General features: G+C 43.3%; 3 protein-coding genes across 6 annotated transcripts; 2 read left to right on the top strand and 1 right to left on the bottom strand.

Moving 5' to 3' along the window:
• The first annotated feature begins 2,074 nt into the window (after window positions 1–2,074).
• Window positions 2,075–61,944, top strand: EP300 (EP300 lysine acetyltransferase). The gene is made up of 31 exons (XM_084206498.1): window positions 2,075–2,174; window positions 16,025–16,680; window positions 25,341–25,517; window positions 27,670–27,931; window positions 28,694–28,807; window positions 29,707–29,943; window positions 32,418–32,511; window positions 32,844–32,978; window positions 33,381–33,498; window positions 33,991–34,165; window positions 34,561–34,638; window positions 35,488–35,597; window positions 36,118–36,273; window positions 37,332–37,775; window positions 38,268–38,456; window positions 39,351–39,507; window positions 40,055–40,173; window positions 41,378–41,617; window positions 42,164–42,252; window positions 44,714–44,794; window positions 46,899–46,955; window positions 48,363–48,440; window positions 49,483–49,550; window positions 50,201–50,351; window positions 50,910–51,056; window positions 51,487–51,600; window positions 53,214–53,379; window positions 54,022–54,186; window positions 56,235–56,396; window positions 56,855–57,136; window positions 58,535–61,944. Exons 1-31 carry the CDS (start codon window positions 2,081–2,083, stop codon window positions 60,755–60,757), a joined length of 7,338 nt encoding a protein of 2,445 aa, XP_084062624.1. The 5' UTR covers window positions 2,075–2,080; the 3' UTR covers window positions 60,758–61,944.
• A 5,442-nt stretch (window positions 61,945–67,386) lies between these two features.
• L3MBTL2 (L3MBTL histone methyl-lysine binding protein 2) lies at window positions 67,387–85,961 on the top strand. 4 transcript variants are annotated; one of them, XM_084205852.1, is made up of 17 exons: window positions 67,387–67,428; window positions 68,856–69,123; window positions 69,332–69,465; window positions 70,177–70,300; window positions 71,250–71,329; window positions 72,615–72,732; window positions 73,058–73,192; window positions 73,865–73,953; window positions 76,118–76,349; window positions 77,049–77,128; window positions 77,701–77,805; window positions 79,593–79,740; window positions 80,570–80,652; window positions 82,295–82,529; window positions 83,224–83,289; window positions 84,219–84,341; window positions 85,149–85,961. In XM_084205852.1, exons 1-17 carry the CDS (start codon window positions 67,408–67,410, stop codon window positions 85,256–85,258), a joined length of 2,151 nt encoding a protein of 716 aa, XP_084061978.1. In that variant the 5' UTR covers window positions 67,387–67,407; the 3' UTR covers window positions 85,259–85,961. The 4 variants fall into 4 exon arrangements, with proteins under 4 accessions (XP_084061978.1, XP_084061975.1, XP_084061976.1 ...); XM_084205849.1 differs by having other exon boundaries at window positions 67,388–67,428; window positions 70,177–70,291; XM_084205851.1 differs by lacking the exon at window positions 67,387–67,428 and adding an exon at window positions 68,428–68,564.
• Window positions 85,962–88,997: 3,036 nt separating this feature from the next.
• On the bottom strand, window positions 88,998–92,311 carry CHADL (chondroadherin like; the record flags this gene model as incomplete). The annotated part of the gene is made up of 4 exons (XM_084206336.1): window positions 88,998–89,223; window positions 89,552–89,718; window positions 90,405–92,066; window positions 92,159–92,311. 4 exons carry the CDS (start codon window positions 92,309–92,311, stop codon window positions 88,998–89,000), a joined length of 2,208 nt encoding a protein of 735 aa, XP_084062462.1.
• Between the last annotated feature and the right edge of the window lie 24,030 nt (window positions 92,312–116,341).

Genomic DNA, 116,341 nt, shown 5'->3' with positions numbered 1-116,341 from the left:
TTTTTTTTTCTTTTTTTTTTTTTTTAAGGGAAAAACCCTTCGCCTTTAAGGGCAGGGCCATTGGAGTTTGCGGAAGAGGCCGGAGAGATACGAGCGCTGATTGGATTAACGCGGTCTCGTGACGGTGGCTGGGGCGGTGCCGCTCCCCCCACCCCGCCGGCGCCCCGCGTTCCATTGTGTGCGCTAGCGCCGCCGGGCCCCGCCCCGCCGTGTCCCCGCCCGCAGGACTGACCACGCCCCCGGTGGCGGCCCCGCCCCCCGTGTTCTCTTGGCTCATTTCCGGCCGCCGCCGCCACCGCCGCTTCCCTCCGAGGGCTCGGGAGAGCGAAGGAACAACAGCCGCCATTTTGTTTGTGTGTGAGCGACGGAGGGAGGAGAAGGGAGCGAGAGGCCGAGCCGGACGGGGCGAGCCAGGGGGAGGGCAGCGCACAGAGACCCAGGGGCTCGGACAGGGGACGGGGAGAGAAGCGAGGAGCCCAGACGCCCCCCCCCCCCCCCAACCCCAGCCTGCCCGTCCCCTCGCTATTCCCTCTCTTTCTGTTTCCTTTTCTCTCTTCTCCTTTTCCCGGAATTTTCTCTCCCCGCACTGCCCTCCGCCCCCGCTTTGCCCGCTCCGCACACACGCCCCCGGAGCGCCAGGCAGGGGCAGTAGGGAGCCTGCGCTCGGCCCCCGCGCTGCCGCCGTCCCGCCCCGGCCCCCCCCCCCTCCCCCCCCCGCCGAGTAGCGCCGGGGACCCCCTCCCCCGCTCGGCCATTCCGGGGCGAATCCCCCGGCCTTCCCCGCCGTGATTTTTCTCCTGTTTTATTATTTTAATTTTACCTCTCGATTCTCTTCTCGGAGGGGTCGCTGCGCGGCCTCCCCTCCCACCCCGACTTTCAACCTCTTCGCTCCCTTCCCCACCCTCGCAGAGGCGAAGGGGGAGTCCCCCGCGCCCGAACAGCGGCCGAGGGTCTCCTCCCTCGCTCATCCCGCCCCGCATCGCCCGTGGGTCCGGGGGAGCTGAGACAGGCAGCCCCCTCCCTGCCACCATCCTCGGCCGCCCGGGAAGGGGGAAGGTAGGCAGAGAGGGCGGGAGGGGCCGGCTTCTTCCTCCTCCTCCTCCTGCCGCTGCTGTGGGATCGGCCCCTCTGCCTGCGCCGGAGCGGGGGGGGTAGCCTGCTACTGCGAACGAGAGAAAGAGGAAGGGGAAAGAAGAGAAAAAGGGGGGGCAGAAAGGGTGTTGAAACCCGCCCCCCACCTTCCCATTCCGCGATCGGTGCTGCCTCCATCAGGACAACAACCCCTCCTCCTTCCCTGCACAACAAGATGTGAAGCGGAGACTCCTGGGACTTATCCTCACCCTCCTCATCCTTACAGCTCCCCTTTCTGCAGCCATTAGCGACGGGCGAGGAAGAAGCGAGTGGAGCTGGGGACCCCGTGCACGCCGTGCCACTCCCCCCGCCGCCTCCCCCCCAGCCCTGTCGCTGGCGGTGGGTATTTTTTCGCAGGGTGGTGTTGGAGGGGGAAGGAGCCGCTGCTAGAGGACGGTGATCTTTTTTCTTTTTTCCTCCTCCTCTCCCCTCCTTCGCCCGCCTCCTTGTGGCGATGAGGAGGAGGAGGACGGCGCCGAGGAGGAAGAGGCTGATGGCGGCGGTGAGGAGGCAGCAGGAGGAGGAGACCCCCCGAAGGATGAAGATGATTATGGTGGCGGCGGCGAGGAAGCACCAGCGCAACAGCCGGGATTAATTTTACTAAAAAAAATTTAAATATTCACCAGCCTCCATTTTTTTTTTAATTTTTTTTTTTTTTTGGCGGGGGCTTTACCTGCTCTTCCCATCTTCGTTTAGCCCTTTCGCCTGGGGGAAGAGGCCTCACCCCCGCCCGCCCCAGCTCCCACCTCTCCCAGCTTCTCCGCTGCCGCCCTCCCAGAGCCCGAGGAGCAGAAAAAGGGGAACTTGGCCCCCCTTCACCAGATCTTCCTCCTTGCTTTCGGCCTTATTGTTGTTCTTCACCTGACTCGGGGCCCCAGAAGAACGTGAAGGTTTTGGGGTTCACCCCCCACCTTCTCTCTGCTCTGAGTGATTGTCTAAAAAATTAAAAATGGCCGAGAATGTGGTGGAGCCGGGCCCGCCTTCAGCCAAGCGGCCTAAACTCTCCTCACCGGCGCTCTCCGTGTCCGCCAGCGACGGCACAGGTCAGTCTCCGGGCCCCAGACCCTCCCCGCTTCTCAGTGCCGCAATTACTGCCCTTTTCTCCCCTCTTTTGCCTAAATCTCCTCCTCCCTTTTGCTGCTGTTAGCTCGAGCCTGCTCTTCTCCTTCCCGTCTGTTTCGCCTGTTCTCGCTTCGTTTGAAGCTATTTGCGTTAATGGCTTAGGGAGGGTTGTTCTGATGTTTTTGCCCTTCTGGTTTTTTGGAAGTGATTGAAAGCAAAGCTGTTCAGTTTATTGTGCTTTTGATCAGCTGCAGATAGGACTTAACAGTTCGTCATTTTCGTATCTTTCACAATAGTAGCGATTACGAGCTCCTTTCTAAGCATAATGCCAGTTGCAGAAATACGAAGTAGTGCTGAAGACGATGCTTTTGTACACTTTATTGTTGCATTACGTGTACAAGTTTCTTGGTTTTGTATTTTATTTTGCATATACGGGGTTCTTTTACAGCTTGTTTAGAAACGAGAGATCTATTTCTCTGCTATTTTTCTTTTTTCCTTCTTATGTGCAGTCTCCTTATGCGATTTACTTTTTACAATTCTCCGTTCTTCTTCCTGCAGAAGTGTATCAAAATACTGCTTTTCTGATTCAAATAGAACCATGGGCTCTAGGAAAAACAGCTAAAACCAAAATCCAGATGCTACGCTTGTGGCATAAGGTTTATTGAGACTCTTATATTCTTAGAGATTGAATTTTATTTCACCTTATTTGCATTAAGAATCAATATGGAGTGTAGTTTATCATGCATCTCCTGTTTCTTTGCTGCAAGACCAAAATGTCTGAAATTCCCCTGTAGACTTAAGAGCTGTGAAGAGAAAAGGGGCTTCTCTGCAGTCCTGCAAAGGTCTTTGGTGATGCTGGGAAGGCAAGCTAGAGCATGGAAATTTTAGGTGTCCCAATCCCTAGCAAATATGAACTGGTTGTACTGGGAGGGGGGAGGAAGTAACAAAGGGCTGTTCAGCCTTTTAATGCTTCTTGCGAAGCAAGTGAGTATTTGGTGTCATTTTGCTATGAGAATACTCTGTTATCTGTCCCAGAGTAGTTTCTTTGAACTCACATTAGATCCTATTAATCTATGGGCTATGGAGGAGGCCTCCTCCTGCCAGTCTGGTGAGTGGTGGCATTTCTAAAGGCACCAGTGCTCTTGTTCAATGCAGCTAACAACTGGCAAGAAAAGGGAAGAGTTGTTTTCTTCTTGTTGGTTTTTGGGGTCTTTGTTTTGTTTTGGTTATTTTTTTCTGAAAAGCTCTTTGGCAATTAACACCAGATTTTAATAACAGGTCTTTGAGCAGTGGATGTGATTCTACTTGGGATCATCTCCAAAATTTTGATTTTGCCTTTTCTATTCTCGGTGAATGACGTATTAGTTTTGAAAAGTGTGTGTGTGACTTTTAGTGCATATTAAATACAGCCAATATTGTGTTGTAAGTGGAGGACATGACTCTTCCTAATATCAACAGGTCTCTAGTAAGAGAGTAGAAGAGGGTTGGAGAAGCTACTCTTTGGCTAGAACGAGTTGTTGCCTGTTTTTTGTGCTAGATTTGGAAAACAGTGGTTAATTCAATAGTAACCGTTTTAAATTTGCCTTGATAGTGGTTATTTTGCTCTGTTTAGGTGAAATAAAAATATTTTGTGAGAAAAGTTCTGATACTTTAAAAATATGAAAGTTGAAGGCACGTTTTGATTCAAATGAACAAACATCTAAGTTCAGACATTTGTGATCAAATAAAGGTTGGCTAATTTGTGGATGTATTTCAGTTTAACAGGTGCAGACTCTCACAGAATACTTAGTCTTTAGTTGTTAACTTACTGGGCAGCTTTTTATAGTTAATAAATGGACTTTTTACAGTTTTGGTGAAACACTAGGGACTGGACAGTTTCAGTACTTTTCAGACAGTTTCAGTTTTTTCCAAAGTGATTGGGGCTGTCATCAACTGATAGCTATCCTGAAGTTTATAGTGGTGCAAGCACTTCATATGTGCTACATAAGACCTATCAAAGAGTTCTTAATCTTGTGACTTTTTTTTGAATTGCCAAGTAATTATGGGATAGTTTTCCTTTCTGTGTTTTTTAACATGACATATAATATCTATTTCTGTGAATAAAATCCAACCTATGAACCAACGAATGTATTTTGAGGGTTATAGTTTTTCATTTGCTGCTTGAGACTGCAGTTTTTGTCATACTTCTCTTGTGAGAAACTGCTTTGAAATTTACAAATTTTTAACCTATCTGCTGGTTAAATTTGCTTTGAAATAGTGCAAGCAGCTGTCATGAAGTAAATTCCGCTTATAGAATCTTGTATTGTCCCCACTCCTCGGTTAATTATAGGAAATAAGTAACATGGTACTTATGTACTTACTCAGGCACTCTTTTTAAAACTGTTAGATTCTCAGCACTATCAGAGAGAAGGAGAAAGGCAAGACACATGCACTGTTCATGAAACTTTTTGCAGCAGCTGTGCATAGTGCTGTTTTTGCTGTTAACTTTTTGATTAGTTTTTTAATCTGAAATATTTTAGTTTGTTAGATATGTAAAAATTATGACTAACTCATGTTACATTATTCCCAAACTTGCAGATGTTAAGTATATTTATATTGAAGACCAAGAGGAGTCTCTAACTCATGTTTTCACTGTAGACCTGGATGATACTCATATTCTGGGCCTGGAATGTACTAAACTCTAATGTTGGTGGCTTTCTTCTAAAAAGAAGTAAGCAGAGATTGTCCTAATATGCTTGATTTATTTGCAGCAGCCAAATATAGCTGCATTTCCCACTTTTGTTGCAGTGCTGCATCTTCTTCGGTCTTAAAAGTTATAGATGGTTCATGTGTTCCCTGCTCAGAATTTGCTTTACCATGGAACATACTGCATTAGTGTCCTTTTAAGTTGCTTTATTAATGCCAGTTCAACCTTAAGGGTGCAAACTGAAATGTTTGTAGCACATCATGTAATAGTAGTTTAGAAAGTCTTGGTTCTTGCAGCATCCTCTAATATGTTGAATTTTTGGATGGTCTCACAGAGACAGAACTGTGTGGGATTCCCTTGAACTACACAGGTTTTTCTACAATTTTTTCCCCCCTTTCTCTAGTCAAGTGTTAAATTTGTTGCAAAGAAGAATGGTAATGGTCTATGTATCTTGTGCGGGCCTTAAGTTTTCTGAAGGCCATTACAACTCTACAGTGGGGTCATCTTTTGGTGACAACAGTGACTTTGTTACACTTCAGTACCAGCAGGGTTACATTGACAGAAGATGACACTGACTACATCGCCAATGTAGCACCTTTGCTCATCTTTCTTAACTGGTAGCAACATTTTTGATATGTTGCACCTACTCTAGCAAGACTTTCTTTAACATTACCTTAGCAAACTGCTGCATATGAGTCCCCCCACTGTAACAGAATAACTGGAGTGCATCCTGTGGAATTCCCTCTTGGAGTAAAATGAGTGAAAGGTGTTCATAAAGATAGATTTTTAATTGGATGCTTTAAACCACTTGTTTTGGTATTTGGCGTTGGGGGGGTGGGGAATTGAGAGTGTCTTTTTATTTGTGGATCCCTCAACTTTACCTGCAGCAATGCAGGTGTGCTGAAATTGCTATGTACAGATTTCTGTGGTATATTCAGGGCAGGAGAGTTTTATTGTATTTTACGCGCCCCCCCCCCCCCCGGCTTAGAAACAAGCTGTTTTCTGTGAACTGGGAAAGCATTTTGGGCTCTGGGTTCAGAACTGCTGTGTTTCTTCATGGAATAAAAATGGAGTACACCCCAAGCTGCAATGTGTTTGTCTAGTATCACGTTTTTAGGCTGCTTGATCTGAAAAGAAGATTTTAAGTGCTTAGTGTTTCAGGCTTGCTGGAACACTGGAAGTCAGTTTTTTACAATTAGTCGGCATGTGTGTTATATCAAAGAACAGGGAGTATTTTGTGGTGTGTGCCTTAACATCCTTCAGTTTCCTATATCCAAAAGTCATCTTTTTCTGTGCAATAGCACATCTTCCATCTCCCTTCAAGTATCCATCTTTTGTAAAGTCTGGATGTTCCTTTTTTTCAAGAACTGTTTCTCACCTCTTAAATTTTGCTCTCAATCACATCAAAGGTCTAAGACCTGTAATGAAACTTCTCTTCTGGACTACTGCAGTTTTGACTGATACTCGTCCTTCATTCATTCCGAGTGGACCAGGATGTATCTTTTCTCAAAATGAGTTGTATTAATCTTACCCCACTGCTCTTTTCAGTTCTATTTTCTGAGAGCTGTGTGGTTTTTGCTAGTGTTTGTACATACTACATTTAAAATTAACAATTTCTCATCAATCTGTTTTCTAGCTAACACTAAAGATCAAATTATTAGCTACATTTTACCTTACAGCCATCAGTTAAATGTTTTCATTCCTCCTTGTTAAAAGCCATATTTCTTGCAGGTTTTGCCTTAAAATGTCATTTGATAGATGGATTATACTGTAAGTCAAGTATTGTAGTGGTAGATGCTTGTGTGGCAAAAATGAGTGTCTTTGCCGTGTACCTAAACAGGCTCTCAAAGTAACTGTATTAGGAATAAATATAATTTAAGAAAATTTAAGTCCTTGAGACTTCTTTAAAAAGTAAACCAATCATTGGTATAGTGCTTAGTGATTTTTTTTAAAGAAAAGCCTGTGTACTTTTGAACCTTGTAGGTTTCCAAACTGCTGTATCTATTCTTTGTGTCTTTCACCATGTAGACTCTGTCTTGGAGATGAGGTAGCTTTCTAACATGGCTCAGAAAAAGTACCCATTTTTAAAAAAAGAAATACTCACTCCAACACAAGGACCATACATACAATGGTGTAAAACTGTGTTGAGCACTTACAGATAAAAAGCCTTTGAGACTGGAAAACCAGTTTATAACTGCAATTTAAAACTAGATTCACAATATTGCAGGGAACAACCTTTGTTTGGGAAAAGACTTAGGAATTTAAATCCTACATTAAAAAAAATACTAAATTTTCCATCTTGTTCCTCACAGTCCTAGAGCAGGGCTTGTCTTGGTCACTTGTGCATTTGTAGAAAACCAGATTTTATCTGTGAAAGGTCTATAAGACTCTAGGTTTTAGTGTATGTATTTGGGGAGTGTGGGTCTAATGAGATACTGGGGCTAAATACTGAACTTCTGCTGTAGGAGTTCTGGTTTTTTGTATCTTTATAACTTGGAGCAATCCACTTTATTATTAACTTTCAATTTTGTGTGATTTAGTGTATATTTCCTGCATCTTCTCTGTAGGCTATTTGATCATCTCCAGTGTGTCACCTCAGTGTCTTGCTTAGCAGGAGCAGCCTTTCAGTGCTTTTTCCAGCTGTGTGAAGATACTACTTCACCCTTTCTCATCACTTGATTTTGTGCTCCTTCTGAGAGGGTTTGCCCAAAAATCACTTAGATTTATTATTTGACAAATGGAGTCATTTTGCTGTGTAGATTTCACTGACAACTAAACAATGCACACCTGTCTCCAAGGATTTTGTTTTTCTGTCTTTACTTAAACTGTAGCAGCAGGCTGAAGTAAAATACATCTGTCTGTGCATATGGTGGTGTGCCTGATAAAAAACTTCTGAGGCTGCCTTGAATTTGTAGAACTTTGGGTAGAGCTTCAGCTAGGGCAGAGATCCTCCCCCTGAACAGGATCTGACAACCTATCATTCTCTTCCTAAATTGCAACAAGTTTTCTTTAAATGGACTGGCATATGAATGTATTTAAAGTTCTCTTAAAAACTTGATGTGCAATATTCTCCTTTAAGCTCTTATTTCTTCCAAATCTTTTTGAAGAAAAGTAGCAGAAGGAGTGTTGAATTCTGATGGACTCAAACCACAGTAACTTGTTGCTCGCTTGATGCTGTTCTTGTAAACACACCTGACATCAAGCATGTCAAATTGGAGACCAGTCTAAGATTTTTTATTAAAAAGTGCAAGTTAGGTACAGAACCTTGAAAAACCGGTTATTTTCTATTAGTGATCATTATGAGATAGGGCAGATAAAGATTTAGCTCTTTCCCATTTGATGGTGTGAAACACCTCTGTACTGCATCTTTAGTTGTATTCCCTTAAGAGATCTAGGGATAGGAGTTTTGAATGGTCTCTGCTTGCAGAATCAGGATTTGCTATTTCCTTTTTTGTAGGACCTCCAAATACCACTGAATAGACAATTTCTCTTGTTTTAAGAGAGATTGTAACATATTCCTACTGTTTTAATGGGTGAAAAAACACAGATTTTCAGTTTTTTTTCCTTTTTGGAATCCTAATAAAAAGTAAAAGTCCAGCAAAATGCTGATATATGGCTTTCTCAGTACAAATTTTGCTGAAGCTAAACTGCCTTTTATATGTTACTGAGTGTAATTCCAGGAAATCTGGGGTATTACTGGTTTAAGATAATGAAGTCTGATCTGCTGACTTATGTTATTTTGTTTACTCGTTTTTTGGTTTTTTTTTTTTTTGTACATAAATTCAGCATTGCTTTTTGCCTTTACTTTGGAGTAATGTTGAATGAACTCAGAAAAGTGACTTGACTTTTTGGTAATTGTATATGCAGATTGCATCATTTCAAAGTCGTTGTTAACTTGACAATGAAATGAACTTTACTCTTTTCTTGAAACTGATTTGTAATTGCTTCTAAAATGAATCAGTGTGTTCTGTGCACATAAGGGTGTTCCCATCCTATCTCCATGTACCCAGTTTTTGTCCACCAGCTTCTCTAACTTTCTAGACCTGTGTCTCCAACTTTCTAGACCTGTGTGCATGCACAGAGAATAGTAATACTAATTTAGAGACTTTTGACTCAAGTTAAAGGTAATCCAATGAAATTTATGCAGATAGCAACATGTTCACAAGGAAATTATTAATGGTGTGACTTCAGCATTTTGGAATTAAAATGTCAAACCTTCATCTTACATGGTTTATCAGTGATGGCAACACTAGTGCCTTTGTATAACAGCATCAATAAACAGGTACATAAATAAAAATGTCTCTGAAATTCCTCCTTAAGTAATATTAAATCTTTAAAATACCCTGTTCCTGAATTTTGACCCCAGCCTTTTCCATATGATTACACCACTTCTGTTTCCCTAGAACAGTTACAATTCTATATTTCAGACTCATAACCATTGCATTTTCATTATGGTTTTCTGTGGTTAATTCCTACTATCATCTGTATCTCTAAATACTGTTTTTTTGAAGAACTTTGAATATGAAACAGAAAAGTTTGTTAGAAATACAATTTTCTTCTGAAGCTACAAAAACCATGCATCAATGAGGGTCTACTAAAATAGGCATTTCAGTTGATATTAGTTTGGGAAAAGTATGACTTAAACTTGCAGGTTACTGAGACTTCCCAAAACTGAGACTATTTTCCTTAAGCAAAAGTTGATGTTTGACATCATTGTTTGAATAGGGATTGGGATAGCTTAAAAAATGGAGAGAGTGAGGTCCTAATTTTCTGGACTTCAGTAGGTGTTGAATGATATGCTGTTGGTGCTTTAAAATGATTTTTTTGTTGTTGTTCACACTTGTAAAATACTTACACTTACGCCTGGTTGTTACAACAAATACTGGAATCATGTACATTCTGCATGGTGAATTGGACTTTTATCAATAAATGTTTGATTGTTTTTAAAAATATTTGTGCCAGAAATTGTGTGCTACCATAGTGTGCTAACATGTTTTGAACCTTCATGTTTGTTGTCTTCCAGTTGTTTTAAATAAGGTTTTTTAATATGCTTTCTGTTTGTATCGTTTACAGTCTTATCTCAAATGACGATGTTTCTTGATGTAGTGAAGAAATTCAGGTCTTTTCTGGATTGGCAGGGAAGGAAGGTGGCAGTGCTTTCCCAGTTTCTTACAGGCAACAGAATTAATATTGAAGTCTGATGCTTAAGGCTGTTACTCAAATAGCAAAATACAGAGCACAAATTCTCAGTTGCCGCTGAGCAAGCGATCACCCTCCATTAGGGTTATACAGGGAGGGCTGTCTGAGGATTTTGGAAGCAGTAGCTGCAATGATGACTCTAGACCTTGGTATCTTAGGCTGATGTGGATGTTTTGCCCCTTCATTTTAAATGCATTTAGTAGATGAATTTAAAATTAATTCTGCGTTTTAAGTTAGGTCATTTTGGCAGAGCTCGTCTACGAAGCAGTTGTGGCTTTGTAGAGTATCTACAAGAAAAGCCCTATCTTTTCATGGATTTGATGCTCTGATCTCCAAAGTGTGGTATAGCTAAGTTCCTACCAGGTTGGTGTGTGGCTTTTCCTTAGGCATGTGGGTTTTTGACTGGGTTTTTTTGTTGGGTTTTTTTCTTCTTCCCGGATAAAACTGCCTGGACTTGTCTAGCTTAATTTTCTGTCACTGTAGAGGCCTTGGAATTGATGACTTTATTAGCACTTTGTTTCAAGTCTGTTCTTCACCTTTGCTTCTGCATTTTCATAGATATTTGAGGATATCCTATGAGATTGTGTCTCCTTTTCTTGTCCTGCCTTTTTTGTCTTTATGTTTTGAGTTCTGGCTTTTTTTTCTTTTTTTTTCTTTTTTTTTCTTTTTTTGAGGGCATTTCAGACAGTGTGTTTTAGGGCCTGTAATGCTGGCGCTTGACCACAAGCCCGAATGGCTGATTTCTCTGGAGTACTGGTGGGATCTTCTGGGCACTTTCTCTGTTACATGTAGGCCCTGTTCAATTATGGGTAGCTTTTATATCCCCATGGAGGGAAGATAGTGACCTCAGCCCCTTATTGTTATTCTTTGTCTGAAAGCATGGCAAAAGTTTTGTGTTTTCCACGTGGTCCAACATCATCTGAGGTTCCTGTCATCCCTGTCCCATACATGCTTTGTATTCAGTGTCCTATATTAAGCCTTGTCTGCTTTCCTATATTAAGCCTTTTCTGCTTGTCTCGTTTTGAAACCAATGACTGTGATATCAGTTGATACACTAAGAGGTTGCTGGGCTTCAGAAAGATTTGTGTAAAAAGGTGACTGTTCAGCAGGTTTCAAAGATGGCGTGTCTCTGGAATATGATATAGGGGAAACAGGGACAGGAACTGTTGAGTTTCTTACCTCTTTGCTGGTCTGACAGGTAGGTTCAGGAGTCAGTAGCTGTCTGACCTATTTGCCATGCAGGGTTCTTGAGGCATTGCTGATCACACATGATGCTTTTCCTTCAGCTTGTACCAATTCTTCTCAAGACTGAATGCTCAAATGTCTTGAATCTGAGGGTTCATTCCTGTGAGAATAAAGTATTGCCATTTTGTAGCACATGGAGATGTTTCTAGAAAACCAGTATCCTTCACGGCAGCCTATTTGCTAGGACCAGATAGTTTCCATATAGACAGAAATTCCTGCTTCATTCTGAAAGGTGGGTAAAGGTGTGTTGTCTTAATCCAGAAATGAGAAAATAATGGGATCCTGAATGTAGGCTAGAAAGCATGTAAAAGAAACTTGTATGTCCCACCTGAACACATGCTGATTTCCTTGCTAACTAGTTAGTATTGATATATTTTCACTGCTTTATAAACACTGTCATAAATTGCTACCTTGCCTCCTTTGAGAGCTGTTGCATCACTGGTGCTACCAGGTGCTCTTGCAGTAAAACTAACTTGAAATAAATATTTTGTAGCTAATTTGAAAATTGATCACTTGATAAGACATTGGAGTCTTATTGACTTAAGGATTTTGATTGCACACTCTGCATATGTATTGGTTTAAAGTCCATTTTGGTGCCAGGTGGCTTTTCGACCCAGGCTGGCAGTTTCCTTGCCTGTTGCAGATTAGACATTGTCAAAGGCAGACTTTTAGAAGTAGAATCCAAAATCAAGAATTCAGTCCGTAGTATGCAGTGCAGGTTAGTACACTGATTTTTGAAGTTGCCTTCTCACAGTTTAGGGCACAGTTCATATGACTTAATCCAGTTTAACTGAACTGCCACTGGTAGAGATGGACCTACTGTCTTTTCTGATTTTCTCACTACAGATCTAATGTAGCCAGGGTAAGTTGTTGGGATATTTTGTTTTCTTTCTAAAGACTTACGAAGTGTTCAGTAGTGGTGCAGTTCTTAAAAGAAAATTGTCATATGCTTTTGCATGTTGAGATGATCACAGATTAAGACTTTCAGATCTACTAGTTAGATGTTGTTTTGAGGTTTTCTTTTCTTTGCCTCTTGGGTGGCAGCAGCAATCTATTCTAGATGTTCTTGTTACCTGTAGAAAGAAATACACCATAAACAGCATAATGGGGAATCACTCTGTGCTGCTCTACTGAGATCAGGATTCAGGTCCACCACTGCCACTACCTGCCAGTGTATTACTGGATGGTTTTGGGCTTTAGGCCAGATACTGTCAGTTCTGTTACATCCCAATTTTTCTGTGTTAGGATCTCTAGAGATGATGAATGAGGTGGACAAACCTTTGCAGGACCAGTCTTCCTCCTCTGCCTTCCCACAAGCTTGATTTTGTTAGTGAGAAATCTTTGTGCATATCCTTAATGAAGCAGATTGCGAGAGTAGCAGTGAGCTCAGTGTACTGGAAAGTCAATCAGCTCTCTGGATACTTCTCACTGTTGTCTTAAGCTGTAGCTTTGTCTCTTATGTGAGTTTATATGATCTTGTTTCACATGGTTTGTGAGCTGCCTGGCCCAGCCTTGACAGTTTTTGCCTTGTTCACAGGTAGAAGTCTCTACAGTGGCCTTTAGGGCACCAGTTCTATGTAGAAGACTGAAATGGATTGGAACTGTTATATATACTCAAGGTTCTGTTCATCTTTATGGTTATTTGAAGTTTTGTTTCAGTCCTGTATCTGAAGATTTCTGCCTCCCAGCAGTTGACTAAAAATGTAATTTTCATAGCTGACCAGACAATTGCAAGTTTTTTTTTCCTATATCTACTGACTAAAGAAGACTTTGAAGGTTTATTTTTGGAAGAGACTTCTAAAAAGAGCAAACTCATACCAGAATATTGCATTCTTGGTAGTTTCTACTTACAATTCTGGTAAATAGTTGACAGTATTCTTTTACAATGAATTGTCTCTAGTATGTACTCTAGGATTAAAAATCCTAGCAAGCTAGTTTTATGTAAAAGTTTTATATTGAATGTCTCAGATCTTTTGATGTAAAGAACAAATACAATTAGGATTATTTCGCAACCATTCGGGTTGGGGGTGAGTTTTGTTAATGTAGCTGGTGCTGTGATGTGTTTTAAGGTATTAATAAAAAGAGTCAATGTCATAGTTTTTATGACATGTTTCTTCCTGTTCATTGATGTCACAGAATGACCAGGCCAAGGAGCTCAGATGGCTTGTACCTGGATGCTCCAGTTAGTAATGGGTAGTAAACTTTAAAGCTGGAGTTATCTCCTCATTTATGGGGAGGAGAATTTAAGGAAGTGAGGTCTTCAGAGACGCAGATTAATATTTTCTTATGAATCAAGATGACCAAGTCTTTGTCTCTCAAAACAAGAATTGCCCTGCCCCTTTGTGATGTTACATCTGAAATCATCTATATGGGTCTTCCTGTGAAAATACTATGTGGTAGTTTGAAAAACAAATTAGTTTTTCATATTCAAACATTAACCAGTCACCATTTGGTTTTGTGAAGGGCTTTATATGCAATTTGTCTGAACACAAGAAAGGTGAAGCAAGGATTTTTGGTGTGGGACTTGCCCTGTACTGGGAGTTGTGCTTATTCAAGAGCAGAAATTCTTTGCCCAACTAGAAACAGTCAAAACCATGGTCTTTGGACTGTGTGGCTGCTGGTGGGAGATGTCTGGTGGCTGCCATGATGGTTATGTTGTAGGTACAGGCTTTGTGCTGGGTCATGTTTTTCCAGTCACTTAATTTTGTTTTCAGTTTTGTTTGTTCATCACTGAGGACAACAGACGAACTTGTGAGTTCCTGATTGTATCTCTTACTCCTTCCTCACTCATGGGCTCTTTATCAGGGTATTAGCATTCAGGATGTAATGTTTCAACAGTTGCCTGTTGTCCTAACAGGCTTCTTAAGGTGCCAGTGGAAGCTGATTTAAGCTGTCATCAATTTTTTTATTGCCTTTTCCATTTCCTTGATCTCTGATTTTAGGGTCTCTTCCACTAATTCTTCCCATGTTCATTGAAATGTAATTCTTAAACTAAAAACTGAACATTGTAAGTTGGTTTTGGTTTCAGTTTTTTGTTTCGGGTTTTTTGTGGGGGTAGGGGAGTATGTTGTATGTTTATAGATCAATCTAAACATTAGATTGATCTAAAAGCACACAACCTTAAGTTCATAATTTTAGACAATAGGGAACTTGGACAAAGATTTATTCTTCTGATTGTTCCTTCACTTCAGAATCCTCAGAAATACCAGTCATGCAAATAAATGATCAGTCCTTAGTGTGTCTTGCAAGGTGTAACTTCTAGCACAAGATATATGATAATGAAGAATGGGCTATTTCATTGTAATAGTTTAAAAGCTCTTTAATGGAAATTTTCTGTCTCTGGTGGTTTGTAGTAATGTAGAGTGTGTAAAAGAAGTGTTAAAATCCCTGTTGTGGTGTACCTGCATTCTTGCCAATCTCACACCATATTTTCAGAATTCTGAAGTTATAATCTTATCTGTGACAACACTTGTGAAGCTGTAGAAACTCTGTTAGTCCAGGTGTTTGGCAACTTGGCTATAGTATCATGTGGAACATTTTAAACAGATCCATAATGCTGACGGATATTTCTTGACTTACATGCTGTTCAGCTGTAGTCTTTTCCCACTAATATTTGGACTATTTGCATCTTGAGCTCCATCTTTTTTGGTCACTGCAGCCAAGGCTGCATTTGAGCTTTGCATTCCTCACCTGACACTCCTTGTTGGTGAGAACAACACACCAGTTCCTCTATCACTCGGAGAGGGACGTTGTCATTAATGCATGTCAGAAACCATAAGCTTTCCAAGTTATTTTTAGTTTAACTACCATGGATTAAATAGACCAAGGTACATATACTACTGCAGACATAAGAACTTGTTCTCTTGAGCAGATCGGTGTTGGGTACTATGTAATGTTCTTGTATCTATATATTCTAAGTAGCAATCATTTGCCACTTAGTTACCTTGGGGATTGCATGGGCTCTTGAGGTGGGAATTTGTTTTTTCTTCCTAGTGTTTTTCACAGCTTTGTGGCAAGGACCCTCCAGGGTTACTTTGTTTTCTGACAGTATTTGTTGTGGGAAGATACTGGCTGTTCAGTGATGTTCAATGAAATTTGGCAATTCAGTGCTGGTAATGACTGCATGTGAAAGAGTATAAAAACCAACAGCTACCCAAAAAAGAAACCAAAACAACCAACCAAATCAAATGCCAGAAAACCCAATTCAACATAAAACCTTATAGCCAAACCTCTATTTATTATTTAATAAGAAGTAAACATTTTTAAAGTTATATTGCTGTATTAATTATTGCTGTTCCAAAAGTGAAAAGTTTAGAGAAAAATTTAAAGACAGTGTTTTCCCATCAACCTGCTAATTCTTTTTTATAATTGCTCTTGAATTCCATTGGCTACCTGGGAGATCTCAGTATGTATTTTCTCCTCTCCTGTCAAAATTCTCAAGTTGAGCAATCATAGGCTGAGACATCCGGTGATCTTTCAACACAAAATGTAGAAAGCTGAAGTAGAATGATTTTCTCTAGTTTAGACCCCGCAAAATTTAGAATTGCTTTTATCCTGACAAATTAGATAGCTTTCAGTAACAACCGATAAGGGAATTTTGCTCAAATACAAAAAGTCAAGTTTTGCTGGAAATTAAAAAGTAGAAACTTCAAGATGCTATTAATTGCTCTGACCTCATACACAGTCTGTTTTGTTTTTCAGATTTTGGATCACTCTTTGATCTGGAACATGACTTGCCAGATGAACTGATCAGCTCCACAGAACTTGGACTCACCAATGGTGGTGACATTAATCAGCTGCAGACCAGCCTTGGCCTGGCACAAGATGCTGCCTCTAAACACAAGCAGCTGTCTGAACTTCTACGGGCTGGTAGCTCCCCAAATCTCAATATGGGGGTTGGTGGCCCTGGCCAAGGCATGGCCGGTCAAACCCAACAAAACAGTCCTGGAATGGGAATGTTAAATAGCATGGTGAAAAGCCCCATGGCACAGGCTGGGTTGACTTCTCCCAATATGGCGATGGGTGCAAGTGGGCCAAACCAGGGTCCTTCTGCTCAATCCACAGCAGCAATGATGCCAACAGTGAACAGCCCAGTTAACCAGCCTGGCATGGGAATGAACACAGGGATGAATGCTGGCATGAATCCTGGGATGTTGGCAGCAGGCAACGGACAGGGGATGATGCAGGGGCAAGTCATGAACGGTTCCATTGGAGCAGGCAGAGGGCGACCCAATATGCCCTACCCAAACCCAGGAATGGGCACTGGGAACTTGTTGGCTGAGACACTGCAACAAGGCACTCCACAGATGGGAGGGCAGGCTGGACTAAGAGGGCCACAGCCTGGAGCCATGAACAAGGTAGGGCTAAACTTCACTACTTCTCCTCATTGTTGACTTTATTTTGTAAAATTAATCCTCTGCACTGTGGATTCTATGGATTTTTTCTTTAAGAATCCTGTGTGATGGATTAAATAGTTTATATGCTGCTAAAGTGGAATTTGTGATGGTCATAGGAAGCAAAAATTGAATCTTGAACAACAAGCAAGACTATGACTAGATTAAAAAGCCTATTTTGGAAATCTTGTGACAGTACAGATTATCCATTACATTGAAAAGTAACTTGATTGTATTTTATTCTATTTTATACTTTCTCTGCAACTGTATTTTTCCTTCTAATGTGATGCTGGTATTGTGAGTGTGATGGGAATCCATCAGGACCTTTTAGGTGCTTTTTTCTGTATGACAGTTAATGCAAATATTTGTTGTCTGAGATCAGGTGAGTGTTTGTGCTGTAGCAGATGCTGAGAGCTGCTCTACTCACTGTGTGTGCTGGGTATTCGAGTTAATGGTGGAGAATGAATGCTTGTGTAGATGTCTGAAGTCAGTGTTGGGTTCTTAAGACTGTTAATCTGACTCTGTTCCAGTTTTAGAATTTGCAGTGTCTTTGTCTATTGGAGAGTAAACCAGAAAGCTTAAAAACCCATATTTTTAATACTGAGTGGGAAATAAATGTGCTTTTGTAATCCAGGAGGTTGGAAGAAAGTTGTCATAAGTCACTGAAAAGATGAGAGATGACCTACTGGTTTAACTGAGGATAAGAGGACGTCTTTAATTTAATTTTTGTCATGCACACTTAGCCAGCTTAGAGTAGGAGCCACTTGAGTATTATCCTTTTTTTTATTGTTTTGATCAAAAGCCTAGAAAATACTTCAGTGTTTTAGTTCATTTTAAGTGAGTATTTTGTGTTTCTTGGCTGCTGCTGAGGGGAGAGTTTTTTTTAAGGTCCTTTGCAATACCTAAATCGATCTCTGAATGGCTAAAGTCAGTCCACTTGGAGGACTTTGAATGATAAGTAACAGTCTATAAATGTCATTGTACCATAGTTAAAAATTATGCTGTGTATTAATGGTTTTGTCATGCTTTAATATATGAAGTGAAATTACTTTTGTGTCTTGTGAACATTAATTATGAAATTTTTGGTCTTTGTTGTTTGCTTAAGCTCAGTGGGCTAACTTTTGGGGGTATGGGTGTGTGTATATATATATATATATATACACATTTGTTAAGTAATGAGTTGAATCTCTCGTCTGGTCATTTCAGATATTTTTTCCTGATAGGAAAATTGATGCAAAGCTTGATTACAGTAGAAAATTTATATGCAGCTTACAGTGGTAAGAAATATGTAGCTGCTTGAAGTATTCTTGCATTGGAGTTATATAACACCTCATTAATTATTCCTTGGCTGTAAAAAAAAAAAAAAAAATCCTCAGAAAGCTGTCTTCAGAGGTCAAAAATTGATGTATTGAGTGTTTGGATGGAATGCAACTTCACCCTTACTTATCAGAGCTAAAGTAGAGTTATGCACTATAATAAACTCATTTATCTGAAAGTAAAGAAAGGAACATAAAATCAAGCTTTTGACAGATTTAGTCTAAAATTAAATTGTCTCGTTTCCTTACTTAAATTCCAAAAGTTCTGTATGTGTAAATTAAGAACACTTTATGCTTTTGAGAATATTCCGACCAAATACACAATAACTTCTGGTTTTTAGTTCATAGTCCCAGACTGGTTAAAAATACTTAGGGTTCTATAACTGCTGATAAAACAGTCTTGAGGCTTTTTGTGTTAAGTATAATGGGTATAGTCCTCATAAAGGCGTTGAAACTGTCAAATGAGAGAGAACAGTCTGAAATGGAGGCTGAAATTCCGGAATGTCTTCAATTGGTTTGGTTGTTGGCAGGGAGCCTGTGTTTCACTTCGTACTGTAGAGTTAGCTAAGCCTGACAACAGTAATGTCTGACCATTTTATCTCCCCACCCATCTGCTTTTGGGTTATCCCACCTACAAATCTTCAAAAAGTAGATGAAAACAGAGGACCTTAAGCAGTTGTTTTTAAAAGCCAGTTTATCTAATTGGTAAATTTAGTAGCGTGTTGCTGTTAAAGTGGGAGTTGGTGTAATAACTTCTGTAGGTTTCCTTCATTGCTACAAAAAATGTGTGTTATCCAGAAGCTCTCCTTCAGTAGGAAGAAAAAAAAAATCAGATGAGATGCTTTGGTTATGGTTGTTCAACTTCATCATGGTAGCTTGCCAAAGGCAGCCCCTTTAGGTGATGGGAGGGTTGCTTTAGGGAGTTCTCTCTCAGTGAAATGGACGTGTTTCATGCAATGGTTTATATGGAATAGCTTAGGTTTCCTGTGATGTTGAGTAACTAGAAGGGAGGATGTTATGCTCTTCTAACAGCAAAGATGAACTCCAAGAGGCTAGTCAATTTGTAAAGTGAAATTGGTTATGTTTCTGCTTTGTTTTATTATCCTGTGGAGTTACTGAAGTTTTCTTCGTCTCTTCCCAAAACATTGTCTAGCAATAGAGTGGAACACTTGCTTTGCTCATTATCTATGTACTTCCGACCTTCTCTAGTTGGGCATGTTACTTTCAGGACCTGAAAACCCAAATGTCTCTGTAAATTATTTCTGTTCATAAACTTGTTCTGTCACAATCTGATGCTTCCATCCTGTAGTTTTCTGTCCTGATGTTAGCAGTCACCGACTTAGGAAGAAGCAGTTCTGTCTGGATGCTGTCTGTGTGCCAGTTGCATGACAGGCTTTGTGGAGAAACTAAACCTGACTGAAATTGAAACTCAGGTGGTTATTAAAAAAAGAATTAATTTGAATTGTTTTTCAGGTCCAGTTTATATTCATAATTTGGAAAGCTAGTATCCCTATATTAGCGAGGGGATTTTTTTAAAGGAGTTGATCTTGCCTGTCAGAGGAGGGTGTGAGTCCTACTTTGGTGACAGTACAGACATAAAAACACCTGTGAAAGTCTGCCCTGAAAGGAAGTGTTAGAAGTTTGGAGGGAAAGGAATTGTAAGAAGTTTTGTATTCTTGAATAGTTTTTTGTTTTCTATGTGCTTGGTTTTGTGCAAGTTAAGAGGATAACAGACATGCCTTTTACTCTTAAAATAGTGTTTTGGAAATTGTTTGTAATGCTTGGGTTCTGTCATCATTGAAGTATTTTTCATGTGTTTTATTTCACTGGATAGTGTTACAGCTTTGATTTAAATGTAAACAGGTAACTTATTACAAAGCTTGAATTGCTAAAAGCTGATTCATGTTTCTGGTTTTGAAACATTCTTCATTTGGAATTTTATCTAGTTAAAACCTTTGCTTTGTTCTTCCACTGACTTCTGTTGAGAGTGCCCCGTCAGGGTCTTACCTGTCCAGCCTCGTATGAGAGAAAGAGGGTATTTTGTGAGTAAGTTACTCTAGGCATTTCTGTCACAGCAGTGCTCTATCACAGAGTGATAGATCTGACCTTCAGGTCACTTACATTTCCTGTCTGATTCAAGAAATGTTGCCTTATTCCACTAATGAAGTGGATGTGTAGGCAGTTCAGATTAGTAAGGGCATTACTACTACCTCTGCTATGTGAGCATTTCACTTGAAACATTTAGTTCCAGTAGTAATTCTTTGTGACTTGGTTTACTCTTTCAGTAAGTGCAAAGCTCTCTGCTGTTATTGGCTTTATCAGTTTAACTTCTGTGAAGAAGATTCAATGGCAATATTTTACAAAGACAAACATAATTTGTCAGAATCCCCTTAACTTCCTCTAAGTAGAACAATAAGAAATTTCATACCAATAAATTTCTGTTCAAAGTTGAAGAGATTGAAGATGTCACCCTCAAATGGTGAAATTAGATTTAAAAAAATAAAAGCATCATATATTTCTTAGTGTTAGCACATTCAGTCTCTAATTTTAGATAGGTGGTCAGTGTTCTTGGTTGCCTTTCTGTTTTTCAGTAGCTATTTGATTCACCAGGTAATTGTATCTATACGGTTCAGTCTCTGACTAAGCATACCATATGATCAAGTACATTAATCCATTCAAAGGGTAGTGGGAGTTCCAGTCCTTGCCTTTCTCTTCTTTGGTAAACTAAGGTGAAAGAAAAAGAATAATTGCTCTCTTTATACCAGACAAGGAGAAGAAAGTTTATGAGGGAAAAATGAAGCAGTGAGTCTAAGTTTCTGGAGTGGCATGGGGAGTTTCTTGCAGAAATAGCAGCAACATAATGCTGGCATCTTGAAATAGGCATCTTAAAATACTATGCAGTTAAGTGCAAAGAAAAATAATCAATAGCAGTCCTTGGAAAGAATGCAGCAGACACCATTGGCAAAATGTAGTTTGCTTGAGTTCAGTAATGCTCTACCAGTCAGTAGAATGGCACTAGGAAGTGTTGTACAGTAAATTCTTGTTTTTTAAAGACCTAGCTGGAATTCACTTAAACTAAATTTCCTGTTTGGGGACAGTTAATTAACTTTCACTTGTGAACTTGTGGGTATGGAAAGATACTAGATATCATCAGTATAGCCTTAGACTAGACCATGCACTGCAGTTTCCCTGGTAGAGATATACATAGTTGATACGGTGAACTCTGCATTCTTTGAAAGATTGTTATTAAAAGTTAATTCTGTTTGTTTACTTCTCCATGCTTATAGTTATCTTTGCAAATCTAAAAGCGGGTCACAGTTCAATACTAATGCCGATATCTAGCTGTCTTTCAAATGTTGGAATGTCAGTGATGCAGTTGTTTTTACAGAGAAACAGTAGAATATTTGCAATGTCCGTGTCCATACTTATATGGCTATTTCTATAGCAGGTATTTAATTTTCAATTTGTGTTCTATGCTATTAACAGTAAAACTAGAAGCAGAGTTAGTCACTTGACCTTCTTCTGAACTGAAGATGCATGTGTTTCATGGCATTAGAATAAAACCTTGGAGAATTTCCTCTGCTTTTGTAGTTACTCCTCTTAGATGGGGGGAGTACTTGAACAGCGCTGTCTGATGCTACTTGTAAACTAGAATGTTTCCTGAAGTCGTGTCATCCATGGTGAGAGATAGACACCTTTCACCATTCTGGCATTGACAGCCCCTGCTTCCCCTGGATGCAGAAAAGTCAAGTTGTTTTCTGTTGTGTATGTAAAAGGTAGAATTATTTGAGATTACCTTTGCTTTCTGTTGTTATGTTATGATCTTCTTGTTTTCTTCTTCTTTACTGTGAATTGGACTTCTGTCTGTTCTTCCTTGTGTGCAAGTTCTTGCATATGTGATGAAATTCAGTGGAAGCTGTCAGGTGAGGAGAGGAAGAAAAACTTTGGATGAATATGAAGAGAAGTAGGAAAGGCAGTGAAAGAAAGTGATGGCCAAGAAGAGTAAGTAGAGGTTGTACTTGCTGACTTGTAGCTATGACTAAGCCACGTATGTTTTTGCATTGTATTGCAGAGAAGCCCTGTGCTTCTCTTATGCAGTGGTACCAGCACCACCTTTCTTCTTTTCTTTGGCTGGTTCTTCTGCACTTGTTTATCTATACCCCTCCCAAGGAACATTAATGTGCTGATGAACTGTGTGTCAGTCTTTCTGCTTGTTGCCTTATGATACAATTATACAGGATTTTGATCTTCATTCTGTAGTCATGAGGCCATACATTTCTTCCTGTTAAATGTTTTCTTCTATTCATGTTTCTCAACATGTCACTGCAGATAAGCTGAGCATGCTCCTTCTTCTTGTGCAGGATCACAAGGCCACCTTGTGCCAGGAGGAGAATCTCCCAAATTATGTTTCTCTTGACTTAGTCTAGGGGTTGCATGCAGGTGGTTGGTGTCAGGTTAGTCTGTGATAGCAGAACTGGGGGCTTTGCTGTGAGGTTCAGCTGAAGATCTGGCAGGTGTCAGTCTCACCTGGATCAAGTAATGGCTGCTGATTTGTTCAGGGAGACCTTGAAGAATTTGTTTTAGTGTCTTAGGTGTCACTTGAGTGTCTGGCTTTGAGTCAGATTGGTGTGCTTGCCTGTCAACCTGGCCTGGGTTCTCAGGTCTTTGCCTCTCCTGTAACCTGAAATGGGAAAGTATTACCCCTGTAAGGAGCAGCTAGGCTGAGTTGGGCATGTGGTGTTCAGCTGCCAGGTCCCTTGGCAGAGTGGGGTGGAGGGGGAGGGGAGCCCTGTGTTTCTGCCATGGAGAGAGCTTTGTTGGAGGGGGCTGGTCTTGCACCCCAAACAGTGCCAGTGGCTGATGCTTGAGAAAGCATCGGGGATCCTTGTGCTGAGCCAACTTGATGAGTAATTTTAAAAAGTCAGAAGCTTCACATAAAGTTTGTGTTCAGCTTTGTTGCAAATATAAATGTTGACTGGTTTGGTGAAACCTCATTTATGAGTTTCATTAGAAAGTTGTTTTGAGTGACATAGCAAAAGTGTCCTTTTTAAGTCTAGGTTTGAGTATCTTACCCTGTAGTCAGGACAGAGCTGGCTCACAAGTCCACAGTTATTCTGAACCCTTTGATATAAGTGTGTGAAGTCTCCAATTGTTTGAGTTGAGTGTCTTGATTTCTCCCTGTGGCACCAGGTTGTCAAAATGTGCCTTCAGCCTTTAATTCTGAATGTTTGGTTTGTTTTCTGTTTTTTAAGACTGATAGCACCATAAGTTACAGAAGGCAAATGGGGCTGGTGATAGTAATAGCCAGCTTGTCTATGCTTTGGTGTACTCTCAGATGTCAACTAACTTTGGGAGCTGTGATAGTTAATGAACTTGAAAGCTTTGCTCAGAAATGTATGGTTTTGGGGGTGTCCTTGCTTTCAAAAGTCTCTGGAGTTTTGAGATTCCCTCAGAGGGATAAGGCTATCTTATAGGAAAACATAGCTTGTTTTCTTAAGGGACTAATTCTCACTGTCAGGCCTTCACTAAGCCTTGAAAAACCTGCTCGTCAATTTGAGGCAGCAGTGATGATGGGGAATATTTCTGAAAGTGCGTTTGCAGACTTCTTATGCTTCTCCCTTTGCCTTCAGCTTAACTTGCACATAAGATTTTACTAGTCTGAAGGAGGGGAAGGAAGGCTTTGGGTCTTAACTGTTCTGTTTTTGGCAGCAACTTCTTCATTGGTCACCATAGGTGTATTCATTGTGGTTGAGACATGGCAGTGGGAAGGAAGGCTTTTAGTTCTGCTTGATCATGACACAGTTTGTTTTTCTGCCATGTGTAGAGATTATTTTCATTGCTCTCTAATGAATTACTGCTGTGTGATTATGGTTATTGCTTATGTGTGGAGGAGGGGGGCTGTCCTCAAGTGAATTCACTTGTGCATATCGGATGTCTGAAGTGGCAGGTTCTTTAGAGAATTTTGTATTCCTTTCCCTCTAGCTTGAGTTTGATCCTGCCTTATTTTGTAAATGCAAACTGAAGGTTATTATAATGGATTGAAGGTTGTTATAGCCTGAAAAAGAGAAGTGTGACTAATTGCAGGTAATCTCAGAGCATGTTGGTTACCTCTAGTGCGGGTTGAAGAAGCTTGGTGAGCAGAAACAAGGTGTTCCTGCTAGGGGGAGGATGCTTTGAGAATAAATGTAGAAGTTATTAGAACAGGCCTACCATGGAGTTATGTTCTTCTTTAAATGCAGGAAAATGCTTTGAATCAATGAGCATCAAGGAGACTGGACATTAGTCAAATGCTACTGTGACTTGAAGCAACAGCTCTTCAAAGTATTTTTGTGCCATTGTTTTTGAGTTATGGCTCCTTGAAGATCCTGCCTGAGTAATAGTGAGAACTTGGTAATCCTAAGAAAAATCTCCAGTTTTTCTGGTCCTCTATGTCTAATTCTTCTGGTCCTAGAAGGCCAAATTTCCCATGGAAAATAAACGGGAATACAAGGAATGGAAAAAAATGTCAGAGGACAAACAACTTTATTGGCAAGATTGCTTCTTGTTCTTTAGGTTCTGGGTGTTCCAAGACAGCAAATGATATATTCTGGTATGCTAGAACTGTTGAATATGCATATGGCTTGTATGAAACATGAATGTATTTCCCCTGTGGATGAATGGTTCAGTAGATTTGTTTTGTTTGCAGAATTGCTACCTGTCCTCTCTTTTGACCTCTAGTACTGCAAATGAATTGGTGTGACTGTGAGGTGTTACCAATGATTGTGGTGTATTCTTAAATTGAAAATGTTTGTGTACTGATAATGCAGACGTGCATTGTTATGCCTGTCTGGAGACAAGCAGTGGGAGTGCTAGCAGTTGGATAGGGTGATTTTGGGATAAATCATGCTGATATGAATGAAGATGGAATTTGTCTCCATTTGGAGTCTGCACAAGTGCAGGGAGGAGAACTCAAGTCTGGAAGAATTATGTAGTCCATGGTACAAATTTGTGAAATTTGTAGAATTCACAAAGGTGAAATGAGAAATCTTTTGAAATTGAAATTGAAAATATTTTGTAAAGAAATAATTAGGGCACTTCCATCCAGTCAGATCTCAAAGGTTGTGAAGTTGGCTTTGTTGTGTTTACAGGAACTGTCTAGTTGAAAAGGTAATGTTGCGTGATGGGTATATCTGTGAACATGAAGGAGCAGGGTTGCATTGCAGCCAGCTCATGGCTGTGATCGCTCTTGCTTCTCTGAAGTATAAATTTGCCTTATACATTGAGAACTTCAACTATCTTACTTGAGCACCTTACCATTTTAATTCCTAGATGGGAATGATAAGCAATCCCAGCCCTTATGGTCAGCCCTATAGTCAAAATACTGGGCAGCAGATTGGAGCCAGTGGACTTGGCCCTCAGATGCAGAATAAAGCTGGACTGCAGAATAGCTTACCACAGTTTCCAATGGACAAGAAGCCAGTTCCTGGGGCAGGAATGCCTAACATGGTAAGTAAAATGAAATGTGTAGTCATAAAATGTTGTGGTAGAGAGGAGCAATACGCTCTTTTCTTGCCACATTGTAAGATTTTGCAGCTGTATTACCCAGGGTGAATATGTGCTTGGAATCCATGCAGAACACACTTGTTTCAACCCCTAGGAGTGATATGAGGGAGAGGGCTGAGTTATGCTTTCTATGTTGATAAACTGTATCTCCACTCTTTAGCCTTCAAGCCCAGTTAACAGGGAAAATGTAATGGAGCTCCTTAATTGAAGAGCTTTGAAACCTGTTTGGACATCTCTGCTCTCCTGTCCCATCCTTTCTTTTGCTGTTGCTGTGTTGGGCCCCTTCTCCTCGGAGTATGTCTGGAGAGTTTTCCTGCTTGTACTCATTGTGCTCCTGCTTTTGGTAAAGAGAGGTGTCCCTTTTCAAACAGGTGTTACCTGTGATAGGGCTTAGAAACCCCAGCTGTGAGTTTGTTCTCGTGAATTACAGGAACACGCACTACAGTCCTGGTGCTGGAGATGTTTCCCTGGCAACTGTAATAGCCTTGGTACCTTTTTCTTTTGCCTCCACTCTTATTGCAGTAGGATTTCAGGAAAGGGGAAGTAAGAATGGTGGGAAAAGTGGATGACCCAAGCTTGTAAAGCCAGTGCCTCACCGCGTGCCTTGATGTTAGATTCCCTGGCTTGAGCTTAAAGCTGATGCCTCATTTTCAAAGTTTAAATTAGTTAGGGGTATGACATGCAACATGCCTTACCAGAGGTTTTTTTTCCATATATTTTTTTTTTCCTTTTTTTTAAATTTAGGAAACAAATTAATTTTTCTGAATATAGCTTGTGTTTCTCCCTGCTTCAAATTTCACTCCCACACGCCCCCTGGGAGGGTCCATCTATTGATCTTACTAACTGTTGCTGAAAAACCATTTCCAGTTAACTTTGGTACCTTTAAATTAAGAAGAGCTCCATCCTGTGAGTTTTATTTAATGGTTTTTTAAGTTGAGCATGAAACATTGGAAGACAAGCAAACCAGTTGGTTGTATGAATCAATAAAAAAGCAGCCAAAACTTATGCAGAACCCCAGCTGTCAAGTTTGTTTTCAGTGCAGAGCACACAACTTTTGAAGCTGGTACCCAGCTGAACGTAGGAACTTAAAGTTGTTGCTGTCTCAGCTGTTGTTTAGAATGCCAGGCTGCAGACAAGGCAGTTAGGGTGATCCTGGAACATGCACAGACCCTGAGAGCCTGACTAATTGGTGAAGTTACCTTGTCAGATGAAAGGTTAATACTAGTAGTCAAGAGCTATAGAGGAACTGGAGTTTAGAAATACAGGTAGCAGGGGTCTAAAGATCTGGAGATCTCCAGAAACATCCTGTAGAACCTAAGGAGTCAATTAGAAACTAAAGTCTGTAAAACTGTAGTGATACAAGCAACACAGAGTACCTGAGCCTCTCTTATTTGAGTATTCCTCAAATGTCACCTGAAAGGAATACAAAGAGTTCTGAACAAATAAACAGAAGCAGAGAAGACAAACTAGGTGTTGCCATACCTGACATTAGTTCTGTAGTGTTTATTATCCTGAAGCTGTGCTTCATCTCTCGCAGAGACTTGGAGATGCTTGTTTTGAATGCTTATGTGCAAGTTTGCTGATGGAAAAAGGTTAAAAGCTTCCCAGAACTTGCCTTTCATTCTCCTTTTCTACGAGCAGTCAACTTGAGATACCTTCTACTGTGAGGGAGAGCCCTATTCATTCTAAAATGTGCTTGCTTCCATTAATGCAAGAATTGTGGATGCAACTTTTAGCATCCAAAATGAGATTTGAGATCTAAATGCTATTAATATTTTCTGGTTGGTCTAGCGCTGCAAATTAACCTGTGAGCATGTGCAAAGGTCTGCTGGCTATTGATAAGCCAAGAGCTAGGACTAATAGAGTGATATGAGGAGGAAATTGTGGCTGGCAAGAGAATTGCTAGGACTGTTGCTAAGGGGCATTTTCAATGAGTCCTCCAGAACTACACATAGGTGGGCTGTTTCCTTAATCAGAGAATGTAGTTGTAGTTGTTTCTCTTATTGGGCTTTCTCTTATATTGTTGTTTACTTGCTAAACGAATTATTTTGAAAAATAGATTTATTTCCAAGGTTTTCTTTTTCACCTTCTTCAGGGCCAGCAGCAGGCTCCCCAGGTGCAGCAAGCTGGGATGGGGCCAGCAGCTTCTCAAGGAATGGGGTCTGGAGCACCAACAGCAGATCCAGAAAAGCGCAAACTCATTCAGCAGCAACTCGTTCTCCTCTTGCATGCTCACAAGTGTCAGCGCCGAGAGCAGGCCAACGGGGAGGTGCGGCAGTGCAACCTCCCACACTGCCGAACCATGAAGAATGTCTTGAACCACATGACACACTGTCAGGCTGGCAAATCTTGCCAGGGTAAGTGGGGGAGTGGTTATGTAAATGTGGTCGACCTTTTAGGGAGGAGAAGGGCTCCTAGAAAGAGGCGGGCTAGTGGGTGACTTGGGAAATAAGTTAAAGAAATTCTGTCTTATTTGCTTAAGACAGGAAAATGTAAGCAACTTCTAAGCCTCTAAAGTTTAGGTGAGTTAGAGGGGATACAGCAAAGAGATGAGTAAAAATCTTCTGCCTAACTTTGTGACTTATGGTAAAATCTTTTGGATTCTGCCTTTTTTTAAAGGTAGACATAAACCAGGAATCTGCAAATAGGGGTTTACCTGTCTTCCTTAAACTAAAGAGATGAATCTTGAGCAATACCAAGCCATGGATTTGACTGCCACTGACACTTGCAACCTCTCTCTGTCCTACTAAAATGTAATCTCCCTTTTCGATAGCCTTGGCTCATCTGGATTGTGCCAGTTGTTGACATCTCAGTTGCTTGGCGCAGTCTGCCTGATACCTGAGCTAGATGGAGTTATCCTTCAAGCCACAGAGACATAGGCTTGGGTGTATCACATGGGGTTTTCAAGTAGGCTTTGGTTGAGCCAATAGTACTAGAAGAAATCTGGCTACATTTTCAGGGCTAGTTAGTGCTGAACTATTTCAAATAATACTTTATTGACTTCTGGTGATATAGGTGTGTGCCCTGAGAGAAAATGCTGCTCTCTATCCAGTTTGTGATGACCATGTAGAGATACTGGGAGCAGTTTGTAAATGCTTTTCTTTTCTTCTCTTTGTCAGTGGCACATTGTGCATCTTCCCGACAAATCATCTCACACTGGAAGAATTGTACAAGACATGATTGTCCTGTATGTTTGCCTCTCAAAAATGCTGGGGACAAAAGAAATCAGCAATGTAAGTCTACTGGGGAATTCTGTGTGTTGAATAAGCCATAAAATGCATGTTGGGAGTTAAACTTTCTTGCACCCAGATGGTAGTGGTGATGCTCTCAAACCTGGGAACATGTTAATGGGATTTTTCTCTTGGTTTAATCTCAGTATTTTTCTGTCCCTGATTGCTAGTGTTTATGAAAGCTTTCTAACTTTATTGTATTTTCTATCAAGAAGAAAGGTAAGGGTAAGGATGAACAAATCATAGCTCTCTCAACCAAATGGTTGGCTTTTCATTGCTGCTTCTTCCAGCTGGACGGTTTCTGGAGGCAGATGTGCGCATGCACGTTGTGTCGTTTTAGCCCTGATACTTGGTTCTGTCTTCATTCTTTGTTTGCATCAGATGTCACTTCCCCTTTCTTTTGTGTCCCCTTAGTCTCCCTGACAAAATGTTTGGCAAGATTTTTGTCATTGTGTTATCGGTATGGGGTTTTTTTTCCTCCCTACTTTAATGTTACTGTAGCCTCTTCTCATGACTAATGTGAGCTAGTTCTTGGTTTAAGAAAACTAAAAACCAAAAAGGGCAGAAAAGGTGTTGCAATAGCTGGTGGAAAACTGTATGTATAGTTCTGCCTTTAACCTCTGTGACATGCTGTGCCTCTGTTTTCACTTTGAAGCAAGCAGATGTGTCCTAAATACTTAGGAGCGGGATTTCCTCTGAGCGGCCCAAAGGGAAAACAGCATGTTGGATTGGCTGGTTGGGTCAGAACTTGTCTCTCTGTTTCGTGACTGGTTTTTCAGATCTATTCCCTGCATGCTTCCAGAAGGAGATGTTTTAGTTGTGAGCAGCCAGTGCACTCTGTCCCTGTATTGGTGGGCCTCTCTGGCTGCCTTCTTCTCTCTAACTCGGTGTGTCTCTCGCAGCGCTGCTGGGCGGAGCTGCAGTGGGACTTGCCAATACCGGCTCTGTGGGCGTGGGGCAGCAGACAACGCCCAGCATTAACACTACCAGTCAGATAGACCCCAGCTCCATCGAGAGAGCCTACGCAGCCCTCGGACTGACCTATCAAGGGAACCAGATGCAGACACAGCCCCAGGCTCAAGTGAAGAATCAGCAACAGGGACAGTCACCCCAGAGCCTGCGCCCTATGAATCCTATGAGTAAGTTTATCTGTGAGTGTTAAAATGCAAACTACAGGCAACTTCCCCATGCTACATCTAATGCAAATTTTCTCAACCTACTAGCTTAATACTGCTAGTTAATTTGCAAAAGGTAGGGCTTTGCGATATTTTAGACTTGAAATAGCAACTTACTCAGTGGAACAGGAACATTAGAGGGCCCAGGTGTCCTTCTCCTGGAAAACAAGTTCTCTGGAAAAACTAGTTTCTTTGTAAAAATGATAATTTTTCAAGGCTGCCTTTTTTTTTTTTTTTTTTTTTTTTTTTTTTTTTTTTTTTTTTGCTTTATAATTGTACTGTAATGCAAGTTTCAAACTGTGGGGGAGTTTTTAATTGGATATGCAGGCACTGGAATGCCAGCATTCAGGGGTACTTCCCTGTCTCTGAGTGCAGCATTTTTCATTTCTATCTCAGATATGTAAAGTTTGTTTAAAAAAATGAAAAATAGTAAATAGTTGACATCTTCCCTGAGTCCTGTCATGTGATCTCACTTAGCTCTAAATTGTCTAAGTGGCTTGTAGCAACATTGTAGGACTAGGTAACAATTTGAATTCAAAGTGCAGTTAATCAGAACCCGGCTATCAATGGTGTCAACTGATGTCATCTTTAACCACCAAATCTAAATTTGATAGTTTGAGATTACATCACAAGAGTTTTTCTCGCTCTTAGCTGTTTGCTTGAGTTGCATAAGTAGATGTGGCTTTTTTAGCGGAAAAGAGGAAAGAAGAGCTGGTAGTGATTTATCACAAGCTTGAATGGGATTGTAGTGATCGTGCCTGTGTGGCCCATGAGAAGCTTGTGTGCAGAATGAGAGACTGGTGCACAAACACACAAACTGCAGCATACAACCAACTGCTACTCTGCTCTGCAAAGGGAATGCTGCTCCTGAGTTACTCAGGAAAAGGCTGCTGGGTAGAGTAGACTTGTTAATGAGATGACTGGCCCTCACAGATTGCTTGTGACTTGCTAAAACTTTACCTTCTAGTGTGTGAAAACAGAGGAAAGGGCAAGGGTCCTGAGAGCTTAGTCTTAAAACAATTAGGCACAACAGAAAATCATATTATTTTAATCTCACAGTCTTTTCTGAAGCAAAATTATTCTTGTTTTTTAATGTATGTAATTACGTACAGACAGTCTTTCGCCTATGCATTCCTTGCAGAGCAGTGGGCATTCTTTGTGCAATTGCTAAGAAAATCCAATGAAATGGTATTGAAAAAGCACTTGGAGTGTGAAGAACTGCAACTTAATGTAGAAAGGACAAGGATGGAGAGTGTAGATGTTTGACTGTTACTTCCTTATTAGGAGTGGGCAGCTAAGGAGGGAATTACAACAGGTGAGATAGGAATTAGCGGGTCATGGCCTACAGGACAACAGGGCTAGTTTAGGAGAAAAAGCAGGATTTGATGAGGACTGGTATGTGAAAAGATGCAGTCCTAAGTAGCACAAACAAATGGTGAATTTTGACAGTTGAAAAAGGGAGAGTTAAGGTAAAGGTTGACTGTTGTCTTGCACACCAGTGTGCTTTCAGATGGCAAAGTGGATTTGGGAAGAAGAAAAGGACTAAAGGAAAGGAGATTTGAAGCAGATTTTTGAAAAATCGGTTAAGTACTTGGTTGTGATATTAGGGGTATGTATTAGGCTCGATATACTTAATTTCAGTGGGCTTCTCTTGTATGCAGTGTGTAATTTTGCTTAAAATACAGATTCTGTAGGATTCAAATGTCCTAAATACACATGAAGCTTGGTAATGGTTTTCATGCTACTTGAAGTTTCACAAAATGATCTGTTTGGAAGCTCCAGACAGAAATATACTGCATTTTTCTTTACTAATTTAGAGGTAACTGTAGTGTGTAAAGAAAACAGGCAATTTTTATGGTGATTAAGATATGATTCAGAAAACCAGATTTTGTTACGCAACAAATTAGAGGTGTTTCCTGCAAAGGATTGTCAGATTTTCCTTCTTACAAGCATTTGAGTTAGTTGTAGGATCATTAAGTTATGGAGTGGGTGAGAAAGGACCTTGTCTGATGTAGGTGGTAGCTGATGTTTTAAGTTTTTGAAGCCTTTGTGAATATCCTAGGATTCTGAATGAAAAAATACCTGACTGCTTCTAAACAAAAAAGCAGAAGTGGTTGGACTCTTTCATTAGAGAGTCGCAGGAAAGGAGTCTAAATCATAATATTTGCGGCCAATTGAAATCACTTGTTTGTTGCCAAGTTCAGGAAAATGTGCAGAGGAGTAATGGGGTTGAGGCTTCACTTGGAGGTCACTAGTGTTGTGCCTTTGGCTTTTTCTAAGTTCATAAAAGAAAGAGGGGTGAAGAGAGCAATGGGTAATTAAATTCCCTTCACAAAGTCCAAGTACTTGAAAGTCTAAACCCTTGTTATTGCTGAACAGTTACTGATTTTGTGTGGAAAATGGGCTCTTCATTTTTTCTGTATTCTTCTGTTTTCTAGGTGCAAATCCAATGGGAGTGAATGGAGGAGTAGGGGTTCAACCTCCTAATCTGCTGCCTGACTCAATGTTACATTCAACCATGAATTCTCAAAAGTAAGTTTGAATCCTTTGTACCCCAGTGATTTTGTTTTGATCTCGTGGCATTTCTTGCATAAACAGCGGAGTAAATGCCGTTGATGGCTATCTCTTCCTTTTGGATTTCGTAGCTTTTGTTGCAGTTTTCCAAATCCTTGGGTAGAACAGCGTGTACTCTTTCACTGCGATGTTTGATGTGTGTGTGTGCAACTATTTCTGCAGTTTGTCCATTGATTAGGGAATGGCTGAACTAGCACTTTGTCCTAACATTATTCTAAAAGATGCTATGACTGTAACATGATTAAGCTGGGGTTAGACTTTTGCACTCAATTCTTGCTCTGTTTTTGAAGCCCCATGATGAGTGAAAGCGCCAATGTTGCCAGTTTGGGAGCCATGCCAACAGCTCAACCATCCAATACCGGAATTCGAAAGCAGTGGCATGAGGACATTACTCAGGATCTCCGAAACCACCTTGTTCATAAATTGTGAGTAGCTAATATCAAAACAATCTGCTGTTAGGTGAGCTGCTGCCCCAGAGGTGTATTGGAGGCAGAGGGGTTGCAGAAGGAAGCCTGACTTGCAGAACTTAGAGGGCCCAGGAGTGAGTTTTGTCAGGATGCATGGAGAAGGGAAAGCAGAAGCCAAAAGATGGAGCTGCATCTGCTGGTTTGCTGCTGTTGTCTTGGAAGTTTCCCACTCCATGCTCAAGCCATCTACAAACATCTACTGCCCCTGGAAGAAGTAGCAGTAGCTGCAGTCTGTCAGCGGATTTGCTTGCTGCTTTGTGTTCAAGCCACTGGGGTTAATGCTGGTCTGGGAACAGATAATATTTATATTGTTTGTCTCCTTAATATTTTTTTCTTTAATATTTTTTTCTTCCCACTCAGAGTCCAAGCCATATTTCCTACTCCTGACCCTGCAGCACTGAAGGATCGACGTATGGAGAATCTGGTGGCATATGCTCGGAAAGTGGAAGGGGATATGTATGAATCAGCTAACAGCAGGGTGAGATGCCGTCCCCTGTTGTTCTGTGTATTTCTACCTTGATCCTGTGCTGACTGGGGAGGGAGAGGAATGAAAGCACAGATGGGACTTCCAAGCTGAGGAAACAAGTGTTTAGGGGCTGCTGAATGGGGTCTAGGAACCAACCAGTTGAAGGCTGATGCCTGGGTGTGCCAGGAGTTGAGATGTGCCGTGCCTGAGGCTTGTCACAGTCCTCTAAAGGCTGTGTTGAAGCTCTTCACTGTGATTGTCCCAGAGAAGTGTTGGACACAAGATAAATATCTGGTGTTGGTCTAATCATTGAGAGCAGTGCCCTTAGCACTGCTCCTTTTCCTCCTCCTATCTGACAGTCCCTGCAAAGGAGAAGACCTCCTCGCACCCCAAACCAAAATGTGTGTCTGTAAGGCTGCTTTGCAAGTTTGAATCACTGACACCAGTTGCCTTTTCTTAATGTGTGTCTCATCTCCTTTCCTGTGTTTTATTCTTCCCCAACAGGCAGAGTACTATCACTTGCTAGCAGAGAAGATCTACAAGATTCAGAAGGAGTTGGAGGAGAAACGAAGAACCAGGCTGCAGAAGCAAAATATGATCCCAAATGCTCCGGGCATGCCACAAGCTCCTATGAATCAAGGGCCCAATATGGGACAGCCACAGCCAGGAATGTCTGCAAGTAAGAACCTTTGGGTTACTGATCACCTGGTGCAGGAAATCCTGTACTGTCATTCCAGTAGTCTGGTGACCATTTAGCTGTTCATGGGTATCTGACTTGTTTGCGAGCTACTGTTCATTGTTGTACCCTGATAACAAGCTTCAAAATTGTCCCCAGTTTCTGAAAGCTGGCTCTAAGTCAGAGGATATTTCTGTCACTGGAATGTATTTCTGTTTTCAAGGAAGTTCTTGAGTTTGCCTCACACTTTGAGGACTCTTTAATAATGTTTAGTTACTGTATACACTTACTTTCTTTATACATGGGTTTTAATGCGTAATTCTCACTAAAATGTTTGGTGAATAAATTCTGGTGGTCTTCTGAATAGCACTGTCTTATTTCAATGTCTTTTTTTGCAGATGGTCCTCTTCCTGACCCAACCCTGATACGTGCCAATGTGCCAAACCAGATGATGAATCGCATGCAGGCACAGCCAGGTAAATATTTGAAGAAAATTTGCTACATTTAAAAGTTTTTAAATGAATTTTAAAAGATTTTTAAAGGAATCTTGGATTTGGACAGCTCTTACTGAAGCATAGGAGACCTTGTATCATGTGCAGTTTTTACATTTGGTTAAGAAAATAGCTATCTATATTGCATAATTCTTAAGTAACTATATAATAAATATAAAACACTATCTCTAGTAGCATTTTTTCATGTGATTTTGAGCTGCACGTTGGCTGCCTGCTTTGTTAAATAAAGAGCTTGATGCTTTTGGAATTTTTAATTGTGTGTGCATAGGATGGTGGGATCAGACAAACATGTTGGGCCCAGCCAGCTCAGGTGAGGTCATGTTGGTGGCAGAGGGAATGTGGTGAAAATTATTGCTCAGAAAAAAAGGGCAGCAGCTTTGTTACAAATTCAAGATGTGTTATAGCCAACATGCAAAGTACTTGAAGTTAAGATACAGTTTGAGATTCAATAATGAATTTCTAATATGTAATTAAATAATGCAACTTTCTGTGGAAAGTTGATCTTCAGCATCAAGTGTGACAATCAGTATTTGTTGTGTTACGGTAGTTCTCAAACTTAATGAGTTTTAATAACAGTGGAAACAGATGTCTTGAGGGGGGAAAAGCTGGTCTGTATTCTGAAAGAGTAGGTAGCTCAATCACTATATTTAAAATTATTCCACATAACTAGTTAATAGAAGGCAATATTGGATTGAAAGCCGGTTGCTAGAAAGCAGAATTAAAGAAACAGCGTTTTTTCTCCAAATGTTGAATGGTGCCCAAAGAAGATTTCAGGTCTTTGTTTACATGTGTTTTTTTGACACAAATTCACAGGAATGAATCAGTTTGGGCAGATGAACATGCAGCTGTCACCGATGGGACCCCGACAAACCCCTCCTCTTCAGCACCCTGGACAGCTAAATCAGGCTGGGGCCATGAACCAGGTCAGTGCGCCTTCCCTCCAGGGTTGAGTTCACAGGTTTGCTTCTCTTGTCTGTTGTTTCCATAAAATCATAAATAAAAGAAATTTGAAAATAAATCAAGCATCACTTCTTCATTCTCTTGGCCCTTTGGCTTCTGTCTTTTTGCTTCTCCTCTAAGATCTGCCTGGTATATAGTAAATCTTCAGATATTTGTGGTAAGAATTGCCTAAAAATTTAATTGAAGTGGCTTTTTGTTGCGTTCTTAAAACAAGGAGCCGAAATAAATCTTAAGTCACAGTCCCAATCTGAAATCAATATCCTTTTACTTAGCTTTTAAGAGAAATCATCATAAATTCTGTCTTTTGAGAGGAGCTATAAGCAGGCTTTTCACGTTGTATCCTACGGATAAGTGGCAAGCATCAACTTCTGCAACAAGAGAAATGGTTTTTTTCTGTTTTGTTTTGTTGTTTTCTTTTTTTTTGGAAAATGTTATGAAGGTGTATGCACATTGTGTGAAATGAGTTGCTTTCTTTTCCACCAGATGGGATTTCCTTCACGTATGCAGCAGCCAGGAGTTGGCCAGCCTTCTGGTCAGAATCAATTTCTACAACAGACTCAGTTCCCTGCTTCTTCCCCGGGAATGAACACAGCGAGCATGCCTATGACTCAGCCTGGCAATCAGACACCAGTATCTCAAGTAAGTTTCTGATTTCTTGATGTGGTGTCAGTGACCTTTGTCATAAACTGGTTACGATTGTTCAGTTTGTAGTAATGGAGAACAACTTGTTTCCTTGAGAGACGTTTGGAATTAGAATCAACCAAATTCATTTATCGAGACTTTTCATTTTCCTGGTGTAGCATTGGGAATGGCAAGGGTGAAATATTGTTGACTTGTTCTCAGGCTGAAGTTTAGGTGTTAGAGAAGAATTGTTTTAGGTTTGTTTTTATGGAGCAAAGAAGAAATTGTGAGTCAGCATGCAGTAGTTAAGATTCTCTTGCTGAACAGCGAAACAGCAGAGCCTGAGAAATTAAGAGGTGTCAGAATAAGTCATAAAAAGGCATGTCTATCCAGGCCTGTGTATTGCTGGCTTTGGGGGATTAAGAGGGTTATCACTACTGAAGATCTGAACTTACAGTCTAGCAGTTTCCTTTCTGTCCTCTCCCTCTCCCTTTTCAGCAAGAACCTTTCAGGCCAGGAAGAAGTAGGGAACGTCAGTTTGCTTCTCATTGATGCTTCTTCCTAGTTTGCAGGCAAGATTATTGTGGAGTTACAGTTTTTTATCTTGACCAATACAATTTTTTTTGTAATTTTATAATGGTAGAGTTACAGATGTACTTATTTGTGATGATAAATTCAGTTTTTAATCTTGGGGGTGGAGGCATGGGCACACTAAGTGTATTTGAATGCAGTTTTCCACTGTGATGCATTCTCCCATATTCAGGATGTACAAATCTGCAGTTTTAGAAATGTTTTGTGAACTGGTAGTGTAGGTGTGCCATTCTTTAAGTGTATCAAGTATAAGCTATTCTATTGAAACTTCTCTAAGAGAGATGAATAAATTATAAAACAGCCTTGTGTTTGTGTAGAACAAAATAAGTCAAGTAGACCATTTCTGCTTTTGAAAAAGTTTTTAAAAGCGAAGCAGATGGTTTGTCACAGTTTTAAAGTACGCTGTGGGAAAGCAGACATTTGACAGTAATTTCTCTTCTTTGTCTATTCTAAGTCACTGCAAATGTGTACCTGTTTTCCCACAGGCACAAATGACCAGCGCTTCCTGTCCTGTGAACTCTCCTGCAATGGCTCCAGGTTCTCAAGGGAGCCATATTCACTGCCCACCTCTTCCACAGCCTCCCATGCACCAAAATTCTCCTTCTCCGGTGCCCAGCCGAACCCCAACACCTCACCACACGCCCCCAGGCTTGGGATCACAGCAACAGCAGGCGGCAGCAGCTGCTGCCACCGCTGCCCCCACACCTGCTCCTCAGGCAATGCCGCCTGGACCGCAGTCCCAAACTATGCACCCCCCTCAAAGGCAGACTCCAACGCCTCCACAGGCACAGCTGCCTCCACAAGTGCAGCCTCCAGTTCCAGTTACCCCTTCTGCAGAGCAACAGCAGCAGCCCTTGTCACAGCAGAGCACGACCGCATCTGTTCCCACACCAACAGCACCGCTGCAACCTCAGCACCCCACAACACCTGTAAGGAAATACTTTAATTGTGCTTTCCCTGCAAATGTTTGTGTGTAAGGTCTCATTATCAGTTGTGTGCTCCTGGCATGTTTAATATTAAAATAGGGGGTTTTTTTGTATTTGGGAAGTAAACTTTTTCCATTGAGACAAGTCTGTAGGTCATCTGCTGTTTCCAGAGAGGAAGTATTTTACAGAATTCTTGTACAGGTTTTGAAGTTCACTTTGAAACGGGGTGAGGTTTTTGCTTACTTATACATATGCATAGTACTTACACAGTAGGGGAAACATGCCATTTTCTGTAGACAAGACCTTGTAGTGCATGCCTCTGATACATGTTTTCCAATAGCTGAGGTTGTGGGACCACTGTATTTTTCAGGGAAAACAGATAGAAGGACTAGAGTGCTTTAAAACTCAGTGGAAATGTAGCATAGGTAAAACATAGATTAGAAAAGGAAAATAGGTTCGTTAGAAGTTTGTTTGTAATGTGTTTTGTTTCCTCAGCTTTCACAGCCAGCTGTGAGCATTGATGGGCAGGTATCCAACCCCCCATCCACCAGCAGCACAGAGGTGAACTCTCAGCAGACTGTTCCAGAACAGCAGCAGCCCCCCTTGCAGGAAGTGAAAATGGAGATTAAAACAGATGAAGGGGAACCAGAACAAACAGAGATGCAAATGGAGGAGAAATCTGAGGTGAGATTGTTGACCAGATGTTGAGTAGAATACCTTAATCTAGCGCTGCTTTGTCATTCCTTTCAGAATTCAGTGAGAGCTGTAGGTGCTACCTGCTGCTGTTGCTGCTGTTTAGATTGTTGTCTTTTTTCTTACTCCTAAAGAAGGGTCTGTTTTCTGGTGAAATTTTGGTAGTAGAACTCAGTGGCCACAGAAAGGACTATTATAATGTGGTTGCTATGAAGCTTTGCTTTGGTAAATGCCAGTGTGAGAATGCACTCGGGCCAATCCACAGCTGTTAAAATAGATACTAGGATGAGGGGAAATGGCTTCAGGTCGTGCCAGGGGAGGTTTAGACTGGATATTAGGAAAAGTTGCTTCACTGAAAGGGTTATCAAGCATTGGAACAGGCTACCCTGGGAAGTGGTTGAGTCACCATTCATGGAGGTATTTAGATGATGTGTGTAGAGGAGGCACTTTAGGATGTGGCATAGCAGTGGACTGGGCACGGCCACATTAATATTGGACTTAATCTTCAAGGTCTTTTCCAACCTAAATGATTCTATATGTACATGATGGGCTGCTTTACTGGGCTTTGACAGCTTATCACTGAGGACAGCCAGGAGTGTGGCTGCCAGTCACATCATCCTGGCAGCTCTGCTGTATGAGAGGCTGTTAAAACTGCCTGAAGAGGTACCCGTGTGTCTACTTGCGGCTCAGAACTCGTTAGCAGCTCGTCAGTGCTGCTATGCGGTGTTTAAAGATGCATTCCAACACATTTGCTCAAGTTTTAGTCGAGTTTTGACTACAAAGGAGCTAGAAGAGTGGGTGGGCAGCTGACAGGTAGGTTTAAAGGACAGAAATGTGGATGGGTGGCCAGGAGATTTAAGTGACAGGCTCCAAACTGCTTTCCAGGCTAAAGTAGAACCAGTCGTGGAGGAATGTAAACCAGACCCAATGGAGCAAGAAGAGAAGAAACCTGAAATTAAGACTGAAGTACCAGAGGGGGAAGAAAGACCTACTACTCCAGCAACTCAGTCTTCTCCAGCAGCTGGGCAGTCTAAGAAAAAAAGTAAGCAGAAAGACTGTTTTTACTTAAATTCACTGCATCTCCCTAGAGAAATCTCTGCAGAGGAAAAAAACCTGGCCTTTCCTTTTTGGTACTTAGTGGATTATGTGGTACTTATATGGATTGTTCCTTGTGGCTTTTGGACAAAAATATCTAATAATACATGTGCTTATAATTGGCTTTGGGCAAGTTCTTTAAGCCTTTAGAATTAGACACTAAGCCGTAGTAAAATTGTCAATACAATGGAGATTTGAAATACTCAGTTACAGATTCTGTAGACAATTTTTTTTTTTCTCGGGGCCTCAAAGAGGGGATGTATCTGGAATGAGAACCATCTCTACTCATCAATGTCATCTTATGATCGCCTTTTCCTCAGGTGATCATCTTAATATCCTCCTCGGGACTCAGTGTTGCAGAGGATAAACAAACCATGCTTAAGTACCATAAACCCATTGTCTGTCTGTCTTTTTCCACAGACATCACATTTTTTAGCAGGTTTCTTCCTTCCAGCTGTTTCTGCTATCTTTCTAATGTTGATTGTTTTCCAAAGTTTTCAAGCCAGAAGAGTTGCGGCAGGCACTTATGCCAACACTGGAGGCACTTTACCGTCAGGATCCAGAGTCTCTTCCATTTCGACAGCCTGTGGATCCCCAGCTACTAGGAATTCCTGTGAGTGTCTTAGCAAGATCATTTCCTGATTTTAATCCAAAACTTCTGTGTTCTGACATACCTGTTTGAGAACAGCTTACATCTGTCTTCTTAACATCTTCACATTGAAGCGTTTGGGGAGGTTTAACTTAGGCAGTGGAATAGACAAGGTGTGACTTAGTGGAAGTTTGTTTGGTTCTGTGTTCCTTTTACTAAATAAGCAGATACAGCATGCACTGGAATGATTTACCAACAGAATCCCAGTGCTGTATTGCCTTTTTATGGTTGTTGCTACATGTTGTGATGCTCTTATTGCTGAATTTCATAGCTCTTTCTCATCGTGTATAAATCTTTTCTGAAGATGTGGGAAATTAGGCAGATAAAACCCACTTTAAAATGTCCATTAATGATTGTTATTTGTTATAGGAAAGAAAACAATTTAAAATAGAGGTTTGTTGACATTAAATTTTCTGCTTTAGAATTGTCTTGAGAAGACAACTATCATTCAAGGATATGTGTTTTTAAACTCTCTGAATTGACCACACAAGTTCACAAAATATAAACAAATACATAGATGTATAAGTCCTTTTTAGGTGCTTCAGGCAATATTTTTTGCCTGAAAGAGGTTTTATTTGCTATTGGTGTGGGGCTTTTTAAGGCAGATGCTGCAAAATTCAGGGCCGGCTGTATTACAAGCATTTATACACTTGCTAATATTTTTAACAAGCTTTCAATTGACTGTCATTCTGCAGACTTTTGTAGACATTGCACCGTAATCAATGGTGGATTGGAAAAGGGCATTCTTTAGAGGGCACAAGTTTTATCATAGAATAAAGTTATTTATTTTCTTTAGCTTTTCTGGGCTACTGAAAACAGTTGCTTTTAATGTTGTTGTGTAAGTCCTTGGATCACTATGGCTGCAAAAACATTGGCATTTTCTAGTATTTGTAATACTTGTTTTGCTGATTAAAATTAGAGTGACTTGATTTCATTAATTGTGAATGAGCAACAGCACCCGAGAAATAAAGGAATAATGAAAAGAAAGCACTGGGGAATTATATGGTATTACTTAGGGATTGCATTCTGTGTGTCACAAGCAGTTTGACAATCAAGTCAGGGAGGAACCTGTTTTTCTTGATGAGAATTTATATGTTGAGAATGCACATGCTGTCATGTTACAACATAGTTCTCTAGGAGGGTTTTGATGTGCTGTGTTTTCTTGCAGGATTATTTTGACATAGTGAAGAACCCCATGGATCTTTCTACTATCAAGAGGAAGCTGGACACAGGACAGTATCAGGAACCATGGCAGTATGTAGATGACATCTGGCTCATGTTCAATAATGCCTGGTTGTATAACCGCAAAACATCCCGGGTATACAAGTACTGTTCCAAACTGGCAGAGGTGTTTGAGCAAGAAATTGACCCCGTTATGCAGAGCCTTGGTTATTGCTGTGGAAGAAAGGTAAGAAAGTAAATATCTTCAGTCTGTTTCTTGCTTCCTTGAATTGAAGGGCTAAAATATAGCAGTTGCAGTTGTTATCAGTTATGGTGTGTCAAACATTTCTGAAGTTTACCAGGATTTAGCAATCCTGAATAATCTGAATTTGAGCATCTTGTGGTTCTTCTAATTCTATCTAGTCCTTAAATAATGTATTTGTATGTAAACCCTTGGGGGAAAAAAGTCAGCAACAGAAGGCTTATTTTGTTTAGGACAAACTTTTGCTATTGCAAATTAAACAGGTGTGGTTTTATTCCTTCAGAAGTTCTGTATTTCACTGTATTTTGAAATTGTTTCCCATGTTTTGATATGATTTCTGTCTTTGGAAAAGAGTTAACTTGAGAATAACAGCCCACTCAAGGTCGTTTGTGACTGGCACTTTGTACACTGCTGTACAGAGAGATCTGTGCACAGAGTAAGGTGGAAGTGTTCACTGTCTGGGTCACACTTGCTTCCCATGGAGAGCAAGTGAAAATGTGTGAGTACTAAGGTGACCCATTCCTCTTTCAGTTGGAGTTCTCGCCACAGACTTTGTGTTGCTATGGCAAACAGCTATGCACGATCCCTCGAGATGCCACTTACTACAGTTACCAGAACAGGTAAGGAAAACTCAGCTGGTGCAGTTTTGTGCATGCTGCAATCAATCTGTTATAGGCATGCATGTATTTACACAGACACCCTCTTTATATGTGTACACCTTTATGTTTTAAGATGAAATTTTTTGCTGGAAGTGCTTTTGAATAGTTTGCCTTGTGTGCTAATAATGATTTCTTTGAGCAAAAGTTCACTGCAGCCTTTGCTCTTCCCTCCTTTGTTTGCAGAAATGTGATGTCTTACTACATTTTGATCCTGCATTTAATTAAATCTTCTATTACCTACAAATCATATATACAAGTCTGTTGCTTTTACTTCCTATTGTGCAGCAGTATTTTTCATGCAGAACACTGAGTAGACTATGCAGAAAGTGTATTAATGCTCATAATACATATTATTTTTGGCAAGTCTTTGGTTTTTCTTGTGCTTTTAATGCAGAGCAGCAAACTTACTTCTGTATTGTACATCTCAACTGGAAGATCTGTGTATTCAGATCTTCAGCAAATTGATGCTTGCTTTTTTTCATAAAGTTTCTTAAAGGGAATTGTCTTGGCAGTAGCTATCAGTAGCTCTGTAAAATGCTGTCCCTTCTACAGCTCTTTTGAGTATCCTTTTTTACTTGGGGTTTATTAAAAGATTTAAGCTTACTTGACTTCTGAAACGAGGTTTCTTGCTGGTCATCTCTGAAGGTCATCTCTGGGGATGTGAGCCAGGAAGAAACAGGCAAACACATGCTTTAACATTCCCATAGTCCCTTGCCTGTCATCAGAATGAACCTATTAGAGCAGAGACTTGCTTAACTCCAAGATTCATCAATTTATTAATTCCTGCTCTCCATTCATTCCAAAACCTCAAACAAACAAACAAACAAAAAAACTAGCCCCAAAACAAACCAGAATTACAAGAAGATGAAGGATTTTACCTGAAAGCCAAAATTTTCCAATAATTGTAGTTTACTTAAGTACCTAGTCAGATGAAAGCAATCAAAGATTATACAAGTTGCATCTTAACCTTTTAAAACTTCATAAAGGTTTATAGCAGCAAATGGTGGTTTTTAAGCTTCTCCTACTTCTTCAGTCCTATAATACCCCACAGTAGCTATCGTAGTTTTAGACGTGCATGTAGTGTAGAGCTTGTCATGTCAAGTCAGTATCTTCTGCTTATGTTTGTCCGTAGGCAAGTACTAGAGGAACCAAAAGACTATTGCTCAGAAATCTGACATTTGACATGTTTGCAAATGTTAGAAGGGAATGTTTGCATTGTAACAGGTGCCGACATGTGACTTGTAGATTGCATCATATATACAGATGCATAAATCTGTAGATTGAAACGTATAGTTCCAGAAGTACTGTTCTCTGCATTATCTCAAATGAAAACTGGGAAAGGAGGTTGAGACTTGTCTTTTTAGCCTAATAGTTGCTAATAACATAGATTAGTGTGGCTTTATAATGAACTTGTTTGAATTCTTTTATTAATATTTTTAGCTATCTTGTGCACTCAATTAGCATGCCTTATAATGGAGAAGCCACAGCTTTAGAACATTTTTGAAGGCTAGGGTAGAATCTTGAATTAATCTCTATGTTATTGAAGTACAAATAAAATCTTTCTCTGTAATGCTTGCTGTAGTGATGGCTGGACTGTTCTATGTGCAGACTGGGCTATGGCAGAGTCATATCCATGTAGAGCGTTATGTGTCTAGTTCATGTTAGTTAACATGGAGTATGACAGTTCTATTAGTCTGTGAGAATTTTAAGGACAGATTTTATTGTTCCTAAAGTTTCTGGTATTTAGCTTTTCCTTTCAACTGGGAGAGAATTCTGTGACCTTTTAGCATTTATACATTTAAGATGGAAGACTACCTCTCTTCCATTGATCTCCTGCAGATCGTCCTCCCAACAGAACTGCTGTGCTGATGTACAAGTCAGAGTAGCAGTTCCTTCTTCCTTCTGCTCTTTCCCCTGTCTCATTTTAATTCTTTGCTGTACGTGGCATGGATTATTAAAATGAAGAGGGTATGGGTATGCTAAAATGGAATACTCTTGTTTAATTTGTTTTTATCGTTTGCTGCTTGTGAACCCATTTGAGAGATTTAATGCTAATCTGTGCTTTGCCTTGGCTTTCTGCTTTGTGTTGTCTTGTCTTGCTTCTATGTTTTTGTTTTTGTCCTGCAAACCCCCATTTCTTTGTTCGTGTGTGTGTTATTTTTTTAATTTCTCCTTCATGCTTGTCATTGTCTGCACTTGGCTTTGATTGCGCAAAAAAAAAATCCAAACCAAAAAACCAAACCAACCAAACACAATGTGGGGCCCATAAATCCGCATCATTGAATATCCTTGTCGCCGTTGATGACCTGCTCTCTGCTCCTGTCCCTTCCTTGGCCTGCTGTGATTGGTGGCTCCGTTGCTTGACTTGGGCTGTGTTGTGTGGACGGAGCAGTTCACCCAAATATGGCCTTCTTGCTGACAGGTATCATTTCTGTGAGAAGTGCTTCAATGAAATCCAAGGGGAGAGCGTTTCTCTGGGAGATGACCCATCACAACCTCAAACGTGAGTTCTTTGTGTTTGTTTGGGCTGTGCTTTTGTGAGCTCTGTCATGGCCTACAGTGCTTTCTGTAGGGAAGGGGGGTTCAGCTCTAGGTTTTTAGGCTAGTAGAAGGTGGATGATACATCCTTCATGTGCTTGTCTTTCAAACCTGGACTGACTAAACTAGTGAAAAAGAAGCACTTAATGCTTAAAATTGCAACTGTACCTATAGAAGGGAAAGAAGAAAATGGCTTTTTCCCTGAAAAAAAGTGCAGTATTCTACTGCAGAAAAATAACCATGCCTGCAGGCTAGTGTGTGACAGACATAGCTTGAAATATCAAATGTACCATTTTCTTTTTACCCTAGCTATGCCATTAAACTTGTATTCAACATCAGGTTTTTTTAATCCAAACCAGGAGCAGGCAACCTCCTTTTGCCGTACAAATATTTCACTACAGGACTGCCATCTGCCTATGAGGAAGGCTGTGCAGTAGTTGGGGACACAATAAAAGGCCATGCATGGATTTTACCATGTTGGTGGCAAACTGTTGTCGCAGTCTCTCATTTTGCTGTATCCTCCTCATACCTCAAAAAGATCTTGAAAGAGAATTTTTCGAGGCTAAGGAACTCCTTGAGGGACATATGAGTGCCACGCAGTTACTCTTTGAGCTATTCAAGAGATCCCTTTGGAGGAAGGCAGTACAACAACCTTTCAGGTAGAACAACATGAGGAATTCAGGAAAAGTCTGAAGCCAGAGGGAGAGTTTTTGAAGTTGGTAATTGGACAAACGGAGTTAACTTTCATTTGGAACCAGATCCTGGATGCACTAATGGATGCATGCAGAACAGTACTGGATGTATCTGTTTGGGCTTGGGATGATGTACTGAAGTGTACTGGCAGAGGGTAGGTTGAGCTTAGATACAAGGAAGAAGTTCTTCACTATGAGGGTGGTGAGGTACTGGAACAGATGGCACAAAGGAGTTCTGGATGCCCCATCACTGGAAGTGTTAAAGGACAGGTTGGATGGAACTCTGAGCTACTTGGTCTAGTGGAAGGTGTTCCTGACAATGGCAGGGGGTGATGATCTCTTAAGGTCCCTGCCAGCCCAAACTGTCCTAGGATTCTGTGACCTACCTTTCTGGAAGGAAAAAGGAAGAAATAATGTGTGCTGGTCAGTACAATGGGCCATTTCATGTCCCTGTGGGTAGATGGATTGCTATTCTAGTAGAAGCAAAGATCCAAAATTTATTCAATGTAGAGTCATAGAGTACATAATAGTTCTATACACGGTGGGTCCAGTTTAAGTTCCATGCACCATATTATAAGAATAATTTGAGGTAATTGAGATATTTAACTTCATTTATTTTATAAGGAGCTTCAAGTATTTATTCTGCAGGTGGCACAGTTCAGAATGAATACTGAAATAAGAGGAGATAGGAAGGTTAATTAATCTTATGCAAGTTGGAGTGAGTCTGTGTCATTGCTTCTCAGGGAGGGACATACTGATCTTCTCATGTTGTGCAGAACATTCTTTGGTGTAAATTCTGACAGATTTAAGTATTGTATATTCTGAACCAGGTCATTTAAAACTTCTGTCAAAAAGTTGAAATTTTAGGCCTTGAAACTGATGTAGAGAAGGTAGAAATAATGTATAGTAGTGGCTGGGCTGAGGTTGCAGGATTTGGAAGCTGAAATTTATCCTTTGAAGTTGATGTAGGAGGAGGGCTAGGGGAATCTGAAAAAAAGATAACCTACCTTTCTCAGGAATCGAAGGTAATTGGAATTCTGCCTACAGAGGCATATCAAGTAGTCTTTTCACCATTAAACACTGATCAGACCTTTCCAAAACTTGCCCGCCAGATTTAATATTTATCCTATAGTAAAACTGAATAAGGGAACAATGTTGCTCTCTACAAGAGAAAAGTAATGTTTTTCACAAACAAAGTGGAGTGGCATACACTTCAGTTGTCTGTCACTGTGTAAAATATAATTACTTTCCTTGTAGTGCCAGTGAGTATATAAAAACTCTGCTTGTAAGTTTTGTCTTGGTTTGTGGATAGGTGTGGGTATTGCATGAATGTTTGTCTTGTGTTAAAACTGAGTTTTATTGCCTGTTTCTCCATAGCACAATAAACAAAGAGCAGTTTTCAAAAAGGAAGAATGATACACTGGATCCTGAACTGTAAGTATTGCTGTTACTCTTTGAATGATCTTCATTTTATTATAAATACTTTGTAAGATACATGTTATTCATTCACCATCAGCTTTGTCTTTGAATGTTTTCAATTTCATGTTGCTCTGCTAGTTGGTAGGGGCTGCTCAGTAATCAGCAGATCCGGCATTCAGTGCTGAGAACACAAATCACTGTGGCTGTGCTTGAGAAACACTAACACTGGATGTATGGGCTGAAATGACTCCATTTTGTTGTCTTGCATGTAGATTCAACAGAAGGATGAATGCAGATAGCTCTGCTTTGAAACTTGGTTGTGGTGAATGGTCAAGTCTCAGAACTGATTTGAGTCATTTGGCAGTAGCTATTAGTGCTGTTGCTGCTGTTTCTAGTTGCTGCATTTTACAGTAGTAGAAGGAAAAGTCGCTATGTTTTGAATCAGCCAGTTATTCTGTACTGCTCTGAAAGCAGAACTGTAGTCATAACATTAGGTGATGGTGACTCAGCTTCTTTTTTGATATTCCTGAGCAGTTTTTCAAAGCTGCCTTACATGGTCCTGCATCATACATGTATGCTGCTATTTTGCAAACATCATCTCAGTTCTCAAATGAATGAGGAAAAAGGATATTTATTAGTCCCACACCATCTTTCTAAAGGAACAAGGGTCAGCCATTTCTTGTGTTTTACAAAGGAATAGTAGCTTGATTCATAACTTTTCTTTCCCTTTGTTAAAGCGAAGATAGAATATTAGCCTAAGTTACAGTGTGATACCACATGCTCTACAGAGATTACAACCATTCATTCAAAGTCTCAAACTTTTAGACAGGCATGTTCAAAAGGAGTCAAATTGTCCCAATACCTGAAGCAACCTTAGGTATTTTGGTTAATTATGTTGACCAACATCTGGGAACTAACTAAACCATGTGACATATCTCAGTTGTTCTTAAATCTCTGCTAATTTTCTGAAGGTGACTTCGGTATTTGCTTCTGGTTCTTCCTTCCCACCTTTCTGCAGTGTATTTGCAATATACCCCAGGGTTCAAGCATAGTGGGGCAACTAACAGCCAAGTATTTCACCTGGTTCTTCCTTTCTGACATGGGTGAATCCATTTTCCTCTACTCTCTAGAGCAAGAAGCAGTTTACAGGTCTTATCCTTAAAAGGGCTTCATTTGAAAAAAAGAGTGGATGGTGGTAAGACAAGCAAATGCTAATCAAGTGTCCCTGCATAGTCTGCCTGACTTGAGCTGGCAGGTTCTTAATTTGTTCTGAAGGCTGTTCTCAGCATAGATGTTCCCTCTGTGTTAAATAGACTCAAAAGCCTAAATGCTAGAAGTGCACTAATAAAGTACTACAAAATACACAAGCAAGCAATGATACTACTAACCTTTGCTTCCCTTTGCCTTTTTTGCCTTGTACAGATTTGTTGAATGTATAGAGTGTGGAAGAAAAATGCACCAGATCTGTGTTCTTCATAATGAGATAATCTGGCCTTCTGGGTGAGGAATTTCTCCTTATTAAGTACATAGCATATTTACTATTTGGGAGAGCTCATTTTTAAAATTCCTTATATTGGTTAAATTTAAAGGACTGTTTAATGGAAGAAATTACATTCCCTGAAAATTTTATACACTCTATAGGGTAATATCAAATTTAGGCAGTATATCTTACAGTGTTGTGTGTCAAGTTTTCTAATCTTTAATGTTTCCAATGCTTCTTTGTATGGAAAAGAGCATTTCAGCTTTTTATGTTTAGAGATGCTAGCCCTTCATGAAAAGATGGTTTTTAGTTCTGGTAACAGTTTCAGATTGATCTGTTTTCTTTACAAATCATACTGCTTCATCTTCAAAAAATTTTCTAACAAGGATTTAACAGGTGAATCAACTTTTTTGACCACAGTGATCTGATTAAATTTAAATTTAAAAAATATAGTTTTCTTTAGATGCTCCACAGTTCTTGATCAAAATATGTGTTCTTCTGATTGATTTAAAAATTTTTCAAATAATGATGAATTATATGTTGATTAAGTTTTATAACAGCTTAAATGTCCCCTTTCTTGTCCAAAGAGTGTCAGTTTAGCGTTCTGTTGTCCCATCCACATTGCTGCAGAAGAGGGTGGATGTCCTGTGAGTGAAGAAGAATCATAGAATCATTTCAGTCTACAGTGTATTTGGGCATTTAGAAAAAAAATCAGCCTTATGCTTGGTGTTGCAGTGTCTTATCATCAGAGACAGCAGTTCGAGCCCATTTGCACCAAGAATACTTTGAGCTGATATTGTCAGACCTGCCAGTGGAGACTTCCATGGGCTTTCCAGTGGAGATATGAAAAACTGATAGGGTGTGCAGCACCTGGAGCTTAGATCCTCCTCTGCAGCTCTGAAACAGTTGGGCTGTTCTTAATGCTTTTATTTCAAATTTCAGTTAAGGTATTTTCCAGATCAGATAAGATCGGGTGAAAGATTTTGCTTCTAATGGTAGGATGTTAGAGACCTTGGTGGTCTGACTTGGGGGGACTTCACTTTCTCTTTCTTTTTGCTTCAGCTTCGTCTGTGATGGCTGCCTAAAGAAAACAGGACGAACCAGGAAAGAGAACAAATTCTCTGCTAAAAGTAAGATTGTAACACTTGCACCAAAAATTTTAAATAACATGTTAAGAATGGGGAAGAGGTGGCTTTTATGCTTATGTTTTAAGTTTTAAGGGCTCAAGGAGGATACTTTTGGTCAGTTTTGGCCATCAGTTCTGTAGTGTTCAGAGTGTTTGCATTCACAGGTGGTAGTGTTAGTTAATATTCTGTTTTAGAGGGCTAACAAACTTTTTTAGAGCCCTCCATTATTGAAATATATTCTTTTGGTAAGTGGAGATACTAACTGGGCTAACATGGTTTTACAGGCAGAATAAACTTCCGAATGCAGTGTCTGCTTGTGAAGACGTGTCTCAAAGCAGTGTTTTGTAATCCAGTTTAAGTAATTAATAACATCTGTTCAGGAGAAACCTTAATTGTGATTGACTTTTAAGACAAGATAGAAATTGGGTTGAAATAATTAAAATTTCATTAAATAATGTATAAGCCATAAATGTGCCTGCAGGGGAAAAGCAGCTCACCCCATCTAGAAGTGGTAGGGCTTAAAGATAAGGCTTTAATTTATGTTAGCATACTGCTTATGTTAGAAGTCATTTTTCATCTAATATCTGAGTAGAGAAATCACATATGAACAGTTCAGTTTTGTATATGTTTAGAGCTGTATTTTCCTCCTGCAGGATTACCAGCTACAAGACTTGGTACCTTCCTGGAGAACAGAGTCAATGATTTCCTAAGACGACAGAATCATCCTGAGGCAGGAGAGGTCACAGTTAGGGTGGTACATGCATCTGACAAAACTGTCGAAGTAAAACCAGGAATGAAAGCAAGGTACGTTCGTTTCTAATTTTGCTTTCTTCTTGTGGGACTGGGAGCTGTTTGTACTTACATAATGCACTTGATTAAATAAAATAATTTAGGTTGGAAAATAGTTCTAAGCTTGAGTCCAACTGTTACCCTAGCACTGCCAAGGCCACTGCTAAACCATGTCTCCAAGTGCTACATCTACACATCTTCTAAAGATCTCCAGGGATGATGACTCGAACACTTCTCTGGGCAGCCTGTTTCAATACCTGACAGTCCTTTTCATGAAGAATTTTTTTCTAATATCCAGTCAAAAAAGACTTTTGTATTCAAAACCTCATCTCTAGCCAAGTAGTGACAAACAGGTGTTCCAGCAGCATAATAATTTTTTGTGATGCGTGTCTTTTTCACAGTAAAAAGTGGGTGCCTCATATTTGAGTAGTCTGTAAACATTTAACTTTCAAATGGCACTAAAATTACACTTAGAGTAGCCCTGATCTTTGTTGTTTGTTGCCTTCATCTAGTAACATGCAGTCTCTGATGTGTGAATATATTTGGTATTCCACTCTACCCTCTGGTCTGCAGGTTTGTAGACAGTGGAGAGATGGCAGAGTCTTTCCCGTACCGAACAAAAGCTCTTTTTGCCTTTGAGGAGATTGATGGTGTAGACTTGTGCTTCTTTGGGATGCACGTGCAGGAGTATGGCTCAGACTGCCCTCCACCCAATCAAAGGTGAGGAATCCCACAAAGGTCTGTTTTACCTTGGTGCTCTCTCCTTTGGATGAACCTCCTGTAGTTCTTTATGGAGCTTCTCCGTTGCTTATGTGAGACTCTTATGTGAGTGCTGTTAGGCTCTAGAAACAAAGTAGCTTCTGTGATGTTAAGAGTTATTTCTTACTGGGGATGATGGCTGGAGGACAGAGTTGCCTTAAGGATCATTGATCTGTGTTTTCAAAGGAAGGGGTTGAATAGTTTTAGGGAGATGAGGCCAGGATATCAAAAGAAGGCCAAGTTTCTGGAGGTGAATTAGGATCAGAGGCTTTGCAGATTGCTATTGTAATGGATGCTTCAGATGACTAAAATAGCATTAATAAACTTGTATAATTACTTCAAAATCTCTTCCCTTTCTCATGTCTTTTTTGTTGGGTTTTTTTTTTTTTAGGCGAGTGTATATATCATACCTTGACAGTGTTCATTTCTTCCGCCCTAAATGCTTGAGGACTGCTGTCTATCATGAAATACTGATTGGATATCTAGAATATGTTAAGAAACTAGGGTAAGTATCTTATAACATTTTCTTCTGTACAGCATGTGTGTACAAATGTTGCTGCAAATTAAATTACTGCATCCTATAGTAAAGAATATGGTGCCTAAGTATCAACCTGTGCAAGAGTAACTTCACAATAACTGTGTACAGTTGAAAAGGAGAAAAGAAGGGATTGCAGGCTTTTCAGGGGAGGCCTCTGCTTCAGCTATTTTGATGTTTCCAAATTTATGTAAAACTTCCCTAAGTCTAAGTAGAAACAGTAAGCCCCTTCTCCAGTCCATAAAATGTTGTTGTCACTGTGTAATGCCACGGCTTTAATTAGGTCATTCCTTTAGGGCTAGCATGTAAGTTCTTACCCTTGTTTATAAGGAGAAAGTTGTGGGTTTAGTCTGTACTGGTTAACACTGTAACAGTTGTAGACAGCCTAAGAAATCTTGAGTAGTTGAAAATGTGAGAAACTGAAGAGTTAGGAAAGAAAGAGGAAAATATACTTGGACTGCACAAAAGAACACAGAACAACTGCAGTAACAAGAAAGGTGGAAAGTAAATTACCATGATTACTGAAGTAGAAAGGCCAGTGAAGTAACTATCACTCTATTGTCAAGGTACCTAGTGTAGGTTGGTGAAGTTATTTGTGGAGAAATTGTTAGGGACTGTTTAAAGCAGTTGATGAGAAAAGTTAGGGGAGTTGAAGTGGCGGTAAGCAGTACTATCTTCAGTACCTCAGTGAGGTGGTGTGTTCTTTGTTACTTTAAAAGCATAATTAGGCTTCTTTCTGCTTTTTTTATTGTTTTATTTTTATTTTCTAATCTGTGAGTCTGTACATTTGCTGCATAGAGCTCAAGCCTCAGCTTTACTTAATGCTATTTCTGTGCTAATGGGTAACATCAGGTTCTCATTTTGGGAGAACAGTCTTGGTCTAGCATGATCATCTCTCCATTCTCAGGCAGAAGGAATGACAAATGGCTGCAGCACCCAGGGCTTGGGGAGGGTTCTGCAGAGCTGTTTCTCAATGGGGCAAGGATGGTTATTTTTCTCTAACTGTTTATTCCTCCTACTAGAGTTCTCTTCAAAAACTAATAGAGAAGAACTGAGGATAAAGAAGTGATCTGAGGTGTTATATTTGCTGCAGCTGCTACTAATTGGCTGTCATCTCTCTTAATAGTATTCTAGATTGTGCACCCAATACCACAGGTTGGCAGTGCCTGTTCATAATTCTAAAACTCTTTCAAACCGATTCTCAAAACCAAGAGGAATTGTAATAGAAAAGTGAATTCTTTCTCTAAGTAAATCTGTCTTTAAAATGTTGCTAGATAAAATACTGCTGCTCTGTCTCAAGATTTCACTACGGAAATACCTAGACTCAATCTTTCTCCCATTAGTTAATTGGGAGATAGTTGCAGATTTGTGTCAGGCTTTGTTTTTTGGGCTGTAAGATGTGCACCCTTTACATAGAAGTGCTCCATATATAGCACTGGATTTTAGGAAATTAGTGAAAAGATGGAAATGTTAGGTCCGGAACAGCTGCCAACCTCGAGGGTGGCGCCACCTGGTGTCGGAGAGGAGAGCGCGCGGGAGTCCATTGTCAGCGCCCACATGTCCCGGTTTTTGTGATACGCCAGGTATACTACTGGACACATCTGGGCGTGCCCGCCCAGTGAAGGAGATGACTACATCTTCCACTGCCATCCTCCTGACCAGAAGATACCCAAACCCAAGCGACTGCAAGAGTGGTACAAAAAGATGCTGGACAAGTCTGTGTCGGAGCGCATTGTCCACGATTACAAGGTGTGCTAAGTGTGTGCTTGGGGGAGATTGATCAGTCTTGTCTTCATTTCTTCCTTGCCTTATGCATTGTGTCTGATTCTTGGTGTTTACTGCATTAGATTTAAGTGAATTTGAGCACCAAAAGTTTGGAGTTAAAACATACTCTCTTCAAAACATGTAGCTTCTGAAATTGTTCTAGCAAAAGACTTGAAATGGTTCCTTAGAACAAGCTAAATTCTTGAGGAATACTGTAAAAGAGAAAAAAAACATATATGGAATCTTAAATCTTCTTGTGTTAGATCAAATTGCAGGGTTAGGATGCTGATGCAGTTAGAAGTATGTAAAATCTTTGGAATTATAAGGATTTAAATGAATGTTGAGATTATGGTGATAACATTGTCCCAGTTGGTAAGAATGTATATTGGAGTCTAGCACACAGTAATTTCTTCCTTCTGAGTGGGAATATTTGAAACGTATTTGACAAACTGTAACAGATACAGTGTTAAATTTGCACTTAGTATGTGTTCTAGTAAGATGAATTATAATATTAAGCTTTCATTTGTTTAGTCTGCTGATGCCTTTTCTTGTCACTCATTGAGAACGTTGCCTTTCCTTACATGACTTGTATTAGTGATAACCAAAAGTGGTCTTGCTCTCTTTCAGGATATATTTAAGCAGGCAACAGAAGACCGTCTAACCAGTGCAAAGGAGCTCCCTTACTTTGAAGGGGACTTCTGGCCTAATGTTCTGGAGGAGAGCATTAAGGAACTAGAGCAAGAGGAAGAAGAACGGAAGAGAGAAGAAAACACTAGTAATGAAAGCACAGATGTAAGGATGCTTCTGCTTTTCATGATCTAATGTAAAAGTTCTGATTAGATAAGGCTAATTATAAAAAAAAAAGAGGGGCACAAGGCACTTCGGTTAACTGAGTTTTCACTTCTCACTCTAAAATAAATTTCAATTTTACAGTTTCTAAACTAGAGCTGGTAAAATACCACTAAGGTACATCTGGATGAACAGTGGGTGTTCATAGGGCTATAAACTGTCTAATTACCAAAAGTAATTCTGTTGAAACAGCTGCTAGTTGAAAATTTTGTTGCTGAAATCTAGTTGTTATCAATGATCATGTTGCCACCTCAGCCTGATTTGGAAGTTTTTTCCTTAAGCATTAGCTTTTAAATAGTGGGTCACTCTTTTCTTTCTAACTTAGATACAAAGACCAGTCTTAGCAGAATGTTCTGAGAAAGTAATGGAATGCTATGAGTTGGTACTTGACTCTCAATAGGTTTGTTTAGTAGCTTTAAGGCATTGAGGATCTGAAGCACAAATTACTGCTGAACTGTTGTTGGGCTACTTTAAACTAGAGAAGTTTCTTGCTGGTGTCTTGTGCAATTTTTTTTGAGAACGTAAAACTGTGTTATCAAGTTCAACAAAAAACCCTTCAAAAATAAGAGATGCCTCTTAATTCAAGAAGAAGTTTGAAAGTGAACAGATGCAGAATTTATGCATCTGCCTATCCTTGGATGCTCTGAACTTTTATGGAAGAAGTGGTGAATCTAGGATAAGGGTAGTAGTTTTGCTCATGCAGTAGTAGTTGTTAGTTAACTCTTTAAACACTGCTGCTTCATCACCTTATCAGAGACTAGATTTTTGGGGGAAGATTAGAAATTTTTGCTGGAAGATCTTTGGATCAAAAAAAGTTAGGTTTAATGTTACAATTAAAAATTGTGATTCTGCTGTGCTGCTCCTTGCAATACCTTCTTTCAAGGACTTTGTTTAATTAAAGTGCAGGAAATTAGGCAACATGATATCAAATTTGCATTAAGTAACATCTTTCTTAGGAAGGTATTGTTTGCTTTCCACGAGGTGTAGCTTCAAGTGCTCATCTCTCTAATATACCCAGAAACCATCTTGAAGGATCATTTAGCTCTCTGTGCAAGGTTGGTCAATATTTAGCTGAGCCTTCACAGCAGTTTGGCCCCAAAATCCTGACATAGGGCCAACTTGCAGTACATTACTATTTAACTTTATTATTATAATTATTACAAATATTTGTAACTCTTTATTGATCCTGTGTTTCATACTTGAAGAAGGGGCAATAATAAACTGTACTGTCAAGAGATGTGATGGTCATCCATGTTCCCTGGGAATTTCCATTCTGACAGTTATTTTAAGCTTAGAGAAAGTGCTTGTTTGGGTAACAATTATTTTGATCCTCGATCATCTTATGCTGTGAGGTTTTAAGGGGCTCTCTAAGCATCCCAGGGAGCAAGACACTGTTCATTGCTAACAGACTATAGTTGAAATTAAGCTGACCTGTCTTGTTTGAGTGTTGCAGGGTATGACAGGTGCATGCTAGAAGCTGCACTACTGATGCATTTTGGACTCTGAACAACAGCTTCGTATCAAAATCAGTTTAATGCAGTCTTTTAAAAGTAAATCTGTCAGAGCTGTAGCAAACTAAATCTAAGTGGTTTAAGTCTTTCTTACCTTTGTTTAGTGCGATATCAATTGCACTTTGCAGTTATTTTTACTTTTGAATTGCATTGAGAATTCATCTGCTGAACCCCTTGGTGATTGTCCAAGACTGTGTAGCTGTAATGGACAAACAAGTTTCATTATATAATGTTTTGCTTGTACATCCTGAGTATCTATGCTTTTAGTATTTTTGGAGTATATATTGCTGATCTTGATATCTTTTGGAGTAATTCTAATGGAGTTTGATTTAATGTTTCTGGGGACACTAGTATGTGTCTTCAAAGTAAATGATTGCGAAGTGTGGTAGTCTGCAGTTACAGAATATATAAAGATAACAAAATTGTGATGTGGTGTTTCTTAGATATCTGACATATATATAATGTCTTTAAAACTGCTAGGTGAGCAAGGGAGACAGCAAAAATGCCAAAAAGAAGAACAATAAGAAGACAAGTAAAAACAAGAGCAGCTTGAGTCGTGGCAATAAGAAGAAGCCTGGCATGCCCAATGTGTCCAATGACCTCTCCCAAAAGCTGTATGCTACTATGGAGAAGCACAAGGAGGTAAGAGCTGATTGAATGAGAAATGTTTTTTATTTCAATAAAGAGGTGTACAAAGCTTTGATACTTCAAACAGAGTCATGCCCTGTAAATTATACAGGTTTGGCTGGAGAATTGAGTGGCTCACCCAGACAGACCAGTACCAGTAAGTCTGGGTGCTCTTTGCTGCAAGGGCAGTGGGAATAAATGCAGCTGTGCTCGTGCAGAAATTCCTAACAGTCTAGATTGCTACAGCAGTTCTACTGTTACTGTTCAGTTCAGTGCCTCTTTCCTGTTCCTTCACAGGAAGGTGAATCTGCAGGGCACCCAGAGGTCTGAGATTTCCCAGGCCTCACAAGCACCCCACCTTGCAGCTGGTCATTCAAATGTTAGCTGATCCTGGAACTGTACACTCTGTAATGAGGTTTGCTGACCAAAACATCTTGATAAGTGCTAGCATATTAAGCCTTTTTATTTTTCAGGTCTTCTTTGTCATCCGTCTCATTGCTGGCCCTGCAGCCAACTCCCTGCCCCCCATCATTGAGCCTGACCCGCTCATTCCATGTGACCTGATGGATGGGCGTGATGCTTTCCTGACCCTTGCTAGAGACAAGCACCTGGAGTTCTCCTCACTACGAAGGGCTCAGTGGTCAACCATGTGCATGCTGGTGGAACTGCATACCCAGAGCCAAGACCGCTTTGTTTACACCTGCAACGAGTGCAAGCATCATGTGGAGACCAGATGGCATTGCACTGTCTGTGAGGTATGTTTGGTGAAGTTTTCCCTGCTTCTGCTCCTGTATCTTTGTGCCCAGAGTGCTCTTTATCTGATTTCTCATTATTAACTGATGGAAAAAGATATGTGCAGCTCATCTGCTGGCAGTTCAGAAAGGAGGGGAAACATTTTCCTTAACAAGTGGTTCTGCTAATGTGCTGCTTGGTGTGACTTCTGCCTTGAAAGAGTTGTGTTTTCTGTAGTTTATTTAAGGTGCTGCTGCCTAAGGAATTGGGAACTGTAGCCATGGCTTGAGCTGGAATGGTAGGATCAGCTGATTTTTCTGAAGAGCAATGTGTACATTTTCCTTCCAGAGTCAGAAGTGTGGGGCGGCAGTATTTCTGTAGAGAGAGCTCTCTGTTGGTTTGCTGGCACAGAGGTTTTTCTCTGCTGCAAGTCAGATCCCAGTACCCCTGTGACTCCTTCACTACTCTGTTGTCTCTCTGTAGAATGCTGCAAACAGCATTTGTGTCTTCAGAAGTGTTTGCAAAACCAGTGTTTTTGAAGATCGAGTTGAGGGGTTTGGTTCAACGCCCACTGGAAGCTGGATTATCATTGTATCTGGCTTCTTACTTAGTTTTCTAGCCTGCTGGAAGTGAATGACTGACTCAGATTTGATCCTAATTACAATTTGATACTTCCATTTCCTCTGGTTACAAATATATATATGTGTGTGTATGTGTATGTACATGTATTTGTGTGTATGTGTATATATATGTATGTATATATGTATGTGTGTGTATATATATATGTTTGTATGTATGTATATGTATACATGCACACACAGGTGCTTTTACTTTTTTGTTACATACCAGAAAGTTAATTCTAAATTTCCTATGGTTTAGTCAATCCTAAGAACTTAGGTCTTTTTCTTAAAGATCAGTTATTGAACCCAAACTCATGTGCTGTTGTTCTCACAGAACGCATTCTGTTCTTTCAGCACTTTGTTGTTTAACTCACATCTGCAAACTGAAAATGCAGCTTTCATTCTTTTTTGAAAGCTGCTACCTCTTCTGCCACTCCTGCTCTCTTCTTTTGAAGTAGGAGCAGATGAGTCCCCTGCCTATTTCTTCTCCTTTCCTGTTGGGATTTTTCTGGCCCAGCTGAATAATGTGTGACTTACTAGCTCAGAGCCAACTTGTTTTTCAAGGTTTATATATTTGTGTAGCTTTCAGACACCCTTACACCCACACACTTTCCCTGGCTATAATTTGGGTTTATTCCTTCTCTAGTACCTCAACATGGCATAAAAGATTGAATTTTCCCTAGAGCAAAAATTTGCCTGGAACAGGCTGGGAGTAATTGTTGAGGTGGCAGGACATCATTTATTCCTTTATCGTATGGAGTTTCAGGAACACTGATAACTCGTCCTTTGTTGACTTTTCAGGATTATGACCTGTGCATCACCTGCTATAACACTAAAAACCATGACCACAAGATGGAAAAATTAGGCCTCGGTCTAGATGATGAGAGCAACAACCAGCAGACAGCCACGACGCAGAGCCCCGGCGACTCGCGCCGCCTGAGCATCCAGCGCTGTATCCAGTCTCTGGTCCACGCCTGCCAGTGTCGCAATGCCAACTGCTCGCTGCCGTCCTGTCAGAAGATGAAACGGGTTGTCCAACACACCAAAGGCTGCAAACGCAAGACCAACGGAGGGTGCCCCATCTGCAAGCAACTCATTGCTCTCTGCTGCTACCACGCAAAGCACTGCCAGGAGAACAAGTGCCCCGTGCCCTTCTGCCTCAACATCAAACACAAGCTCCGTCAGCAGCAGCTCCAGCACCGCCTGCAGCAGGCGCAGATGCTCCGAAGGAGGATGGCCAGCATGCAGCGCACGGGTGTGGCGGGCCAGCAGCAAGGATTGCCCTCGCCCACGCCGGCCACGCCGACAACTCCAACGGGCCAGCAGCCCCCGACACCGCAAACCCCGCAACCCCAGCCTCCGCCCCAGCCTGTGTCACAGCCTCAGCCCGCGCCTCCCAACAGCATGCCGCCCTACACCATGCCAAGAACTCAGCCCCCCAGCGCTGTGTCCCAGGGCAAGGCAGGTGGCCAGGTGACGCCTCCAACTCCGCCTCAGCCACCGCAGCCACCAGTTCAGGGTCCTCCTCCGGCAGCAGTGGAAATGGCCATGCAGATCCAGCGGGCAGCAGAGACCCAGCGCCAGATGGCGCAGGTTCAGATCTTCCAAAGGCCGATTCAGCACCAGATGCCCCAGATGCCACCGATGGGAATGAACCCTCCACAGATAGGCAGAGGTCCCGGTGGCCATATAGATCAAGGAATGGGGCCGGCAGGAATTCAGCAGCAGCCACCGTGGGTGCAGGGGGCCTTACCCCAAGCTCAGCTGCAGCCAGGAATGCAGAGGCCATCCATGATGTCAGTAGCTCAGCCAGGTCAGCCGATGAATATGGCCCCTCAGCCGGGGATGGGTCAGGTACCCGGCGCTGCTCAGCCCAAACAACCTCTGCCCCAGGCGGCCTTACAAAACCTACTGCGGACTCTCAGGTCTCCCAGCTCACCCATGCAGCAGCAGCAGGTGCTTAACATCCTTCACTCCAACCCTCAGCTGCTGGCCGCTTTCATCAAGCAGCGGGCGGCCAAGTACGCGGGGTCCCAGAACCCGCAGGGCATGGCGGGGCAGCCTGGCATCCCGCAGGGGCAGCCGGGGCTCCAGCCGCAGCAGGCCATGCAAGGGCAGCAAGGAGGGGTGCACCCCAACCCGGCCATGCAGAACATGAACCCCATGCAAGCAGGAGTGCAGAGACCCAGCATGCCCCAGCAGCAGCCGCAGCAGCAGCCGCAGCAGGCCATGGCTGGGATGAATCCTCAGGCACAGCAGATGAATATGAATCACTCGGGGATGGCTCCCCAGTTCCGAGATCTCCTGATGAGACGGCACCAGATGATGGAGCAGCAGCGCCACCAGCAGCAGCAGCAGCAGGGAGCGGGACCGGCGCTGGGGCCAGGGATGGCCAACCACAACCAGTTTCAGCAGCCCCAGGGTGTCGGGTATCCCCAGCAGCAGCAGCAGCGAATGCAGCATCACATGCAGCAGATGCAGCAAGGAAACATGGGACAAATAAGCCAGCTTCCACAGGCCATGAGTGCAGAGACAGGAGCCAGTTTGCAACAGGCTTTCCAGCAAAGGCTGCTTCAGCAGCAGATGGGATCCCCAGCTCAGCCCAATCCTATGAGCCCCCAACAGCACATGCTCCCCAATCAGGCCCAGTCCCCACACCTCCAGGGCCAGCAGCTCCCTTCATCGCTCACCAATCAAGTGCGTTCTCCACAGCCTGTACCCTCACCGCGGCCCCAGTCCCAGCCCCCTCATTCCAGCCCATCCCCTCGGATGCAGCCTCAGCCTTCTCCACACCACGTGTCCCCGCAGACCAGCTCCCCGCATCCAGGACTGGTAGCTGCCCAGGCTAACCCCATGGATCAAGGGCACTTTGCCAGCCCGGACCAGAGTGCAATGCTTTCCCAGCTTGCTAGCAATGCCGGCATGGCAGGCCTCCATGGTACAAGCGCCACGGAACTGGGGCTCAGCTCCGAGAACTCAGACTTGAATTCAAACCTTTCACAGAGTACACTAGACATACACTAGACACGTTGTAGCATTTTGGGAGCAAAAAAAAAAAAAATTAAAAAACAAAGAAAATTAAAAAAACTTATTTTCGCAAGACTTTTTGTACTGAAGACAAATTTTTTTGAATCTTTCTTAGCTAAAACGACATTTTTCCCTGGAACACATCTGAACTCTGCAGCAGTAGTTTGTGGTTTTAAAAACAAACCGACAACGAACCTGAGGGACAGTAGAGTACAAAGAATATATTTTTGTTATGGCTGGAATCATAACCAGTCCTTTTTCTTGGCTTTTTTTTTCCTCGTGTGCGTTGGGGAGGTTGGGGGAGCAAGGCGGTCTTTTGGTTGCTCACCAAAGGATGCCCTGCTCATGCCTCCAATAGGTTTTATTTTTTTTTTAAATTAATGAAAATATGTAATATTGATAGTTATTATTTACTGAGGCAGATGGTAAACATTTTCCCTATTCTGGTTTTTCTTCATGTCACTGCGAAAAAAAACACCACAAAAACAGAACAACAGAAAAACACAGGAGAACCTTTCCTGAAACCGGAGGACAAAAGGGGTTAATGTTGCTTTAAAACTACATTACATATATAAATATATATATATAAAAATAAATACCAATCTTTTCCTCTTTGGTTGGAAATATGTCAATTCTTTGAAAAATGTAAAAATATTAAATAACTCAGTCCCCTCCTGAAGTCTACTTTTGTCCTCCAAGAATTTTCTATACAAGAGTCTGAGCTTAAAAAAACTTCAAGTATTAAAGTAATTTGTACATGTAGAGAGAAGACAACATTTTTGGAAATACACAGGGGCAGCTGCCAAATGGATGTAGTATATATATTGTGGTTTCTGTTTTCTTGAAAGAATTTTTTTTGTTATTTTTACATCTAACAAAGGAAAAAAAACATAAAAAAGAGGGTAAGAAACAATTCCAACGGGATTATTTCAACCTGAGAAAAAGTCCCTGGGGTTTCTTCTTTATGCTTGCTTTCTCTCTCCCATGCCCCTTTCCCACCTTCTTCCATTTTCTGTAAAACTTGAAAATAGAAAGCAAAAAACCCTCAAATGTTGTATATCATGCAATTAAAGTTGGTTACTTATAAATAAGAACTTTCGATCACTGTATAGACTGTTAAAATTGATTTCTTATTACCTATTGTTAAATAAACTGTGTGAGACAGACAGCCTGTTTTTAATGTTTCCCTTCTCTCCCACATGTGTTGCTTGTTCTTAAAACGGTGGGGGTAGCGGAGTATGTGCTACTTCAAATGTTTGCTATCTAGACGTCGGAGAGCTATTTAATGTATATGACTGTTTTAAAATGCAAATCTCTAATAAGGGGTGTGGAGTAATAATTAGTCTTCTAAATGGACTCTTTTGGTACAACTCTACATTCGCGTTGTTCCCGGCATGTATCTTACCAAAGAAACGAGGTCTGACCTCAACAGTTGTGCCAGTCAGCTGTGCCCCGCCCTGCTCACACAGCCTGGGAGCAGCTGATCTTCAAAGGACCTATTTTGCATTTTGAAATGAGAACTATTTGTTTGGATATGTGATATTAAAAGATCCTATTTCACTTGGAGTATATTGTGCGCCTTTTGGCACTGAAGTGTGAGCATGAGGTAAGCTTGTGTGGATGTCCTGCAGGCAGGTGCTGCACCGGGAGGGTGCGTGGGTGCCCAGTCACCCTGTGTCACATCTGGTGACACCTGCCGGACGCAGAGGCATTCGGGAGCAGAGATGCTGTCACCATGGAGTGCACGGGCAGTGACCCCAGCTGTGTGCTGCCCGCAGCTGCGCTCACATGGAGTTCATCCAGTCCTGTTGCATGCTGTGCTCAAGCTGGTTCTGGTAGATGTGGCTGGTTCATTGAGGGCTTCCCAAAATCCAGCCTTATGGTGTGCATGTGCATACAGTGCTGGCTGCCTAGGGAATAACTCACCACCAGGGCATTATGCACCTGGAAGACCCAGATGGGACCGAGGAGCACGACTGTGCAATGCCAGCTGTGTTGGGAACATCAGTGTATCCGTAGATCCCAGACAGATAAAACAAGCGAGCTGACCTCAGGAAACTGCTGGTGGAAGATGATGGAAGGGGTAAGTGCCAAATAAAACTAATGGTGTATTACAATGTGAATGGGTGTTAGAGATCTTCAAAAGTGGGAGTAAAATGCTTGGGTTTTGGATATAAACACAAATAGGACAATGAATCTTGTATTTTAAAAGGGGCTGGTGGCAAGCTTTCAGCAAGATGGTAGAAAATTAGTGGCAGGCTTAAGGAAAGCAGCCCTGGGCTTTGGTATTTCAGCCTTGGCTAAACCTCATACTACTTGCCCTGGCACCGTGCAGACCAGCTCTGCACCAAGCCCACAATCACCCTGGTGCATTGGGAGGGACTGCTCCTGACCTAAAGGAGAGGAGAAAGCAAAAACCCCCATGTATTGAATGCCAGGACAGCCTGGAATTGTTTGGGTTTGTGCTCTGCACAGTAAGCTTTCCTCTTCCTTCCCTGCCACCAAGCAAAGCCTAATTTTGCTTTCAGCCTTGGTGGACTTCTCAGGATGGAGCAAATATAAAATTCTTTCTGACCACATACAGGCCAGTGAAGTGAAAAGTATGCCCAGCCTTCTGACTTAAAGGCTTTTAGTGCAAACAGCTTTCATTTGTGCCACTGAGTTAGCACACAAACCGTGGTTAGAATTTGTCCTGACCTGCATCAAAGCATCTGAAGTGGGGAAGTCCTGGGACCTTGCAGAGCACACTACAGATCTTCCAACTTCAAATGCCAACATAGAGACTTGCTTGAAAGATGCCATGATGCATTCTATGTGACGGCAGAGCTGCTCTGTCCCTCTTTGTAGGTGCTGACTCTGAGTCAAGTTCGGTTTTTGAGGTGATATGGATGATCAATAGTCTAAAATTACATCCCTCTACTTCTGCTTTCCCTGGTTCTACTGGAGGACCAGAAGCCACCACTAGGGACACTGCTATGGCTGTTTCAAGTAGCAGGAGGATTTCAGGGTGACAACAAAATTTGGGTGTCATCTGTATCTTTCTTGCCATTCAGTTCTGAGTTAGGTTGTTTCACTGCTGTTTATTAGACTCTTGGACCAGCAAAAAGAATTCACACTGGAAGTTCTAGCAATCCAGTCAGATATTGATTGTCCAGTTACAACAATGCTAATGGTTGTACTCAAATAATGTGTAGTTCACGGATGTAAACTTTCTAATGTCTGACCTTGCAATATCCCAGCTCCATCAGCCTCTCCCCAGCTGACAGAGGCTCTAGTCTTCTCATCACTGTGCTGCCCATTTGCTGGATTCACTATGCCGATGTCTCTCCTGTACTGGGTAGCCCAAACACCAGATAATTGCTCAAAACCCAAGACAATGTTGGTGCAGTCACCTGGTCATTAGACAGCTGTTGTAACAGCAAAATGAGCTACAGCAGCTCCTGGCAGGCTAAGACAAGCCCAGGCAAAGCCTGACAGAGCCTCACAGAAAGCAGAGCTTGTGGCCTCTTACTGGCAGTGGCAGCACTGAGGTAGATGATATGACAGTGACAGCCATTCCAGCTTTTGTTTCATTTTTCCAGTATACAATACACAATTTCTCTGCAAGAAACTCCACCTCCTGTTTCCAAGATGGTCTTTTTGCTGCTTCCAGTTTCAGCTAAACTCAAGGACTCCAGCCCATCTTCTCTGGGCACTCTGGAACAGATCCTGTAGTGAAAGACAGCAGCAGTCAGAAGAGTCTGCTCCATTAGTATTTGTATGTAGAGTTGTGTTGACATATATTGACAGATTTAATGTGGTAGTAAAATAGCAAGGAAGGACAGGCTAACTTAGTATTTGTGCCATTAACTGGATTGCCTGTTGGGTCTGGGGTTGGATTATTTGTTCACTATAGAAACTGTTCAATTACTGTGACAGTGACAAGTGGCTGTAAATGTGGAAGAACTTGAGTGTAGCATTAAGGATGATCTGACAAGGGTTTTCTGCAAGCTCCTCAGCCCACGAGAGAGATCTAGAAAACAGCAACTGCTCAAATCTCCCACCTGCAAGTAGGCTGTTGCCTCTTCTTACATAGTGCAGGATACTCTCTTCATTTCATGGTCACCTGGGTAAAATTATTCTGCCAAAGGTTAAGAAGAATATGTTTTATTATATTATTCCATCTGTTTTCTTGTTGGTTTTCCAAGCTTATCTACCCTATCTTCCCTTTTCAAAGACAGTAACATGAATGTACAGCCAAGGCTTACGTGTCTATAAATACTTTTTCTTCAAAATGGTTCCCTTCCCAGTGCTCATGACAAAAATTAAACCCTTCAAAGGCTTTTGGTTTTTCACAGTGTCAGTTAGGAGGAGCCTTAGGAAAGCCATGTGCCATTTCGCACTGCACACAAGAATTTGGAAGGCCTGTAACCAAATGGCTGCCACTTAGTGCTGGAAGTGAAAAAAGGCCCCTGGAGCATCAGCATTCTCATGAGCTCTTTGAAATAACAGAGTAGAAAACTGAAAAAGGAAGCTCTGGAGAAGCAGTAGATAATTTATGAAGCCTGGGGACCTGGAACATGAGCTCTGCATCCCAGAGCTCCTGGGTGAGAGGACAGTCCCAGTAAAAGCACAAAGAGCCAGTGAGACAAGGCTCCTCAGAGAAGGGGTGGTAATGAGGGACAGAGCAGATGCTGAAGCACAAGAGCTGCACACCTTGGAGCTGAGTGCCTGAGGAAGCAGCCTGGCCCTCTGTCCTGCAGCAATAATCCCTCCCACTGCACTGGGGCTCCTTCTGTCATTGCACCTGACAGCAGCCCTTTGATACTGATCTTTCTAAAATTTTTATTGCAGAGTATGTTAAAACACAGATCAAGCCCAGAACAGCAGCAGGGAAGGAGATGGGAAAAGTGAAGTCTAATCTAAGTGTTGGGTTTTGGTTACCTGAGATTGTCAGTGCTTTTCTCTCCATAAAGAAAGGAGTTGGCTTTACAGAACTATTATGATTATTGTTACATAACAGAGTTTTTATTATTGAAAAGAATATAAGTATGTCTCAATCAAGATGAACTTGATTCACATTAAAATTAATTTATTTAAATACCATTATTTATTGAAAAGGCTTATTTAGACCTGCAATGAAAAATGAACAGCTGTGGTGTGGGGACTGCCTTTTAAGCTTGTTTTGTGTCAACACAGGACTTGTTTCTACTGAAGCCTTCAAGAAGCCTTGAGCCAGCCTGTGTGTGACCTAAGGGAGCAGTGCTGCTTGTTCCACTCTGGGAAGGGAGCAGGGCACGCACACCAGTTATAGCTCACAATGTGTTCCATGAAAGATTACTGCAGTAGAAAGACTTAATGAGCCTTTAATTTTGGATTGTGTCTTTCCTGGAAACAGCTTTGCTGTCTGCCATGCTCTGCAATGTCTAGCCGTATTTACAAGGCAATAACAGTCATTATGATTTATTTCATTATTAACTATATTATTTTAAAGCTATTTTCTATTTTTAACATTGCTGGAGGACTGTTTGGAAAACCTGAATGTGGAGGATCCCTGCTGCTATGCAAATTTGCTGATCAAGCTGCAGACTGGCATTGCCAGCTCCCCAACACTGTCCCCCTGTAATTAGGCTGTGACCACTACCCTGGATTCTCAGCGTGTTTCATATGGATAGTGACACTCAAAGCTTTGTGTTTATATGAACAGGCTGTAGCCCCATGTTACAGGCTTTGGATTGTCTGGAAGAGCAATCCATGTATAAGGTGAGCCTTTGGAATGAACCTTTTTCATGCTGCTTTACTCCCACCTGCAGCTAAGACTGTGCAGTTGTGCTTCACACATTATTTGTTCAGCCACTCACTACAAAGTCCATACAGACTAGGAATGCTCAGTACAGCCCTTCTTTCTTTCTTTCTTTTTTTTTTTTCCCCTCCTACAATGTCAACACTGTGACAGTAACAACAAAATAAAAGGGTGGAAAATAGAACTGCCTCCGGGGGCTTACCTTTACATAAGCTTCTTGACAGGCTGATAGAGCTGGGCTTGTTCAGTCTGGAGAAGAGAAGGCTCTGGAGAGACCTCACTGCAGCCTTCCAGTACCCAGAGGGGGATTATAAAAAGGAGGAAAATGGACTTTTTATATGAGCAGGTAGTGACAGAACAAGGGGTAGTGGTTTTAAACTGAAGGAGGACAGATTGAGATTAGGTACACGAAGAAATTCTTTACTGTGAGGGTGGTGAGGCACTGGCACAGGCCGCATAGAGAAACTGTGGAAGTCCCATGCCAGGGAGTGATCAAGGCCAGGTTGGATGGGACTCTGGGTAACCTGCTCTACTGAAAAATGACCCTGCCCTCCAAAGGGGGTTCGAATTGGATGATCTTTAGGATACCGTCCAATCCAAACTATTCTGGGACCGAGGGGGCTAATCCCGAACCACAAACCAGCGAGACGGCAGCAAGGCCCAGCCTGTTCCTGGGCGGGACCGCCACGAGGCGCCCTGGCTGCGGGAAAAGAACTACAGCTCCCGTCGTGCCCCGCGGGCAGCGCGGCGGGAACAAACTCCCCGCTGATTTGCTATGCTTTCCGCTCCTCTCGCCAATCAGACGCACCGCTCACGGGGTACGCTCTCCACGCGCGTGAGGCGGGCTGGTGGCGTCCCGGTAGCGATGGAGCGGGACCGGACAGAGGTGAGCGGGACGGGACGGGACGGGACGGGGGCTCCTCTGGGGCCCGGGCTGGGGCGCTCCTGGGGGCGGCGGTGGGTCCGTCCAATCCCGGCGGGATGGGCTCCTGCGTCCCTCTCAGCTTCCCGAGGAGGCTCCGGGTGATGCTGCCCTTGCTTGGCAGCCCTGGGGATTTTAAGGCGTCCGCAAGTTTCACTCACCTGTTGTGGAAGGATAACGGTGCAATGGTGCTCACGTCCTGCGAGCTGCTGTAAAATGCACCCACACAGGGACTAGAAGGAGATGAAAGTCTTTATTTTTAGAGGAATTCGGGCCTTTCAGACGTGAGGAATGCTGTCTGAGGCCCTGGATCCGCAGGAGAGCAACTCTTTGTTCAGGGAGTAACCTGGGAACCTTGGGTCTGTTTTGTGTGAAAGCCAGGGAGGATGCGGGGAGAAAGCGGTGAGTGAAGTCTGATCTTCCTCTCCACGTGTCTGTAATGATAGCTAGGAGCCAGGAATCAGAGGGAATTTAGCACTGGAAGGTGATGGGCTTGCTGCTGATCTTTTGTTTTTGCCCACTTGGAGGAACAATGGTATCTTCCTGCCTCATGTAGCTGTTTGTATCTGCCTTTCTGTTCCATCACTTCCTGTGCTGATGCTGAGTGCTTACTGCTCCTTCATGAGTTGCTAACATATTTTCCCAGCTCCTTTTATGCTTATTTGGAGTCTGGTTCAAGAGTCTTCTAGTCTGAGACACACTGTTTTTCTGTGCTCTTTCTTCAGTCTCTGCCTTGCAGCTCTCCTGCTGTAACAGCAAGTACACAGAGCCAGTGAAGATGTTTAGCTGTGGAGGCATCTGGGTTTAGGCAAAAACCTATAGCAAACGTTCTGCCATCCTGCTGGTGTAGTTTCTGAACCGAGGTCAGCTGTGGACTGTGCAGTTTCCAGAGGACACAAGCTGTCTCCAGGACTGAGTTGGCCGTGCTGACTTCCAGGCTGTGCTGGTCTTGTGAGCTGTGGTGGCAGGAACGTGCAGCCTGTGCTTTGTTCTGGAAGTCTGTGCTGGCTTTGCTGTGACGGCGTCTGCGCTGTTGTGCTGTGCAACTCTGTTGGGAGGAACATTGCCTGGAAGGACACAGTCTCATCTGTCCTTCATCAGTAAGGCAGTGCTTTGCCCTGTATTTTTCTATGTTCCTCAAGCTGCTTTCTATCTTGCAACAGCCCTGTGGCACTTTCCTCTTGGGAAGCAGAATGCAGCATGTGGAATATCAGTAAAGGGACCTGTCTGGGGGAAGGCATTCAGAGTCCTGCCATTGTGGTTATGTGGACTCCTTGCCCACCCTGAGGCCACCCCCTGGCCCAAGAGGGCCACCCCCAGCAGAAAAGGCAGATTTACTGTCTAGTGGCATGTAAAATGTCGGTTTTAAAGCAAACTGGCTCTTTTTCTAGCTGGTGTCTGCCTTCTGCCACAAATCTTCGTCTTTGGAGCGGGTGGAGGAAGAAGGTGATGACGATGAGGAGGATGATGAATTGGACATCTTTGGGGGTTACGACAGCCTCACGTGCTACAACAGCAGCATGGGCAGTGACAGCAGCTCCTGTCTGGAGGAGTCCAGCGATGAGGAGGTGGCACAGAGGGAAGCTGGAGAGCTCTCGACCTCTCCGATGCACCAGCCATCCACAGGCCGGCTCACAGAAGACAGTGGCTCTGAGCCAGGTACTGCCTGTGCTGCCTTGTTCAGGGGCAGTGAAGGGTGTGTGGCTGCACCTTGGGGATGCTTTGGGAGCAGCTTTGGATTCACACTACATTTTCTGGGCTGTGTGGGGGATCTGCTCTGTATAAAGATGGTTAGCTGATCTCAGCTCTGTCATTGTAGTGAATTGACTCTGCTAAATCCTCATGTTTTTGGCCTTCCTTCTTGCAGCTGTGTGCGAAATGTGTGGGATTGTGGGCACCAGGGAGGCTTTCTTCTCCAAGACCAAACGTTTCTGCAGCGTCTCCTGCTCCAGAAGCTACTCCTCAAATTCCAAAAAGGCCAGCATCCTGGCCAGACTGCAGGTGCGTTAAAACCTTTCCAGCTGGCTCTCAGGCTCCATCGTGCTCGCAGGCTCTTGTCATGCTGGGGGACTTCAACCACCCCTGTACCTGCAAAAAGTAGCATGGCAAGCTGTTGGTAATCCAGGAGACTCCTGGAATGCATGGGGGGTAATTTCTTAAGCCAGGGAATAGACAGCTGTAGCAGAGGGAGCGCAGCAGTAGATTTTATGGTCATCAAGGTAAGTGAACTAATTGGGGTTGCCAAGACTGGAGGCAGTGGCTGCAGTTGCAGTGGTCATGCATTACTGGAATTTGCAATCTTGAGGAGTATAGGTCAGCTAGAGTAAAGTCATGCTCCTGAACTTTAGGAAGGCAGACTTCCAGCTCTTCAGAGAGAGTCTATAATTCTCTGAGATTTCCTGGGAATGAAGCAGGATTTGCCTGTATGTAGGGGTAGGTGGTTGCTCTCTAATTAAATATCAGACTGACTTTCCCAGTGGCTTGTTCTTCCTACCTGAAGTCCCCAGATAAAGCATGACAGCTTAAAGGTGATGCTCCCTAATAGCTGAGAAAGGTCACACTGCTATTTTACCTGTTGTTTCTTGTTCCTGTGAGTGTTAATAAATATTGTAGTAGCCTGGAAATTTTCCCAAGGAAAAGATGAATACCCAGTTGCAGGGGGTGGCTTAGTCTCCTGTGCCATTAATGTTTCTAATGTTCCTTCTTTTGTAGGGGAAACCACCAACAAAGAAAGCTAAAGTTCTGCACAAGGCATCCTGGTCAGCCAAGATCGGGGCCTTCCTCCATTCGCAGGGCACGGGACAGCTGGCAGATGGGACACTGACAGGTCAGGATGGTGAGTGTAGGTGAGGTGTGAGGAGGTGCAGCTGCGGGAGTCACAGAAATGGGGACACCTTGAGGGCTGTAACCTCTGCAGTCCTCCTCCTCCTCTCTGGTGCACTGCCTTGTGTGATGTGTGTGGATTGCTCTGACACAAGCTGGCAGAACACAGGGCACGTCCTTTTGACTCTTCCTGCCTATCCACTGTTGTAGCTTCATCCTCACTCCTTGTATTACTTGGCCTGGAGTGTAAGCTCTGTGGTCCCAGTCCCATGAGGTGCTGACTTCTGCTGGTAAAGGTGACTTAAAGGTGTCCTGCTTCCCCCAGCCATTTGCTGCCCCACTGCTCATGGGGAGTTATATTTGCCCTGAGTCACTCATTGATCACTTTGAGCAATAACCAGTCACTGCAGCTGAAGAAGCAGCAACTTACTGTGTTAGGGAAAAGGGGAGGGCTCGGGCGTGGCAGCAGCAGGGAGTGATCCCTGAACAGACTGCTGCTGGAACACAGCTGTAGCCTGCAACCAGGAGTGACTGTGGGATTAATCTCTCAAATTAGTATCTCTGATTTTCCCAGCACCTTCTGAGAAAGCAAGTACTGCTGATATGACCCTGCAGTGTTGCTGCTGAGAGGCAAAATGTGAAATGGTTTAACCCTGAAAGAATGCACTCCCTGGAGTGCTTTAGCCCTGGGCTGGACTTGACCCCTTTTATTGCCCTTTCTGTTCCCCCGAAAGCAAGTGACAGCAAATATTGATTAATAATATATTTTGCCTCTTGTCAGTGTTATTGACCATGCACTCACATAGGGTCTAGTTTCCCACCAGAGAAAATGCAGTGGAATGCATAATCCCTATGTGTTGTGTCCTAGTGCCTGGAGGCTGCAGGCTGTAGTCCAGAGGTAACTGATTTCTGTGCCTGTTCTGTGATCTCATCTGATTTCCTGCTCTCATGTCTGCTTGCAGCACTCGTCCTGGGCTTTGACTGGGGAAAGTACCTGCAGGAGCACGGCTACAAGGCAGCTCCTGTCAGTTGCTTCAAACACGTGAGTTCTACTTTGCTGTGCATGGCAGGGCACACAGGGCATTTCTTATGCATGGGCCCCCATGCTCCTGTGACCGGTGGTGAGCAGAGGCCCAGCGGGGGGTTATTGAGACCAGGTGATGCAAGGAAAGAAGCTGGGGTTTTTGGCAGCTGAGAATGGGAGTCTCACAAAGGTTCCAGGAGTTTTGGGGGAAGGAAGGTCTTGGTAGAAACACTACTGGTAGTGATGCCTATGATTTTTAGCTTTTTATGTTTTTCATATATTTGTAGCTTTGTAAATTGCAAAGCGTGGCTGTAGCTTCTAGTATTTTTCCTATTTTTCTTCCCTACATGTAGGAAAAATAAGCTAACCTTATAAACACATTCAGAAATATTGTAGTCTTATTCCAAGAACAGAACCAACTGCAAGGACATTCTGTTTTCCAACCAGAATCTGAACCAGACATAACAAAAGTGAGGCAAACAAAACCTCTGCACTGCTTCTAGTGGGTCAGAACCCCAGGAATTATTACCTAACTAACTGACATTTTACCTGGACAGTATATGATAAGTATACTGATCGACTAATCTTATGGAAATTGTAGAATTACTATACCACATGTGATTTTCGCCATATTGTGTACCTGAAAGCTTTCAAGTAAAGGTTTGCTTTTATATTGACTCTAACTTTGTTGGGAAGATCTCTTCTTCCAGGCATCAGTAGCAATGGCTTAGTGCTGACTGGGAACAGAATTAGTTCTGACTGGGAATGATAGTGGGAAGCTAATTTTGCAGTTTGTATGGCTGAGTACAGCCCAGGGTGATGTGCAGAGAGGAATTCAGTTTATGTGAGCCTGGCAGTAGCTGAACCTCCAACATGTCCAATTTTTATAAGACTTGTTATATTCCTTTTGAGCTGCTGTCTGATAGTACTGACAACATTTCCTTTTTCTTGAGGATAGGTTAGGCAGACATGTTAGGTATTCTCATTGTTAGGTATCTTTATGCCATAGAGGAATGGCAGCAGGTACTTTGGAATAATAGGGCATCTGGCAGTGAAACAGTAAAGTATTGCTATATCGTATTCTGCCTTTTGGGATCCTCAGTGAACATTCCAGTGAGATGTTTGGGACAGTTCAACTGTATTTCAAGATGTTGGCAAATCTAGGAGGGGCAAGGCATGCAAGCGTGTGTCTAAGGTGAAGGTGTAGCTGCCTAAGACATGTCTCTGAAAGCTAGAAGGGCCTAAGCCCTGCTCTGATTTCCACATCCCTGTCCCTGCCTCAATGGCTGCCTCAATCTTTCAGGTGCCGCTCTTCGATCAGTGGGATGATGTGGTGAAAGGTATGAAGGTGGAAGTGCTGAACAGTGATGCTGTGCTCCCCAGTCGTGTGTACTGGATTGCATCTGTCATCCAGATTGTAGGTAAGTCTCCAAAGTAATCTTCGACAGCTGGGCACAGCTAAGCTCTGAGGGAAGCTTTAGAGAGCTGAATGTACCTGGTCAAGCAAAACAGCAGCTCTTTGGAGCTCTACAACTGCTGAGAGATTTTGGAACAGGACGTACCATGGTGCGGGAGTGAGAGGAAACCAGCACGTGGTTCCTCTTCTGGTTGCTGGTGAATTTGCAGGAATAGTTGCTGGAGAAGCTCTGGTAACCTATGCAGAGTGCTGAAGGCCCTGCGGTGGGTACTAAGCCTGTGGTGCCGAACTCTTGGCCTCTAATGCCTTTGTCTGCTCTGTCCTGGCAGGATACAGGGCCCTTCTGCGATATGAGGGCTTTGAGAATGATGCTGGTCATGACTTCTGGTGCAATTTGGGCACAGTGGATATTCACCCCATTGGCTGGTGTGCCGTCAACAGCAAAATCCTTGTACCACCACAAAGTGAGTGTGCGGCAAGAGGGGTCACCATACACCTGGGCACGGAGAAGCTTTGGTTTATGCCTAACACAGAGAGAGAGATGTTCCCACTGCATGTAGGACTGCAGCTCCATTTGTGTTTTGAGTTACAAGCAGCAGTTTGAGTTTGGGAAGCTGGAGACTGCTTGGATTGCTCCCTCTTCATCTCCCTATTATTGACCTAGGGATGCTGCATGCAGAGCAGTAGCAGACCTGTGGGGGCTAATGCAGGTGGCTTTTCCTCCTTCTAATCCACATGGTGGCTGGACTTGAACTTTGGGGGAACTTTTTGGTCCTACATGCTGGGCAACATCTCTGGTAAGTGCAGTGACTCCAGTCCCTGCACAGCTAGCAGTTGAGAGAGGGATGCTAGTTTAGTGGAATTCTGGCAAGCTGAGATTTGCCTGGTATGGCTCATGTGTTTTGCTCTATTACCACTTCCTCATCTAGATCAGTGGAGTTGAGTGTCTGCTTGGCCCAGTTCATTCTGTAATGGTGATCCCTTCAGCCAGATGTGGGGGCAAGCTGGCAAAACAGAGTACAGAATCTGAGTGTAAAAAAGGCCTTTTAGTGCTAATGGGCTGTCAGAGAGATGAAAGGTGTGGTGCTGTAATTATTTTGATCATAAAGATGGACTTTTTCCCTGCTCACATGTAGCTATCCATGCCAAGTACACTGACTGGAGAAGTTACCTCATGAAAAAACTGGTGGGAGCTAGGACCATCCCAGTGGATTTCCACATAAAGGTAACCATGGGAGGCTGTTGTTTTGCATGGGGGAAATGAAGCTGAAGTCAAGACATGTGCTCAACATGTCTCTTCTGGTTCTGATCTGTGCAACTTTTGTGTGCCTTGAAACCTGGGCAGGGGCAGTGAGTGCTTCCACATGCTCCTTAGATACTTGTCGTGATGCTGTGGGTAATGGATGGCACAGCCTCCATGCCCTCTCAGCACAACAATTTCTGCTTTGGGTCATAGTCAGGCTTTAAAAGCTGTTGTCACATGGTCTGCTGGGAAATACTGGGGATGAGGTTTGGCTGAAGGGAGAGGCCAGTGCAGCTCCAACCTGGCCTTTCCCTGCCCAGTTTCAGTGCCAGGCAATATTCTGAGAGTCAGAATGGTTTGCCTTCAGTATTGGTAGGAAAGCAGCCTGAAGGGAGTGAGCACAGGCTTCCTTTAAGTGCCAGGCCTTGGCATCTCTATAGCTCTCATGATTGTTTTTGTGTAGCCTGTGCTGAGATTGGACCTTGTTAGAGGGAAGACAGTCTCCTGTGGCAAGGAGCTTTGGAAATGGCAGATAAGGAAGACAGTCCCAGAGACGTCAGGCAGGAAGGCAAGTGATAGGGTTTTTTTGTGCAAGGTAAGGGGTGACACTGAGCTGGAGATCTGGATGTAGTTAGTGCTTCCCATGTTACTTGTCAGAAAGTTAAGGTATTGTTTGTGGCTGCTTGTTCCTGGGCCCCAGCTTGTAGCTGAAAGGGAAGTGGTGGAAGGAGACAGACAATGCTTTTGTCTTTCTCCCCTAAGCATCTCCACTCCCACCTAATAAACAGGAAGTGGAAGGGGAAGACTTTAGCTTACAAGTTCTTCTGGATTTAGGTGTAGGCTGGTTTGGGTATCTATTTTGTGTTTCCTACTTGCTGCATGGCATCTTGGGATCACAGTTCCAAAATGTCAGGTATTGGAATAATATTCCAATATTACCGGATGGAACGTGTCTGGGCTCGTCCGCCCTCGCTGCTCGGCCAAAGGCAGCTGCTGTGGTTTTTCACCACAGAGATCCCTCTGGCTAGCTAGGAGTTGCAGCTAGACACTGAGAACAAGTCCAGGCTGGTAGGAACTCAGCTTTACCTCGGGTGAAAGTCCTTAGGCTAGGTGAAGAACAAAGGAGAGGATTCTACAGCAGGGTTCGGTCCAGAGCTTTATTCCAAGGTCTCTGAATCTTGGTACAGCTACAGTAGAATCCCGGCCGCATGGTCCCCAGGTCCTTTTAAGTTCAGGGGGAGGGGGAAGGGAGAGGATAGGTGAGCTACCAACCAGGTGGGAGAGGGCGAGTCTCAAGGGACAATGACACTTAGACAGGCCAATGGCCCAGGGCTGAGAGGCATCTTTTGAACTTCTGCCAATCACACGACGCCCTTGCTGGAAAGTTGAGCTTGATGGACATCACTTAGGACGAGAAAGGGGGAGGGGAACAGAGAAGCTATTGCTACCTGGGAAAGGACTGGGAAGTCTAAAACAGGAAATTGCAACACACTACAACAGTCAGGGGTTCTATAAACACCACGGGGTATTTGTGGACAAATAGAACAAGGCTGCATGAGCAAACCGAAGGTCTCAAAAGAAGTCAGAAAGAAGCCAGTGACTCCACAAACCTGTGCCTTTGGGTCAGTCTGCAGAGTAACTTGCTTTGGATATGGAGTTGGGAGATAGATTATCATACCTCTGATCAGAATAAAAAGGTGAAAATAAGAACCTGACCTCTTTTGAAGTCAACTGAAAATCCTGTTGCACTGTGGGAAGCTACACCTCTAACTAACTGCAGCCTCGAAACCCTTGTGATCTCTTTCATGACTGAAAAAGGCACACACAATTCCCTACTCAGTCCCTCGTGAGCAGAAGTTCTCACTGAGAACATTCACACAAGGTGGTGGCTGGGCATTGCTGCTGGGCTGGAGTGGGGCAGCTCTTATGAGGCCACATGGCAAAAGGGAGACGCAGCATGTGTGTGCCCAACCACACTGTCATGTCTGGGGCTGCCAGCCACCTGTGCCCCCAAAGAACCCACTCCTATGCATCCCTTCCTAGTCGGCTGTGGACAGTGCCAGGGTGCATGTCTGTGGGGAAAGCTGTTCTCTGAAGTGTTTGGAGAACTGTGGTTGATCTCACCTCCTCTGTTGGTTGTTGCCAGATGGCAGAGAGCATGAAGTACCCGTTCCGGCAGGGCATGCGGGTCGAGGTGGTGGACAAGAACCACGTGTCCCAGACACGTATGGCAGTGGTGGACACAGTGATTGGGGGCAGACTGAGACTCCTCTATGAGGACGGTGACAGTGATGATGACTTCTGGTGCCACATGTGGAGTCCCCTCATCCATCCTGTGGGCTGGTCACGGAGAGTCGGCCATGACATAAAGAAGACAGGTAAGGATCGGCCATCAACCACTGCAGCCATTTCTGATTTGCTGGGAACTGCCTGCACCCTGCTGTTGACACCAGTCTTGACATGCTGGGAGTGAAGCAGTTGCCTCAAGACCTAACAGGTGAAGTCTGCTTAGTTTTGTGTCTGCTGGTTTTTTATCTGGATAGATAAAAGCCCTGTGATCACAGGTCACAATGAGGGACTGTAGGGTTTCTTACCTGAAGCAGACAGTCTGTCCCCTTAGTGTGAGAATGCAGACTTTGCAACATGACAGATGTTTGCAGTCTTTTTTGAGGAAATTCATGCTGGCTTCTGTAACACTGGATGCCATTAAGTTGCATTTTTCTGGACTTTACCAAGAGGAATTGTTGATTGGCTTACTCTGGCAAAGTAAAAGACGAAGAAAAAGGCAAGACTTGAGCTCTGCTGATCCTTTTGGTTGTGTCTCTATTCCTGCCTCTCCCTTGTGATTATAGCTGCATGTGTTATCAACAGTTCTCAGGGAGCTGAGCCATCTGCTTTTGAACAAGCCCATTTTATAAGAAGTGTAGAGGGACTGACCTGTTCTTTTTATTAAATAGTCTCATATTGAGGGGGTTTATAGCAGCTAAGCTCTCACAGGAAAATTAATAACCAGTCTGTTTCCTTACTGCAGTTGCTGCAGGTTTTTTACCTCTCTGTGTTTCTTCCATTCCTCACAGACGAAAAGCGTAATGACATGGCAAACCATCCCACTTTCCGGAAGATTTACTGTGATGCTGTGCCCTATCTGTTTAAGAAGGTAGGACAAGTCTGCCTTTCTGTGGGGATCACAAAGAAGGAAGCAGTGATAGCACTTCCTTGCTTGGGCATACATGCTGCCATGTGGGTTGTTGAGGGTGGTCTTTCTTAGACCTAAGGGCAGTAAGGTCTTTGGGGTGTCAAGGCTGTTGTTAAGAAGGAGCAGGTCAAACTAGAAAGCTGAAGAAATTAAAGGACAGTGACAGATTGAGGCACTCAGTCGAAGGGCAAGCAAGGGAGCTTTGAGTTGGAGAGGGAAGAGGATTGCATGGGAGAGACCAGTTCCGACAAGGAACTGGATCATGCTGGTAAGGACTGAGATGAGAAGGAAGCTTGCTTTGTTGTGGAGCAGCAGTTGGGCTTGACTCTCTGCCTGACGAGAGCCATGGCAAAATGTTGCCAACACATACGTAGTGTTGGTTTGGCTGCCCCTTTGTATTTCTTGTAATATTTTTGGTTTCCCCTCCCAAGCTGAAGTGAAGTTCTAATCCTATTTGCACTTGCTGTGCTTGGTGTCAGGATGGGACTGTCCCATACCCCTGGCAGCACATGGTTTACCGGACTCTCCCTTAGGTACGAGCTGTCTATTCTGAAGGTGGATGGTTTGAGCGAGGCATGAAACTGGAAGCCATTGACCCCCTGAATCTGGGCAACATCTGTGTGGCCACTGTTTGCAAGGTAAGTTCAGTGGGCCTAAGGGGGTCTGCTATGTTTCCTTGGGATAATGCAGCTTCTCCTCAGCTCTTTTCAAATTTGTAAGACCAGGTACAGTTTTGCATGGGGGAGCAGAGAGGGCTGTCAAGAGAGGTGGCTGATGTGTGGAGGGAACTAGGGGTTACCTCAGAGTTCTGACAAGCTGTTATCTATGTGTACTTAAACAGACAGCATGAAGATGAGCATGCTTGGTCTGCAGGCTAGTGCCCAGTGTGTGTGACTGGCAACCACCCTCTTTCCACCATTGGGCATGCAGTACAGAAGATTTGCTCTCCATTTCTGAGAGTGCATAGAGAGACCCCTGTGGAAAGAAAGGAAGAGTTGTGAGGTGACCTCCATGTGGGGGATGGCATGAGGATGGATATGTCACCTTCAGTCTCTCTTGATGAGGTGGTTGTAAGCTCTACTCTTGTGCTAGTGTTGAGAAGCAAATTCCTTCCCCAGGTTTTCTCAGTAAAGTGTGTTGAATGTTTAAAGCATAGCATTCATCTGGGCTTTTCCTGCTTCCTCAGGAAGCTGTTTGCCTTCACAGAACCCAAGCTGAGGACTTTGACACTTGGGAGTTTGGCAATGGGATGCTATGAGAGCTGTTTGTGTCTTGTAAAACGTTCCCTTCAGCCACGGTTTGGAAATGGAAGAGTTTGGGACAGGCATACCTATTGCCTTCAGTAGGCACTAATTACCAGTGAGTGACAGGAAGGGACAAGTCTTGTTGCTGTATGAAATAGCAACTCCAAGGGTGGTGCTCCTTCCCTTCTACCCAGTAACAAGTTCATGATCTGGCTGGTGGAGAGGGTTTTTGAGCTGCTAATGAAGTGTTTCTGGGGGAGAACAGAGCTCCTGACTGCTGTGCTATGGAGCCTGGGCTAGCTCTTAGAACTCTGGCCACTCCAGGAGTGGGGAACTGCCTCGGTATGGGGATTTAGCAGAGACAGAACCTTTAGAGCCACTTGCTCTAAGGTGCCAGACACAAGCCATGACAGGGACCAGGCAGAGGACAAAGGAGGAGGTGCTTTGTTTTGAGGTTCCACAAGGAAGAGTTTTTTCCAAGAAAAGGGATCAGAAACAAAGAGATCCCGGGACACTCCAGTGCAAAGGTTTTTGTACAGATACAAATCAGGGGGTGGATACAAAGAGCTAAGCAATAGGGAACCCTCAGGGGAGGAGCGAGGGATGACATCAAGTGTCTGGGGCAGTTGGGGTAGGAGGGTGGAAAGGATGGGTCACAGTGGGCCAATGGGGCTTTGAGGAGTAGGGAATTCCAAAAGGGTGCTGCACTCAGGGATTGGCCTGAGGTTAAAGTGGAAGGGAAGGTTGGGAACAAAAGGGGCTGGGTTGCCTTGACAGGCAGGGAAAGAGCTGGGACAGGGAGTGGGGAATGGCATGAGGGAGCTTTGAGGGAGCGTAAAACCTGGGGGTAAACTTAACTCGGAGAGAACATGTGGGTGCAACAGAACAAACCAGTTAACAAGGAATAAATTTGAACTGAAACAGCTGATCATTTAAGGCTTTTCACATAGTCCTTTCACAAGGCTCTTAGTGTTGGTCCCAGTCCTGCAGAACTTGCTGCTTTGGGGATTAGCTTGTGTTGACTAAAATATTAGGAGAAGCTTAGGGCATATAACATTGGATTTTACTATGTAGTTGCCAATTGTGATTGGTATGTGGGGACTCTAGAGAGAATCTTTTGCAAGGAGGAGAGGGTTTAGAGCAAGTAGAGCTCTACACTCATGCCTTCACTCCCATCTCAGGTTCTCTTGGATGGGTATCTCATGATCAGCATTGATGGAGCAACGTCTGATGATGGCTCTGACTGGTTCTGCTATCACGCTTCCTCACATGCCATCTTCCCTGCCAACTTCTGTAAGAGGAACAACATTGAACTGACCCCTCCAAAAGGTGAGATTTGGACTCTGCCCTGTAGTACAAACCTGCATGCAGAATTTGATGGGGGTGCGTTTCTGAGAGGGGTCAGGTTCAGATAATTCAAAACAAGTCCCAATCTGCTTGTTTTTCAGGGAGATGGCTAGTTCAGAGAGCCAGGCTGTTTAAGCTTTGCCCATATACCAAGTCTTGGTTAGCTCCTGGAGATCAGTGGCAGAGGTGTATGATCCCCAAACTGAACAGAATAAAACCTTTTAAGGACAAGGAAGGTGGGAAGGGATAAGTAGAGCCATTGCTGCAGGAATCAGTACTTAAGTGTCCACAGTAATCTCTATTCTTTTCTCTATGAATAGATATGACATGAGTATTTCTTCAAACTCCTAAGAGACAATCACCCTAGGAATGTTTTTGCTGCCTCATCTAGCCATACCCGAAAAGGCCTGCTCTGAATTTCTGTGTTGCAGCATTTTTGTGCAGTGCTGTTCCATCTTCATTTGATGTTCCTGCTGATGGGAGAAAGAAAGATTGGTCTAAGTGGTGTGTTTTGAACATACTGCTTCCTACTTGCTGCTGGTCCTTCCCTTTCTCTGTGGTCTGGGTCTATGGCTGACACGATGTTCAGAGCTACAACTTGCTTTTGTCTGTATTTGCCTGCAGAGAGGGGTGCTGGACTCCCTTGGAATCCATGCACTAGGTTAATGTCCAAGATCAGGCTGTACATGCAGGTTCATTGACCTGCTCTGCGACTGGTTGCTATGCCTCCTTCCTGCCTACTCTGCCTTTTGTCCCAGCTGGTCTACCCAGTGACTGCCTTTTTACCTCTTAGTGTTTCTTCCTTCTGCAGGGCATGAAGCAAAGACATTCAGCTGGGAACGTTACCTAGAAGAGACCAAATCAAGACCTGCTCCATCACGGCTCTTCAACACAGTGAGTGCTGCCAGGAAGAAACAATGTGTAGGGATGCTTGGAGTAAGCAAGGAGGAGTGCAATAGCTCTGGCTGTCACAAGATCAGAGAGATGGAAATGACTTCTTGTCCAACACCCCTGCTATAGCAGGGTCACCTGTAGCATGTTGCTCAGGACCATGTCCAGATGGATAGACTCCACAACCACGTGGGCAACCTGTATCAGCGCTCATTGCCACTCATGGTAGAACTTGTGTCCTGATGTTCACAGGGAAACTCCTGTGTTTCAGTTTGTGCCTGTTAACTCTGGTTCAGAAACTGGGAGCCACTGAGAGGAATCTGGCTCCATCTTTGCCCCCTCATTTTAGGCATTTATACACATAAATAAGGTACCCCTGAGCCTTTTCTCCTCCAGGATGAACAATCACAACTCTGTCAGCCTTTCCTCACACAGAAGATGCTCCAGTTCCCTCATCATCTTCCTGGCCCTTTGCTGGACTCTCTCGACTGTCTTCCTTGTACCAGGGAATAATTGAGGTGTGGCCTTGTCAGCTGAACAGAGGGGAAGGATCGTTTTCACTGACCAGCTGAGAACAGCTTACCATCAGCCTTCTTTGTCCCAAGGGCACATACCTGGCCCATGTTCAATTTCATGTCCACTGGGATTCCCAGGCCCTTTTCTGCCACACTGCTTTCCAGTCAGTCTTCCCCTAGCTTGTGCTGGTACCTGGGGTTTTTCCTCTGTATATATGGGATTCCAGTTGTCAAGGTGCCTCTGGAGGGCAGCACAACCATCTAGTATATTCTGTCTCTCCTCCTAGTTTTCTACTAGAGGCAAGCTTGCTTGGTTTGACATTATACCCTGACACATCATCTGGATAATTAATTAAGATGTTCAATAGGAGTGGATCCAGTATTGACCCCTGGGGTACACTGCTATTTACTAGCCTCCAACTAGACTTCATGCCACTAATAACCATCCTGTTGGTCCAGTCACTCAGCCAGTTTTCAGTCTATCTTGCTGCATCCACACCCAGCCTGCAAATCTTCTCTATGAGGTTCTTATGGCAGACAGTGTCAAGTCTTCCTGAAGTCAGGACAGACAATATGCAGTACATGCAACATATGTAGTCTCTAGTGGGCTGCAGTTTGCTGACAGCACTTTAAAGAGAGCTCAAAGGCCCGGGAGGATGTATTCTCCAAGTTAGGACATCAGTGCCCTGCCTTTTGTGGGTCCTTCTGAGTGTCACCTGTGATTCTCTAGTGTTTCTATGAGCTCGAGGCTCCTGGTGGGCTCTGCATTGTTCATTGCCTGTGGATGTGTGGCTGGCATGTTGGGTGGAGGGTGCGAGCTGCTTTACATCTGCTGCAGTACCTGGGCCTATGCTGGTCTTTATGATTTCCCAGGGGTATGTCAGGTAATTGTTTGACTGTGTTCCTGAACTGCTGCTCCCCCCACGTGAGGATCTTGCTTCTGAAGGCTGGGCTGAAATTGACTGAGGACACAGCTGGCCTTGGATCTGTTTTTAGATCTATGGGCTTGTTGTCTGCTTGCTTTAGGCTAGAGGCCAGCCTGTGAGAGTGGTGTTGGCCAGATATGGGTTTGGACTCAGTGCAATGGCCTCGGCTTTTCTTTTTTAATTTTTTAATTTTTATGCACCCAGGACTGTCCCAACCATGGCTTCAAGGCAGGCATGAAGGTGGAGGCAGTGGACCTGATGGAACCCCGGCTCATCTGTGTGGCCACAGTGAAGCGTGTAGTCCAACGTCTCCTTAGCATCCATTTTGATGGCTGGGACAACGAGTATGACCAGTGGGTGGACTGCGAGTCTCCAGACATTTATCCTGTGGGGTGGTGTGAGCTGACAGGCTACCAGCTTCAACCACCAGTGGTTCCAGGTGAGTGAAGATTTTACTGTGGTTTCTAATGTTACATATAAAGATTTCCTTCCGCCTTGATTTGCACTGGCTACCAGAAATCTTCCTCTGTTGCCACATTCTAGCAGCTGGCAGAGCGGGGAGCCTTGATGGGGAGAAAATAGCCTGAGTTTTGAGATTGGCTCCGTTCCCCCACACCAACAGAGAATTGCTCCTGAGGAAGTTGGGTAGAGTTCCAGTTGGTCCTATCCCTGCACAGCTCCCTTTTATTAAGCATAGCTATAACCTTAGCCAGATAGCAGCAGGAACTCGCCCCATGCTCCCTTTTCTCATCAACTCTTTGACTCTGTCTATAAAAGGTAAGAGCATCCTCTCAAGAGTTCATTCCTTCCCTTGTCACAGGGAGGTCACTGCCTCACCTTTGAGGATGTTTTCCTTCTTGTTTCAAACTACGAATCTGGTTTCTTTACTGCCCCTACCAAGTCTATACTGGGCCTCTCTCCCCTGTGCTGCCCCAGCCTGCCGCTCTGGGCCCTCACCTGGAAGCACAGACAGCAACTGCACTAGAGCCTTGCTTTCCCCTCAGCTGGTTGTCTTGGGAAAAGGGCTTTGGCTTGGGGGGACGGGTATATCTGTTTCTCGCTTATGTCACTTCATCCCAGTTACCTACTGGTTATGGGACTTGGCTTTCGTTTCCCTCTCGTCTCCATGACAGAGCCCACAACTGCAGCGAAGGCCAAGGAGGTGCCCAAGAAGAGGAAGAAACCCTATGGAAAGAAGAGTGAGTGATGTTTGATTAGTGCCCTCCCGCTCGCTCGCAGGCTGGGCCCAGTTAGAGGAACCCTGTCCATGTCCCATCAGAGCAGGAGAGAGAGGCCTTGTCTTGCTGTGGATGCCCTCAGTCAGCTGTGGGTTTACCAACACACCTTCACCTTTCTTACCTGCCCTGTTACCTAAAGAGCAGAGAGCTGTGTGCAGGAAGGATCTGTTTTGCAGTCTGTTTTCTGTTGGCTGAGGTATATATGGCACTTGCTTCCAGGTGTGAGGTTGTGCTGCTTTCACTACTGTGTCCATGGTTGGAGGGAGATGTTTGCTGCAGCTGGAGGGTAGCTGGAGAGCAACCCTGCTTTGTGTTGAGGGAAAGAAAGCCTTTAGACGGCTGAAGAGGCTAGTAGAAATACTTTTATTGTTTCATCTTGTCATTGTTGTTGTCATTGTTGCAGTAGCTGTGGCAAATCGTGTAGACAGACAAGAAATTCCTTCTTGGGGGGTGGAAGGGAAAGAACATCCAAAGAATGTAAAGATTTTTAACCTAAATAAAAAGGTCAGCTAAAAACCAGAACGTGACGGTTACAATGTCTGCACCTTGCAGCAAATATGCTCATTGCCTAGGACTAGACTCAGACAGGTAAGCAAAGCTGACTCCACACTGATTCCAAGAGGACCTGCTCCTTGGAAGTTAAAGACATGCTGAAGTGCCTTGCCTTTAATGAAGGAGAACATGAAGGAGCATATTTTGAGATGATGACTATAGAATTTTTCTCCAGTAGGCCATTTCTGTTGCATAACCAGTTGCCAGCTAATGACCATGTAGCTTTCTGTTCAGTTGTGCTGGTCCCTGGCCTGTGGTTTCTCAGAGGAGCAGGGTTGCTGATTTTCCAGGGGAATAGAAATACACTTTTGCTCATACTCTGTTATCTCTTTGTTAAGGAAAAAAGTTACCTGCCAAAACCCGCAGTGTCAAGCAGACTGTCAAGAAGCCTTCTGCCATGAATTCAAAACGAGAAGCAAAAGCTGCCAGCCAGGCTTTGCCAGAGCCAGCACCTGATGAGAGTAAGGGAATGAGTTATTCTATCCTGCAGCCACATCCACTTTCCCCACACACACTCTTGGCCAATAAGTCATGGGCGCCGGAGGCAGGAAAAGGCAGCAGGATGTCAAATGTCCTTCCTTACTCCTCCAGTGACACTCCAGAGAGTATAAGAAAGCATTTTCTTGCTTTCCCTGGAAAGGTTTGCCTCCCGAGAAGGTTTGGTGGGACCAGTACTGCTCAAAATTTCAATGCCGCTAATGCCTGCTGAGGGCCTGGTTGTGTGAGGTCAGGGAGGAGAGACAAAGTGGGTATGTCAGGGGTGGCTGTCACATCCCAATCCCCATTAGGGCTGTTGCAACATGTGAACACAGCCTCTCATGCTGTGGTGACCAGAAGAGCAGCTGGGTCACCTGCCAACCCTAGTGCGTAGTGGAAAGGAGGGTGGGTGAGGTGCCTTGTGCACATGGGGATTGGAGAGTCATGGAGGTCCCTCCTGTTCATTTAAGTTCCCCTGTTTGAACCCAGGCAGATTGAAAATGGATGACATCAGCTTTGGATGTCAGCATCCCTTAGGAGTTGTTCTTGGGAGCCAGCAGCTGAATGGTGCCAGGGTTTAGTCCCATCCTGATTGCTGCTATGACCATGGATAGATTTGCAGTGGCATGACAGGGCTGCCTGTGGTGAGGTACCCTCAGGAAGTGGGCTGGCCCCAGGCATTTTGAGTACCTGCATGGACAGAGCTGGTTTGGAGGTGCTGCAGGTATGCTAGTCAACATGGGTTGATTTTATTTACTTATTTTTCCCTCTCTCTTTCTATCTCTTGCTAGTCATTGCTGTGCAGGTGAAAGAAGAAACCATTGACCCTTCAGATGCAGAATTTGGAGGGACAGAGCTTCCCATTCCCATCAGCAGCATAAAGCAGGAGGACACAGACTGATCTGGAGCATTCCACAGCTGCCCACAGCAGCTTCACCTTGTGGCTCTTCAGGGAAGGTCCTGGCAAAGGGAAACAGGACCAAAAGGGCCTTCCTTTTTTAAAGCAGACCACCCTGTGGCATCGTAACTCTGCTTTCCTGGTGTGCAAGAAAATTTCCCCCAGACTTGTAATATTAAGCCCTAGGAAACAGCAGAAAGACGGCAGGCGTGCTGCGGAGCATGACCAGTGTGGCTGCTGTAGTTGTGCATGCCTGATTTTTAAAGGCACCTTTTGGATCAGGAGCTCAGAACAGGGAAAGAGGCAGCCAGAGCACAAAAGACCAGTTTGGGTTCTTAGCTTTGCCTGGAGGTGACAAGTGATGAGTGCAGGACATATCAGGAAAGCTCATATCAGGAAATGAGTGCAGGACATATCATATCAGGAGACCCTGTAGGACTTTGGTGCTGTGCTCTCTGGTCTAAGTGCTGCGAACCCCAAGAAAATCAGGACAGGAAGAGTGGAAAGAGATGATGATGCCTGCTGAAGAAGTGAGACCTTCTTTCTTAGAATCATAGAATGGTTTGGGTTGGAAGAGGACCTTAAAGATCTCAAGATCCTCACCTATTTTCAATACCCCTGCTGTGGGCAGGGACACCTCCCACTAGACCAGGTTGCCCAGAGCCCCATCCAACCTGGCCTTGAACACTTCCAGGGACGAAGAATCCACAACCTTCCTGGGCAACCTGTTCCAGTGCCTCACCACCCTACCAGTAAAGAATTTTTTCCTAATACATAATCTAAAACTACTGTCTTTCAGTTTGAACCTATTCCTCCTCGTGCTGTCACTACATGCTCTTGTAAATGGTCTTGTCTCATCTTGCCTATATGTTCCCTTCAGGTATCAGGAGACTGCAGTTAGCTTACTTGAAGCCTTCTCTTTTCCAGAGTGAACAATCCCAATTCTGTCAGCATTTCCTCATGGGAGAGGTGTTCCATCCCTTTAATCATTTTGGTGGCCTCCTCTGGACTTGCTCCAATAGGTCTATGTCCTTTTTTGTGCAGAGGACCTCAGAGCTAGATGCAGCACTGCAGGTGGGGTCTCACCAGAGCTGAGGGGGAGAATCCCCTCCCTCACTCTGTTGGCCATGCTGCTTTTGGTGCTTTCACCCACCTCTTGATGCTTGATTGGTTTTCTGTGCTGTTAGTGCACATTGCTGGGTCATGTCCAGCCCCTCATCCACCTGTATACCCAAGTCCTCAGCAGGACTGCCCTTGATCCCTTCATGCCCCAGCTTGTGTTGATACTAGGGTTTGCCCCAACCCAGGTGCAGCACCTTGCACTGGGTCTTGTTAAGCCTCATGAGATTTCCATGTGCCCACTTTTGAGTCTGTTCAGATCCCTATGCCTGGCATCCCATCCTTAGGTGAGTGAAGAGCACCAGTCAGCTTGGTGTTATCTGCAAACTTGCTAAGGGTGCACCTGATCCTTTAGTCTGTGTCAGTAATGTAGACATAAATAACTCTGGTCCCAATACAGACCCCTGAGGGACACCACTGGTCACTGATGCCCACTGGGACTCTCAGCTGCTGACCACTACCCTCTGCAGGCAACCATCAAAACAGTTCCTAATCCACCAAACAGTCCACCCATGGAACCCATCACTCCAGTTTGGAGGGAATAGTTATGGGGGACTGTTAAAAGCTTTACAGAAGTCCATCTGGCTCAATAAGCTATCTTCCATGCATTGCAGAAGTCTCCTGGATTGCCTGCAGTTTACCTTGGTACTTTCCCAGTAGCTGTCAAGGTGGCTGAAGTCCCCCAGCAGGACTGGAACGTGTGAGCACGATGCCTCCTGTAACTGGGGCAAGAAGGCTTTGCCAATAGGCTCCCCCTGGTCAGGCAGCTGTAGCAGGCCCCGGCTGCAGCATTCCTTTTGTTGCCTCAGTGTCTGATTTTTATCCACAGTCTTTCAACTTCTTCATGGCTGTTCTTCAGAGACAGCTCTTCACACTCAGTGCACCTCTTGACATAGAGGGCAACCCCTCCACCTCTCCCTCCTTTCTGTCTCCTCTGAACAGCTCATAGCCATTGATAGTCACACTCCAGTCACACAGTTTGTCCCACCAAGTTTCAGTAATGGCAACAAGGCCATAACTTTCCAGCAGCATGGTGGCATCCAGCCCCTCCTGTGGTTTGTTGCCCATTCTGTGTGCTTTGGTCTAAAGGCGCCTTGGCCAGGCTGTTGGCTGCATCAGCTTCCCAGAGGAACACCCCTTAATTCCTTTGAGATATTTCCCTGCTGGTATCCCTGTTGGCTTCTGTTACCTCAGGAGTCCCTGGCTTACCTCTCTAAGACTCCAGGCGTGCTCCCCTGTGTCTACTACCTCTTCAAATCACCTGCAGAGGGACTCATTAGCACCCTGTCCCTCTAACCTTTTCATACCATTCTACAGCTTGCCAGTGAAGAACTTGAAATTGTCCCCCTCACATCTGGTTTAAGCAAGGAATTGGATTACCCAAGGAGTTTAGGAGGATTCACCCACAACCATAAACACCTTTGGTGGTAGCTCTTTGATACTTACTGTGAGGGACAGTCAAGGAACATCTTTCACTGCACTGATTGCTGTGATCTGCTCCCCAGAGGAAGCCATGGGACTTCAGACCTCACCTACACAGAGTTCTTTAGTTTAAGGCCCATCTCACCAAATTAGGCAGGCTGCTGCCAAAGATTCTCTTACCTTTTATAGACAGGTGGATCCCATCCATCTAACATGTTACAATCATTAAAGCACACCCACCCTAATATGTTACAATCATTAAAGCACACACCATTGTCACAAAAGCCAAAACCTTCTCCATGGCACTGGCCTCAAAACCAGATACTCATCTGCACTATGTGTCTGCTTCTGTAATTTCTTGGTTTTGAACCCAGAATTGCAGAGGACTTGGAGCATGGTTTGAGTTTTTAATTTTTTTAACAGTTGTACTATAAATTTGGTCTATGATCAGTACCCTAAAGCCCTGTGACCAACTTCAGGAAGAGGTGCAAGATTTGCATATTGCTTTCCAGGCCACCAAAATCCAGAGTTAGTCAAAACATATCTTTATCTGTACATTTATCTTCCAGAGCCTTTTCAATTTAAGCAAACTTCTGGGGTCGGGGGTCCCAACCTATGGAGTCATGGAGAATAGGTTGAACACATTGTTTATCATGGGATCACTTACAGATCACTGATCGAAATCTGCAGGAAATAAAAAGGCTTCCATGTGCGTATGTTTTAATTCTGAGGAACTTCTGAGAATTAAGGCAACATTTTCACTAATAATTTTTAAGCTTTCTAGCGTAAGATTTGTGCCAGTGCAGGACCTTACTGGATGGTGCTGGTTGCAGTCCCCCTCTGGGTTCTTCTATGATTTTGGCAGCTGTGAAAGTGCTTTCAAAAACAAAACTGAACTTCTGGATAGCAGCTTTTCCACATGGCTGGATGAAGCCTTGGAAAGAAGAAGCAAGTATTTGACTTCATTGTTTGTATCACCAAAGCATGCTGCAGACTCTATGGAATGTACCTTTGTGTCCTGCAAAAGCAAACCCTGCATCTTTGGCAAACCAGCATTGTTTTGATGGCACTAGGCTCTCCTGCGCACCTTGGGCAATATTCATGTCTCCGTGGTGGGGACAAGTCTAGAAAAACTGCTCTAGCCAGACTGTAAGTATGGCCCTGTTGTGTCCAGCACATGTCCTACACACCTTAAGAAATCCTAAGCTCTGCTCTTACTGAAGCCTCTGGCTGGAGATTTTCCCAACCTCTTTTTCTTGCTGGGCTTGCTTGCAGCCTTAGTCTTGTTAGGATTGGGATCCCCAGCCTTGCCTTGTCCCCAGCCAGGACAAGTTTGGAAAATGGTGGAAAGCTTCACCTTCAGCCCCTGGGCTTCTGCAGGGGAACCACAGGTGGCCCCTACGCAGAGGTTGAGTTTGTTGATCCACCTGGAAATGTGGTAGAAGATCAGGGAAAGAAATGAGGAAGGGTGTAAAATGGGCAAAAGTCTATGCCCATAAGTGGATGATCACTTCAAAGTAAGGCCAGTTAACCTCTGAATATCTCAATATTTGCCTGCCCCAGCTTGTGGCTGCTTTCCCTACACCCAGAAAGCCCAGGCAACTTCCATCCTTGCACACAGATATGTGCTACATCTCGCCACCATGGGAAAAGACCAAAAACGGCCAGTGTGCTGTGAGTTTGTGCCTTTATCATAGGAGGTTCAGCTGCCCCCCAGGCAAATCCCCGAGGCTGCTCCCCCCTTGTGGCATTCACCTGTGCAGCGGAAGGAGCTGGCAGTCACAGTGGAAAGGCACATCCTGCAGGTTGAGGATCTCCAGCCCCGTGAAGTTGCTCATGTCGGGTATGTTACTCATTTTGTTGCTCTCCAGGTAGAGGCTTCTGATCTTGGGACCGAGGCCAGTGAAGGCATGGGGGGAAATCTGCAATGGAAGAAGGGTAAGTCAGGGGCATGCTGATCAAGGCAGGGGAGCAGATCTCTGCCCCTGCACTTCTGATCATCTTGGAGGGCCTGACAACCTGTGCTGAAGCTGGTGGCCCCACAAAAGAGCTGCTTTAAGTAGGGGGGACTATTAATTAATTCAAACAGTTTCAATCACAATTTGGAACTCATTAGACTCTTGTTCAGTCTTCTTAGAAAGCAGGTCACATGCAGGATGTCTCAGAGTGATCCCTGGGTGCTGTTCAGATACACCATTTTTATGAGGTGCTGCTAACACCACTTCCTTGAGAGAATGGAAATATTCCGGATAATAGCAGTGGAGAGGCCTGCAGGACAGCCTGTAGGAAGAGAAAGAGAAATCTGGCCAGAGCTGGGGGAAGGAGCTGATTTAGGGAATGGTGTGGACCCAATGAAATTGGGTGCTTAAGGACTGGAGGGAGTAAGCTTCTCCCAAGGGAGCCAGGAGGAAGGTTGAAGCAAGGGAATGCTACAGATGAGCCTAAAAAAATCTGGCTTCTCAGCCAGGTTATGGAACATCTCCTGAAGGCTTGGGAATTTGAGGACGACTGTTTGGATGACCCTATAGGGGCCACCAGCCATGGGCAGTGTAACCTGTAACATGCCCTGTGGTGCCACTGCCCCTTGCAAGTCCCATAACACACTCACCCGCTCCAGGCCCATGTTGTCCAGGTAGAGGTGCTGCAGGCTGGAGGCCACTGGCAGGAAGACACTGTCCCCCATGTGCTTGATGGGGTTTCGGGACAGCTTCAACTCACTCAGGGCAGGCAGGCCCCGCAGGGCTGCCGTGGGGACCTCTGACAAGTGGTTTCCCTCCAGCTGCAGCTTTTCCAGCATCTTGGTGGCAGCCAGGGCAGCTGGGGCAATGTGCCTGATGGCATTCCCAGCTAGGTAGAGCCAACGGAGCCCCCTGGCTCCAGCCAGGTCACCCTCCACCAGCTCCCCGATGGCGTTGTGCTGCAGATGGAGGGAGATGAGGTTGGGCAAGAGCCGGAAGGTCCCTGCAGGCACACGGGTGAAGGCATTGTGGTCCAGGTCGAGGTAAGCCAGCTGTGGGGCCCCCTCAAAGGCAGCAGCTGCCAGGGTGGAGAGATGGTTGTCAGTGAGGTACAGGTAGACCAGGCTCTCCAGCCCCCGGAGTGCCCCGGGCTGCAACTCCCTGATGCTGCACCTCTGTAGGTGGAGCGACACCAGCTCCTTCAGGCCAGGGAAGGCATCTGGTGGCACTGTCCTGAAGGGGTTTCGGCGCAGGTCGAGAAGGCGGGTGTCCTCAGGGAAGTCCCGAGGGATCTCCTGCAGGTCCCTATTCTCACAGGATCCATGATGGAAATCAGGGGAGCAGACACATCCCCGGGGACACTGCCTGCTGCTGGCTGAACTTGGTTGCTCTGGCAGTGCCGTGGGGCTAGGGGGTGGCCGAAGGTGACTGCATCTCATCTCAAGGGACTTCAGGGAGTTGAGAGACCGGCCACGTAGGGCAGGGGGTGCAGCACAGGCACCCTTAGCCTGCACTCGTGCCCTTGCCAGCCACTTGTGGAAGGGACGCAGGAGGCAGGAGCACAGAAGAGGATTCCCATCCAGGCTGACCCTTACCAGCCCCCCTGCCCCAGCCAGGGGTGGCAGCCCCTGCAGCTGGTTTTCCCGGAGGTCTAGAATACGGAGCTGGGGACTGAGGGCAAAGGCATCGGGTGCCACATCCTGGAGGGAGGCGTGGTCCAGGAAGAGGTGCCTCAGCGAGGCCATGGCCAGGGCTTCCTCGGCCACGTAGGTGATGGGGTTGTGGCCCAGGTCTAGCCGGGTAGCCCCATCCAACCTGGCGAGGGCCTCGCCAGGCAGTGCCTGCAGCTCATTGTGGTCCAGGCTCAGCCTGCGCAGGGCAGGCAGAGCGGCAAAAGCCTCACTGCCCAGCACATGGAGGGCATTGTGAGACAGCCGGAGCCATCTAAGAACCTGCAGACCCTGGAAGACCATGTCTGGGAGATAGACCAAAGCATTTGCCCTCAGGTCGAGGACAGTGAGGGACCCCAGATGGCCAAAAGCACCCGGCTGTATCTCCTCAATGCGATTCCCCTCCAGAATGAGCTGCTGGAGGGAGAAGAGCCCATCCAGGGACTCCTGGTAGAGGAGGGCAATGCCGTTGGAGGCCAGGTTGAGGTAGACAAGCCTTCCCAGACCCCGGAAAGCCCCTTCCTCCAGCCTCTCCACCTTGCAATGCTGCAGGTCTAAGTGTGTCAGGTAGGGGGTAGCAAGGAAGGCTCTCGCTGGGATGACCATGAAACTGTTGCCCCGAAGGTCTAGTTTTCTGGTGAGCTGTCAGTCACACAAATAAAACACTGAATTACCCCAGGCCTGCCATACCTATTTTCTCTCCCCATCCCTTGACCTTTCTTCCCCTTCCCCACCTCTGGGATGGTGTCAGGGATGGCAGTCAGGCTCCCATTGAGACACAGGACATGGGCACGGAGGTTATCGCAGACACAGGGTGCAGGACAGCGGGTGGCAGCCGTCGCCCCCAAGGCCACTGCAAGGAGGGCGAGCCCCCAGGATAGCCCCATATTGGAGGGCACCTGTGGCTGGGGAGAGACAGATGTAAGGCCAGGAGAGAGACGAGGCTCCCATGCATCCCCAAACAGCATCACCTGCTTGGAACCCCATGCGCCAGGAGGGCTGCTGCTGTCACCTAGTAGGTCAGGTCTCACTTTCTCTTGCTCTCACACTATGATTTCACAAGTTATAAATGAGGAAGAGTGGAAAAAAGAGAGGAGGAATTCTTGGAATGAAAAGTGAAAGTCACAGCTAGCACGTCACTCAAAAGGAGCTGGCTTTAAACAGATACCCACCCCCACCCCTGCATTTTCTTCAAATATCACTAACTTAACATAGCCTTGGTCTGTGCAAGCTATCAATATCTCTCCTACAATTCTTTTTATAAGGCAAGCAGGTGTAGCCATCTAGAGAATGTGATCACACAGGCTTCCGAGCTGCTAACCTTCTTTAAATGGCAAATGTCCCATGTCTGCACCATCCTGGTCATCTGCCTCCCACCCTGCAATCTCCCTGCTTCCCTCCTAAGCTATTCATAGCAGTGTTTGGAATAGAACTCCAGTGTTTAGCTGCAGGAAGGAGAGGTTGGTTTTGGCTGGGCAGGAGTGAGCCCCTGGGGTGAAGGTATCAGAGAGAGGCCAAGGCTGGGAGAAACACAGAGGAGACAGCAGGCTGCAGATATGAGCAATACATCCTGCTAAATTCTGAGACAGCATCAGTGGGGTCTGCAAGGCTTAAATTTGTGGAGACACTGTCGTGCACAGCCCCATGCCCACTGTAGCTCATTGTCCCCTGTGGTCCCATACACCAACACTGCTCTCCTGCTGTCACCCCATCTAGTCCTGCTGCAGCCCACACACACACCACACACACACACACACACACACACACTGGGGCAGTCCTCTCCTGCACACCCACTGCCCAGTGCCACCAATGTAATGTCCCTAAACTCAGTCCCCATGCTGTGCCTGGAGCACTGCCACATGCCAGACATCATGCCATCACTCCCTCCCTCACACCTGGAGAGTTCACACACCCAGAGTTTGGAGTACCTGCACTTCAAGATGTGTCAAAGAGAGAAAAGTGTCCCCTGCTCAGTGTAGCAGCTGCCGAGCTCCTGCACTGGTGTTTGCTCTCCTTGCAGAAGTGAGAACTGAATGGGCCCCGTTGTGTTGCTTTCCCAGCAGCTCTCACCAGGCAGAGCCACAAACGTGGGAGGAGGAAAAGGACGGGGGGAGGAAGGGTAAGCCACCCCTGGAGAGAGGGCAGCAACCCAGACATTACCTCCCCCTCGATTCACCGGGGGCTGAGAGCACCAACCCGGCAAAGCCCATGTGGGGTTTGCATTCACTGTTTCCAAGGCTCTGCCTTCATTTTCCAGGCTGTGTTAGTCACAGGAGCTACAGAGCTGCAGGGCAGAAAGATGACATCTAGCCAAATTCAAAGACGAATTGCAATGGCAGTCGTAAGCCTGAGCAAAAGGAGAGGCAGCTGACCAGTCCTGCCACTTTCACAGCCCTCCACTCTCCTATTTTTCTTTTTTGCTTGTTTAGAAGAGGCTGGATTGGCATTGCCTGCTTCATCATCATTAGCTTACAGAAGGACATGGACGCGTTCATTTTCTTCCCAGACTGTTGTTTTACTCTCCCAGGGAACGGGAATAGATCTGCAGCCTTACAAAAATATTGGAAGATTTGATACTAGTATCTTGTTCCACTTCAAGCCCTTCTATGAAGCAGCCTCGGTAGAAGTTGAAGCAGCTGAAATCATTGCTGGATAATGAGCAAAATAAGAGGCTGGGGTGAGGCTGGGGAAGGACCAGCTGTGACATTCAGTGCCTGGTACAAGACCTTAGCCTTTCCAGCAGAGCCCAGGCCACAGCCAGGGAGGTTTTGCTCTACAGGCTGTTGACAAGCCAGGGAAGGGGGCTCTGGACACAGTAGATGATGGAAGGGCCAGGCAGAGGGCAGCAGGATAGGCTGGACAGCAACCAGAGTGGAAGTTCAGGCGTGCTACCTTCATGTCCCATGCCCCATCAGGCAGTGCAAAGAGTGGCTGTCTCCTGGCAGCAATCTCAGCTGCCAGAACCAATATGAGACACTGTAGAGTAGAGACACTGGCATCTTCCAAGACCTGCTGCTCTTACCTCACTGTTCAACACTGGACTTTGAAGCCGCACCTGCTCCTGCTCACTTACCTCATTGTCTCACAGCTTCTGCCAATGGACAACGACACTCTCAGGCCTGAGAAGGTCCAGCTCCTGAAGGGAACTGCGACCCAACAGCCCTACAGTGAGACCCTCAAGCAGCCACCCACAGACCCCCCAGCTGCCCAAAATCCTCCAACTTCAGTTCCAAGCTGCTGCTCTTACCTTCCAGTTCTACTATGGAGCTTGTCCACTCAAGTCTCATACGGTACTGGGAGCTAGGCCCTCTGGGCAAATGAAGCTGGGCACACAAAGCAGCAGCCAAGAGGTTGCACCCCTGCTTACAGGGGTGCAACCCCTGCTTACAGCCACTGCCTGGATTGCAAAGTGCCTGGGACTCCAGAGCACTGGCCCCAACTTACAGGGCGGCCCCGGTCCCCAAGGCCTACACAGGCTCCTTCTCTCCAATTCCGGGGCACTCCCCACTAATGGGGTGGCTGCCCCACACTGGTGCCAGCTGAAGGGAGCACAAAGGCTCCCAGACCCACAGCCTGCTTACAGACCAGTCCACATTCAGGGAGCTACAGAGCTCAGCCTTTTTCCGGGACAACAAGAACAAGACTCTACAGTCAGGCTCATGGCCTGAAGCTGAGGGGCCAGGGCCTAGCCCCGAGGACAGCAAGGGCACATGCCCGGCCCCATGACTCCTGACGCCATGCCTCTGAAAGGCTGCAGCCAGGGATACCCACCTGGTTACCAGGGATCCCTCCAACTACCTGCTGAGGGCAGGGGATGCACACAACACCACTTACAGGGCTGTCCCCCGCAGCTCGGCACCCCTCAGCAAGCACCACGGAGCACAGGGTCCGGCCTGCACCCAACTTAGGGCAGCACAGCAACACAGCCATCACAGGAGCCCCGGGAGCCTCCTCACCAGCCCAGGCACCAGCACCGAAGACACCAGGCTGAAGCAGCACCAAAGGCGGCACTGCGCCCCGCGGCACAGCACTTCTCCAACCTGTGCTCTTCCAAGGGCCCAGGAGTGCTCGTTCCTGTCACCTGGCTAAAGCAGACTCCCCAGCCCTGCTTACAGGGACCTGGGGCTGCTCCTGGGGACAAATGGCTCCACAAGGTCATGACACGTGCCCCAAGTACAGGGCCAGCACACTGGCAGGTCACCAGCAGGACCGGCAGCTTAGGCACAGACCCAGGCCCTGGCTACAGGTGGGTCACGGTGCCCACGCTACCTCTAAGTGGCTCTGTGCTGTCCTCAGATGGCAGGGGTAAGGCTGGACAGCCCTGCAGGGAAGGCACGGGGCCTCGACGCACTGAGGCCCTTCAGGGGTGGCACAGGGACAAAGGCTGTGACACGCCCAGCCGGCCAGGGCCCAGCAGCTGGCAGAAAGCTGCCGGGACTGGGCAAAAGGCCCCGCCCTGCTGACAGGAGGGGTGGCTGTGCTGGGGACTGGGAGAGCTCCATTTCCCCCCTCCCGTATAGAGACAGGGGCTCTCACCCTGCCTTCAGGGTTGCTCCTCTCTCTGGGCAGCCAAAGGAGCACAAGGGCAAAAGGCCATTGACAGCAAAGACCCAGCCCTGCTTCCAGGAGGTCGCCCAGTGCAAAGCAGCTGCAGCACCAGGAAGGTGCCCTGGCCATGCCATTGTCTTAGAATGACTTTATAATGCTCATATCCCCATTTATCTCTTTAGCCCAGAAATAAGTTTTACATCTTTAGGACTAGTTCTAAGAACAAAGAAGAGAAAAATAAGCAAGCAGTTTGTTTTCAGAAACTGCACTAACTTCTCCACCTTCCTACTCCTAGACTGTGTTGTCTGCAGACAGACAAACAGCAAAACAAGACTCGGCTTTGCTTTTAGTTCGTTTTTAGCTATTTAAAGCAGACAACTTCCCTAGGCTGTAGTTTTTCTTTTTCTTTAGACCTATTTAAACCTACTCTAAACTGAACACCCAGAAGAGCACCAGCAGCTCACACCTGTGGCCCACTGGGCCAAGCCTGGTCTTCAGCATTTCCGACCAGAGAAACTAATAGGAGACTGAGTAAACTAAACTACAACTCAGAAAAGAGACTTTCTAAATTTGTCATCTCTTTTTGAGCTCTTATTCGAGTTTTATTGTTTATTATTATTCATTTTTTATACTAGTAAATGCTTTACCAATTAAATAAACAATTTTTTTGACTTTTCACCAAACAAATATTTTCCCAAAACAATTTAAAAAAAAAGCCACTTAAATCTATTTTCTAAAAAAAACCCTTCATAAGTTCTCTCCCAAATTTGCTCTACACCAGCAGCCCCACAGGCTGAGCCTCCAGCCACCCAGTCCCAAATAATTTTTTTTTGCTAGTTTTAATATCATCGCTTCAGTCTTTGTTCAGAACAGTGCATTACACTACACTGGTTTTTATAGCACCTTTATTGTGTAGTAAACAATTTTGATTAAGAAACTTTTGTCTAGTTATTATCATAATAAATAATATAAATTTATATGAATATATTTGGTTTGCAATCCTTTATCCTGAAGGACAAAATTGTATAAAGGTTCACTTTTATAAAATCTTTTAGGCATAAACCGTTGACAGATCTGGCGCTGAGACAGGATTACAGCACACCCAGGTTCCTCTGTGAGGAATTTAGAAAGCAAAGGGGTGGTTTCTGCACCTCATGACTGAGCAGGAGGGCTTTTCTAACAAAATTTGTTTTGCAGCTGCCATTCTGCCCGTGACCCTTCTAAAGTATCACAGGTTTTCAGCTAATAATGTCAACTCTTTCCCTTCTAAGGTATCTCAGATTTTCTGTCAAAGATGCTGCCTCGAATTGCTGCGTTACAACAGACTCTCCCCCTCAGAAATGCCCATTTTTCCTCCCTAAATTACCCCAAATTTACCCGTCAAAAAAGCGCTAATTTGTTTAATGTAATTTATCTCAGGTTTTCTGACAAGAGACTTCAGATGCCTCAAAAAATTACCTCTGATTTTCCCTCCAAAACATCCCCTAGCTGTATCCTATAAGTCACCTAAGATTTTCTCTCAAAAATATTTTTCCTGTCCCACGTAGATTACCTCAAGTTTTCCCTCCAAAATGTCCCCTACAGGTTGCCTCAGGTTCTGCTCCCAAAATATCCATTCTGTCCCTCACAGATTTCTTTAGATTTCCCCTCCAAAATATCTCCTACAGATTACCTCAGATTTTGCTCCTAAAACGTTCTAATACCACAGAGATTATTTCACGTTTTACTTTCCTTCATTCCTTGCAGATTACCCGAGATTTCAGCCCAATGATATTCCTTCAGGCCTTATGAAAGTACCTCATGTTTTATCACAAAATTCCCCCTGCCCGTCCACCCCAAATTACCTCCTCGGTGTCTCAGCCCGGGGAGTGCCTCTGGGTGACTCCCGGACCGCTCGCAGAGCCCTGCCGGGCTCCTCGCCGACAGCGGCGGACACAGCGGGCCGGAGCTCCGCCGCCGCCGCGCTGAGGGAGCGCCGGGGCCGCCGCGCCTGGGCGGGAAAGGCGGCCGGGCGCTGCCGTCGGGAGGCGGCTCGAGGGCAACACGCCCGTGCCTCCCGCGTCCCCCTCAGCGACCCTCGCTTGCCCTCAGCGACACAAGGCAAACCCGCACCTCCCTCAGCGGCACCCAGGGCATCCGCCACCCCCTCAGTGAGCTGCAGGGTGCCCGTAAGCCTCTCACGGCTCCTCAGAGAGAGGCTCGGGGCACCTCCCCCTCAAATCGCCTTTGTGCGCCCTCAGCAACACGCAGGGCACACGCACCATTCCTTCAGTGACCCTTGCGGCCTCTCAGCAACACACAGAGCTTTTGCCAGCCCTTCAGTGACCCTCGTGCCTCCTCAGGAGAACACGGGGCACCTGCGGCCCCTCAATTGACCTTCATATTCCTCCTCAGAGGAACACAAGTGGATCTGAATCCTAAGTGGTATGTAACAAAAGGTTAACCACCAGTAATATTGTAACAAGATGTGCAGATAAAACAAGCGAGATTGCAAAGCCAGCGAGAGACCAAGCACCCTCAAGAGCAAGATAGCAGGTTCTAACTGAACTTCCAAAAGGCAAAATTAGCTAAAAACAATTTAGACTGACCAAAAAGAAGCACCCGGCATGCACTGTAGATGTAAAAGGTTCAAACGTGAGGAACGCTCCAGAAGTTTTCATCAAAAGTCCACCAGAAGACTGACGTCCACCGTAGAAGGAACTGACACATGCACAAAAGCAACAAACTGATGACACAGCTTTATGCAAATATGAGTTTATTAATGACATCGTGAAAGTGTGATGTTGCATGGACGGACTTTTAAAATGTAACTGAAGGCTAAAGAACATTGAGTGAGGTTTTGGTGGAGAGATCCACCTCACTCTCAGCACTGAATAAACAAATACCTGCTCTGTAGCTGTCTGACAACAGACTTTTATTTTCTTGCCCAGTTTTGGGCTTCACATTTACCGCCCCTCAGCAACACACGTGGAATTGGCCATTCCTTCCATGACCTGTTACACCCTCAGTGACACAGGGGCACCTGCCACTCACTCAGGGACACCTGTCCCCTCAGTGACACTCATATTCCCTCAGTGTCACTTGGAGCACCCACCTCTCCCTCAGCATTTATTGTGGTCCCTACAAGTTACCTCAGATTTTCCTTCCAAAATGTTCTATTCCATTGAGATTACCTCCGATTTTCCCTTCATAATGTCCCCATCTGCACCTATACATTATGTGAAAAATGCCAATCACTTGTTTTTAAAATTTAAAAGGTTTAATAGTAATAAAATAATTACAAAAAATGGTAATACAATTAGAGTAATAATAATTTAGACAATTTGAATTAAGACAATGTGAGACAATAAAAACCAAGAGTTACGGACGTCCGGGTACATCTGGGCAGCACAAGCCCAAAAAAGGACACCCGTTAACAAAGCATTAACCCTTAAAAACAACAGCCTGTTGCATATTCATACACTTCATACATGACGCATAAATTCCATTCAAACACGGATTCTGTCTGGTCATCGTCAACTTCTTCCTCTTAATCCTAACAGCGCCTTCACCTTCGAGGCGGGAAGGAGTTCCTTTCTTCTGGTAAGTGGACAATAAATTCTTTTTCTTTGAAAGATTTAGGTGTCCTATGGCTGCTAGCCCCTGCAAGTCTTTTCTTCAAAAAAAAGTATCTTACATAGCATAGTTTCTATTTTAACATTTTGTTATAACCAAAACTATATTTAGCACACTACTTAAGAGAATCAATACAGCATCACTTTCTAACACAACACATATAATATTCATTTTAATATTTGCGAAAAGCCAATCATAAAATATGCATTTTTCACACATTACCTCTCATTTAAGCCCCAAAATGCCACCTGCTGATTACCTCTGACTTTACCTCCAAAATGTCCTTTTTGTCCCCTACTGATTTCCCTCAGATTTTCCCTGACAAATTTTCCCTATTTTTCCCATACAAATTACCTGAGATTTTACCTCAAAAATTTCTTTCAGGTCCTTAAAGTACCTCAGGTTTTATCACAAAATTTTGTCTGCCAGTCCTCCCCAAGTTACCTCAGACTTTTCCTGCTGTTTTCCACAAACAATTTTCCTCTCTAGAGATCGCCTCGAGCTTTCCTGTCAAAAATGTCCTCCACAGATTATTGCATCTTATGTTGCCACAGCCCAGTGGGAATAAAACTCCTCAACTTTACCCCCCAAATGCTCATTCTGCACTGTCCAGGTGATGCCAGGGAATTCCAGCATTCCTCCCTTCTGGAGTCCTTGCTGTCGCCTCTGAGTTTCCTCAGTGTTTCCCCTCACACCGCGCAGTCCTGTGATGGTGCAGGCCCATTCATTCGTTACCATAAAATCCCTGTTCTTGTTTTTTCAATTGCTCACAACCATTTCTCCCCAGTGTGACATTTCTTATAGTTCTTTCTTTCCCACCACACAGGTTTCCCATTCCTGTTTCACGTATCCATCAGAGTTTTACTTCTCTTCCTACCATCTGTCTTCCCCATTATCCTGTCCTATTTTCTCCCCTTAGCATTCAAGTAATCTTCTTCCAGCTTGCTCTGTTGTTTCCTATGAACATCCCCAATCACACCCAAAGCTTTATTTTCCTCTTCTTGAAAATGAAGCGCTTAACCCTTCTGGATGCTCTCTGGACAAGCTCAGTTCGGGAACAGGCTGGTAGCACTTTGACTCTCACTCTGGGTGACTGACTGTAGCACTCATAGGTGACCCCAGAACCACAACCTTAGTGTTCTGCCATTCCCAGGACTGGAGATCTCAGTCAATATATTCAGGACATTTAATGACTAAATTACAAATCCATTACAAAAGTGCAATTATTATTTTTTATTTAAGGCTGTAAGTGTAAACACTTTTGTACAGTTTTGGTACATGAAGAGAAAGAGCGTCCCTCTGAAATAAAGCCTTTCATCTTCTTTCCCCTGATAATTTTTAGCCCTCATTCCAGACTTTATGAAATTTAGAGACAGGTTTACCATAGGGCTTTGAAGGCTTTTTTTGTACTTCGAGAGCACTGTTTAACAGCCTCACCTCTAGGATGGCTCTGTGCCCAGAGAAACTGCCAGAGAGCCGAGCCCCATGGAGACAAAGGCAAACCCTCACACAGCTTCAGATCTGCTGGGAGAGGAGAATCGGATCCATTGACTTGCTCCCCAAATAGCACCCACTGGGACGTGCCTGACTGGCCAATACCAGTGTGGTGTTTCCATCTCCAACTGAGATGAAGTCTGGTGCCAGGACCCCTGGGTGGTTTCCTTGACAACCAGAAGAAATGCAAAACCGAGATGCACATGACTTTTCAGATGCTGTTTTAACTCCTGTGAAACAATGAGCTGCCCCACCAGAACTCAGATAAATAAAACCAAGGTGTACAGCCAAATGGTGAACAGCATTTATGTTCAAAGGCAAATTTGAGCTGAGCTTGAAATCTGCCATGAAGCAAACCCTCAAGAGAGCAAGTAGGCTGGAAGTATTTCTCCTACTCAATAGGGCAGAGATCTTGCAGGATTATCTATTTTGCTATTTAATAGCCTTTAGATTAGAAATTTCAAGAGATGGAAGATATTGCCATGGGACATATAGATAAATCTAACATTTAATTAATTTGAATGTCCCTATTAAATCCAAAAGCTTCAAATTTCAAATTTTATTGCAGACAATGCACTGTTAATCAGAAGCACTAGGGGCATTTATTGAAATCAGAACATATTTTGAAATTATTTTAACAAGACAGTGTAAATTTGAAGCCAAATCATACAACATCAATAGGAGCAACAGCATATTATTATGTTTGTATCTAAGCATGGTCACAAATTTTCTATGGACAGTCAATTTACTGAAAAATTAATATTTTCATCAATTCAATTTACACTAAGAAGCATTTTTAGCCCAATTATGGCCAATATTTTTTTCAAGGAAGAATTGCATTATAAAATATCAAAATACAAATATTAATATCAAAATACAAAATACAAATATCAAAAGGAAATGTTGTTTTATAGTTTTGGCATTTTGTTTGACAAATAAGCTACTCTTTAAGGGAAAACTAAAAAAAAAAAAGAGTGAGAGAGAGAGACGCCCCCAAGAAGTATCACATACAATACATTAACAAGTAGTGTTAAAACCGAAAATATGTTGGAGATTTTTTTTTTTTTTGCTTTTGTTTTTAGCCCTTTTAGATGGAGGACCAAAATATTATTACTCCAGTTCAACAGTTTTATTTTTCAGTTTAGTAAATAGTCAGAAACATCCATTTCCCTGCTTTGTGCTTGGGAGGAATAAGCACATGTGAGGAAGGCAAGGAGAAATTGAAGGGGATGCTGTGGATCAAATAAACAAAGTAGAGGGAGTAAAGGAAGGACTTATCAAAGGTGACAAGCCAGGTGACAAATGGAAATGTTTTTGAACTCTATCTGCTGACATCAGGATACCTCATAATCATTTCCTTTCAGACCTTTCTGATAACTCTGCTCTTTCATTAATTCCTCTTCACTGAGCTAATAGGGAATTTTGTTTAATCTAAAGATCCAAGAAGGTTAAATATCCTAATAAGTTTTATATCACAAATAATATTGCATTCACCAATATAATCAAACTGTAATGTTTTCTGCAGCAGGCCATGTCCCTAGCAATGGGGTATGCAACATCCTAATCCACAGGAAATTTTGGCAAAATTAACTTGTCCTTTCCCAGAGCCAAGTATCAATCAGTGGAAAATCATCAAATAGATGGTTTATTCTGAGAGAATATTTAATATCCCAAGAAAAAAAAAGAGAAGACCCCTAACTTCCTCTGGAGTAAAATTCCCTATGCTTGGGGTTTTTCAATAGCTTATATCCTCATTTGGTTGTAGGTGCAGCCTCAGGAAAGGAAATTATTCTCAAATTGTCTTCCCCCTAATCAAAAACTTCCCTTCTTCATGAAAAGAATACCATAGATGCAGATTCTGAACCAAAGTGTCAAGGATGACTTCTGCTTAAAAGACAGAACTCACTGATACAGCATCAGAAAAATCTTGCAAATAATTTAATCAGCTGTTCTTTTACCTACATTTCTTAGTACTAATTAAACATATAATATAGAAGTTGCCTTTAATTTGCTGGCATTCCAGAGGTGTTTTAGGACAAAAAAAATTGCCTGTTTAGTCCAGTTTACAGCAGGTTACTGCAGCAGGCACTGACTCAAACCCTGACAAAGTGCACTGCCACATAGCATCCTGAAACTAGCACTGAGAGGTCCCACAAAAACCCTTCCATTTCAATTTCTGGGGATCTCACTGGTTTAGAGAGAAATTAATATATGCTTTTCTCTGGGAGTTAGGGCCCTCTATTCATTTGCAGAATGAAAGGTTCTCTAAGATTTTAATGTAGGTCAGAATACACTCTTCATTGTGTATTCAACCAAGATGCAGATATTAAGCTTCCCTTTAAAATATTCTCATTTCCCAAGCCAAGACCCCCTGGTTCAGTGCTGTAATTATAAACTGCAAGTTCCAAAATTAGCAAGTGGTAAAGGTAAAAAAGGGTCGAAGAACACACCCATAATTCATTATTTGTTGAATAAGGTTCAACACTGGATGGGAAAACTAACAAGCACTTTGTGCTTTGAGCTGACTCAACAAAATGCATGGGAAGGGCAATTTTTATTGGATGCACAGCAAGCAGTGCTCCCACTCCAAAGGCAAAGACGCTCCTCTTGCATTAGTGTTGAGAGGAATAGTGGATTTGTCTTTACAACCAAGCTGTGGGTCTGCTGGTAGATAAAACTAGCACTGGGAGATAAAAGAAACAATGGGAAGAATTCCACTGATTGATGAATGGAAATAGATATTTGCTTTTGCAAGTGAACTTTAGTTGTGCTGATAAATGAAATTAGACATTGAAAGATGAAAGAAACAATGGACCCCTAAATTCCAGAAGAATTAAAAATGAAAAGGGAGGGTTATACATTAGAGGGAAATTTTTGGTATCAGGCATATCAGGAAGTCTCTGAGGTACCTCTCAAGTACCTCAGCCAATGGGGAAAGAGAGAAGGGAAATGTGGCCGGGAAATTAGGATAAAAAGGGAGGCTGCATCCTCCAAAAATTTGAGAGATCCCAGGGGAATGTCCCATTTGAATAAAGTAAAAGGACTCCTCTGTCTCCTTTTTGGACATAAACCTCTGATATTTGTGGATTAATTTTCCTAACAGTGTGGAACTCTGGTGGCTTCAGCTGACAAGGGACCTCTGCCAGATCTCTGCACGGAGAGACGCTGCAAGTGCAGGCATCCAGTGTACAGACAACTCAAGTGTCTGGCAGAGACCAAAGCAACAATGTCACAGAAACAGTAAAACTTCTGTACATTGGAAACTGAAACATTGTAGTATTTTTTCATTTGAAACAGCAGTTCTTTCATAGCAGAAGAAGAGAATTCAGGCAAAATCTAACAATATATCTTGGGAAAAGCGGCTGGATGTGAAGGAGGCTGTTTCCTAATCCAGAAGTGAGATTTTCTAATCTGAACACCTTCCTTCTTCCACAGTAAACAGGCTTTGTTAAAACAAGGGAAATGCATTAATTTCATGTTTTCCTGTCTTGTTGCTTGACTGCACTCCTTTGCTTTTATCATGAGCAGTCATTCCCCCTCACACACCCCCTGCTTCAGCCTGCAAGTTTCCACATTACTACAGTGGGGCTTGAGTGCTGTTTAGCATGGAAATAGCATCAGATTTCCCATCTAAATATTTTGCCAGGGTTCAATAATCATAATCAAAGGACGCTTTATTTGTATATCAGGCAGTAAAGTACTAATTTTTCCTCTTTATACTTGACAGGAATTTTAAAATCCTGGGTTTAGAACAAGCTCAGCTTTTGTGTTGCTCAGGAGATCTGAAGTGTGTTTAAAAAAACCCAAACATCCCAACATTTAAAATCCTCAAGGGTCCAAATCATACCTGTCCTGTCAGAGCTGGGGCTCAGCACGGAGAGCAGGAGGCAGCCCACAAAGGAGCCATTGTGTGAGCAGCAGCAGGACACAGTCCTGCATTTATGGAGGACTGACTGTTCTCTCAGTTTTTTAATCAAGCTTTGTCTCAGAGCACCACGGTCAAATATCCCAGAGCACCTTTGCCTTTCAAGCGCATCCTTCACTTGATTGTCAACATAATTCATCCTTCTGTAAAGACACTCCGGGCTTTGTTTTATTAATGAGATCACCTTTTCTCCACTCACCACCCTCGCTGCCTTGAACTGGGCTGCTTTTTCAAGCTACCAGACTGATTTTAGTGCCATTTTTATTGCTAATTTTCTCTTTCTTAGCACAAGAACAATGACTAAATAAAGCTATGTTTCTAAAAAGTTTAACTTTTGTGTCTTGCCAAATTACCAGTTTCTGGAGACATCTTGGAACTTAAAAAGAAAAAAAAGAAAAAAAAGGAGGTGTAATTGTGTTTTGCTTCTCTCCAAGCATTCTTTTTCATAAAAACATTTGGGAGAAAAAAATGTGGTGAGAAAGATCTGCTTTCCACAGATGCTGAGTGCCGAGGTGCTCATTACCACAACTTTTTTAATTCGATTATTTGAAACTGATTTTCAATCCCTTTGCAAATATTCCATGATTCATGGGCAAATTTTCTATATATTGCTTAATTCCACTGCCTACCTACTCCTTGTATGATTTTGAAACCACCAATTTCCACAAAGAACAGTCTCTGCTCAAGTAATGCAGTTCTGCTTCTTCTGTCTTTAACTACAGACAGAAAAAACAAGATTTCAGTCATCACTTTTTTAGAGGGCCGTGTAATGGTTTGAGAATGGTATTCTCCAATTTAGTGTTCCCAGAAAAACCATTCCCCCTTCCCTGGGGTGGGATGGAGAGGAAAACTGGAAGCACAAAAGATAAAATTCTCAGGTTTTTGTCTTCAGCTTTGAACTTAAATAATGTTAAACACTATGCTTTTAGTTTCAGCATCAAGAAACCTTAATCAAAAGAACACTTTAAATAATATTATGAAGATTTACAATGATAGCTATGTGTAATTTCTTAATACTCATGGTTGTAATTGATATTCTGCACAAAGTTTGCAATGGAAGCATGAAATAATTCCAAAGGGTTCCTTTGCAGTGTGTTTATCATGGGTCAGCCTTCCTCTCTCATTAAAAGACTGTGCCTGGAAACTGGAATTACTTACTTAACACAGTGTTGTTTAAAAGCCTTCCCTTGGCATCCCATCCCCCCTGAACCTTCCAGCAGGGAGAACGAGGATGTTTTGGCCCTGTTTCACTTAAGAATATGCCTAATTTCATCATAGGCAGCAAAATGCTTAGGCACATGCTGTGCTTTATCTTTTATTTTCTTTTTAAAGTAGCCTCTTTAACTTTGTTAGCCCTTAACTCCTTTTTCAGAAAGTAGAGGGATTTACACAACAAAAACAAGTGGTTTTATATCCCTCAGAGTTCTGTTAAAACAGAAACAAGATTTTTACTTGCCCTGAAAGTGGAAAAAAACCCAAGCAAAACAAACAACATAAATACACTGAGGATCTTTTTCTGAGGAGAAAGATTTTCAGGAGATCACAACTTTTCCTAGAACAGCTGGCACAGTGGGAGAAAAAAAACATGGTCAAGATTTGCAGCCTGCAAACCCTTCCTCAATTCCAACGCAGAAGTTCTGTAGAGCACAAGGAGTTTTTCAGTTGAGTTTTACTGCACCAAGCATTGAGACAGATCCTGTAATACCTTGGGAGGCCCAGGGCGTTCCATGGACCTGGAGATTTTGTGTGTGCAGGAGCTTCAGTCCTTCTCTCCACCATTACTGGAGCAAGTCCCACAGTTCATTTTTTCCCTATGTTTTAGGTGGGTTTTTTTCCTTTTCCCTCCTTCCTTTTACTAGAAAGACAGCTCTTACACCTTACCTTGAACATTTTATCATAATTTTACAAATTTGTACTTTGGGCCAAAATCCTCCTTGCTCCCCTGGAAAAAATGAATCATAAGTGGGACATACAAGCACCCGGTTTCCCTGAGAAAACTCAAATTTTAGGTAGCTGCTGCTAATTTCACGTCCTAAAATGCAACCCTTATCAGATTCAGCTGAAGTAAATCAAGGTGCAAACAGACAGTAGGAAATAGCCTTGTTTTGACAAGAATAGGAATAACCTGGAGTATGCTTGTTCTTGAATAAAGCAAAGGCAACTATTGACTGAGTCCAGCTCTCTGGGATGATTCAAATTAAGCACCAGATTCGGGTCTTGATGTTCAGATCTCAGTCACAGAAACTTTTCTGAGAGCTTGCATGCAAAGCTGCTTGTATTACCTGCAAATAAGCATTTATGGCAGTTTTTCTGCATGTCAGAAGAGAGAAATAGCTCAGAAATAGCTCAAAGACACAAGTGAAAGGTGTCAAATTTGCGTGTGAAAGACACAAATAGAAGCTGTCAGTTTGTTTGTTTGTTTGTTTGTTTGTTTGTTTATAAGAGGGCAAACAGGGACAATACAAGCCTGGCATACGGGTCAGAGAGAAGAGGCTGGGAGAAAAAGGTAATGAGAGGAAACTGAAAAGGGGATTTTTCAGAGGAAAAGGCATTTGTAACCCTAAAGGAGATATTGTTCAGAGTTGAAATAAATACTGGAATCCTAAAACTCAGCAGTCCTTTACTGTCTGCACGTATTTATTAAACCCAGTGAGAAAAGGGACAGTTCATTTCCCTCTAAGGTGTGGGCTCACATGTGTGCATTTAAAGTACAAGAGCCTTCCACACTGGGCAGATCTCCTGAAGCTGATATAAGAATACATCATCTCTCAAATCCAGCCTCTAATTCAAGCCTGTTTTCCTCCCCTATTCCAATTCACTATTTGTATGTTTTTTAATGTAGTATTTAATTTTTAATTGTGGGCACTATTGGTTAAAGCTAATTCTGTTGTTTATCTGCAATATGAGTTGATGCTGATATTATATAAAGTGTGAGGAACAAAAAATACCATGAAAAAATAAAAGCTGTAGTGTAATGGATGAGGCAAAATAAACATTCATAGAAGATGGATTTAACCTTTATCTCCACGGCTGTGATAGCAACATTGGCCATAAATCTCACCTATGAAATTATTAATAAGCTAAATCCTTTGTTGATGGTTTGAGCTAATTAATTAAGGAGTAAGTAAACTGATGAGGTGAATGAAAGTTCTAAAACTAAGCTAGAGATCAATGACAGAATAACCATTTGAATTGCTACCCCTTTCTGTGTAATAAAGAACAGCTGGCCCTGCCAAGGATCACAACAGTAGATTGGTATCATTTTAAACAATGCCAAAACATAGCTGCAACACAGAGCAGGATGGATGGAAGGTGCTCCAAACTTAAAGAAGGAAGTTACAGAGCATTCTTTGCTCAAGGATGAAACAAAGGATTCTGTGAGAAGGAGAATTCCCATAAAGAATTACAGGAGAATTATATGGGGGAGAACGGAGCAGTTCTGGGCCGCTCTGCCAGGGGGACCTGGGTCCATCACTTTGGCACTAATTTAGGCTCTCCAGTGACTTTCCAGAGGTTCTGAGAGCTATGGAATCACAGATGGCAATGGTCAGTGTCCCACATCCCCCTTCAATTTGCATCATTTGTACACTTTGTATTCTCAGCTGCAAAGGTCAGTGACTTCAGGGAACAGGCAACAGTCAGTAAGAAGCTCCCTATAAAAACATCACTATCAGTCCTTCAGATCAATATAATCAATGATTTCTTGGTAACTGCTCAGTAGAAAATGAAAAGTGTGTTAGACTTTGCTTTAGATAAAGGGGAGATGTTTTAGATATAAGGTACAAAGGGATGATGCCAATCTCCTCAGCTTTGATGTCTAAGCTGAAATATTCTTATATCCAATGACATCTTCATGATCCAGGGACATAGAATCCTTAAGGGTGGCACTCCCTGAGATAGGCAGTCTTGTGTCTATTGTATTTTCCAGGCTAAACATTTTTCAAAACTAGAGGGAAAAATTCTTCTTTAACCTTTTCCTGTGTTCAATTAAAATCTATGCAGTTTCATTTCTCTCTCACTTAAAAGGGAGCACTTGAGCTCTGCCACCTTTGCTTAGGATGAAGTGCAGTTGACTTCATTAATAGTGCCAGATATTTTTCTTAGAGTGAAACACAAGTAAGGCAGATCATATTGCCTGTCCTCAGCTGCACTTTGTACTGCAGCTTTTTTTTCCTCTTTTCACATGTGAGGTGTGAATGCAAAACAATTGCTGAGTGGGCTGTTTTGTATCCTAACAAAATATAGTGAGTGACACGGGAGTTTTATGGTATAAAAGGGAAAAAAATAAAGGATACATGCAGTACTTAGAATGGAAGGAGCTATAGGGAGGCAGAGAAAGGAAATTATCCTTTAGGAATCTGGCACATGGACTATTATGCTGTTAGTATTTAATAATATTTCTGGGGAGAAATAAAATTACATTTTTCCAGTCATTTTGCTGGCATCTTAACTTTCCAATTAAATTTTAATAACAAATGGAGTTCCTTCAATATGCTTCAGTCAATTCCATGGGCACATGTCATTCCTGTTTTAAATTCCATGTCCTCTACTAAGATTTTTAATACATCTACTTATGGGAAATGGAGAGGAGCAAGAGTTCAGATAATAAATTTGAATAATTGTCTCATCACCAACTTCAATGCAGTGACAATAATTGGCATCACTAGTAGCTGTGTCCATCTTATTCATTATTCCACTCTGTGTGGTTGGGAAAAGGGGGTGTTTCCCAATTGACTAATGACTTTAGTAACCTTCCTTGCATATACATTTTTCAAGGTTTCCAGAAGTCTTTGGGTTCAGCTACCAAAAACTGAAACAAAGCTGAAATGATATTCAGGCCCTCTTCCAAATCTAGCTCCATTTCAATATCTCCTTAGGAAAGGATAAATAAAACAGCTGCAAACAGAGCTGGAGGGAGGAAGGTGGAGGACCAGATCAAGAGTGCCAGCTGTGGGTACCCACTGCAAAAATATTGAGACAAAAAATAGAGACTACCTCTCACTTCTTCCCACCCGGTTAAAAATCTTCCTTTTGCCACTGACATATCAGACAAATTATTGCCATTTTGATTTCCACTGTGCCATTTCTATGGCTGAATATTCAGCCATATCAAATAATTAATCAATCTTAATATTGATGTGATCAAGCACATCTCTCTTTTCAAACATGTTCTTAGTATCATGGCATTTTCAGACTGATAATGTATTAAATTTACATCAATGCATAAATATATCAGCAAAGTTTCTCCCTTTTTAATACAGATGTCCTTCTGAGAATTCAGCATCTATTTCTGGAAAAATTTCTGTCATCATAAGGCCACTGATTTTAAATATCCTGAATTTTGATCATATGGACATTTTCCCTTGAGGTAGTTGAAGACATTTGTAATTGTCTGTAATTGTTTATGGATTGAAAGGTGATTAAGTTGTATGACTAACAAAGGATAAAATGTTCTGTTTAAAAGTTTAAAAAGTATTAAAGTTCCTTATCAGGGTTTTTAAGACTATATTTTATACAGCATTTTGCAACACTGAAATAGCTGAGACAAATGTAAAATTTAGTGAGTTTTCATGAGTCTGGGATTATTTGTAAAAAAGTGAAGGTAATTTAAAAAATATCATTAAAGAATGATGAAAAAAAAAAATTGAAACCCAGAGAAAAAAGCCAAATAATATTTGATGTCTCCTACAATAAAAGATATGGGGTCATTGGATTTTGTAATGAAAGCAACTCGCTCTGAATGTGAAAATTCTTTGGTTGTAAGGATACTTCCAACAGCAGTGAAGGACAATGCCAGCTTAAAGATTAGCCAGTAAATATATTCTAAATATCAATTGTCAGTGATATCAGTTGATATCAAATATCAATAATATGTGGTGTCACTGTCATAACAATATAAAAACAGATTAAACTTATATTGTTCTACAGCAGAAGATGCAAACTCAATGGAAATATGAACTACAGTTACCAAATGACAATAACCTAAGAAACCTGATAAAACTATTAGCAAGATATTGGCAGAAATATTGAACTGTGTATAAATAGTCTCATATCTTCTTAGTGAATCCCAAATTTAGAGATTTGTGATTTGATAACAGAACAAAATTTGTTTAAATTTCAATTATTAGTATTATGGACAGGAGATGTTCTGAATTATTGAAATTTGACCAAGCCAGGCACCTGCTTATGTAGCCAATGAATACATTTCATCACTATAGTTGCAAAAACAAATGCTGACTAGGAAAATGCAGCTAAATGAAATAAAATGATTGAGAAATAGAATGACACACGGTCTGAATTGCATTAGCCTCCAGAGTGCTTGAAAAAAGTGGATTTAGCTGGATAACTGGTGGAGTTTGCTGCCTTAATTGCTACAGGAAGATACATTTTATTCTAATTTAAACTGCAGGACCTAAGAACAATTCCTACTTCCTTGATCAGGGACTTCAGTCCTTACTGCCACATCAGAGTGAGATCTGTTCTGAATCATCCCCTCCTGTAACTTCATTTCCATTGAAAGAAAAGCTAAATATGTGTGCATGAGCTGAACCACAGCTTTATGAAATTCATCTGTCCTTCATTCTGCCCTTCCATTGCTCTTAATTTTCCTTCAGTAAGTCCCTTAACACTCACAGAAAATACCTTACAGTCAACTCTAAGTTACTCTATAACTAAATATACTCTATAACTAAAACTGACAGAAAGTCAACGTGTTTAGATGTTGAATGTTTGGACACAGTGCAGTGTTGTCAAATCTAATTTTTAATTTATAAATCTCCTATTTTTTTCCATTGATGGGAAGGACACTGTGCAATAAATCTGATCTACTGACAGTAGAATCTTGTTCCAAACCCACTGGTGGACCACAGGTGGAACAAAATCTCGTTTTTGCATAGCGGGTTCCAGAGGAATTTACAGTTAACCTGAGGAGCACACTGGACCTCCAGTGCTTGACAGGAATTTCACCATCACCTGCAGTTTTATGGAGAGTCAGATGTTTTCTTTTGGGGGCAAATCATTCAGTAGGAGTCAAGGAAAGTTCAATTGGAATAACATGTGTGTTTTGAGTCTGATCCAAAGCACACTGATTGTCAGAGGGAGCATTTGCCCACATATTCCTCTGCTAGCAAAGATAACTTTTATAAGAAGCAACCATTTTAATGACTTAGAGTATAAATGGATTACATGAGGTCATAAAGGTATTTTCATGAGGTCCATAAAGGTATGTCCCTTGCCTCCCCTGCAAATCTATGGCTCTTGCATGGCACAGCAGTACGTATTTAGAGCCAGACAGGCTGCTCACAGACGTGCACTCCCATCCTCTATAACCTACGGTGGCAGGACTCAGTTTTATGTGAGAAAAGGTCTATTTAAAATTAGTAGACATGTACTGAACCCAGCACTGATCCTGAGGCCCAGGAACATCCCAGCAGTCACACAACTTCACAGGACAGGCGATGGGTTCTCTGTCTTCTAGTGACATCACACCCAGCTGTCCGGGCCGGCTGTTGTTTGTCTCTGCCCAGACACGGGTGAGATGGGTTCGCTCTGATCGGGCTTCAAAGGACGAGGCTGGACTCTCAGGTTTAGTCTTCAAGGTTGTTTATTATTTTTTATCTACAAAGTTTTCTCTCTGCCCAGCCGGGATCTGACCAGCAAGGCAGCCAAAGGCACTCTGACCACCCACGAGGCAGTCGTGTCTTTTTATAACAAAACCTATGTAAATCTTATTTACCTTTTGCTCCCAATACTTATCATTCTTATTAGCAAGTGTACCTTTACCAAAAACCTATCAAAATTTATCTGCATCACACAGAAAAATGGAAGACATGAAGAAGGAAGAAGAACCACGAGATAGGCCTAAATTACTCCATCTTGTCTCCATAACCCCCCTGTACCAAAATCTTAAAACCTGTGTTTTACCCTGTAATTATACTATTTCTATATCATTTAAACTCCAGTGATTCTCATATCCTCATATGCAGGTGGCACATCCCTAGAGGGATCAAAGTCAAGCCACCAGGCACTTTTAGCAACATTCCAAGACCTCCGAGCCCCCCAGGGGTTCTCTTGGTAGTTCTGGATATCGGAGCGATGTGCTGAATTCCCACACCCAGGCTGGATTTCACTGTACACCCAGAGTGAGGTAAATGTGCACTTTAATTAAAGGCAATGAAGTGTGGTATATATAAAAAACCCCATCTAATTTAGAAACATCTTGCCTTTTGAAAGTATACCCTGATTTTCTGCCTCCTGTAAAATGATGTATTCCAACCCTGGTGGAATTAATTATTTGAATTCAATTAAAGAACAAGTAGAGTGTACTGGGAAAAAAAAAATTCTTTTTGACTCAATTTGTGTCTGTGCTATTAGAGGATGAGAGAAGAAAAAGTTATGTAATTCCTTAGGACAGGTAGCTGAGCCTTTCCCAGCTCAGGGGTACCTGCACGCTGTGGATCTCAGTTTCCTCAGAGTATGTCAGCATCCCGACCAAATTCCATTGCCATGCAGTGTTTTCAGCCTGTAGTATGAGATCACAGTTTTCTCCTAACTTAAAAATTGCTATAAATTACCCATGAGCACCATGGCTGCTTTCTTTTTCAGTGGATGAGTTCATCCCTAAAGAATGTCTAAGAGCTATAAATAACCCTTAGCCACCTCATGATTGAACTGGTGGAATGAGGGCTGGCAGTCAGAAGCCAAATGCTTTCACTATACACAGTAAGTATTCTTTTCAGTAAAAAAAATTCCAAATATTTCAGGACTTAAGGCACAGAGGCTCAAAAAATCCAACATCAGGACAGCCCACTTTGGTAAATAATTACATTTTGGAAAGATGCAGGATAATTTCATGATGGGCAAAAGTGTGTTAACTTTCACAGACATTTTACATAGAGGAGTTACATCACTGGTGTCAGAGGGATCTAGACTTGAATATGCCTTAGGGGATGGAACCACTGCCATTTTTGGCCTTTGCTATCCCACCAGAAGTCGTGAGCAATCCCTGCATTCCCAGAGCCCACTGGAGTAGCAGCTTGTGGCAGCAGTTATTGAACAGGTTTAGCTGAGCTTGGAAAAACCACAAATCTCATCTGAGATCGGAGGAGCTGATTTTGACAATTCCACATTGCCCACTTTAGGAGTTTATCCAGCCTTTTCAAAGGCCAAACAAATGCAAAGAACAAATTTCAATCCCGACAAATACAAGGAGCAAAGAGAATTCATAAACCCAGCCTTTCAGGATGCTGTATCTGGGAGTATGTATTAGCAGTTTAAAGAATCCAAGGTCCCAAATCAGAACTTTACTTCCCTTTATCCCCAGATTACAGGAGTATCAAGAGGCCAAGTTTAAGGGTGATTGTGTTCACTGGGAGCTCTACTGAATCTCAAGCAAACAGGCTCTTGAATTGAAGAGTTAACCCCCTGAATTAAAACCAGCAGCAGAACAGAGGCAGCCAGCAAGGCCAGGGAAGGAGAGATACAAGTTATTTACATAAATCAGCTCTGGAAGGAGTTAGTACAACCTAAAACCAGAAACATTTTATGTTCCCTGAAAGCAACAGGCAAAGCCAGATCTAAACCAAAGTGGAACCCACCTTTGTTCAGCACTTTGAGATCTAAACGGGAGATCTAGAGTATGGGGTTTTTTCTTCAGAAACAATGAGAATCAGCATCCACAATCAATCTAAAAAAATCTGTCACTGGCACCCATCAGAAAAACCCAAATACTACCAACACCATATCCCCCAGAAAAGGCATTTTCCTTGAAGACAGACAAAACCAGGTTGTTACTACCTTTAAAAGCTGAGCCACACCATGTGGGCAGTTCTGGATTGCAGCAGACCTCTGAAGAAGGGGCATCCCCCCCAGCAGAGCTCTGAGGTGGGCTACTAATGGTAAATAACTTTTTTGGGGGTAGATGAGTACAGGATGATGTTCAAGTTTATTATTTCATAGCTCATGGATATAAATTTTAGGTAGAATAACCCTAACTGATTTATAACTGCCTATTTGTGTTACCTAATTTTCTATTTCTTTTAGGGGGGATCACATAAATATGAATCTTTCCCTGAAAATAAAAAAAACAGTCCTTTGTGAAAAGAAGCGTGGCATTGTGACAGATCCTCCATTCACTTGGAAAGTATAAATTGATACATTTTAAAGAAGAATTTTTCATTTCCTAGTTGAGCTTTTCCCTGTGGCTTTAAAAAGGGGAATTGTGAAAAACTTTGAACAGCCATGTAATTTTTATTGAAGACAACTCTTCCCTGTGAGGGTGGTGAGACCCTGGCACAGGTTGCTTAGAGAAGCTGTGGCTGCCCCTGGATCCCTGGAAGTGTCCAAGGCCAGGCTGGACGGGGCTTGGAGCAGCCTGGGATAGTGGAAGGTGTCCCTGCCCATCAGGGGAATGAGATAAGCTCTAATGTCCCGTCCACCCTACCCATTCTGGGATCCTGTGATTTAATGAAAAGACTGAATAATGAACTGATAGCATGATTTTGGAAAGTTTGATGAAACTGGATTTCCCATTTATGCCTTTTCTTCAGCATTTGATGTATTTTAGGGCCCAGAACCTCTTAGTTTCACAGGCTTGCAAGAAGTCGGAGATGATGTTTTACACCAAACTTTCCTCCAAAGGTATTGATGAGCTTAAAGAGTTTCACCCATCATTTTTTTCTTCTTTTGCTCCTGCTCATCCTACAGTCAGGAATATTAAATATTTTTTCTTGTGTTTCTTAGATTAATTTGAAATTCAGGTTTTTCAGCTCTACCCAGAGAAGCCCTTCTTACTTCAGCCTTGCTCTCTTGCTTGTCTTGCCCTTCCTAAAGACTGATGAAATAACTGAGTGATGTCGTTTGGCTGCTGCTCAGCTGAACTCAGGGACACAGGGAGAGAGTGCAAGTGCTCCCAAATGAAAGGAAGAGAAAGTACTTTTAGATTATACAAATAATCATCATTAGTTGCGTTTCTTGTCAGCTGCTGGATCCAAAGGCTTCTTTCCTGAGGAAGGTGAATGAAATTGGGAAAGAGTGAGGAACTCTGACAGTTTTAACAAGCCAAAATAAACGTAAAATTATTTTGTTCTCATCTTCAAGAAAATGAGGCCCATAAAAGAGGTGTTGCTGTCCTATAGAACACATCACAACATCCTAACTCCTCCCTATTTGTCTGGAGAAAAATCCTCAACTGCAGTCTCAGGACTGTGACTGAGAATCTGAGCTGGAGCTTCCATTTTCCTCACCTGCTCATGAGCTTTGCACCCACAACCACAGTACATTATAAAAGTTGTAGATGTGCAAAATCAGGACTCCATACAAAGCCACTGTGCTGTGA

Source organism: Fringilla coelebs, assembly GCF_963513975.1.
Source record: "Fringilla coelebs genome assembly, chromosome: 5".
Taxonomy (NCBI): domain Eukaryota; kingdom Metazoa; phylum Chordata; class Aves; order Passeriformes; family Fringillidae; genus Fringilla; species Fringilla coelebs.
The sequence above is the reverse complement of the archived record's forward strand: the minus strand, read 5'-3'. Positions and strand labels throughout refer to the sequence as shown.

Bases quoted from the DNA above. Each gene is read 5' to 3' on its own strand.
- EP300 (XM_084206498.1), top strand. From the start codon at position 2,081: ATGGCCGAGAATGTGGTGGAGCCGGGCCCGCCTTCAGCCAAGCGGCCT. The intron at 49,551-50,200 runs GTAAGATTGTAA...TTCCTCCTGCAG, and splicing joins GAACAAATTCTCTGCTAAAA to GATTACCAGCTACAAGACTT. The intron at 51,601-53,213 runs GTAAGTATCTTA...GTGATACGCCAG, and splicing joins GAATATGTTAAGAAACTAGG to GTATACTACTGGACACATCT.
- L3MBTL2 (XM_084205852.1), top strand. From the start codon at position 67,408: ATGGAGCGGGACCGGACAGAG. The intron at 72,733-73,057 runs GTAAGTCTCCAA...CTGTCCTGGCAG, and splicing joins ATCTGTCATCCAGATTGTAG to GATACAGGGCCCTTCTGCGA. The intron at 77,129-77,700 runs GTAGGACAAGTC...ACTCTCCCTTAG, and splicing joins TGCCCTATCTGTTTAAGAAG to GTACGAGCTGTCTATTCTGA.